The sequence below is a fragment of the Choloepus didactylus genome, chromosome 8 (genome assembly GCF_015220235.1).
Source record: "Choloepus didactylus isolate mChoDid1 chromosome 8, mChoDid1.pri, whole genome shotgun sequence".
NCBI lineage: Eukaryota > Metazoa > Chordata > Mammalia > Pilosa > Megalonychidae > Choloepus > Choloepus didactylus.
In genome coordinates this window covers 90,336,400-90,480,578 of record NC_051314.1, presented here as the reverse complement: position 1 = coordinate 90,480,578, position 144,179 = coordinate 90,336,400, and the positions used below count along the sequence as shown (strand labels likewise).

The 144,179-nt window shown below is 38.9% G+C and overlaps 1 protein-coding gene and 2 pseudogenes across 2 annotated transcripts; 2 read left to right on the top strand and 1 right to left on the bottom strand.

Annotated features, from left to right (window-relative positions):
* The first annotated feature begins 28,062 nt into the window (after positions 1-28,062).
* On the top strand, positions 28,063-55,640 carry LOC119542839 (annotated as a pseudogene).
* A 10,422-nt stretch (positions 55,641-66,062) lies between these two features.
* Positions 66,063-136,670, bottom strand: SLC38A1 (solute carrier family 38 member 1). Of its 2 annotated transcripts, XM_037845034.1 has the most exons (16): positions 136,360-136,670; positions 118,379-118,595; positions 110,197-110,272; positions 109,795-109,910; positions 84,877-84,950; positions 83,338-83,430; positions 82,946-83,027; positions 81,837-81,919; positions 80,300-80,358; positions 80,064-80,177; positions 78,789-78,868; positions 76,570-76,670; positions 74,601-74,719; positions 73,914-74,055; positions 73,714-73,811; positions 66,063-72,009 (listed from the first exon to the last, which is right to left on the bottom strand). In XM_037845034.1, the coding sequence occupies exons 2-16, from the start codon at positions 118,498-118,500 to the stop codon at positions 71,845-71,847; spliced, it is 1,524 nt and encodes a 507-aa protein (XP_037700962.1). In that variant the 5' UTR covers positions 118,501-118,595; positions 136,360-136,670; the 3' UTR covers positions 66,063-71,844. The 2 variants fall into 2 exon arrangements, with proteins under 2 accessions (XP_037700962.1, XP_037700963.1); XM_037845035.1 differs by lacking the exons at positions 109,795-109,910; positions 110,197-110,272; positions 118,379-118,595; positions 136,360-136,670 and adding an exon at positions 99,285-99,669.
* On the top strand, positions 118,681-119,308 carry LOC119541272 (annotated as a pseudogene).
* Positions 136,671-144,179: the final 7,509 nt, after the last annotated feature.

Genomic DNA, 144,179 nt, shown 5'->3' with positions numbered 1-144,179 from the left:
GGTATAGATTTTAGATAAGCAGGTATCAATTTAAGCAACATATTACTAACTGTCCTGATTCCCTCCAGTGTGCTGCACAAACAGGGAAAAACAATATTTATACTCTTTGTCTTACAAACCCACCAAGTAGTGAAAAGAATGCTGCCATTCTACTGTGCTAAATAAAGTAAAACAAACAAGGATGCACAAAATTTTATTAGAGAAAGAAGAAATATGAAAGTTTTGAATATTATGAATATTCTGAAGAAATATTGAATATTTTGAATTTCAAATTTTGAAATACTGAGTATTCTGAAGAAATACATCAAGTTTCTGCCCCCTCTGCCATTAAATTTAAGAATTATATTTTCATCTTTACATCTTGGCATTTTAAGAATATACTAATACTCTAGCCATTAAATTTAAGAATTATATTTTCATCTTTACATCTTGGCATTTTAAGAATATACTAATACTCTATTTTGACATTCTATGAACTTATAGACATTCAAAAAACTTCTGTGAGAAAAATTAACATGGCCAATACAAGTTTTATCCCCTCTCTAACTCAAACAAAATACATGAGGCAAAAGTTTGGGATAAAGATAATGTATCCATTTTCTATTGCGGCTGTAACAAATTACCAAAAATTCAATGGCTTAAAACAACACAAATGTATTATCTTGAAGTTCTGTATGCTACAAGTCCAAAACAGGTCTTGCCTGGCTAAAGTCAAAGTGTTGGCAGAGCTGTGTTCGTTTCTGGAGGCTCTAAGGAAGAATTCATTTCCTTGTGTTTTCCACTTTCCAGAGGCCACCCACATTCCTTGGCTCATGGCCCCTGTATTAGTTTCTCAGGGCTGCTGTAACAAATCACCACAAACTAGGGAGCTTAAAACAACAGAGATTTATTCTCTCACAGTTTGGAGACTTGATGCCTGAAACCAACATGTTGGCTGGGCCATGCGCCCTCTGAAAACTCTAGGAAAGAATCACTCTTCACCTCTTCCTAGCTTCACGTCAGCAATTGTTGGCATTCCTTGGCTTGTGGAAACATCACTCCAGTCTCTGCCTCTACTAGACATGGCATTCTCCCTGTGGGTTTTTCTGGGTCTTCCTATAGCCTCATAAGGACACTAGTTATTGTAAGTAGAAACAATATGACTTACAGTGGTCCAGGGACCCACTGAAGGTGAAATTAAGCAGATTCAAAAAGCACTTAGAATTTGTTGTATAAGATGGAGGAAGGGGAGGATGGACCAATGGATCAACTGACTCTCAAATTTGGTCTCTGGGATCTCCTCCTCCCAAGGCTAGGGAGCAGAGAAAATCTGTTCTGGGCTCACTAGCGCTCATCTCTACAGACAGAATAACTCCATTGTATGTTCATGTGAGTGTGGTGTACACAAGGGTGTGGGGACGGCTAACTTTATTGGGGTGAGGGCTAACTACATAATTATGGGGCTGGCAAGCTGGGATTCGATGTGACTAGGATGACAACATTTATAAAAGCTAAAATGAAAAAGGAGAGAATGGGTGAAGGACTTAAAAGAATAATCTTTTGCAGTGAGATAGAAGCATCTGAATTTGTGTGGGGAGTAGAGGCGGTGGGATCAGAGGAGCTCTACAGACAGGGGGTTTCAAGTTAATCAGGAGGCATTGGAATAGCAGCCTGGAGAATTTTGCCAAGGCTTGGAAGGTTTGGGAGAGAGAAGAGCAAGTGCTGACTGGTGAAAGAGAAGGCAGACTGTGGGCATAGCAGCGTGTGGAAACAATTCCAGAGCATCAGGGATCTTCAGCAAGAGAAATATCATCCGGCTTCTGCAAATGATCCTGTTGAACCACCACAAAGTGCCCTGGCCCTCATTTGATGCTCAGAATAGCTCCACGAGGAAGGTGTTAGCCTTGATTTTACTTTGTAGATGAGGAAGCTGATTCCTAAAGTGTATAGAAGATGGAGGAACCAAGACTTGACTCTCATTTTAAAAAATATACATGCCCCTTTGTCTTTCTACTGGTGGATGCAAACTCATAATATTGATAGGTAGAAAGAACAAAGAATTTGTGGTCAGATGGCTTGACCTTGGCAACCTTATCATTCTCTATGGTTTTATCACCAGCCAAGGCTTCATTGCACCCATAAATTGAAGTCACTTTTCTAGGTCTGACTTCTCTTCTGAGGTCCATATTTAGGGTTGCAACTGTCTGTTGGAATCTCCATCTGGGAGACTTTTCCCTGACCACTTCCTTCTCATATCTCTGTTTTTCCTCACAAATGCTCTTCTAGAACTCCTGTTCAAAGTCTTAGAGTTTCTTTGACTTCTACCTTTCCCTTACCCTTCACATTCAGTCCTATCGATTATTTCTCACAAAGTTTCTCAAAATTGTCCCTTCTGTTTTCCTCCTCCTCCTCTTCTACCACCTCACCCATAATTTTGATTCTCATTACTTCCCCCCTTCCCTGGATAGTTGTAAAAAAAACCATATCTGGTATCATTAATTGAAGCTTCTTTGATTTCTTTATTTCATCTTTAGCCTCACTGTCAAATTAACCACTCTAAAGCTTTAGCTTCAGACATGTAACTCTTCTATACAGGAAAAGTCAATAGCTCCCCATTGTTTAGTAAATCAAGTACAAACTCTCCAAATATTATAGCTAATGTTTATTGAGCATTTACTTTGTTCTAGGCACTGATCAAAGCACATGAATGATTTCATTTAATTCACAAAACAAACTGTAAGAGGTAGACCCTTTTTCATTGCCTTCATTTTATAGAAAAGGCAACTGGGAGCAGGGATGTTAAATAACTTTTCACACAGCAAACAAATGATAGGGCCACTACTCCGCCCATTTCAGATCCACTATATTATCTTGCCACTCCAATTTACTGCTCAGAATCTTCGCCATCTACCTTTAGGTGCTAAAGATTATGCTCAGAGTAGCCAATTTGAACACATCCTGTACACAAACATTTTCGGTGTCTTCTAAATATCATTTGTGATTTTTTTCCTCCCTTCCCAAGTCTCAAAGTACAAATCCTGCTTATCCTTAAAGCCCATAGGAATTCCTCATCCTTCATTACATTGTTCACTATCCCTCCAACCAGATGTGATCTTGCCTTCCTCTGAATCTTAGGAAACTTGAAATAAAATCATCTGTTCACTTTCTTTTACCACCCATCAGGACTCATCTTTTAAGGAATTTGCTGTTTTCTTACTCAAATATTGTAAAGTACATTAAATTGCGTGGTTTGATACAAAGTTCTGAGGAAAACTGCTACAGCTCCAGATGTAAGACATTATGCCCCACAAGTATGCATATGGACTTAATGCACAGCTTAGAGCTGAGGACCCCTAAATGAAAGAGACATGATACAAATTATCCAGGCTATAATCTGTTTGGGCTTCTGGCCAGCATAAACAGGTGATTCTTAGGGAATGAATTTAATGTAAAATTGCTTTGCCTTCTCCCTGACTTTGGCTATGTGAATCTAGTCTTAGTGGACAAAAAAAAGAGGGAAAGTGCCTCCCCAAACCAAATAAATTTCTTATTATCTGGAAGTCTAAGCTAATTATTTTCAAAGACCTTTCTAATTCTTCCAGTTAGGTACAAGCTCTTCTCCAACTGTTTCCTCGCTTTTGCTACTCCAAACTTCTGACTTGATTATGCTAACACACTGAAAGTTAACTTTCAGCACTGAGCCAAGTGCTTTTACACTTCAATTTACAATACACTAAAAATTTAATCGATAACTAATGTTGACTAAAGTGGAAAATTGAGGAGCTATCTTAGTGATTCAAGTCTAAGCTAATATTTCACCAGAAATATCCAAAAAAACAAAGCAAAATATGAACAGGGCCATGCATACTAAATTTTGAGATGCAAGGATACTGCAGCAGTCCTTGGAGCTCAAACACAGAAAATTGAAGAGAAATACAAAAGAAACTCTACTTATTGATTCATTCAACAAATATTCATGAATGTTTATCTCCCATGTGCTGGGGACAGCACTCAGTGCTAGAAAAACATCGGTGACTCTAAAAGGTTAGGTTCCTACCCTCCTCGGTTTCAATTATTCATTATTTTGATTATGAAACTTCTCCGCTCATCCAAGAAGTGGGCCAGCTAGAAACATGCTTCCAGAAGGGGCTGATCCCCTCAATAGATATGTGAAAGTCCATTGAGGGAAAATAGGGCTGTTTGGGAACAGAATTTCTAGTCGTTTGAGGAACAGCAAGTGGAGGCTGGCAATGCCCATCCCCTAGCCCCAACTCTCATGCCAAAATTCTTCCACAATACAACATTAGACTGATTGAGCTCCAAACTTATTTTAGTAGAGAAATGCTTCTGTTCACTTGCTCCTTTTTCTTTTTAATGGAATGATTCAGCTGTTACTTTAGTCCTCCACTGAAGCCTGTAGCTAAGCTTTCTAATCTGTAAATGTGTATGTTCATTCACACACATCCATTGACTGTTTTTCAATCACAGCAGTTTGCATAATTACATCCCTCCACCCCTAAATTAAGACTAATGGAGGTGTCAATTCACCTACCCTGGAGCTTTTAATAGTTTTTTTAAAATATGAGTATAAAATTACATTGATAGAGGGCTGCTATGGAAGATGTCATATCCAAAGGAAAGCATTACTAATGGTGGTTGGTGGTTTGGGTACCAAGAAAAATCTTTGGCAGAAACAAAGTTCCTAGCTCCCCTCAGGTTTTGTCAGAGGCAGGTGCTTCTCACCCTCCTTTTTTTTTTTTTTTTGTATCTTCCCTTTTCCTTTCCTTTTTTTTTTTTTTTATTAGAAAAGTTGTAACTTTAAAGAAAATCCAGAGTTCCCATATACACATACACCCTTCACAATACCGTTTTCCCTTCTATTAACATTTTGCCTTAGTGTGGTGCCTTTGTTCCAGTTGATGAAACATTATTATAGTTATACTATTAAGTATAGTTCATAGTTTATATTAGGGTTCACTGTTTGTGCTGTAAAGTCCTATGGGTTTTTTTTTTATTTAAATTTATAATGTGGAAATGTATATATAATAAAAGTTATCTCATTTTTAGCAGTTTACAAATATAAGGTATTAATTCCCTTCACAATGTTGTGCTACCATCGCCACCATCCTTTACCAAAACTTTTCCATCACCCCAAACAGAAACTCTGTGCCTATTAAGCAGTAACCCCCCCATTCCCCACTCCTCCCAGACCCTAGTAATCTCTAATCAACTTTCTGTCTCTATAACTTGCCAATTCTAGATATTTCATATAAGTAGAATCATACAATATTTGACCTTTTGTGTCTGGCTTATTTCACTCAGCATAATGTTTTCAAGTTTCGGCCAAATCCTAGCATATATCAGAACTTCATTCCTTTTGTTCAGCTGAATGATATTCCACTATATACACATTTTGTTTATCCATTCATCTGTTGAAGGACACTTGGGTTATTTCTACCTTTTGACTATTGTGAATAATGCTGCTACAAATATTGGTGTACAGGTGTCTGTCAGAGTCCCTGTTTTCAATTCTTTGGGCTATATATCTAGAAAAAGAATTGCTGGGTCATACGGTAATTCTATGTTTAACTTTTGAGGAACTGCCAAATTTATTTTGCACAACAGCTTCACCTTTTAATAGTCCTACCAACAATAAACAAGGGTTCTGACTTCTCTGCCTCCTGACCATTGAATATTGCAGTTGAAGGCTGATAAACTAATTTTCACTAAAGAACAAAGTAACTTTTAAATTATAATGGTTAAAATTTAAAACTTTTAGAATGTATGTAAGCAAAAAGAAGAAAACAGAATTAATAATCTTACTACCCAGAGATAACCATTGTTAAAATCTGGTTTTTATAATGAAATGATTAATATCACTGCTTATTGTAGGAAAGTATATTAACAGAAAATGAAATTACCTGTTCAGACTAACCTTGAGAGATTCTTTTTGTAAATTAAGTTTCATTGGCACACAGCCACACCTATTTGTTATATACTGTCCCTGCTGCTCTCACTGTTGTTGTTTTCTTAATATTTTTAACTAGAGAAGTTGTAGGTTTACAGAAAAATCATGTAAAAAATACAGTGTTTCCATTTTACCCCTCCCTATTATTATCATTTTGCATTAGTGTGGTACCTTTGTTATAATTGATGAAAGAATATTATAATTGTTCTATTAACTATAGTCCATAGTTTACATTAGGGTGTTTTTATTCGCCCATATACCAAACTATTATTATTAACACTTTACATTGGTGTGGTACATTTGTTATAATTCATGAAAAGAACATTTTTATAATTGTTCTATTAACTATAGTCCATCATTTACAAGAGTTTACTGTGTTGTGCAGTCCTATGTTTTATCCTTTAATTTTTATTCTAGTAACATATATACAGCCTGAAATTTTCCCTTTTAACCACAAATATACAATTCAGTGATGTTAATTACATTCACAATGTTGTGCTACCTTCACCACTATCCATTAACAGAACTTTTCCATCACCCCAAACAGAAACTCTGAATCAATTAAACATTAACTCCGCATTCCCTCCTCCCACCCAGGCTCCTGTAACCTGTATTCCAGTTTCTGTTTTTTAAAAAATAGATTAAATAATTTTAACGTGCTCTGAGCTACACTTTCATTAAGCCGTCAGCAGGTGGCAGCACATTCTCTTTGCTCTCTGTTGAGGGAGAGAGGGAAAAGAGACTTTTGAACAACCCTATTTTGGAAAGACAGCCTGACTAGAACAAAGACATATAGTTTCCATAGCTAACTCTCATTATCTCATAAGGTGTTTCTTTAATTCTAAATATTATCTGGTATTTGTCATGCCTTCCTTCTAAATTCTATTCACATTATCTCATCAATATGTTATCGATGTTTGATGTTTATCAAATAACCTTTATTTAGGTTTTGAGCAATGTGGCTTAAATGTACCTTTTTTGTAGCTCAAGAGCCCAATTAAGAGATGAAAACCCTGAGTAATGTGAACTCATTTTAGAAAGCTGTCTCTGAGATGACCATTAGAGAGTGGGGGACTAGGGAGAAATTATCTTCCCTATGTCAATTTTCAGGATTGTTGTGTCTCTCCAGAGTGAAACAGGTGAAAATAAAAATCACTGTTTATTATTTAGCTATTTGGACCTTATACCTTCCAAAGATTTTGATCCGTGCTAGTGTGTTTACAGAAATGGGGAATACTTGCTCTTTAGAAAAACTCAAAATAATGCTGAGGCATGTGAGCCACTTGACTTTTTAAGGTAAAAGACATCCAAGCTTCAAAAAAATTATAAAAACAAGGTAATCAGTATAATTCAGCAGATACTTATTGAGTGCTCTTTAAATATCCAATAAACATTTTTTGAGCTTTGTTCTTTAAAAGGTATCATGCTAAGTGCTGTAGAAACACCAAATGAGTATGACATACTTCCTGCCCTCAACATAATAGATAATTGCTCTAAGGCAGAGGGGATAAGACATGTACACAAACAAATATAAGGCACATGGTATGTGTTCAATAAACGTTTGTTGAATGAATGAATTGCCATAAAATGTTGTAAAAAGGTGCTATGGGGTTTCAAAAAGAGAAATCAGGAGAACAGATTAGGAACGTCTATATGGAAGACATGGTGTCTGATGAGGCTTTGGAGGCAAAGATGTGACTCGGTGGCCGGGGGGCAGAGGGCATTCCATGCAATTGCAACACAATGAACAAAGGCACATTGGGAAACGACAGGTAGTCTAGCTTGGTAGGAGGGCAGCTCAGGCGTCAGCCTCCTACTTAAAGGATCAGCGAGGCACACTGTGGGCCAAAATAATCTCCTGGCAGTGTATTTCCTCAAGACTGAGTTGTGGTGTAGAATTGTACCACCAGAGCTTTTGCAGACCCCTTGTGGGGAGCAGGAAAGAACCTTGTTCTTCCTTGCCAACCAACAGGTAACTATATTTTTTCTTTTCCTTTTTCTTTTTTTTAGAAAAATTACTTTGTAAAAAATTACGTTGTAAAAAACTTTTTAGCATTTCAAAATAAAAATAAAAATTTTTATTTAAAAATTCAAGCAATTCTGAAAAAAAATATGAATAACAAAACAATACCCAAAATTTCATCACCTAGGAAATAACCAGAGTTAACATTGGGTATCACTTCAAAACTCTTTCTTTGCATATATACAGATGGAGGGCTGGTTGGCTAAGAATAATTCTGTAAGAAGGGACCATATTCTGCATGCTAATTTTTATATTGAAGTAATAAACTTGATTACATTTGAATTTAAAACAAAAAGAAACTGTGATAAAAAATGGAATGATGATACCTAGATAAATGTTTCTTTAACATGCTTTTTAAATGTTTTGCCTTTAATAGATAATATATTCTATTTTACAATAATGGAAATCTGAAGTTGTGGAACTGCGATCCGTGACATTCTTTGAAATTTGCTCTGTAACAACTTGTGAAATAGTACTTTGAAAGTTATCACTGTTGTGTATATATGTTAAAGTTCTCAATAAAAAAATAGATAATATATTCATATGCTACAAATTCCAATAGGTCCAATAGGTTCATATTGATGAAAATCCAGTGAAAATTTTCCCTCCCTCTCTGTCTCCCTTCTATCCACTTTCCTTCCCCAGAGGTACCAGTGTTGCCAGATTCTTGTTCACCTTCCAGAAAATTCAGTCTTTTAAAATTTCTTTACCACTGAGACATTAGTTCCTAAGGTTCAGGAAAATAAAGATTACAAAAAAACATTTAAACCTGGACCTATCATGTTTTTATAATTACGTTTTAATGTTTTGTTATAATAATATCTAATGCTGGACACTATGCTAAAGGCCTTTACATGGATTATTTTATTAGATGCCCACAACAATCCTAGGAAATACTATCATCCTAATCTTACAGATACAACAAATGAAACAGGTTAAGTGATTTGTCTGAGGCCAAAAATGAGAATTGGCAGAGCCCAGATTCAAACTCAGGTGGTCTTACTCCTGAACTATCCACTACATAAACTGCATCCTTTTAACACTGAATATTAAATACTTTTTTCCTAGTATGCCATTCATTTCTTATTTAGCTTGGTTTCATCTGTGGTAGTTTTTCCTGAGCAGGGCTATGTCTGCTAAGGCCTTTCATGTTTGAAAATGTCCTTCCCTTGCCTTTATTCTCAGACAACAAGCCTGTATGGGCATTCTTGAGGCACACTAACTTTCCTTCAGAATTCTGTAGACACAGCTTCATTTTCTTTGCTTTTTTAAAAATTTTATTGTGGTTACATATATGGAACATAACATTTGCCATTTAACCAAGTTTTAACTTTTTATTTTGAAATAATTTCAAACTTACAGGACAGTTGCAAAAATAAGGCAAAACTCATACAGAGAACATCAAGATACTCTCAACCCAGATACCTGGATTCACCAACTTTTCTTTTATAATTTCTTTTTTAATTGTGTTAAAATATACCTAAGATATATTGGACAGAGGACCAATAAGGAAACTGAGAACCTAAACAATTTGATAAACAAATTAGATTTGACAGATATATATGGATCATTACATCCCAAATTACCAGGATATAAATTCTTCTCCAGTGCTCATGGAACTTTCTCCAGGATAGGTCATATGCTGGGGCATAAAACCTCAATAAATTTAAAAAGATTGAAATTGTTCAAAGCACATTCACTGACCACAATGGAATGCAACTAGAATTCAATAACCATCTAAGATCTAGAAAATTCATAAATATCTGGAGGTTAAATAACACATTCCTAAACAATCAGTGGGTCAACAAAGAAATTGCAAGAGAAATTGGTAAATATTTAGACACAAGTGAAAACGAGAACACAACATGTTAAAACTTATGGGATGCAGCAAAGGCTGTATTGAGGGGGCAATTTATAGCTGTAAATGCATACCTTGAAAAGGAAGAAAGAGGTAAAATAAAAAAACTAATGGAACAACTGAAGAAGCTAGAAAATGATCAGCAAACTAATCCTAAAGCAAGTAGAAGAAAAGGAATAACAAGGATTAAAACAGAAATAAATGATATGGAGAACAAAAAAACAATACAGAGAATAAATAAAACCAAAAGTCAGTTCTTTGAGAAGATCAACTAGATTGACAGATCCTTAGCTAGACTGACAAAGTCAAAAAGAGAGAAAAACCAAATTAAAAAAAATCATAAGTGAGAGGGGGGACATTACTTTTGATCCTGAAGAAATTTAAAAAAAATCATAAGAGGATACTCTGAACAACTGTATGCCAACAAACTAGACAATTTAGAGGAAATGGATAACTTCTCGGAAACACATGAAAAACCTAGACTGACCAGAGAAGAAACAGAAGACCTCAACAAATCAATCACAAGTAAAGAGATCCAATCAGTCATCAAAAAGCTTCCTACAAATAAAAGCCCAAGGCCAGATGGCTTCACAGGGAAATTTTACCAAATTTTCCAAAAGAACTGATATGATTCCTACTCAAACTCTTTCAAAAAATTGAAGAAAATGGAAGACTACTTAACTCATTTTATAAAGCCCCATCCCTCTAATACCAAAACCAGATAAAGATGCTACAAGAGACGAAAACTACAGGCCAGTCTTCCTAATGAATATAGATGCAAAAATTCTCAACAAAATACTCGCAAATCGAATCCAAAGACCCATTTAAAAAATCATACACCATGTCCAAGTGGGGTTCATCCCAGGCATGCAAGGGTGGTTCAACATAAGAAAATCAATGTAATACAACACATTAACAAATCAAAAGGGAAAAATCAATGACCATCTCAATAGATGATAAAAAAGCATCCAACAAATTTCAGCATACTTTTCTTTTTTTTTTTTTTTTTTTGGATAAAAACATTTCAAAAGATAGGAATTGAAGGAAACTTCCTCAATATGATAAAGGGCATATATGGAAAACCCACAGCCAGCATAGTACTTAATGGTGAGAGACTGAAAGCCTTCCCTGTGAGATCAGGAATGAGAAAAGGATGCCTGCTATCACCACTGTTATTCAACATTGTGCTAGAAGTTCTAGCCAGAGCAATCTGGCAAGACAAAGAAATAAAAGGCATCCAAATTGGAAAGGAAGAAGTAAAACTTATTATTTCCAGATGATTTGATCTTGTATTTGGAAAACCCTGAGAAATCAATGACACAGCTACTTGAGCTAATAAACCAATTCAGCAAAGTGGTGGGATACAAGGTTAATGCACATAAGTCAGTAATGTTCCTATATATTAGAAATGACCTACCTGAAGAGACACTCAAGAAAAAGATTCCATTCACAATAGCAACCAAAAAAATCAAGTACCTTGGAATAAACTTAGCCAAGGATGTAAAAGACCTCTACATAGAAAATTACATAATTTTACTAAAAGAAATAAAAGAGATGGAAAGATATTCCATGTTCATGGATAGGAAGGCTGAATGTTATTAAGATGTCAATTCTACCCAAACTGATTTACAGATTCAATGCAATACCAATCAAAATTCCAACAACCTACTTCACAAACTTGGAAAAGCTAGTTATCAAATTTATTTGGAAGGGAAAGAGGTCTCAAAAAAAAAAAAAACATTCTAAAAAAGAAAAACAAAGTGGGAGGACTTACACTTCCTGACTTTGAATCTTACTTTAAAGCCACAGTAGTCAAAAAAAGCATGTGTACTGGCACAAAGATAGACATATTGATCAAAGGAATCAAATTGAGAATTCAGAGATAGACCTCCAGATCTATGCTTGACTGATTTTTTATAAGGTCCCCAAATCCACTGAACTGGACAGAACAGTCTCTTCAACAAATGGGGCTGGGAGAACCAGATATCCATATCCAAAAGAATGAAAAAGGACCCCTATCTTACATTCTATACAAAAATTAACTCAAAGTGGATCAAAGACCTCAATATAAGAGACAGTACCTTAAAAGTCTTAGAAGATAATGTAGGGAAACATCTTCAAGACCTAGTATTCAGAGGTCGCTTCTTAGACCTTACTCCCAAAGCACAAGCAACGGAAGAAAAAATAAATAAATGGGAACTCCTCAAAATCAAAAGCTTCTGTGCCTCAAAGGAATTTGTCAAAATGGTGAAGTGGCAGCCAACACAATGGGAGAAAATATTTGGAAACCATGTATCTGATAAGAGACTGCTATCTTGCATATATAAAGAAATCCTACAACTCAACAACAATAATACTAACAGCCCAATTATAAAATGGGCAAAAGATACAAAAAGATGTTTCTCTGAGGAGAAAATGCAAATTGCTAAAAAACACATGAAAAAATGTTCATCTTCACTAGCTATTAGGGAGATGCAAAACAAGAACACAATGAGACATCCTCTCCCCCAATGAGATTGGCTTCCATTAAACAAACAGGAAACTACAAATGCTGAAGAGGATGTGGAGAAATTGGAGCTCTTATTTATTGCTGATGGGACTGTATAATGGTACAGCCACTGTGGAAGACAGTTTGATAGTTCCTCAGAAAACTAGATTTTGAGTTACCCTACAATCACAATTTCACTTCTTGGTATATACCCAGAAAATCTGAAAGCAGAGACTCGAACAGATATTTGCACACCTATCTTCATAGTGTCATTGTTCACAATTGCGAAGAGATGGAAACAATCCAAATGTCTTTCAACAGATGAGTGGATAAACAAAATGTGGTATATACATATGATGGAATACTATGCAGCAGCAAGAAGGAATGAGGTTGTGAAACATATGATAACATGGATGAATCTTTAAGACATAATGCTGAGTGAAATAAGCCAGACACAAAAGGAGAGATATTGTATGTTACCACTACTATGAACTCCATGAAAAATGTAAAATAAGTGTCATATAATATAGAATATAGGATATCTAGAGAGACAGAATTTGGTGAAGGGGGAATGATAATCTAATATTTATGTACAGATATGATAATGAGAGTGAACTAAATGGTATGAGAATGGTCAGATGTGACTGTTCGCTAATGAAATTATAAGTAACAATGGCACATTGAAGGTGAAAAAATCATTTTACCATTTTTAAGTGAACAATTCTCTGACACTAAATACACTGACAATATTGTGTAACTTTTCACCACTGTCTATTTCCAGGACATTTTCATCATCCCACACAAAAACTCATACTCATTAAGCAATAATGACTCACCCCTCATAACTAGCATTCTGCTTTCTCTTCTATGAATTTACTTATTCTAAGTTTTTCACATAAAATAAATCATACAAAATCCATCCTTTTGTGTCTGGCTTACTTCACTCGGCACAATATCGCCAAGATTTATTCATGTTGTAGCATGTATCAGCACTTCATTTCTTTTTCAGATCTAAATAATATGCCATTGTATGGATATGCACAACATTTTATTTATTCATTCTTCCTTTGATGAACACTTGGGTTACTTCCACCGTTTGCCTATTGTGCATAATGCTGGGATGAATATTAGTGTACAAATATCTGTTTGAACCCCTGCTTTCAATTCTTTGGGGTAGGCACCTAAAAGTGGAATTGCTGGGTCATACGGTAATTCTTTGTTTAACTTTCTGAGGAACCTCCAAAATGTTGTCCACAGCTTCTGCACCATTTTACATTTCCACCAACAATTTACTAAGGTTCCTATTTCTCTACATCTTTGTCAACACTTGCTATATTCTGTTTTGTTTTTTTAAAATAACAGCCATCTTAATGGATGTAAAGTGGTATCACATCATAGTTTTGATTTGTATTTCTCTTTGATGGCTTTATTTATTTTACTTTAGCCCATACTTACTAAATTTAGCCTCTTTTCAAGCACCAATGAGTTAGCAAGTATGAGAAATGGAAGGCCAATCAGATTGTCAGACCATCTTTTTGGTGCCTATTGACCTCTGTATATCTTATTGATCTTTTGTTTATCTTCTTTGGAGAAATGTCTATTCATATCCTTGGCCCATTTTTCAATTGGGTTTTTGTCTTTTTGATGTTGAGTTGTAGGAGTTCTTTATATATTTTGGATATTAAACCCTTATGAGATATATTGTTTCCAAATATTTTCTTACATTCTGTGTGTTGACTTTTCACTTATTTGATAATGTCTTTAGATGCACAAAAGTTTTCAATTTTGATGAAGTTCAATTTACCTATACATATATTTTTTTTATTGTTTGTGCTTTGGGTATAAAAATCTAAGAATCCATTGCCTACTACAAGGTCCTGAAGTTATTTACCTATGTTTTCTTGTAAGGGTTTTATGGTATTAGCTCTCATATTTAGATTGTTTAACCATTTTGAATTAATTTGTACACATAGTGGTAGGTTGAGGTCCATATTCATTCTTTCGCATGTGTATTCCCAGCACCAATTGTTGAAGTGACTATTCTGTCCCCGTTGAATGGCCTTGGTGCCCTTGTCAAAAATCAACTAGTCAAAGATGTGAGGCTTGATTTCTGAGCTCTTGATTCTATTCCATTGGTTTATATGCCTGTCCTTGTGCCAGTACCATGCTGTTTTGGTTATGTGGCCTTGTAATAAGTTTTAAGATCAGATCAGGATCATACCTCTAACTTTATTCTTCTTTTTCATGAAGGCTTTAGTTATTTGGGGCCCCTTCCATATAAATTTAGTGGTTGATTTTTCCATTTCTGCAAAAAAGGTTATTGAAATTTTGGTTGGGCTTGCATTGACATCTTAATGATATTTAATCTTCTAATCCATGAATATGGAAAGTCTTTCCATTTATTTAGGCCTTCTTTAATTTCTTTTAGAAATGTTTTGTAGTTTTCCATGTACAAGTGCTTTACATCCTTGATTAGATTTATTTCTAGATATTTGATTCTTTTAGTTGCTACTGTGAGTGGAATTTTTAAAATTTCTTCTTCCAATTGTTCATTGCTTGTGTATAGAAATACTACTGATTTGGGGCTGTTGATCTTGTATCCTGCCACTTTGCTGAATTCATTTATTAGCTCTAGTAGCTTTGCTGTGGATTCTTCAAGATTTTCTGTATATATGGATCATATCATCTGCAAATAGGGACAATTTTACTTCTTCCTTTCCAATTTGGATGCCTTATATTTCTTTTTCTTGCCTAATTGCTCTGGCAAGAACTTCCAGTACAATGCTGAGTAACAGTGGAGACAGTGGGCATCCTTATGTTGTTCCTGATCATAGAGGGAAAGCTTTTCATCTTTCACCATTATGTAGGATGGTAGCTGTGGGCATTTCATATGTGCTGTTTATCATGTTGAGGAAGTTTCCTTCTATTCCTAGTGTTCTAAGTGTGTTTATCAAGAAGTGGTGCTGGATTTTTTCAAATGCATTTTCTGCATCAATTGAGATGATCATGTGGTTTATTTCCTTCAACCTGTAAATGTGGTGTATCACATTAATTGATTTTCTTATGTTAAACCAACCTTGCATACCAGGGATAAATTCCACTTGATCATGGTGTATAATTCTTTTAATGTGCTGTTGGATTCAGTTTTTTAGAGTTTTGTTGAGGATTTCTGCATCTATATTCATAAGAGATATTGATCTGTAGTGTTCTTTTCTTGTGTTATCTTTATCTGGCTTTGTTGTGAGAGTGATAGTGGCCTTGTAGAATGAGTTAGGAAGTGCTCCCTCCTACTCAATTTTTTGGAAGAATTTGAGCAGAATTGGAGTTCAGCCTTCTTGGAATGTTTGGTATAATTCCCCTGTGAAGCCATCTGGTCCTGGGCTTTCCTTTGTAAGGAGGTTTTTTATTATTGGTTTCTCTTTACTAGTAATTGGTTTATTGAGATCTTCTGTTTCTTCTTGAGTCAATGTAGGTAGTTTGTGTGTTTCTAAGAATTTGTTCATTTCATCTAGGTTATCTAATTTATTGGCATACAGTTGTTCATGGTATCCTCATAGTCCTTTTATTTCAGCAATATCAGTAGTAATGTCCCCCTGTTCATTTCTGATTTATTTGTATCCTCTGCCTTTTTTTCCTTGTCAGTCTACCTAAAGGTTTGTCAATTTTATTGCTCTTTTCAAAGAATCAAATTTTGGCTTTGTTGATTCTCTTCTACTGTTTTTGTTTGTTTGTTTGTTTTCTATTTAACTTCACTCTAATCTTTGCTATTTCCTTCCTTCTGCTCACTTTGGGTTTAGTTTGCTCTTCTTTTTGTAGTTCTTCAAGTTTTGAGGTTAGGTCTCTGATTCGAAGTTTTTCTTCTTCTTTACTGTAAGCAGTTAGAGCTATAAATTTCTCTTTCAGCACTGCCTTTGCTGCATCTCATAACTTTTGGAATGTTGTATTTTCAAGATATTTCCTAATTTCATTTCTGAGTTTCTCTTTAACCCATTTGTAGTTTAAGAGTATGTTGTTTAATTTGCGCATATTTGTGAATTTTCCATTTCTCCCTCTGTTATTGATTTCTAGCTTCATTCCATTGGGTTCAAAGAATATATATCCTGTGATTTCTGTATTTTTAAATTTATTTAGACTTTGTTTTGTGACTTAACATATAGTCTATCCTGGAGAATGATCCATGTGCTCTCAAAAAGAATGCATATTCTGTTTTTTGGGGTGCAGCATTCTACTATGTCTGTTAGGTCTATTTGGTTTAGTGTATCATTTAAGTCCTATACTTTCTTATTGATCTAGCTGCTGTATCCATTATTGAGAGTAGTTTATTAAAGTCTCCTACTGTTAATGTAGAGCCGTCAATGTGTACCTTCAAATCTGTCAGTATTTGCTTCATATATTTTGGGGATCTGCTGTTAGGTGTATATAAATTTATAATTGTTATATCTTCCTGTTGAATTCTCCCCTTTATCAGTATATAATGACCACCTTTGTCCCCTGTAACTGTTTTTGACTTAGAGTCTGTTTTATACAATATTAGTATGAGTCTGTTTTATACAACATTAGTATAACCACCCCAGCTCTCATTTGGTTACTACATGCATGGCATATTTTTTCTATCCCTTTACCATCAATCTACTTTTATCTTTGATTTTAAAGTGAGTCTCTTGCAGACAGCATATAGTTGGGTCATGCTTTTTATCCATTCTGCCAATCTCAGCCTTTTGCCTGAAGAGTTTAATCCATTTACATGTAAAGTCATTACTGATAATACAGCACTTTCGTTTGCCAGTTTACTATTTAGCTTTCAGAAGACTTATATCTTTTTTGTCCCTCACTTCCATTAATGCCTACTTTTATATTTATTTGCTTTTTTGTATTATAACTTTTTGAGTGGCTTCTCATTTCTGTCTGGATATATTTTTCATCCGTCTTCCTTGTGGTTAAAATTTATCATCTTAAATATATAATATATTATATTATAAATATATAATAATTATATTTTGTTTGATACCAACTTAACTTCAATAACATGTACATATACTTTTCCCACACCCTGCCATCTTCCCACCAATTTTTTTTGTATTTCTTACCACTTATATCTTAGCACATTGTACATCCAAAAACATAGATTTACCATTACTTTTAATGCATTTGATTTTTAGCATCTATAAGAAGTAAGAAGTGGAGTTACATACCAAACAATGCAATACAATAATACTGGCATTTATAATTACTCAAAATGGTTAATTAATTAATTAATTAATTAAATTACTCAAATGGTTACTTTTACTGCTAGTCTTTATTTATTTATGCTGCTTTGAACCACTTTGAAAGTACATCACTAGAGTATTTTCCTCTCAGTCTAAAGAACTCCCTTTAGCATTGCTTGTAGGGCAGATCTAGTGGTGATGATCTCCCTCAGCTTTTGTTTATCTGAGAATGTCTGAGTCTCTCCCTCATTTATGAAAAAGAGTTGTGCTGGACATAAAATTCTTGGCAGGAAGTTGTTTTCTTTCAGAACTTTAAGTGTTTCAACCCACTGCCTTCTTGCCTCCATGGTTTCTGATGAAAAATTGGCACTCAGTCTAGTTGGGACTCCCTTGTACATAACACATTGCTCTTCTTTTCCAGCTTTCAAAACTCTCTACTTGTCCTTTGCATTTGATAGTGTAATCAGTATATGATGGGTGTATTTTTCTTCATGTTTACCCTGTTGTGTGTTCTCTGGGCTTCTTGGATGTGCATGTTCTTTCACCTTTTGCTAAGTTTGGGAAATTCTCTGTCATTATTTCTTTGACTATTCCATCTCCCCTTTCTCTCTCTTCTCATTCTGAGACTCCCATGGTGAATATATTGGTGCAGATGATGGTGTCCCATAGCTGTCTTAGGCTATTTTTGCTTTTAATATTTCATTTTTTTTCCTGCTCCTCAGCCTGACTCATTTCAAGCCTGTCTTGTCTTCAGTTTCACTGATTCTTTCCCCTGCCAGCTCCAATATGCTCTTGAAACCCTCCTAGGGCATTTTTAATTTCAGTACTGTGGTCAACAATCCAGTAGTTCTGTTTGGTTCCTTTTTAAAATTTCTATCTCTTTATTTAGACTCTCATATTGCTCAATCATTGTTTCCTTGATATCCTTTAATTCTTTCTCCGTACTTTCCTTCATCTCCTTGAGCATTTTTAAGATAATTTTTTTAAAGGCTTTGTTCAGTATGTCCACATTCTCATCTTCTTCATTGATATTTTCTGGATTTTTATCCTCTTCCCTTGGATGGGACATCATTTCCTGTTTGTTTGTCTTATACTGTTTTGTTGAACACTGTATATTTTAATATTTAAAATGTTAACTCTGGGATTTATTCCCTGAGATGTCTGTTTCTTGTTTTTTAACCAGCTGGTGATAAGACAGATTTTGTTGAGCTTCATATCCTCTTATCAGGAAGGTCTGCCCAAAGTGAATGTAGTGTGCAGGGTTTTTCCTGACTTTCTGGGCCTCCGTCTTGTCCTGGGCTTTTGCTTGTTAGTTGTTGGGAGTTCCCCTGATATAGGAGTTTGGTTGTCCCCTCTGTTTCCCAGGAGACAGACCTCCCTCTCCCAGGTGTTTGAAGCTGGAAGAACTTTGTCTCAGACTGTTCACCTCTAAAGTTTTATATGCTCCTTTCATTCTCTTGAGCAGCTTTTGCCTGGAGGGAAAATTCTGGGAGGAGAGTCACCCAGAAAGAACTTCCCCAAGTTGGTCTTTCCCAGCCAAAACAGGATCAGGGATCCACAAAGGGGGCACAGACTAGCTTCAAAGTGCCCTGGGAAGGGGATCAGAAAGGGTGCCAAAAGCTTCTCCAACAGCTCTCCAGAGCTGAACTTTTCTGGCCTGCCCAGCAAAAGCAGTCCTTCAGCTAACTGTCCCCTGCAACCCTGAGGAAGTGCTGCACCTTTAAATCTCCATCACCTCCACCCCTGTCCAAGGAATGTTGAAAAGATGGCTTCTGCCTCTTTGTCTGGACCCCCAGCCATGCAAATTTGCTAATCAAAAGCCCACCCCTGTTCTTGGGGAAGAGGGACTTTTTGTCACGAGAGTGAGGGATGGGCAGCAGTTGCCACCTCACTGAGAGAGCAATTTACTTCCTTTATCATAGTTTATCAGCCAGTCGAACTCTGTTGTCCCATGTATATGACTTGTTTTTTCTGCCTCAATGCCTCTAACTCTTCCTTTTAATCCCAAAAGGTTATTAGCCTAACCAAGCCATGTACCTGTTTTAATTATTCTGCATCCGATTTCCTGGAACACAAACTGCCTTTCTCATATGCAAATTAATTCTTCATTCATTTTTGGGAAAAGTTCTTTTTAAATTATTTTTCTGGCTCTTTATTTCAGAGACAGAGGTGTATAAGATCATCTCTATCTCTCTTTCACATCTATTAACTCTCCAATTGTCAGTCCTTTCTCCTTTTTTTCTGAATGTGTGATGACAATGCTAAGTCTTTTCTCTCTCTCAGTATTAAAATTCCCTTTTTAACCTATTTGGTCCTAGTTCTCTCTAATGTATTAGTTCATTCATGTTGTTGTTTTGTTCCTTGATGAATAGTCTAGCTCAGTTGCTTTCCTTTTTATCTCACTGTTTTAGTTTCCTTGGCTGGTCAAAGCAAATATCATGAAATGGGTTGGCTTAAACAATGGGGATTTATTCACTCATGGTTTTGAGGCCAGGAAAATGTCCAAATCAAGGCACCCTCAAGGCGAAAGCATCTTCTTAATGACTGGCAGTCAGATCCTTGGCTTTTCTGCCACAGGGCAAGGCACATGGCGGCATCTGCTGGTCTCTCCCTTCTCTTCCAGGTTTGCTGCTTTCAGCTTCTTTCTTCCATGGCTTTCTCTCTTCTCTGTATTCATTCCATTTATAAAGGACTCCTGTAAGAGAATTGAGGCCCATCCTGAATGAGGTGGGACACACCCTAACTGAAGTAGCGTCATCAAAATATCCTACTTACAATGGATTCACACCCACAGGAATGGATTAGATTTAAGAACATGTTTTTCTGGGGTATATATAGCTTCAAACCACCACACTCACTCTGTTGTTTTATCATTTTGTCTTTGAGATCTTAAGTTTTTTCTATAGTGTAAAACAATGGTGGGAATTTTTTTCTAACCTTCAAGTTATGTTTCCTTCCAGACTAAATCCTTCACCTGTCTTTTATGTTCTTGCTTTTATTTGCCCTTTCTTTTCATTTTTTGCATGATCTATCATATTATTTATTTTCCTCTTGCTCATACTTAACAAAAGAAGCATTTGCCAAGATCTTCTATTTACTTTGAAATAATACAGGTAACTTCTTGATTCCCTTCTCATACTATTTAGGAGTCATTATTATCCCCTCCAACAGATAACAGATATCAACTGGGTGCTTTATTTATTCGTTCTCCCATAGCCTGAGAGGTATGTTATGGTGGGAGATGGGGCATATTAGAATAGACATCCACTGGGACTGTGTGTAGCCTTTGAGGGAAGATTAATGCATACCTATTGAACACACCAACATAGGTGCACATACACATATTCACACATTACAAGGATATACATTAATTCTCAGAGATGATAAAATATGCATTTGAATTTTAAAAGAAAAACACTGTCCTAATTACAATATCATCTGCACAGCTGCTTCTGCTAACACAAGGATTTCTTTCATTATCATACAAGAAGCAGTATAATGTGGTGACTGAGAGCCTAGCCTCCTATGAGCAGACTGCCTGGGTTTAAATACTAGCTCTTTCTCTTGCTAGCTGTGTAACCACCAGGAAAGTCCTTCTATTTCTAAACCTCAGCCTCCTAATCTATAAAATGGGGATGATAATAGGACTTACCCAAAGGAAGCCTTGAACACAGGCTCAGGCTCAATAAGGACTAATAATACTGTTATTGCTATTTGAGGAATATCTGTTTCCTTTTGTTCATATTCTTGCTTTCAGGTTTTAATCAAGAACCTTCACGAGTGAAGTCCATTAAAGAGCCATCTACTCTTTGATGAGTCCCCTTGGCTAAACAAGGACTAAAAGGAGATCTAAAAGTAAATCTATGGATCACTCATACATTGCAGGTGGGAATGTAACATGGATACAGTCACTCTCAGAAGCAATACAACAGTTCCTTAAAAAGCTAAACATGCACTTACCATTTGGCTCAGCAATTACACTCTTGGGCATTTACCCCAGAGAAATGAAAATTTATGCTCCTGCAAAAATCTGCAAACAAATATCATAGCAGATTTGTTTGTAAAAACCAGACACTGGGAAAGGCTCAGATGTACTTCTACAGGTGACTGGTTAAATGAACTACATACATATCATGGAATATTACTCAGCAATAAAAAGGAATGGTCTATCAATAAATGCAACAACCTTGATGACTCTCCAGGGAATTATGCTGAGCAAAAAGAGCCAGTCCCAAAAGGTTACATTCTTCATAGTTCCATTTATATAATGTTTTTGAAAAGGCATGGTTTTAGAAATGGAGGACAGATTAGTAGTTGTCAGGAGTTAGGGGGGATGATGAAGGAGGAGGGGGCTGGAAGGGGGAGGGAGAGAGAGGGGATTTTAAAAGGACAACTTGAGGGATCCTTGTGGTGTTGGAAATTATTCAGTGTCTAGACTGTGGTGTTGGATAATTGAACCTACACAGGTAATACAATAATATAGAACTTAATACAAACATACACACAGGAGTACAAGTAAAATTGGAGAAATCTGAATAAGACAGGTGGATTGTATCAATGTCAATATCCTGGTTGGAGTATTACACTAGTTTTGCAAAATTTTACCACTGGGGAAACTGAGCAAAGTGTACAAGGGACCTCTCTGTCTTACAATGTTATGTGCTTCTACAGTGGCCTCAATAAAAATTCCAATTAAGAAATAAAGGGGAGAAAGATTGCCCCAACCGTCTTCCCCAACTTTAAAAAAAAAAAAAAAAAAGTAAATACTTTTGTCTGCTTTTGGGGCCTCAGCAATTTCTTGGGCAGGAAATTCTGTACAGGAATGGAGGAATTGTAAGAATATGTTATGTTCTCTGGTCCCAACAATGCCCACCCAGTGGTGTGGAAAAGAGCACTAGTAAGGGGTGTTCTGCTAGCTGAAGGAAGGTAGGATGGGAGCAGGGAAAGAGCCTCTAAATGTTTTTGAGCCTAGGGATGATGTGATGTGTTTAGAGGTGTGTCACAAAAAGAATAACCCTCACAGAACTGTGTTAAATAAATAGGTAGAGGAGATTGAGTCAGGGAATATGAAAAAAACTGGGAGTTTGGGATACCACTCCATGGTGTAATTTTTGGGGTGCAGACATTTCCCTCAGTTGAATAACCATCCTTGCTGGCCTCTGTGTTTGAAATTTGTCCTTTAGTCAATCCTTACGTTAAGGGTTGGAGTTCCCCATTTATAATGCATTATAATGCACTTACGTTTTCTGGGATGCTGATACTCCTCATTTTGACATCAGTTTAGCCCAAATTTGTCCAGCTAGATTAAGACTGAGGAGTAAAGGGATAAGAGACTATAAATTTTAGTGGTAAAAGAAGGAACTCGGAAATGACTGAAATATGTTGAGCTTGCCCTGAGGAAGATATGACCAGGTGCTCTAGAGGGTTCTGGGCCATCTAGGAAGCCACTTGAGGGCACTGGAGGATTAGGGGAGAACATGGGAAACAGAGTATACAGTTTAACACACTCTGCATATATTATTTCACTAAGTCTTTAGAACAGACTTCTGTGAGATAAGTGTTGTTATGACCATTTTAAAGATAAAAATGATGAGGCTCAGAGAAGTTAAGAAAATTTTCCAAGATGGTATGCAAGGGGACAGAGCCAGCATGTGACTGGAGAGTTCTGAAGCCCAATCCAGGGCTTTCCCACCGCACCATACCACCTTCTCTGGGGCAGTTTAACTTTGCCAGAATTGTATATTTAATGAAAATCAGTCCTTGTGGATGAATCGGTACAAGTCCATCGCCACCTCTAGGAAAAACTAAGTTCATTTGTAATTTCATTTCATTATTGTTACAGGAAAGCATATTCATTCCATAACAGAGTGTATCTTTATAAAAATATAAACCCATGTTTATACCATGGTTTTTATATATAAGAAACATGTTTTACAAATAGCCAAAGGTGAAAAACCAAATCCACCTCTAGTTACTCTCCAAATCTCTAATCTCTTTCTCAGCCAGTTTTCTTGAAAGAATGAACTTCATGTCTGGTCACCACTTCTTCACTTTACGCTCCCTCTTCAACCCACTCCCACTGGGCTTTCTCATTAGCTGCTGACACTGTTTGTGCTCAGAAACTGCTGAGGAGAGGAGATACTTTCTTGTTTTCATTTTGCTTGACTTTTCAACAGTTTTCAACAAGGTAGACCAACACTGGCTTCATGGTGGCATCACCCAGGGAGCATTTTTAAAATATTGATTCCTGGCCCCTACCCCCAGAGACTGTGCTTTAAATGGCCTGGGATGGGACGCCATCACACACACAACGGGCAGTACCAAAGGGCTTTAAGTAGGATAGTAACATAATTTGATTATAGTGATTTGCACTAAGATTGGAGCATTGCAAGTGGAGAGAAGTGAATGCATTTGAGAAGGATTCAGTGATTGGTTGAAGACAGGAGGAGGGGAAAGGAGAGAGAGAGGCAGGTGTCAAGGATGAGTCCAGGTTTCTGTTGTTCAAGCCTTGGTGGCCATTTGTTGAAATGCAGGACTCTGGAGTGGGCATAGGTAGGAGAGAGTGGCAGATGGGAAAGAGCTCAGCGTGCCCTGTTAAGTCTGGCATGTCGGTGACTCTACCCAAGTGAAGATTGAAGCACATGGTCGGCTGTTTAGATCTGGAGCTCAGAATGGGGTCAGGAATTATCATCATATGAATTGAATATAAAGCCAGGGGTTGATGAAATGTCTATGGAGAGAATAGAGAGACAGAGAGAAGAGAAAGGGGAACAAGGACAAATCCTGAGGATTCTACCACATAATGGTCAACAGAGAAGGCAGAACCATCCAAGGAAACAGGAAAGAAGTGGCCAGTGAAGCAGAAGGGAAGCCAGGAGAGTGTGGCAGCATGGAGACCAAAAGAAGAGGGAGTCAGGCCGGTGGAAATCATGCATGCAGTGGTTCTCAACCTGGCTGAACTCCAGAATTACCTGGGGAGATTTTTTTAAAATAATGATGCTGTTCTTTCTGTTAGAAGGCTTTTCCTCCTGCCTCCACTCTTTCAGTCCTTAGAGTCTTAACTTAAATTCCACTCTCTCGGAGCCCTCAATATAAAATAGTCTTCTTGATTACTCTCTCATACAATCTGTACTTTCTCTTCTCAGCACAAAACAGAATTTGTAATAATAAATTTAATTGTGCGATATTTGTTTAAAGACAGTTTCTCAGACTGTAATCTCTATATGTAAAGGCAGGCAGCAAATTGTCTTTCTCACCTCTATATTCTCAGGGCCTTGCATGTACCTGGCATATAGTAGGTGCTTAATAAATAAATACTTATCAAGCAAGTATTTAGGAAAATAAATTTACCTGACTTTTACCAAAACATCTATGTCATTAGAATATTTTATTTATGCTAGAAACAGTTTTCATTCAGAAATCTTCTACTTTAATTTTAAAAACAATTTTAAGCTGCTTCATGTTACTGTTATTTTAAGCTTACTTGATGTTGTTCTTCAGAGAGAAAAAAGTATGTTCACAGTTGGGATTTCATTGAGTTTGTATAATTTGGGGGGTAGGAAGTGTGGAAGAGAGTTGATAAATTTCACCTAAATAACTTATACACCTTATCCTATCTATCACTCTCCCTTTTTCTCTCATTTTCTCTTTTAGTGGATACTTCATTAATACACTAAGCAAATCCTGGAGACAGCATCTTTACCCAAGAACATCATTTTGCTAGTGGAGGTTCAGAGGTAGATGTAAGTGACACTCATTGCATTTTGCTGTAACACAAGCTTCTCATGTCTTACCTGATCCATTCGCAGCAGTCAGGAGAAATAAACATTAGCATCCCCATTTTATGGATGACAAAACTTATGTCAAAGGGTTAGATAACTTGCTAAAGGTGTGAGATAACAAAGGATTAGAGTATCAAATCAGACTCACTTAGATGAGAGATCTTACACAGTAGCAAACTTACTACAAATTTCAGGGTTTCAAAAAATGGTGAGGCACAGAAGAAGCAGGGAGAAGTCTGGGATCACCAACCCAGCTGCATTAGGACTAGTTCTGACCCTAATTATCAGATGAGGTATATAAGCAATATGTGCAGTCCCATCACTTACACAGAAGGGAGTTGTATTTCATGAAACACCATTCTGTATTCTGATAGTTACATGGATTACATGATATTGTTCAACGAGCCATATTCTGTAAATCCATAAATTCCAGATTTGATTACTATCAGCAAAAAGTCCTAAACAGATCAGGTTCATCCTGCCAAAAGCATTTCATAGATAAGGACTCTACCACTACTCCAATGTGTTTGCCTGGAGGTCTGTCATCACAAGCATGTAAGGAATTTGACCACGTTATCTTCCTTCTTTCTTTCCCATTTCCCCAGAAAAGGGAGGGAATGTATTGCAAGCCTGCTGCTAACCTCCTCCTTCCCAGAGGGGCACAGCAGATAAACATCAGAGCTGGGATTCAAATCCAGCTCTGTCTCGCTTGAAAGTCCTGTTCTTCCAATACATTATACTCTCTCCAAGCTTCTGGAAGACATAGCTGGAAGACTTCACAAGTATTAATGCCTCTTAATGCGTGTCGGCTTTCACTTTTAGTGAACATAATTATCAGCATCTTAAACTCCTTGGAATGTCCTTCACTGGGTAGTTTCTGCTGCTGTTACTGACAGCCAAAGTGGTCTGATATGTAGAAGAAAGGAGGGAAAAAGCAAGAAAGGATAGGGGAAAGATAAGAGATGATTCTTTTTCCTGATTTGTACTGAATGTTGAATTGGGTGATTCTTCTCCTTTAACAGATAGCTGGATAATACGTATTGAACCCTGCTTCAGTAGATGAAAAAATGATAGTTTGTTTATAAAAGTGGTACAATAATTCTTGACATTTAATTTTCAGGAAATAATATAAATTCAGCATATTTTATAGGTTGTGTGTGCATGAGGGCCGATGGTGAGCCTCTCTTCCAGCTCGGCATTCAGTACTTCATATTAGTAGCTTGAAATCAGCTTTGGGTGGAGTATCAGACCACAGAAATAATCAAATACTACAAATCAGGGCTTTTTCTCTCCCAGAAACTTGCAGTTGCACACCTACTAGCACATTAAGGTTTGTAGATAGAGATATACACAAGCCTTTCCTGTTACTCTACTCAGGATTAAATTAGAAGGTCAAATGAAGAATCAAAATATTAAATATAAAAGACAATTAGAGCTTGAATGTAGTGGGTTTGGGAGGAGGGCTAACAAGAAATGCCCCTTTCTTCCCCTCCTGAATTTGGGACCCACTGAAAGACGAATGATCAATACTTAATTACTAATAAACTTGATTGAAGGGACAGCATGTATCTGTGGCCGGATGGCTGCCTAATTCCTTGTCCCTGAAGGGCATCACCCATCCAGCCACTAGAGGGCTGGGCCTCACAGGCTGTGAGTCTCCTCACAGGGGCAGGACACTACTGCTTGTTGGGTGGAGAACGTGTTTGTCCTGGGGTCGGGTCATTCTGAGTAACAGGGGGACCGAGGAAAGAGACAGAGAGTCCAGGGCTGCTCGCACGTTCCGTTCCTCTGTGTTCCAGTCTCAACAACTGGGTTGGTCACTTCTCTTCCCTCGGCAAGAGGTGATGACAGGGATGGGAGGGATGGGGAAAGCTCTTCTCCCAACACCCAGAAAAGGCAAAAGCTCCTATTTATGGGCTAAGGTAGGAACTTGAGGGGGAGAAGAGAATGGTTTGCCCCAAATATACTTTATTTCAGTGCCTTTTCTTACTACTTAACTAAAAATCAGATGCTGATCCTATAGCATCAGACATTTTGCTCCATATTGCTGTGGAATTGAACAGCTGAAGTGAAATGACAGAAAAATTTTCAAATCTTTTTATGGGAGGTGGTGGTGTATTTTACCTAAAGAGACACCTAAATATATGCTAGGCAGTTTTCACTTCTCTTTTTTTTCTTTTTTAATTGTTAACAAGGACTCTGACTTATATCTACCAGTGTTAAAATTTCAGAGACTTTTGAGCATTTTTATCAAGCAACCGGTTAATTCATTGAAAAAAGAGATAATCAGACCAAGCATTTGATTTAAATGACTTATTGTTTAGCTGAATTGGCTAGCTGCTTAAAAAATTGACATCAGTTCTGTCCAGGTTGTTAATCAGCAGCCCTGCCGGGAGAGACAGCCTCTCTTTCTTTGTCAAGCCACAGCATAATAAAGTTTTGTTTACATTTCCAGTTTCATGTGGAAATGCTTAAAAGAATGCACAAGGCAAAGATTCAAAAGATTGCCAGCATGATGCATTACCCTTTGGACTGAGCATTGTGAGTATTTTCTTTTGGGGAGCTTTTGTGTATCTCCTGGCTTTCCTTTAAGGTCCGATCAGCTCAAATGCCAAATGGAAGATATTAGATTCATCTAATCAACCAGCCATATAGAGAAAGTCTGTTATCTAAGCAGCATACACTCCTTGAAGAGCTGATTTGAGGGAGGTACTGAGATTGTGTCAGAATCCAGTTCAGGTTGGTGGTGACTTGACTGATGACATCTGCAGACTGTTGTTTCTTCCATGGAGATGAAGGGTCCCTCCGCAGTGCCCGAGGGCCTCACGGCTGGTACCAAGTGGCACCATTGTTGGCAGGCCCAGCAGGAGGCCAGGGACAGGGCAGTCATCGCTACCATCTTGGTGCCCGGTGCATCACTGTGAGGAGGCCTGTTGTCCTGCACAAGTGGCCACCAAATGAACAGTACCAGGACACCTCAGCCTCTGTGCGAACCGTCTGCCCTGCTCACAAATTCAAGCCCACATGTCAACTAGGAAAATCAATGCATTTTGTCATCTTTTGTTTGACAGACTCCATTTTATGGACTGTCTCATTCTTCAAATCCCACTGGAAATATATGTCACTGATTACAATTTTGGCAGAGATTATTATTGTTGTTGTTGTTGTTTTTTCAGTGCAGCAGTCCTGTTATAGAAAAGCACCTGGGCGAGGAATAGTAGACTCTGGTTTGCATGTAACTTGCATTAAATTTGCTTGCTGTTTCATTTATAATCACAATTCATACATGCCTCTTCACACCAGAATTCTGCTTCCCCTCAGAGACCTTGAACACCTCTTCTTTTAAACATAATCATCCTTAGGCTTTCTGTCTTCTTCACTTCAAAAAAAAAAATCATCTATAGGAAGGCTCTGGTTGTATGTAAAAAACATTAACGCTTCATGGCTGGTTCAAAGATCAATAGGCTAATGAAACTGTACGTTTTGAAGAGGTCATGCTTGGAGTTCCAGCTGATAGTGCTGTCATTTTTTATTACACGCTTATTAAAAGAGATAAATTGCCATTTGATGAAGAAATTCTTAAACAGTTATTATTGAAGACAGACCGTTGCCAGTTATTTAAATGATTGAAACTCCTTTGTTATTTTGTAGAGCTGCGGCATCATTTTGCATACCTATTTGTCAGTTACTCAACAAATATTTTATGGACATCTACCATGGGCCCAGAACCATGCTGGTTACTGGGAATACAACGGTTACCAAAATACTTGACTTAGTCTCCTCCCTTGGAGCAGCTCACAGTCTAACTGTGGCGATAGAGGAGTAAAGTAGAAGCTGTAATACTGAGTAGTATTGTAATAATAGGGGGAATAATAGGGGCAGAGTAGTTGTCCTACATGGGTTGAAATGGAGTTTGGGCTAATTTAAAGAATGAAGCAAAGCAACATTTTTACCCTCAAGAATCTGTTTCTCCATTGAGTTACAAAAGAGTGGAGAATAATTTGAACTCATTTAAAATTGGATACAGCCACATTCAAACATAAATGGGATATGTGTATGTGGTGGGGGTTACATATCATGTGTGCCAGGGGACATGATAGAAGCCAAATTGCAGGAAGGTGGAATCTGGTATGATAAGCTGAACTTAGCAAAAGGACTGAGGGATGGTGGGCAGTTGTTTCATATATGCTGTGGCAGATGGGCCCTGAACTCATTCAGTCTTTTCCAGCATCCTTGGATCTCTGTGTGGGAACTGAAAGGATTGTAGAAGTTCCAGCAGCCCTGTGGTGGGACCCTCTAAGTCAATCAACAGAGATGCACAGAATATGTCCCCTTCTTTACAAGAGATTGCAGAGATGTCAGAGCATGATACAGGAGTCTAGCATCAATAGTTAAGGCAATGATTAGTAATCAGCATCTCATGCAGGGCTTAGAGTGACAGAAGCCAGTGGTGCTGGCAAGGCTTGGACTGCCAGAAGCTAGCAGAGGCAACAATATACCATAACATAGCTTCTCCATGGATCTCCATCTAAGGTCCCTCAAAAATATTGAAAGAAATAGTGTCATAGGAGCTAGTGCAAATGATGGCCTGAGCTAATTCTCAATGTATGCAAGATCCTCACTGGGAACTCCCAAGGGCTCACAAAGGACTTAACAAGGCATTTTGTGTTCCTTTGTGACCTGCTGGGAGCTTTACACAATCAAGATTTGGTAAGACTATTAGTGAAACCTTAATTCTCAAACCAGACCCTTGGTTTTGTTATCCTCATTTCCTATTCCCATTCCAGAATGCCCAGTGGTCCTTCCTACTGAATCCACTAGTTGCATAGAGTCTCAATTCTTTCAAACTGGAATTCTTCTTAGATAAAGCTGAGGATGCATTGTTCTGGTATGCACATATTGCCTGTAGAAATCGGTGGTGGTTTAGGGGAGCATCAGTGGCATTCTTAAATGAGGCTAACTCAGCCCTGCCCTGGATTTGAAGATAGAATTCCTCTTTGGTATGTTCTTCTGTATGTTGCTTCACTTATATGACATCTGACATATTCAATCATGAAAGCAATTCCCCAGTCCAGAAACAGCACTTTAGAATTTACTCCAGTGATAAATGCAAGAATTAAATCATTTCATAGACCAATTGTAACAAAATAGAAAAGAGGAAAGAACTAAGATTCCAAAGATATTCTCCACAATCATATGGCGTGTACCTTCATTTTCAAAGTTAAAAGGGTACCAGAGGAAAAGAAAGCACAAATACACACACACACACACACACACACACACACACCCCTACACCCACAACCCAGCCTGTGTTTTACCAAATACAAAGAAAGCATGAATAGTGAAATATTAATTCTGTCATTTTAATACCTAATCACCTCTTATTTGAAAATTAGGTAGTGTTATTTTCAAATTGTCGAGGATACTTGAAGGCATATGTTACTCTATATTTAGATGTAGTACATACTTTAAAAAAAAAAAAAAACTTTAAAAAACATCTATCTGAATCCAGGTATTCTTTTAAGACATATTACCAACAATTGGTTGGTAATATGTTCAGAAATCCTCTGCCGGATTGATGTAGCTGCCTTTTTTCCTACAAACATCTTTAGAGGCCCCTTTATTTAGGAGCTACAATACACAGAATGAGCAAGTTCCTGTGCTCTGGCATAGATGCCTGTACTCTCCAATGGAATGCATTCCTTTAGTAATTTTAAAACTTGACCTTTGACTTGCATTCCATTGGAGAGCTGGACCCTCTTACATACATCCCATTGAATCTGGGGAGTTTTGTGACTCCTCAGCCAATAGAGTAGAATGTAAGTGGTGTGAGTGACTTCCAAGGCTAAGTCATAAAAGGCCATGTGGCTTCTACCCTGTTCCCTGGAACACTCACTCCTGGAGGCCTGAGTGGCCATGGGAGTTGTCCGACCACCCTGCGGCTGCCATGCTGGGGTGGCCACCTGCAGGTGCTCCGGTGGACAGTCCCAGCAGAGCCCAGCCTTCAGACATGCGAGAGAGTCTTCTTGGGTCCTCCAAACCCTCCATCTGACCACCGAGTGAGCGCCATCAACACCACCAGAAACAGACACATCATCCAAAGTCCCTCGAAACTATTGCTTTTCCTTCCCATCTTACTTGTTATGGTTTATATCATTTTAAAAGCTCATTTTCAATTAGAAGTTCTCAAGCAGGTCCTCTATAAATGAAGAGAGTTTCTCCTTCAAATCTGGCCAAATCTCTGACCCACAAAATTGTTAAGATATAACAAAATAGCTGTTGTTTTGAGTCACCATGTTTTAGGGTTGTTTTTTTACCTAGCAATAGATTTCTTTAGGGGCCACTTTTGGGGAAACCTCTTGTACTCTGAAATTAAGTGTGCTTGTTTTTGAAATTCAGACTTGCATTTTGTATAATATTAAATACGTGGGGTTAAACGATGTCAAAGAAGTCTTACAGTCTATTATATGATGGCTTACATTGGCTTTTATTGGCTGGTCTGGGACCTCATCACCGATAGGGAATCCTGTGTGGGTTTTAAGTACCCAGCACTGAACAAAAGAATGAATTTCTGGAGTTCAACTGTTTGTTGATTGGGAACTGTCTATACTGAAAGCAACTGCAGCTCTGGGAATAAACTCAGATCGGCACATCAGTGTTGTCTGCAAATTTAGTGGGCATAGTTGCAGGAAGGGCGGCGAGGTGAGCTCCCTCAGACTTCCGACTGCAGAGCCCTGGCCTCCCACGCTGATGTGCGTGGGTTGGGATCCTCGCCCGCCAGCCCTCGGACGCTCAGTAACATTTTGCTTGTGTCTTTTTTGAAGTGCTTGCCACTCTCTGCCTTGAATTTTATTTCTCTTTACTTACTTATTTTCCTCTTTTCTACTAAACTATAACCTCCTTGAGAGTTAGGTTATGTTTCATTAATTTCCTATCATTTAGAGAGTTCATGCTGCCTTATGAGATAGATAAATATTTGCTGACTAGGTGGATATTTCTTTCCTAAAACGACAGCAAAGGATGGTGTTCCAGCCCTAAGTAGCCAGCCTGTGGAAACTTCTGCTTTTCTTTCGTGATTTAGAATTGCTGAATCTCAGAGCTGGCTGGGAACTGAGAATAGGGGCTGTCTAAAAAGTGTGCAAGCCAGGACTGGAGACCCGGTCTCCCGACTCCCAGGACCAGAGCTGTTCCCCCCAATAAGCAGCCTCTTCGCATCACTGACTCAGCTGTTACCTCCAGGCTGGCAGCAGAGACAATATATCACCAAGCAGCCTCTCCACAGACCTCTCTCAAGCCAGTTCTGCATCTTTAATCATTGTCTAAAGTCCTTCACTACTGTTCTTTCATCCAATCTCAATTATTGTAACATAACATTTTAATAACTCATTTTCTTTTTTTTTTTTTTTTTTGTGGATTTTCCAGGTGGTCTCAATATAATCTTTTTTTTTAAATTTTATTTTGAAATAAATTCAAATTTACAGGAACAGTTGCAAAAACAATACAAAACCCATACACAGAACTCCAGCATACCCCAACTCCCTCCCCCGATACCCGTATCCACCAACTTTAACATGCTGTCACACCACCATTTCTCTTTCCCTCCCTCCCTCCCTCCCTGTCTATCATCCATCATCTATTGCTCTGTCTTCTGAACATATGAGAGCAGGCTGCACACATCCTTGAACAAAGAATATAATTCACATCTACAATTCCCATGAACAAGAACATTCTTTTATGCAATCACGTTAAGCACAGCTAAGAAGTTCAAGAAATTCAACATTGATACAAAGCTTACATTCTATATTTCCTTTTTTTTTTCCTTATGTCCCAACTGTGTCCCTTTGGGCCTCCTCTCCTCCATCCTCAGATTCCATCCAGGATCATCCTTGGCATATAATTGTCATTATCTATTTAGACTATCTTTTTCTTTTTTTTTTTTTTCAATTGTGGAAACGTATATATATCCTAAATCTTCCCATTCCAACCCCTCCCTAGCATCCTGTTAGTGGGATTAATCACATTTAGAATGTTGCAATGCCATTACCTTTCCACCATTCATGACTAGAAATTTCCCTTCACCCCAAATAGAAACCCTACACTCATTTCTTAACTCCCCATTGCCCCTTCCCCCACTTCTTGTAATCCATACTCTACTTTTCATCTCTATGGTCATATTCTCTGATACTTTCTTTGTGTTTACCGTGGGGCTTAAATTTAACAACTTAAATCTATAACAATCTTGTTTTTCTTTGATACCTACTTAACTTCAATAGGACACCTAAACTATGTTTCTATACTCCTCCATTCCCCCACCTTTATGTAGTTCTTGTCAAAAATTACGTACTTTACATTGAGTCCAAAACCACTGATTTGTCATTACAGTTTATGTATTTTAGATCCTGTAGGAAGTAAATAGTGGAGTTACAAAAAAATACAGTAATATTGGTATTTATATTTACCATGTGATCTTTACTGGAAATCTTTATTTCTTCATGTGGTTTCAATCAATTGCTTAGTGTCTCTTCCTTTCAGCCTGCTCAATTCCCTTTAGCATTTCTCATAGGACTGCTCTACTGGTGATGAAGTCCCTCAGCTTTTGATTATCTGGGAATGTTTTCATCTCCCCCTCATTTTTACCCTCCAGGTGTTTTTGAATTTTCTAAGTCTCTGATGGTTATTGACTTCTATTTGTGTTCCATTGTGGTCAGAGAATGTGCTTTGAATAAATTTAATTTTTTTTAAATTTATTTAGGCTTGTTTTATGTCCCAACCTATGGTCGATTGTGGAAAAAGATCCATGATCACTAGAGAAGAATGTGTGTCCTGGTGATTTGGGATGTAATGTTCTGTATATTTCTGTTAAATTTCTCTATATCTCTCTCTCCTTTCTTTGTTTCTCTGTCGGTAGGGCTCCCTTTAGTATCTGAAGTAGCGAAGGTCTTTTGTTAGCAAAATCTCTCAGCTTTTGTTTGCCTGTGAAAAATTTAAGCTCTCCCTCAAATTTGAAGGACAGTTTTGCTAGATGAAGTATTCTTGGTTGGAAATTTTTCTCTCTCAGAATTTTAAATACGTCATGCCACTGCCTTCTCACCGCCATGGTGGCTGCTGAGTAGCCACTACTTGGTCTTACATTGTTTCCTTTGTATGTGGTGAATTGCTTTTCTCTTGCTGCTTTCAGAACTTCTTGCTTCTCTTCAGTATCTGACAGTCTGATCAGAATATGTCTTGGAGTGGGTTTTTTTGGATTTATTCTATTTGGAGTTTGCTGGGCATTTATGCTTTGTGTATTTATATTGTGTAGGTTTGGGAAGTTTTCCCCAACAATTTCTTTGAATACTCTTTCTAGAACTTACCTTTCTCTTCCCTTTCTGGGACACCAATGAGTCTTAAATTTGGATGTTTAATTTTATTTATCGTATCCCTGAGATCCATTTCAATTTTTTCGATTTTTTTCCCCATTCTTTCTTTTGTTTTTTCATTTTCTGTTCTGTGGTCCTCGAGGATGCTGAGTCATTGTTCAACTTCCTCTAATCTTGAATTATGAGTATCCAGAGTCTTTTTAATTTGGCCAACAGTTTCTTTTATATCCATAAGATCTTCTATTTTTTTTATTTAGTCTTGCAATTTCTTCTTTATGCTTCTAAGGTCTTCTTTATGTCCTTTATATCCTGTGCCATGTTCTTCTTCATGTCCTTTATATCCTGTGCCATGCTCTTGTTCTTTGATCGTAGTCCTTTGATTAATTGTGCCAAGTACTGTGTCTCTTCTGATCTTTTGATTTGGGTGTTTGGGTTTGGATTCTCCATATCATCTGGTTTTATCATATGCTTTAAGATTTTCTGTTGTTTTTGGCCTCTCGGCATTTGCTTTACTTGATATGGTTCTTTCAGAATATAAAAAATACCGATCTCTAATTTGTCAGATCTACAACTTGGTGGCATACACTTTCTCTAACTAACCAGCAGATGGCATCCGCAAGTCACCTATTCCCCTCAAGTCAGTTCTCCCTGAATTTGTCTTTGTGGTGTGTGGGGATCTGATTCTTGTGGGGTTCAATTGGTGCACTAAGTTTGGGTGTGTTGTTGGTGATGTCCACCCTGAATGTGGGGTGTGTGTCTGGGTGGTTAGGGAGGGAGGGCAGCTTTAATAATCAAATCTCCCAGGTGTTCCTGGAGATTTAAGGCTGTTGCAAGAGTCTAAGCTTTCATTTCAGTCTTGCCACAGATTGTCTCTGCTGCTGACCCACAAGTCCTTGGTATTGGCGTAGGGTCCCTGGGATTTCCGAGTGGGTCCCCTTCTCAGCCGTGCTCTTCCAGGACCTTCATTTCAGAATGCAGACTCCTAGTTTCACCAAATTCATGGTCCTTGTAGATTTAGCAGACCTTGTCCGGCTGGTGCACAGCTGGAACTGGTGTTCTGGGTCACTTTTTGGCTTTTATCTAGCATTTTTCATGGAGGTGTTTTTTTGCCCTGTCTCACCTAGCTGCCGTCTTAAGTTCCCTTTAATAACTCATTTTCAAGTATTAGTTTCCAAGCAAGAATTCTATAGGTAGAGTTAGTACCTCCTTCAAAATAGTAGTTTTATTGATGCTCTCAGGCCCTTATTTTATGCATTTGTCGATTCTGTAGGTATTACTGCATATTTATGATTAGGACAGCAAAAGAAGTTTTTCTGTATCATGTTATCATTAATTTCTTTGTAATACACACAGCATTATCATTTGCTTTAATTTCTTACTGAAAACATTTACTATTGTTTTGGATGTGCTTTTCATTCATTCATTCATTTATTCATTTATTCATTCATTCATCAAGTACTTGTTGGGGGCAGTACATGCACTGCCTTAGGAACTGGGAATAGAGGCATGGTCCTTGTCTTCACAGAAATTTCAGTTTAGCTCTGTCTTAAAGGCTTGACCTAGGGAGTAACAGTTTACCTGTATCTCCCTTTTCCTCTGTTCCATCTTTTCCCCAACCTGAAATTCCCTGGGGGAGAGGAGGAAGCTCATTTTCCATCCCATCCCATCCTGCCTCACATGCCAGACTTGGCCCTGGCTCCTGCCCGTGGTCAAGGCTCGCCCTGCTCCTCCCCGTCCCCAGACACAGCACCGGCTCTGTGCTTACAGGCAGGGCTTGTTCCTGTCTCCTGTCTTCTCATTCTCAAACTCTGGAATGTCCTCACCACTCAGCACTATCAGAAAAACACCCATTCATTCTTCAACGTCTACCAGATGTTCCCTCCTCGTGAAGCTTTTTGCTCCTCAGCCACACTAGCCACACTTCAAATGCTTCCTAGCACCCAGATTCTTATTAAAGACACAGAATCCATCTAGAATATATGTGAAGCTAATGCAATTCAAATCAGAATATTAAGGAATCATAAAAAACAAAACTTGGAAGATGTTTCTATTTTTTTTAAGCAATATATGTACATGTTAAAAAAATTCAGCTGTGTGAAGTAAGCCTCCCCCTCTCATTCCAACACATTTCCCTCCAGAGAGGAAACCACAGTTACGAGTCTGTTGTAATCTCTTGCAGATACATAGTCTATGAGTACATGAAGAAGAATTCCAAGAATTTTGTGGGGGAACTGGGCAGAATTATTTTAAGTTCATTTGGGAAAAATAAAAACCAGAGAAGAAGCAAGAAAATCATGCATAAGAAGTGTGGTAAATGGCAATGAGCCTTACCAGTTGTTTTCAGGATCACTGCTAACATTTAGTGGCCACCTACTGTGTGCCAGGCTCTGTTCTGAACATGCCATGTGCATTATACTTCTAATCCTCGCCACAGGCCCGTCAGGCAACTGCTATTATTCCCCATTTCTATAAGATGAGGACATTTCAGTAACTGGCCCAAGATCACAAAGTTAGTAGATCAAAATCCAGACCTTCAGTTTCAAAAGCCCATATCCTTCGCCACAGTGCCTTCCTGTTTAAGATTTTGAAATAGTCCTAAAAGCCACAGCAATAAAAGTATGGTAGTGACATAAGAATAGATAAATAGATCACTGGAACAGAACCGAGGGTCCAGAGATTCATGATTAAGGTGACATTCTAATTCAGTGTGAAAAAGGTAGGATGTTTAATAAATGATGCCTTTGGAATAAAATCAAAATTAGATCTTTTCCTCACATCATATACAAATTCTAGACAGATTGAAAGGCTACAATCTTAAATAAACTAATAAATAAATACTCAAGTGAAACTCAGATGTCATAAAGAAAAAGAAGATATTTGACTATATGAAAATGAAACAAATTTTAAAAAATCAAAACTAGGTAAAAATATTTGTATTACATATGAGAGACAAAGGGCTTCTACAAAATGTTAAGAGAGAAAATTTAAAATCTAATAGGAAAAATAGCAGAGGATATGAACAGAAAATTCGCAGAAGAGGAATTCTAAATGGCCAATATACATTAGAAAAGTTATTCAATTTTCCAAGTAACCAGGTACCATTTTTCACCCACCAGATTGGCAAAACCTTTAAAAAGTGATGGCATTTAATGCCAGAGGAGCTCTTAAGGAGTTCACTGTCTAAAGAGAGAGGTAGATATTAACAAATAAATCTGACTGAAACGTGGGCCCTCAGGCATTGTTGGTGAGTGTATGAATTACTAGAAAGTTTTGAAAAAGAGCTGGATATACTTATTGAAATTAAAGTCTTTGACTCTGCAAACACATAGAAAAATTCGATCCAATACCCCAAAAAGCACAAGTTAGGGTATATACAAAAGGGTTGTCATTAAGACATTGTTTATATTGGGGGATGGGAAAAGGAGGAAAGAAATGAAAATAAGCTCAATATCCAACAACCAGGGCGTGATTGAATGTATTCCAGGGGATAAAATATTATGCAGTTATTTTAAAAGATGTATCATATCTATATTCATTGACCAAAAGAGATATCCTTGTGTAGATTGTTAAATAATTTTTAACACTATGATTCCATATTTGCCAAAGTAAAGCAAACAAACAGGAAGCAAACAAAAAAGTGTGTTCATATGTTTGATGGAGGGAATGTGGAAGTACACATACCAGGCTGCTAACTCATTTATCTAAAGGAAGTGGGAATGGAGATGGGGGAGATAGTGAAGGCTTTGCATTGCTTAATTTGTCACAATGAAGACATACCGCTTTTGAAGTTAAAAACAACTCTTCTTTGAGCACTCCCACGTTGTATAGTTTCGTCTGACTTTCTTTTTTCATGCCTTGGGATGCTACTTACATTTGCCATTAAAATACAAATATACTGCATACAAATATTTTTCTCTCTCCAGGCCCAGCTCAAGGGTTACCCTATTAAGAAGCTTTTTCTTACCTGCTTCCCAGTTGGACTTATTGTACCCTTATGATTCGTTACCTTTAACTTAGCACCTATCAGAGTTTCTTGTTATTGGTTTACTGGTCTGTCCGCCCTTTGCTAGAAAATAAACCCTTTAAGGGTTGAGATCATTTTTCCTATACTAAGAACCCTCTATCTGGCATAGAGTCAAGGCTTAATAAGTGTTTGTTGAGTGCAGAGGCTAAGTCTTTGAAGGAGAGACTTACCTTGTATGGTGTAGTTCATGAGCCTATTTAGGGTACTGTTCAAAAATATCATTGTTACAGTCAGCAACCTTTAAAAAAACCTGATGATTAAGGAAATTATAAATGCTCTTCTGCTGAATGCTAGTGGAAATAAAAAGTCCTGAGGAGAGTTATTTTTAAATTAGCCCTCATTGTAAATATTTAAATTCATAATAAAAATGGATATTTCCCTAGTGCTGCATTCCCCCTTCTGCCACCAAATACCTACACACATCACTGACAGACCCACATGGCAGGGTGAGGGGGGGGGGGGTATGTCATCCTCACCTCTCAAGGTGAGAGAAGACAGACTTCTTTTTTTATTCTCCCAAAGGAAGTAGCATTTTGTGTGTTTTCAAAATTGCTATAAAAGTACTATTCAATCATTGTAAAAAAATGCATACAATGCAGAAAGGTACAAAGAAGAAAGTGAAAATCACCTGGAGTCTTATTATCTGATTATTAATAGAGTTAGCATTCTACCAATATATATTCTTTCAGGCTTTTTTCTGTGCCCACACCCACAAATATTTTTACCAAACAGAAATCATGTTAATTATACTATTTTGCAACCTGATTTTTTTTTTTCATTTGACATAAGTCTGGGCATCTTGCCATGCTAATAAATACACATCTGCATTGTCATAATTAATTGTATTCCTTGTCTGGATGTATCGTAAGTTATAAGACCAATTTCCTATTGATGGTCTTAAATGTTGCTTCTAATTTTTCACTAGTATAAAGACTTATCTTGGATTCTGCACTTGTCTGATTATTTCCCTAAGATAAATTCCTAATAGTGGAATGACTAGGCCAAAAGATGCATATCTTTTAAGGTTTTAGAAAAATAACACCAAATTTCTCTCCAGAAAATGTTTTCCAATTTCTGCTCCCCTCAACATTGTAGACATGTGCCTGTCTTGCCACTTGCTGCAACATAGAGTATTGCCATTATTCTTCATTTGCATTTCTCTGATCACTAGTGAGGACAAATATTTCCTCATTGTTTCCTTTGAACTTTGATTATGATGGTTTTCTTGTCTTAAAGAAGTTCTCAATTTTATGTGCTCAATCTATCACCTTTTTAGGGTTTTGGCTTTGGGGGCCATATTCAGAAAAGGGTCTTCACCCTTTGGATTAAAATTAATTCACCTGCATTTTCTTTTATAGCTTTATCATTTTATTGTTTAATATTTAAATCTTTGATTGGCTTGACAATCATTTTTGGATACTGGATGAAATAGGGTTCTAACTTAATTTTTCTCCCAATTTTAGTTGGTTACCATAATCCATTTTAAAAATAACTTACCTGTTCCCTGTTCAGTTGAATTGTATCAGCAAACATTTATACAGTGAATTGTGATCCAGGCACTGCTCCAAGTACTTTAAGTGTATGAACTCATTTAAACTTTACCACTGCATTATGAAGTGGACCCTACTCTTATCACCAATTTATTAATGAGGAAACTAAGTAACTTGCCTGAGTGATGGAGCTAATCATTGCTAGAGCCAGACTGGAATGAAGGCAGTCCAGCTCCAGAATTCATGTCCTAGACCTGATGCTCTACTGCCTCTTGATGAGACACCCCAAGGTCCAGTTTCAATGCTGCTTTCTCCCTATACCTTCTCTACTTATCCTGGAGAGATATGCTTTCCCTCCTTTGACTTAAACTTGGCAGGAAGGTCGTGTGTACACATGACATATGTTCTCTATCAGATGCCAATTTCCTTGGTGGCAGTAACAGGGAATTAAGTTTATTTGTTGCAAACGCAGTGCTCTGCTCATAGAAGCATAAACTCTTATTTTCTCTATTGTTAGGTTCTATTTTAATTGAAAAAATAATACATGAATACAGTAAGCATTCATATTAGATAAAAGAATATGCAATGAAATATGTTTGTCTCCTAATCCAGACTCCTAGGACTCCCTCCAAAGGCATTTTGTACAGATTTGTGTGTGTGTGTACTTTTTGTTTCACACAAATAGGAATATTCTTAGTATCTCTTGTGCACCTTGCTTTTTTCAATTCATATATTTTGAACCTGGTTCCATAGCAACACATATAGATCTAACTTATTCTATTTAATGACTGTATAGTATTCCATTCTAAGGATGTGCCATATTGATTTAACCAGTCTCCTATGGGTGGGCATTTAGTTTGTTTCTAGCCTATTCTTTTATAAACAGTGATGAAATAAACATCCTTGTATATTTGTCTTTAAGGACATATGGAAGAATATATGCAAAATAAAATTGTAGCTGTGGAATTGCTTCAAAGTGTATGCGCATGATAAATTTTGATACATAATGCCTAATGGAGCTATAGATGTCTAAAGTTAGATAGTATTTAGAAATTACATAGTGGACCTTCAATAAATACTTACTGAATAATGAATGACTTTTGAATGGAGAGAAATTAAACATGTTTAGATAAATACTTATAAATACAGGAATATAGGCTTATAAATTGATTTAACATTTATTCCAAAGATTTGAGGAAAAAAAAGATAAACTTAGCTTAAAACAATAATAAAATGTAAAATGATAGCCAAAGGCCACTGGTAGCCCTGCCATCGTATGCTAGCTGAGAAGCAGCTTTAGAGAGGGTAAAATTAGGGCATGAGAACCAGACTTCCTTTGTTGGAATCCATGACATACCTCTTACTAGCTGTGTGACCCAGGGAAAAGTTACTTTACTTCTCTGGGCCTTGGCTTCCTCATCTATAAAACTGGGGGACAGAATAGTGCCTACTTCATAGGATTGTAACAAGAATGGATTGTAACAAGTCTGGCACACTGTAAGTGCTCAATAAGTGTTAGCCACCAGATTAGGTATCATTAGAAAACACTGGTCAAGGAGAAAAGGTTATCAAATGAGCTGGTAACGTATTCCAGACAGGAGAAGTGAAATGCAAGTGTGACATCAGAAATAGATATAAAAAGACTGAAGCGGGTTTACCCTGAGTGCTCATTTGAAAGCTGGAGAATCTTTGCCTTTGTTTTCTAGGAAACACTATTTTTCTTGGCTCCACTTTAGAGGATGCACATGGGCAGTGCAGGATGAAACTGATTCTGGCAACTGAATGGAACCCTGGAGTGTTCAGTTTTAAGGCTGATTTATGAGAAACAATGGCAATAAAGCCATTCATTAAAACACACTAATACAACAATACAAGAAAGTGATTGTTTAGTGTGTTGGATGTGATTTTTGACTCTTTAATAAATTGCTTTGTTCCATTCATGAGACTAGCAGGGATTTAAACAAACATTATACAGTGTTCTCATTTTTGAGGAACTTAAAGTTTGCATAACTTTGTATACTGTTGAGCAAAACTATTATATGGAGCTGTATTTGATCCACATGTGTATATACCTATATATGTCATGCTATTTAAGGGTTCTGTGGATTTACATAATAATGACAATAATTCTGCACATTTGTATAGTACTTAAAATTCTTTTACAAATCTCTCAATTTTTGGAGGACTGGTACTAATTTTTTTTATTGTGTATCCTGATTAATTTCTACTCTTTAAAATTGGAAATGGGAACATCAAACTTATTTAACATCAGAGTAAGAAAAAAATATTTTTTCTATTGAAGGCAAAATGCACAGTCAGGAAGGGCTTATAAATTAATCCCTGTAGAAATGTTTTATTTTATAATAACATGACCTATAAAAGAAATCATGTGGGATTCTGATACCATTAAAATCAGTTGATTTCTTAGGACACAAACTACATGACTCTCTTGTGGGGTAGGAGAAGTATTGCCATTTTTAACTTGATAAAAAAATGCTATTTCTGCATTATGTTTACCCTGTAAAACCTCTCAGGAAGAGACAAATTCCTTTTCAACAAACTAAAACAAAACAAATGAAAGCCTCTTAATTGAATTATTTCATTGCACAAACTGTAGGACTCCAGATGGTGGTGCTGTTTTCATGGAGGAAAATCTTCTATAAATCATTTTTTTGAAGAGGTAAATTATTAAAATTGCCCTTTTATTTGCAAAATAATTCATTAGTACAACAATGCAATATGGATACAACTTCTATTCATTTAAAAAGCTATTGTCTTTCAATTTGGGATTATTTTAATCTATAGTGATTAATCAGCAATGTATTTGGCAAAAAGATAGTGGTATATTTATTTACAGTGAGCAGCAATGTAAAAGTTATTTACAGTTTATTTCTGTATATGAAAAGCAAAATGTCCAGAGAATGCCCTGATCTTTGCAAAACATAGTACTGCTTTTATGAAGCAGTGGAAAAGGTACAAATTTCAAGACAAGACCATCACTAAGGTGGTTAAAATGGCAATGCTATTCAAATTTAAACAAAGACAGCACACTGTTACAGCCGTACAATATATAATCACAATAGCTCTGCTTTTATTTTAGATAACATTTTGTTGCTGTTGTTGTTTTTTTCTTTTTTGGTTTGGCCTCCTTGATGTGAAAGTCTTAAAGAAAAAAAGATAAATGCTTACATATTTTTATTCCCCAAGGTCATTCCTAAGAGAAGAAAATGTATTGTTTTCTACAAAATTTCCCATATGAAATAATGCCTGGATATTGGTATGTGCCCCTCTGAATATCTGTGGATGCATACAGGAAAAATACCATTATATATTTACTTAAATAGACAAGAGGCAGATAGTTCTTGTGAAAGGTCTAGAGCAGTTCTGTGCATCTGGGCAGGGGCTGTCTCTGGTGGGGTAAACGCCATGTTAAAACGAGCGAATGAATCTCTCACTGCATGAAAATGTCGCTATCAGGAAACTGGACGCACCTGCCACTACCCCTGCCCCATTTCCTCAGTGAAAATGTCCTGAAATTTTTAAAACTATTTTCTTTTTTTTAGAAATTAGCACAGTGGCTTCAGAAAGGAATCCAGAAATTTGATTTCTAAAATACTGTCAACTACTAACTTTTGACCCTGGGCATGGCACATCACTAGTCTAAGCTCTTCCTTATAAGGGGGAAAAAAAAAGGATTGGACAGAATTTAGATGACCTCTGAAGCCACTTTCAAATCTAGAACCATGATTCTAAATCAAAGATATTAATACATATATATATTTAAACAATAAGGAAAATTTATTCTCTCACGTTCAGACACGACCACAACAAACAGAAGAAGAAGAGCCATTTCACTCTGGGGGTCTCTTGTTACTAGTGAGGCAAATATTTCCCCAACGTCCCCACTCCCTGTTCCCAGCAGATCTGCTTTCATGGATAAGGGATCACTAGGCTGAATTATATCACATGACCATTTCTAAACCATGATTGGCTTAGACCAATACAAATTCACCTCCTGGAGGCGGGAAGGAGTCCATCTCAATAAAATTGGGGTTTTGTTAGCAAGAAAGAATGACAGGAGGAAATGGCAGTTGGGCTGGCATCCAACAGGGTTGTCACCATGCCCATTGGCTATGTCAGAAATGTACTTCATGGGTACTAACATCCTGTACCCATAACAGATGTCATTAATCAATTACGGTGTTCTTTAACCAGTCATCTACTCAAACATTACATGTTTAATAGGTTTTATTTTGTTTTTGGCAAGAATAATACAAATAACTTTTTCCCTCTGAACCACTGGGCTTAAGCTGTCAACATGATGCCCCATTACCTGCAAGTACTTTATAGAGAATAATTTCTACAAATACGGGTATTCTCTTATATAACCACAATGCAACCAACAAAATCAGAAAATGAATATGGTTACATTGCTACCACCTAATGCTTAGAATCTATTCACACCTAGCCAAGAAAATCACTGTGAAGGTTCCCACTTAACCAGAGAGAATAATTGGTTATGGGGAGTAAAGAGTAGCTAGTGACACAGGGTATATAGGGCTCTAAAGTCATATTAACTTTTTCCTAGAACTTGATCCAAGTGACAGTTTTATTGTATCTTGTCCACACTGTGGACAACTTGGAGTTGTCTGAAATCTGAATCTGAAAATATCTTCTATAAAGAGAGGACTCTGTAGTTTGTTTTTCTCCCCTCAGTAATGAAAAACTAGCTACAACAGTAAACACTTCAAAGGATCTGAAATCCACAGGGGCTGGAGTCCCAGCCAAAATCTCCGCCAGGTTCCCCTGCTCAGAGAATTCTCATGTTCTTCCTTTCTTTAGAGAACATTACCCAGAAGTACTGTAGTTACATGTACTCACTTGGGGGCTTAAAAAGCTAAGAGGGCAAATGTGTAGCGATAATCACAAAATGCAAGGTACATATATAGATTTCCTTCTGAGGCACTTTTACCTAGGTTATAACAAGTAGGCTTAGCTAAGAAGGGAATTCTGTGCTTTTACTTCTTGGTTAAGATAATTCTTTGCCAAAATATTTTCTTCACTAGTGTGAAACAGCCCAACTGAATTGAAATGGTGCTACCCGCCCATGGATTTCTTGTGTATGTGATCATTGTTGTTTTTAAAAAAGGTAGGAATATTTGTTGTACTCCATTTTCATTCTTCAGGGGTCATTCTCCCATCCAGGGCTCAGCATGGTTTATCCAGCACTCACTCACTCTTCCTGGGTTGAAATAAAGGGTGAATTTGACCCAAGATTTCCCATATTTTAAAATGGAGGCTCCTAGTGATGGTCAAGACTTGGGGAGAAATCAAACGGATTGAGACCAGGAGAAGGGCAAGAGACTGGACAGCATCTGGGGCTATTTTCAGCTCAATCAGCCAGATTACTATTGAAAGCTGACAGCTTTTCTGTGGCCTGCACAACACTAATACAGTGAGCAGAGCCAGTTCTCAGCTGACGGGCTCTCATATTTCTAGGCATACCGGCAGTGGTTCCCAAAACTTAGATTTCATGAACCAGTACAATTAAACAAAAAGAAGTATGGTCATAGACAGGAAATTCTAGAATCTGAGAATAAAGGTCATCCCTTTAAATGGAATAATTTTAAATACATGAAAAAACTCATTACAGTGTCCTGAATTTTCTAATTTTTCCCCCCAACAAATGAAAAGTAGACACTGTATCAGTACTGGACCCACACAGCTGTTTGGGAGCCACTGTTCCTGAAGTCTGCATATTCTGTAACTTTTCAATCAGCTAATGCAATTCAAACATTTAGAGCCTGCCTAACTATGTGGGAATACAACGATGAACAAAAGCTCTCCATTTTAAATATGTTTGTGTAACCAATTATTTGGAATGCCTTACCAATAATATCTTGCTTCAGTTCACTATTCACTCAAATAAAAGACATTTGTGCAATTAAAACCACAAAAATAGTTACTTGTGACTATCGTTTCAATCACAGATCTGAATAACTTTGAGGTGAGATGCCGTAATGTTTAAGCATCCACACTGTTTTTGTATTTGAGCTGATTATTTTAAATCTCTGCTTGCTGAAGAAGCAAGAAAGATGAAGTATGAAGTATGAAGAGGAGTACATATAGCCAGGTGAGCCTGTTCCTTCGGTCATGTGCGTGTAACTAGGAAGCCAGAATCAGATAAATGAACCACAATCTTCTATGACATGTTCCTGAGTGCCAAAATCACATTTCTCTTTTGTCAGGACTGGAAATATGCAAACTAACTGCCCTGTTAAGAAAAGGTTAACTGAAGGTAAGTTAAGTTGCAACATTTCTGCTCCTACTGCTCAACAACTTGTTTAACAGGCTAAATGGAGCAGGACGGGAGTGAGTGGCAGGCAAGGAACAGCTTCTCTCCAAGGTTTACTGGGCCACAATCAAAGACAGTTAAAAAAAATAATAAATAAAACCAAATAAAGCTGCTCAAGCATCTAATGCCATGAAGAACAAGATTGACGTGTCAAGGCTTGCAGTTTTGGTGGCAGCAAACTAATTACAATATACATAATTTCTAGTTACGGATAGTGGCCATTTGCACAGCATCTAGCACTTTTCATATCATCTCACCCCAGAATCTGCAAATTAATAGAGGTAATATATTACTATGGAAGATGACTGAATCTGGCAATGACCTCAGTCACTGAAGAAATCAGCTGTCCCACAGCATATGTGATTTTTTATCCTTCCTGAAGCCTGGCGTTCTTAAACTTCCACTGGCATTAGTTTGCACTGATGATTTTTCACCCTGTTGGTCCTCCTTCTGTAGCTCTGTGGCCACACAAATCTGATGTCACAGCATTAAGTTCTCCACCCTCTGCCAAGTGGCTCTGCTGTGGGCACGCTTTCCCGACGAGACTACCCGGCTTTCACTCTTGACTGCATCAGTCTCTGGTAATTACCCTTGTGAAAACAACTCCTTTTAAAAGCATGCAGTGTGTTGGGCTTTTATACAAGAGTCTATTCACAAACTCTCTGTGACAACTCTACCTTGAGGCGCCCCTGTGGGAATTCAGAAGAGCTAGGATTGCATTTGAAGTCTCTAAGTACAAAATTCTTTTAGCTTTCATACCGGCGCCAACTCTGGTCTAAACAGTGATTTTGTACTTGGTGAGTAGAGTTTTCTCACCAGTTTCTGCCATGAGCTCAAAGGAAACTTTGCACACGGACCTGCAGACACAATCACCATAGTGAGATTGGGTGATCTTCATGAAGACTTACCTTGTGACAGACACCACACTAAAGCAATTTACAATAAGCTATCTCATTTATCCCTCACACTCACTCAGTGGGATGGCTAGTATTATTCCTATTTTATAGTTGAGAAAACGGAGACTGAAAAAGATTAAGGAAACCAGCCCAAAGTTACTTAGCTTGCAAGTAGCAGAAGGAGGATTCCGGACGTGGTCAGTTTGAGTTCCAAGCCACATTCCCATCTCTTTATACTTTCTTCTAGGCATGCCATTTTCCCCTGGGTTGTATAGAGAATCCTGGTGGAGAAGAACAGTCATTACAAACACATTCACACACACTCTCTCTCTCACACACACACACACACACACACACACACACACATAACCGTCTAGTTCACTACAGATCAAACCCAGAATTCTGTGCTTGTAGAGCTGAATGCAGGGACCTCTGCTAGGCCTAGGACTCCAACTTGCTTCAAAAAGGACAGCCCCTTCCCAAACACTCACCTGGTGGTGGCAGCCTGACAGGCCACTTCTCTACCCCAAGAATGGAGCTGTGCTGCTACCCCAGTCACTTTCAGTCACTCTCTGAAAGGGAGGCCCAAGCCAGTTCACTGAAAGGCAGGGCATGTTGGATTCCATCTTGGGCAGATGTAAGTTGTGTTTCTCACCTAATGCCCAGCTCCTTCTAAGGCTTTGCTAGGAGGCAGGGCTGTAGCACCAGCATTTGGTGAAACTGCTTCGTGGGATGCCCTCATTTGTCAATTAATGCTTCCCTTCACCCACTTGGCCGTATAAAATGGACCCTCCTTACCAAATTCCTCTCTGTAGCAAATAGTGTTATGAAGTCCTAAATTTAATAGTTTACAAAGTATTTTCTTCCCAAAGTTGGGGAAATTAGAACAGTAGTCATTTTCACCGTATCATTTTGAGAACTCAAAACTAAAATTTAACAATACAAGATAAATAGGAGTTTCAAAATGACAAACATTTCAGCATACCCTCCTAAAGTGACGATAAAGAGATTTCTTCTTTCTAAAATCAATTAGGTTCTGAAGAGACAGGGCATGTTGCAAGTTTCCTGTTCTCTTAAAGGGTTTTAGGATTCTACTTGCTTGTCAAGGGTAGTTGGGGTGTCATCTGGAAAGTGAGGTAACCCACCATCAAAGAAGGGCTCCTTTGGAATTATCCCAGTATCTGCTGAATGAATTATCTTCAGCTGAAATGGTAAGAGGTGAACTGGGCAAAGAGAGATGGCCTTGAAGGCCCTTTTGATGAAAACAGATTCATTTTATTTTAGAGGGAAGTTGGAAGGATAAGAATTTTATTAGCTAAATATCCTCTATTAAATTTCCCTCTAAGAAATATTTTGGAAGGTCTTAAGATCCTCCTATTATTTGCTAAAATCAATCTAATTTGAATTATAACCTTTTGGGAAACCTTCTCAGACACGTATGACCTTGTACCTGCTGCCCAGCCCCAGACTGGCCTGCGATGGAATCCTAGCCAAGGAGGACCACAGGGACGAATGCATTGTTCTAAACAATGGATGATGTTACAAATGAGAGCTGCCTAGGGAAAATTGGTCTTAGACTAACTGATATTTGAAGGGGCTATTTTAGCCTCAAATTCTGCTACATTCCTATTTTAGGTATGAAACTGTTTGCTTTCTCCAGGAGACAGTCCTTAAATTCGAAGGAATTATTGGTCTGGAGTTGGGGACAAGGGAGTTTAAAAGCTCAAGAAGGCCTAACTGGGAGAAAGGGGCAATTCATATACCTGGTCAGGACATGGATTGGTGCTCTCTACCCCCCACCTAAAAGTAGGTAACGCAGAATAAACGGGTCACAGGAATTGTTAAATCATGTACATTTCATCTATAACTTCCCAATTAATCTCAAACATGGATTATTTTCAGAAAAAAAGTCTTTTAATACTTTTAAAATGTGAAATAAAAAGGATGAGACACAAAGGATGAAATAGCATAAACAAGCTAGGGCAAAGCAAGTCTGCTCATCTGTAACCCTGGTTCTCAAACTTTAGAATGTACCAGACTGGTCCAGGGAACTTGTACAGTATGCATATTCCTGGGCTCCACCGCATGATTTAACAGGTTTAGGGAGAACCCAGGAATCTACATTTTTAAGAGACACCCAAGTATTCTGATTCAGGTAATCCACAGACCATACTTTGAAAAACATTGAGCTATATTAGAACAGATTAATGTCTGTAGATGTTAGTGTAGTAGTTTGATTTCTTCAGGGAGAGAAACCTCATGAAAAATTGGGCAGACAAACCTGAATAGAGAATCTTTGGAACCCATCTTTGGTCTGCATCTTTTGAAACCCATCTTTGGTCTGTGTATTGTCTCACTCTCTTTGGATTATATAAACTGAAGTCAGTTGGCACAAGGTGGAGAGCAAGAAACAACACTCTACACATATGCACACAGACACCGCTATAATTTCTGGACTCACAAATGTATTCCACAATTATATGCTGAGATGTTTATTTCTTCATTAGCAAAGGCTTTCTTTAATTATGTACATGAATGAAACCTTGGCCCTTTTTATTTTCTTCACATCTGGACGATGTAGAACACTCCAAACTAAAACTAGCATTGACAAGTATTCTGTTAGCTGAGACTTACACTGCTCCAGGGTTGGTGGAAGCTGCTAGGTTTTCTCCCTGTCCTTGCACCTGCCTCTACCTTTCCTATACCCTCTTATTCTGGGTCTGTCAATGTAGGCCCCACCTACAAGCTCTGTCCCGGCCCAGTTTCTGATCTCATTTTGTCTGAGACAAGAATGATGCAAACAGGCTTAGATTCCACTGCCAAACTAGTAGGGTTTAATATTAAGCCAGTTACCATTCATTCAACTACAGATATTTGAGTGCTTACTTAGTGCCATGCACTGTGCTAAGTACTAGGACTATATCAGTGAATGTGGTGGTTTGGAGCTATGCACCCTGGAAAAACATGTCCTTATACTTAATCCATTCTTGTGGGTGGGAACCCATTGTAAGTAGGTCCTTTTGATGAGGTTACTTGAGTTAAGACTCAATCGGGATGGGTCTTAATCCTATTACTGGAGTCCTTTGTAAGCAGAATGAAATTCAGACAGATTCAGAGAAACACAGAGGGAGTAGCCAGAAGGTGAAAATCAACAGAACCTGGAAGAGAAGGGGGAGGGTGCTATGTTTATTGTCATGTGACAGAAAAGCCAAGACTAAGGATCGCCAGCAGCCAGCCCCAGAATGCCAGTCTTCAGGAAGAAAGCATTGCCTTGATGACACCTTGATTTGGACCTCTCCTAGACTCAAAACCCTAAGCCAATAAATTTCCATCATTTAAGCCAACCCATTGCATGGTATCTACTTTAGCAATTAAGAAACTAAAACAGTGAACAAAACAGAAAGATCCCTTTCTTTGTAGAGCTTACTTTCTAGCAGGGGAGTCAGACAATAAAAATAAATATAATTAAGGTGGCAAGTGCTATGGGAAAATGGAAAAGTAAAGCAGGGAATGTGTGCATGTAAGTTATGGCATTACATAGGATGGTCAGGGTAAGCCCTTTTGAGAAAGTGAGAACTGAACAAAGGCTTAAAGGAAGGGAGGGAGTTAGCCAAGAGGATGTTTGGGGGAAGAGCATTTGAGCCAAAAGGACGAACTAGAGCAAAGATCTTAATGCAGGGGTGTACCTTGTATATTCAAGGAACAGCCAGGAGGTCAATGTAGCTGGAGCAGATTGAACAAGGAATAGACTAGGAGATGAAATCAGAGGTAGTGGTGGGGAAAATCAAGAATAATTACAACTTTTTTTTATTCTGAGTGACTCAAAGAGTTGGAATTGACATCAACTGAGATAGGGAAGGCTGTGGACAGAGAAAGTTTTGGGGAACATGGGGAATCAAGAGGTTTGCTTTCCAAATGTTGTCAGATACCCAGGTTGAGTAGGCGGTTGAGTGTATGAGCCTGGAGTTCAAGAGACATATAAATGTAGGAGTCATCAGCATATAGATTTTATTTAATGGCACAGGGCTGCTTGAGGTTATAAGATGCAGATAAAGAAGACAGTCAAAGTCTGAGCCCCTGGGCACTCCAGCATTCAGAGGATGAGTTAAGAGAGCAAAAAGCAAAAGAAACTGAGAAGAAGCAACCAATGAAGGAGGATGAAAACCAGGAGAATGTGGTGTGCGGCAGGAGCATTAAAGAAGAGGGAGCGATCAAGTGCATCATAAGCTGCTGACAGGTCAAGGACTGAGGACTGACCATTATAACTAGCAACATGGGTGCCATTGGTAACCCTGACAAACCAGTTTTAGTGGAGTGGTGGGAGTAAAACCTAATTAGAGTGGGTTTAAATGGAACAGAAGGAAAACAACTGAAGACAGTTAATAGATAGACATTTCTTTCTAGGCGTCTTACCACAAATGCAAAGGAAATGTAGCTGATAAGGAGTTAAGAGAGATGTTGTTATTGTTGTTTTAAAATGGGAGAAATATAAACATGCCTGTATACTGATGAAAATGGTCCAATAGAGAGAGAAGGATTGATGTTAGGGCAGAGACAAAGAAAAATTGCTTGATCAATATCCTCGATTAGATGAGAGGGGTTGGGGTCTAGTCCACAAATACAAAGAATGGCCTTATCTCCAGCACAGGTAGTTTATCTATGTTAATAGGCAGGGAAGCCGAATGTGTGCAAAATGATGCTAGATGGTAGGTACCTGTGATGGCGGGAGTTTGGAGAGGTTCTCTTCCGATTGCTTCCATTTTCTCAGAGTAGAAGGAAGTGAAGTCATAAGTTGATAGTGAAGATGAGGGTGAGGTTTTAAGGTTTGAGGAGAAGGTGTGAAATATTCGAATGGGAGAATGAAAGAACTTGGTATACATGTATGATTGCCTGTAGGCTGTAAGGGCCTTGTTGAGTTTCCTGGTTACATATTCAAAGTGCAACTTGTCAGCAAGGTTGTGGTTTTCCTGCAGTCACATTTAGCTACACAGATGCAGGCACAAAGTAGGCTCAGAATTGGATTTAACCCAGGGAGGAAAGATAAGGTACCCTCAAGAGGACTTAATTGAGGAAATTTTAATGACGGAACCATTTGCAAAGGTGTGGAGCATGTTAAGGGAACAAATAAGAGATGGGAAGCACCGCAGGGCTAGCAGCAGCAGGGAGCCATTACTACTCCAAGGCTGAAAGGGTGAGAGGTAAGTGTGGTTATCAGAATCCTGCGAGAGATGCAGCTGTAGGAGAAGGGCTTGGTAACTGGAGCTGTGGCCTTAGAATAACTCAGCCACTGTTTAACTGCAGCCTACCTCTATTTCACCCATCTGCTCTCCTGCCAGTACCTCTCATGGGCTGAGCACAGCTGGTCTTTAAAGGGTTTGGGAACCCTGTTGATGCAGCTGTAAGAGTCAGCTTCCTAGGACACAGAGCAGAGTGAAGAAGGTTGGAGAATGAATCTGGAATAGCAAACAGAAACTATCCAGCTGGACCAGAGTTGTGCTTTTACCAAATGAGCACAGTGAAGTCAGAGGGAAAAGAGGGAATCAAGTAAATATGGTAGCGATGATCATAATGATTGCCTGTGGAACTGAAGCTGGGAAAGGAGGGAAGAGTGGACATCAAGGGTCTGAGAGAGGGCAAAAATGCAAAAATTGAAGGAGGAGAGGTAAAGGAACTAAGAGGTCAGACTCAGATCTAGCAACAGAATGGTGACTGCAGAGCTTAAGGGTTACTCCCAGACCACCACTTAGTGTCATCAGATATGACAGATAAGCACTTGTGTTGTCTCTATTGGTGGCACTGGCTTTTTGCATCAGCACTGGTTCTTAAGTTAGTGCTCTGGTCCTTCTTAGGACTGGAGACCTACCTGAAGTCCAGCTCAGTTGATTGCCCCCACTGTCTTTGGAGAAGTTTCCTGGCCAATCCCTAAGGTCATCCTGACCTGAGAATCACTTCTGATTTCCTGCTGCAGTTTCCCTTAGACTCTCCAGCTTCGACAGTTGACTAAATCATGACTGAGGCAGTGCGAAACTCTCTCTGGGCCTCCTCCACCTCCCCACACCTTCAGAGTCAGCCTTGCAGCTGGTGGCTTCCTCATGCCGGATCTCCCTACCTCCCCACCTGTTCATGCTGCAACCAGGTCATGGTGCTTTAATCGGAGGGTGCTCTAAGTCAAGGTGGCAGGTGCTGGTCACATTACTGATCTTTTCAACCACACGGTGTGAATGTAAAGTAATCCTGCATCCCACTTCAAATACCACATACATGGAGTTTCTTCTCATAACTATTTGTAAAGAAGCTTTTGAGTTCACAGCTGAAAACTAAGCACCATATTAACCTTTCTGGCAACAGAAAATCTGATGAGTTATAATGGATATAAAACAGAAGTAGCTTTTCAAACTTACTGCAAAATTTCAAAACAAGAATAATGGCAAATCTAAAAAGAAAAAAAGAATGTTGGTGATAACTTGACAATGCTGGAAATGAAGTCTTTCTTCTACCTGGCATGAGGAAATAAAGAATCTGGAGTCTGCCAATAATCAGAGAAGGGATGGAAAAAAAGTATTCAATTTAAAATCGTGACAAAACTACAAAATTCTTAGGAATACATTTTTAAAGGAAGGTATAGGACCTATAAGAAATATCGTAAAATCTCTCTGAAGGAAACAAATTAAGATCTACACAAATTGAGATACACCAGTATATTCCGGGTGGGAGGAAGACTCAATATCAGAAAAATGTCCACTTTCCCCAAATAAAGAAGATCAATGTAGTGCTATTCTGACTTGAATTCCAACAAACTTTTAAAACCTGGGCAAAATTATTTTAGCATTAAGATGGAAGATTAAGTGTTAAGAAGGGCTTACCTTACCAGTTATTTAAAACATAATGTAAATGACTTAATATAGACTGTTTTAGGCACAGGACTAGACAAATTGATAGGAAGAATAGAAAGCTCAGAGCTTGATTTAAACATATTTGAGAACTTAGTAAATATAGTAAATGTGATATTCAGTGGGGAAAGGATGGTTTATTTAATAAATGGTGCTGACTGAATTATCCATCCATCTACAAGAAGTTATAATTCTGCTCATATACATACACAAATTATTTTATGTGGATTGAAGATCTTAAATATTATAAATAAAATAATAAACATGAAATTTTAGGAGGATATTTCTATTATATGATACTAAGGAAAGATTTCTTTATAAAGACTAGAAAACCATAAAGAAAATACAGACATGCTTGACTGTATTAAAATGCAAAATAAATAGATGTAAAAAATATCACAAAGTCCCAAAACAAACATGAGAGACTGGGGAAAATATTTTGCAACACATACAATCAACAGTGTTCTTTTGTCTCTATTATACTAATTGATAAGAAAAAGACTAACAATCCTATTGACCAATAGTCAAAGAAGATGAATAGGCATTTTGTAGGAAAGGAAAGGAAAATGGCCAATATACATATGAAGAAATGGTGTCATTACTAGTTGGAAATCCAAATTAGAATAAAAAGGAGATTTCCCCCACCCTATCCCCCCCCCCACCCCCCTTTTTTGGTCATCACTTGGCAAAACTTTAAAACTGTCACAGTATCCATTTCTGGTAAGGATGCAGAAAAAGGAACAAATATATATTATTTGTGGAAGTTTGGATTACTCTAATAGTTTCAAAAGTACTTTGGTAATTTCATTAAAATTAAATAAATACAGATCTTTTGTCCTACCAATCTCACTTTGGGGATTTTATCCTCAACAATATACCACTACAAGGCCCGTCACCCCTGGCTCATGTTACCCGGAACCTCCATTTTCAGTCTGAAGACTGTGACCGGGAACACCTTGCACTCCTCAAACACATGCGCGCTGTAGGGGAAAAGGCGATTGCAGATTTTGCTGACTCCAGCAGACTCCGCTTCCAATTGGACGACCTCGCCAACCCCAGCATGAGCCATGCCCTCTTCACGTGAGCAGCCAGGATTTCGATTCTCCTTGCCTTAAAAACAAAAAACATTGGAATTCGTTCAACACAGAACATGTCCTAGAATCACAAGCTGTGATTGAGATGGTGAAGGAATCCAGCGGAGTAGCTCTCCGAGATGGAACACCTGAGCTCCGGAAGCTGCCTCTTTATTGTCACTTGTGCAGGCAGCTGCTGCCGTCCATTTGCAGCTGACAGAGCATCGCAGGAATCACTGGCCAAATTGATTCTGCGGAGCCCAAACTTCTGCAACAATTGTGGCTAATTGTTTGGAGTGAACTCCTGGCACCTGTTTGGATTGCTTGTGAACTATTAGATTTTTCTTAAATTAACATATCGAACTTAAAAAAAAATACACAATTGTACAAGGACCTATGGTGGCAAAAACTGTAACCACTCTGTATGCCAAGCAATAGGGAAAGATTGAATTAAATTATGGCATATCCCTATAAGAGGATACTATGCAAGTATTCATAGAGTGAGTAAATATATAGGATTGTTTAGGAGGGCTATCCAAGATGTATTAAGTAGGGAAAAAATAGATAATTTACTTGCATGCATATAACATGCTGTATATTACTCTAAGTTGTTTTAATTAAGTCATTTAATCCTCACAGCAATTCTATGGAAAAGGCTCTATTGTTATTTCCATTTTACACAGGAAAAGCCAGGCATCAAGATATTAAGAAATTAAGTAATTTGGGTCAGAGAACTTGTAAAGTTGAATCCAGACAGTCTGACTGTAGAATCTGTGTGGGTAACTGCCATGTGTGGCTGCAAGTCATGATGCACTGTATTTAATACTGGCATAACTATTCTAAAAACAAACAAATAAACAAAAAAAGACAGCCCTACATGTATGTATATCTGTATAAGCATAGGGAAAACAGGTGCTAACATTGGTTACTTCAGGGGGTGGTTTTTATTTTTTATTTTATATTTTCTGTATTAGAGAAGTGTGGGTTTACAGAATAATCATTCATAAAATACAGGAAGTCCCATACACCACCCCACCACCAACACCTTGCATCGATGTGGAACATTTGTTAAATTGATGATAGCACATTTTTATAATTAAGTCCGTGGTTTAACTCAGGGTCAATTGTTCAGTGTAGTTCTATGGATTTTTTTAAAATTTCTATTCTGTTACCGTATCTACAATCTAACATTTCCCCTTTTAATCGTATTCAGAAATACATTTCAGTGCTGTTAATTGTGTTCACACTGTTGGGCTACCATAAACACCATCCACCTCCAAAAGATTTCCAACACTCCAAACAGGAACCCCACACATTGTAAGCCTTAACTTCTCTTTTTCTATCCACACCCCATTCCCTGGCAGACTATATTCTAGTTTCTGACTCCATGAATTCACTTGGTACCAAATTAACTACAATAGGACACACAAACTAATATCCTGTAACGCCTCACATCTTTATGTAGTTCTTGTTACAAATTACATGTTTATACGTTATAAATCTAAAACCACTGATTTGTCATTATATTTATGCATTTGCCTTTGAGATCCTATAGGAAGTAAAAGGTAGAGTTACAAGCCAAAAATACAATAGTACTGATATTTATATTTACTTATGCCGTTACCCTCACTGGAGACCTTTATTTCTTCCAGTGGCTTCCATCTGTTGTCTGCTGTCCTTTCCTTTCAAGCTGTTCACTTTTCTTCATTCTCTCTTCCGTCTGCTTCTCGGACAGTGTGATTTCAATTGTCTTATCTGCAAGTTCACTGAATCTTCTTCCAGCTCCAATTTGCTGTTGAACCCTTTTAGGGAATTTTTAATTTGTTACTATGGTCTACAGCTCTGTTTGTTTCCTTTTATAATTTCCACCTCTCTAATGATATTCTCTTTGTGTTCATCTATTATCATCCTGTTTCCTTTAGTTCTTTGTCCATGTTTTCCTTTAGCTTTTTGAGTCCATTTAGGACCATTTTTAAAAGTCTTTGGAATGTCCCAGGTTGGGTCCTCCTCCCTGATGATTCCTAATGCTTTAATCTTGTCCTTTGCTTGGGCTGTCACTTCCTGTTTCTTCGTGGTTTCATAGTATTGTTGTTGAAACCTGTAACATTTTGATATTTTAGTATGTTATCACTGGAGTTTAACTCTGAGGCATCTGTTCCTTTAGCCCGTATTCACCTAGTGTTGTGAAAGCTTTTCCTTGAATTCCAGGACCTTCTTTTTGCTGTGTTTTCTTTTCCCCTTCAATTCAGTGTTTGTGTTGTCCTCCAGAGTTCCAAGCAAGTAGGATTCTTCCTTTTATTGGTTGTTTCTGAGGGGACACTTTCTGGGGGATGTCTAATGTAGCCATCTTGATGACAGCACTCCAGGAGCCTATCATCTTTAAAAGCCTATAAAGAAAAATATTTTTAAAATGAAATTTTAAAGGGGAAGGAAAAACAAATCTCAGAACACGTTGTTGAATACTGAGTGCAATTTCCACTTTAAAAGGAGGAAACATGACAAGTGTTAAGATCTTTCATTTATTCATTCATTCATTCAACAATATTTATTGAACACCGACCCTGTTCAGGTGCTGGGGATATAGCAATGAACAAATCAAAGTCCCTGTCCCCATGGAGTTTTACATTCTAGATGGGGATAGGCAGAGCTTAAGCAATAAAACATTTCAATGGAGACAAGGGTTGAGAAAATAAAGCAAGATAAGGGATATAGGGAGTGGGGTACAGGTGGGGTGGGTAGGTGAGTTGCTATTTTTCATAGAATAGTCAAAGAAAAAGTCTCATCAGCAGTTAGATGACATTTGAGAAGGTACCGGAAGGCAGCGAGGGAGGAAGCGTGTGGGTGACTGTGGGAAGAGGGTGGAGCAGAAGAAACAGCCCGCGCAAAAGCCTGAACAAGACAACTGGTCTCAGGGAGCAATGGGGGAGAAGACCACGTAGAGAAGGACTTTGGCTTTTCCTCTGAGTCATATGGGAAGCCATTGCAGGATTTCGAATAATGACATGATATGACTTATCAACCTTTGACTTGAAGAATAGGTTATTTAGTCGGCCATTTGAAGTACAAAGGTAGTACAGTATTTGCCATTCACGCTACACAGCACACACAAACACTGCGGTGAGTGTCCCCGAAAGCAGTGTTTGAAAAGAGGATGTGGCCTGGGAGAGTTTCCAGAGAAGTCTGGGAGGGAACTGTGTGGGATTCCTGAGAGCACAGTTTGGAAATCCTGCCCTAGGCCCGGACTGAACTGACCCTGTCAGTCAGAATGTGCCATTCCACACGGGTTTGTTATGTGGTTCTCCCGTTCAGAGAAAGAAGCTTTGAAGACTGATAAGGATATTTTATTCCAAAAAGTGGTATTGTTTGGTTGGTTTTGAACAAGGGAAAGAAGGTCCTTAGGGCTTAGTAAAGGCCCACACCCCTCCCCCACCCCTCCCCCCAAAACCACCAGGATTTTGATTTGGCAAAGAAGCTTAGAAAAATAGCAAGGGAACCAGTAAATGTCAAAGATAACCTATAGATATTATGGGATGAAGCAAACATAGTATCTTAGGTTGGGGCTCCCCAGAATCAAATCTCAAGGCAACAATTTGTACCAAAGTGATTTATTAGGAAGTGTTCTTAGGAAGAACCCACAGAGAGCTGGGAAGTGCGTTAGAAAGGGAAGGAGCCAAGCCGGGAACAGTGCAGTGTTCAGCTTTGTCCAGAGGAAACTGGCTCCACCCCACAGGGGAGCTCCGGAGCCAGGCAGGGCACACCACCGGGGACCAGGTTGCTGTGGTAGTGATAGGTCACACCTGTCAGTCATTGTTTACATGCACTGGGAAGGGAGGAAAAGCTAAATCCCTAGGCACGCAGGCAGATCCCAGAGCAGGCGTCATCGATTATCTCGAGTAGAAAAGATCCAGGAACAAGGACAGTGTTTGACTGTCAAAAGGGTCTTTATAAATTATGAGTGGAAAGTTACTCTCTTTCCTTCTTACTGCTCCAAGCCATCAGAATTCTACAGGAAAATAAAATTTTTACCTCAAATATAAACTTTGATGCTTGAAAGTTAAAAGCAAGCTGAGGAAAAGTCTGCTTCTAACCTACTCAGTAGCGCCATCCTTTCAAAAGATAAGGACAGTACATTATACTTTCTCCGATGCCCAGTTATCAAGTGCGAAGCCTTGCATACAGATCTAGTTTCCTTGTAATGTGTCTGACTGAGGAAAAGTTCTCCAGCTATTGGGCCTGGGCCTATTCTGCCCCCCTGACATGTTTTATTTGGCCTGAATAATGTTTTTAAAGATTGGAATTGCAGTATTTTTCTGCACATATGATATATTTTATCTACCAAGAATGCATCACAGAATTACTCGTGTCCAGGGTGAATAAAGGTTTTAGAGTCAAAGACAGAAAATAATAGCCTATGCTAGGGAGACGGCAAATATGGCAGCATAAAATATCACAACAAAACAGCTACCATGCCCTGCAGACTACTTTTGGTGTAAAAGAGGTGATGGACTGGGGTGGAAGCAGGTCATGAAGTTCTGTCTAAAAAGTCCCTTGGAGATGAGTTTGTACACACCATTAAGCAATGAGCCTGTCCACAAATGGGGTTAGGAAACCTAGGTTCAATCCTCTTGATCCCCCCAAGCCTATTCCCTTGGCTATGGTTTCGCTGGACAGTAGGTAGGGGACAGCGAAAGTTATCACTGTTATGTATATATGTTAACGTTCACAATAAAAAAAAATGCATAAAAAAAAGAAAGTTGGTTCAAAGAACATTTTGAGGAACTGGGTATTTATAAAAGAATGAAAGAATAAGATGGCTAAATTAGACACAAAACCTTTTGGATTATCTTTCTACTAGATGAAAATCATTTGTATATATATCAAACAAAAATCTATAAGTTAACATGTAATATGTAATATCATAATAGCTGAGCTTTTAATCAATAGTAAGCATATCAAACAGAAGTACATCCCTCTAAATAATTAAATTATCCTTGTGTAGGATTGTTAAATAATGTTCCAGTTCAATATTATGTCTTCTCTTGGCCTTATATCTAAGTTTTGGATAATTTTTTAAACATCTGTGGCTATGCCACTGGAGATTATTATTTAACTGGTCTGAGGTGGGGCCCTGGCATAATTGTGTTTTAAAGCTTTCCTAAATTCTTAAGATACCCACCCACGCCTGTTTTGGAACTTTTAAGAACCACGCTGTGGTTGAACAGGGATTTACAAATTATATCTTTTTGATGCATATGATTAAGTAATGTGTCCAGTTTCTATCTGTTATGTGGCGATAGACCAAGGAGGAGCTTGAATATGGAGACGACAGTCTGGGGGCTAGATTTAAGTGGGAGGCATTAACATAAAGACTGTTCAAGAGCCTATTAAGAAAAGAGAAGAGATGAAGAAACAGGTAGAGGGACATCAGAAACAGTAAGACAAGAGAGACCAGAATAGGAATTGAGATAAAGAGACAAGAAGAGAATCTGACATATTTTGTATATTTTGTGAAGTGGAAAAATTCACAGACATGGAATTGATGGTACAAACGTAAGAGCATTTACAATTTAATAGCCAAATTGCTCTCCAAAAAGTTTGCGCCAGTTTCTACTCTCACCAACGGCATATGAAAATGTCTATTTCTTGCACCCTTCCTAGAACTATAGTAGCAAATGTTTCAATCTTTGCCAACATGAGGAGCAAAACAGAAAAAAAAAAGCGGGGGTATCTCATAAATGCCAGTAAATGTGCAATTATTTACTTATGGTTATTTACTTAGATTGCTAGATTGAACATCTTTTCAAATGTTTATGGTGTTTCTTTTTCTGGTAGCTTCTTTTTATATTTATTGTAGCCCTATTGGCTTATTAAATTTTTTTCTTAGTGATTTTTAAACTAAACTTTACTGTGTTAACATATATATGTATATAACAAAATTTGCCATTTTAACCGTAGTTACATTTACAATCTTATGTTACCTTCACCTCTACCCATTACCAAAACTTTTTCATTATCCCAAATAGAAACTCTCTGCCTGCTAAGCGATGTCTCCCCATTGCTTCCTCTCTCCAGCTCCAGGTAAGCTCTAATTTAGTTTTTATCTCTGTGAATTTGATTATCTAGATATTTCATATAAATGGAGTAGAACCATACAACATTTGTCATTTTGGGTCTGGCTTATTTCCCATAGCAAAAGATTTTCACAGTTCGTTCATGTTGCAGCATGTATCAGAACTTCATTCCTTTTTATGGCTGCATAATATTCCACTGTGTGGAATACTGTTTACCCATTCATCTGTTGGCGGACATTTGTGTTGTTTCTCCCTTTTGGCTATTATGAATAATTCTGCTATGAACATTAGTGTACACAAAGCTGAATCCCTGCTTTCAATTCTTTGGGGTGTATACATAGGAGTGGGATGCTGAGTCCTATTGTAATTGCATGTTTAACTTTCTGAGGAACCGTGATTTTTAAAAGCTCTTGATTTATTAAGGAGATTAGCTCTATGTTATGTAGCCAAGGGCTTGGGAAAAACTTTAAGAAGCTTCTGGATACCTCTTTGTGAAGACAGTTACTTTTAAGCCAAAAAAAGAAAAAGCCAATTGAATGTCCCCTCTTAAGTTCCAAATAGGAGTCAAGCAAGGAGGCATCACTTCCAAGGAAGTGGGTAACAGGAAGATTTTTGTGGTTTAATAATGACTGCCCCAACCAAACATCCCTTGGTGTGATGAAACAAGGACTGATGAAATGATTAGACAAATTTCCAGAGGCACCTGGTAGCCTCCTGGGAAGATAGTATTAAATCCCTGACCCAGGCAGTTCCCTTTTGAGTTTTACTATTTTTAGAACCTCTCTTGTGGTTTAAGATGAACTGGAAGGATCAGGAAACAGCCCCAAGGGCCCCAAAGGGTAATTCACCATGAGAGACATTGTGTAGCAGACGCCTGGGATCACTATCATGTTTAAGCGGTCACAGATCAGATGAAAGAGGGGTGGGTTGGCTCAGCCCAGTGTGCAACTATAAATGAGATGCCCCTCCCCAGCCAGACAGCCTGGAGGGCATGAATTGGGAACAAGTTGATGGCAAATGGAGGAGCTGTCTCTTTGCTTGGGCTCCCAAGATGAGTCACTACAGCATCGCATGCACTGGGGTCATCCTTCAGCCCTCACAGAGAGTGGACTTGTAAGGGCACCACTGCAGCACTGACACAGATGTAAAAATTGTGCAGGGCCAGTGTTCAACAGTGACAGTATGTGGCAGCAATAGTAGCAACTGCAGTAGGAAAGAAGCCGGCTGTGAATTGATTGCATTCACCAGCTACCTCTGCCTGGCATTTGGAAGCAGGCACCTTTGATGTCAAATGTCTCCAGAGTTCTTGGACAAGTTGGAGGTCCAGAGTATCAGAAACGAGATGCTGGTCACCTGTTAATTTGGCCAGAGGGATACTTCGAATAATTTGAACTCAAACTGGAGAGATCAACCACAACAGTTGCAACATATGAGTGGCAAATGTTAGTTTTGCTCCGTTTGGCTCTTTAGCTTTTCAGCACTTGAGCACCTTTGTATGTTACATCAAATTTTAAAATATTTATTGATCAATCATTTCCTTTATGGCTCCTGTGTTTTGTACCAAGAGAGGCCTTTTCTACTCTCAAAAATATATACATATATGTACACATGTGTGTGTATATATATATATGTATAATATAGATATAGACATACAGATAGTGATATGGGAAAATTTGTGAGACTTTGAAATGGGCCAAAAAGAGTACTGGGTGACCTTGTAATGGAATACTACACAGCCCTTCCAGGTTGTCTAGAATGATCATATAATGGATATATATGATATAATGGATAATTCTTGACAACTTTAGAAAATTAACCACAGCCTTTAAATCCCTTATTAAATAGGTATCTGCTTCCTGAAACTTGCCTGAGGGTCTGTTATATGCTACAGGCTGAAGTCTAATCCTTCAACAAAGGAGAGTCAAAGACCTTGTGAATCAAGGATGGTGCCAAGAGCTTTAAACTGTGGACACTTCAAAGAGTAGATCTTTGGGTACAAGTGTCTGAGCCAATTATCAGTTAATCAACTTTCAGGCTGACCCTGTGAAATGAGTGTGGGTTCAGAGGACTCATTTTAATCCAGAAGCAGACCCCTTTACAAAAGCAGATAGTTAACCCAAGATCCAGCGGAACAAAAAGACATAGGACAGAATGAACAGATGAGGGAAATTTTACAGTGGATGTTCGGAATATTGTTGATGTTGTTTTATGTTCTATTTCTGATTGTATAAGAAAACCATTTCTGTTTCTTCTTAAGCTATCTGTAATCTACAGTTCAGTAGACTCTGCTATTGTAAACTGAAATGAAACATTTTTTTCTCTTACTCATTGACCCCCAGACTACTGACTCCCCTTATTTTATGTGGCATTAGTTATTTGCATAGGTTCAATAAGAATCTGTCTTCCTTTTCACCAGTATATAATTGGACAAATAGATTGTTAACCATGACCTTACTTGAAATGTCATATTTGAGGATGAATCTCATTTACATACGACAAATGTTAATGAACAAAGGTTGGGTTTACCAATGGAGGCAATGTTTACAAAGCCCTTGCAGAAAAAATGGCCTGATGTCCTGCTTACGGGGTCCCAGACTCACAGCTGGTAAGGAGGGTCATTTCCTGACAGGCCAGGAAATGCAGCAAATTGGAAAGACCTTGAAAGTGATGGAGAAGATTTAAGATTACTGGGTGTACTTTCAATGGAATACAAGGTGTTCTTTCTAGGTTATCTGATTTTATAGGAATTTTGCCTTTTTTTTTTGTCTTGGAGCTAGTTCATAATCCTGTAAATTACATAAAATTGAAAGAAATAGAAGTGTTTCTTGTCCAGAAATGCAAATGAATTTTGTCTTGTGGAGATGCAACTGGTTTCCCCCATAGACAAGGCCAGTTTTATGTCTATTAGCAGATATATTTCAGCATATCTGATTGCATGTGTATGTGTCTGTTCTTTGAATTCTTTGAACCCTCATTTAACATCTTACTTATTCCTTCATTAACAATGATCTAAATAAAATTTTGACATGTTTATTTTATATTTGTGAGTCATGGTTTTATGTTTGCAGAAAATTAGATATATTTACCCATGTATTGTTTCAAGTTTTTAATATATTTGAGTTCTCTTTAGATATGAGGGCTAAGGTAGGGATCTAGCTTCACTTTCTTCAAAAAGACATTTTTTTTCACTATTGAGTAACCCTTATTTTCCCCATTGATGAGAAAAGCCACCTATCTCATATTCTAAGTTACATATATGTGAAAAGCCACCTTTCTCATATACTAAGTTACATATTATTTGGGCCCATTTATGTATTTCCTATCATGATCTGTTGAGTAATTTCCATCTGTTTTAAGTGGTGTAGTTTTATAATACATTCTGATAATTTCATAGGTTATCTTGGTGTTGCATAGACCCTGAGGAAAAGCAAATTGTCTATTGAAATTAATGAAAAATTTAAACTAACAGAAGGTAAAAAGTTGGTGTCCTATGACCCAGCTATTTGGGCCTCATCAATAGTTTATAGACTAACCTAACCAGGCAGAACACAATTATGAATCTAGAAGGAAAGCAAACAGGGCCTCCAAGTTGCAAAGTTATCACCAAGCCCTGTTTATTCCATGGGGGAAGAGAGAGAAGGCCCCTTACCCAGGTGTAAAATAGGGCAGAACCAAATAGGATTAGCAAACACTCATGGGATGATAGTGGAAAAAGAAGTCAGAATTATAAAAGCCCTACAGGACTGGACGTTTTGATTTAGAGCAAAACTGCTCACATTCTCAATAACCTTTTGGATGGACTCACTTTATTACAGCTGTTTGGGTTTGAAGGTGATAACCACTTGCTCCATTTGCCCCTGACTTTTCTGATCAGTTAAGAAGTACATACTGCAAGCACATAGGGATAAAACGGTCAGCTTTATTGCTGAGGAGGATTGGACTACATGGCTCGGACTCCTGTGCTGCAAGTTTCAACCTTGAGATCCACTTGGGCGTTAATGTGGGCTGGCAGATGGGTCTGGGGAGATGTGAGGCAGGCCACAGACCCACTCACACCTGGAAAGGCCCGGGCTGCTCATGTGCTCACCTTGCCCACAAGAATTTGGATATCAGTCTCTCACCATCTTGCCAATCTGATAGAAGTTCCTTCTGACCATGGAGAGGAGCCAATGATGGATAAAGAAAAGGCAAGGCTGCAGTAGCTTTCCCCCAACTCTTCCTGGATAAATGGAAGCGTTGATAGAATTTCCTGTTTTATGGGTGGCTGCAATGTAGAGAGGTAGTGTAGAATCCCTACTATGACATAGCAAAGAAATTGTTATTCATAAAGATGATCCTGGGTTTAAAAAGACAATATCATGTTCAACCTCCTCTAATTACAAACACTGGAAAAATATGTAGACTATTTCAGACCAGATAGATTTCTATCAGAAATATTTTTTAAAGTTTGGGTGCTCAAATAGACAAGCTTCCATGATCTCTAACACTTGAAAATGCGTATAAATCTTTGTCCAACAATCCTGAATAATGTATAAAGTACTTAAATCCCAGCCACCATTTTAGCATTTCTCCCCAAAAGAATAAACATAAAATCCATAAATACTTTTAGCTCACATTTTTAATGTTTAAAAACTGTCAACAGAGCAGTTATAGAACAGAACTTCTTACATTTCTTTATTTACACCACACCCTGAAAAACAAACTATTTGATTAACTATGAATAGCAAAGTTTTGTGTCTTGTGACTCATTTAAATCACCCATCTGGAATTCATGTACAAGGTTTTTACAGTAATAAAATAGTGGTGTGCTACATGTATTGGACCCAGATGAAGTCTAAAATACATTGGACTCTAGAGAGTATATTATGTACCAACAATCAAGATTCAAGTGTTTTGGAAAAAAATTACTTAAGACAGTCTATATTGGTGTTGCATTGAAAATAAAAGGCAAACATGCAAAATTTTCAAAAGTTTGGTAAAATAATGGTTCTTTGCTTTTTTCCTTCAAATTTGTGCTCATAGTTAATATTCAGGGATTTTTTCTCCCTTTCAAAGACCCCAAGTGTGGGAAATGCAGCAATTCCATTTTGAAAAAACATTCTCTTCCCCAACATCTATTTTCATAAACATGTGAAGTGGTATCTGGGTTAACAGCAAAAGAGCGTTATGAAGAAACAATTTGTTATTTGGGGTATATCTGTTTATACATGACAATCTTTTAGATAATTGATCTTAATATGAGCATAAAAATTCAATGCAAGTATGTCTCAAACATTTCTTTTTCTAAACAATTAAGTGTGAATTTAGGTTCCAAGTTTACACTGAAAGAACTATGTTACCCAGGACAGAATGTAAATTTTTTAATTCTCAAATAAAACCATTTATTTCTATGAAAACATTTATTCTTTATATGCAGATACTAGAGACTTCTAACTCAGTGTGGATCAACAACTGCAAAAATATACAGCCTATTTATTTACAAAATATTTACATATAAATGGAGTATTTCCCACAGTAAACCTCAGCTGCATAGATTCTTCCTTTAAAAACACAAATTGAAGCCTGTATATAGGATGGGCCCAGTTTCATAGTCCTTCCTCGGAGGACATCCTAAAGGAGGAGGTCTTCTGGGTGTTTGTGAATTTTACATGTTTTTCAAAAATTTACCCTTCTAGATTTAGTGTTATTTTTCAGTAGTTTCTCTACCCCAATTTGTACCCGAAAGCCTTCTATCATTAGAAACAATTCACTGAGGTATTTTAGAAGTATATTCCATTGTTAAAGGATTCTCCGATCTGCCACCTAAGGAAAACCTATTTTTAGTATTGCTAAATGATATAGTCTGTTTCCTCTTTGTTTTTAAAGTGGCTAGAAGTTGACTGTGAACTTGAATGGGGAAATTATCTTCTTAAAGCTAATGCCCTCTCTCAGCCTCAAACTATTTAAAGTGATAAACTGGGGGAGACTTATACGTCTTGCTCTAGGCATAAAATCAAATATCTCATTACATCATTAGCCTCAGACCACCCCAACTAAATGTGCAGCCACATTTTGATCTACTGAAATGAACTGAGCTCTGCATTCTTTTCAGGGAAGTTCGTAGCTCCTTAAGCGGTGCAGAACATTCTCTTTATAAGGACAGGATTGAGTACCACATGATGAAAACAAACTTACCCCTGACAGGAATACAGTACTTCCTCTAATGCTGCACTTACAACAAGGTATTTTCATTCCCTCAAAAAAGAAAAAAAAGTCTCACTTCCATTACTTCCATTTCTCCACAGCTTTTTACAATGTAACATTATTGTGTCAGCTCAAAGTAAAACCCGAGTTCAGGCTTCATTTATATCTGTGCACCTGCACCCGCACGGCAGCGGGAGAGGGCAGTGCAGGTTCCCAGGCCTTCTTGCATTTGTAGAGACCCCTGCTGCCCATGCCTTTCCTCCCCTCCCTAGGCCCTAGTTCCCAATTTTCCTCACAAAGCCCAGGAACCATCTTCTGAGGTAGGACTAATGGGAAAAAAGGAAACAATAATTGGCTTGCTAAGAGTGGTTCTCAAACTTGACCGTGCATCAGAACCACCTGGAGGACTTGTTAAAACAGATTGCAGGGTCCTCACCCTGACGGCTCTGATGCACTAGGTCTTGGTGAGGCCTGAGAATGGGCGTTCCAATAAGTTCCCCGATGACACCGATGCTGCTGATCCGGCGACCACACTTTGAGAACACACTAGCCTAAAGACTCAACTCCAGAAACAAGCCAGTTCTGGGATAACTGTCGGAAGTGTTCTCTGAAATACTGTGCAATTTTACTACAGTTTTTTGTCCACCCCAAACTCCACCACCATCACCTATGTGTGCCTTTTTTTTTTTTTTTCTCAACAGGGTTTGTAAACGTAAAGAAGCAAAATGGGAAGAGAGCTTTTTTACCGCCTCTGGTGAGTGAGCAGTTAAACCATGACTATTAAAAGTGCTGGGTGCTTGCTTCAGAGACTGGCATACAAGAGAAGCTGTACTGCAACGTCCTCTTCTACAGTGGGTGGGGAAGGAGACAGCTATGGAACCAAAAGAAACAATGGTACAAACACAAGCACACAGGCCAAGCCTGAGACCTTCGGAGACAGGAAAAGTTACCAACTGAGGAATGTACTTCGCAGTTTACAACCACAAGAGGCCCCCCACGTTCTCCTTTAACCTGCTCCTACCCCTGGGCTCCCAGGTGGCCCTGGACTCCTCCCCACCTTTGTGGGGCACACAGGTGGCCTCTAACTGGAGGAGGCCTGACCGCCACTGAACAGCAGGTGGTGTGTGGCTGGGGTGGGGTGGGCAGATGTCCACAGTTCCACCAACAATAGATATTGATGCGTTTATGGCAATGTTGAACAAACTACCTCATAGAAATGGTATTATACTTAGTGGTTAGGTTCTTTAGCAATCTTATTATATTATTCTATTTCAGCTAAACTATGGATTTATTAACCTTTTGTTAGCTGATCTGCAGACAGAACCACATATAACCTGGTTTCTAAAGGAAAACACATTCCAGGCTGCAATCCACCAATTAAAAAATTTTTGGAATATGACTTGCTTATAAATTGGGGTCTGCCCATGCCTAAAAAGACTAGGTTTCCTTCCTTTACACTCTTCACTACCCCTACTTCCAATAAGTAACATTAAGTAAGTTAAGGATTTACAATATCCTGTGTTACAATAACTAGGGAACAGTTCTAAATCCAAGTATGAAACTGGCACTATTTACTAGTATAGACATCCTATCAACCAAAGGAAAATGTGCTGCCTCTAAGGCTAATTATTCCTTAGTCTACTAATTTAGCAGAGAAACTTCTATAGCACTTGACTATGTTGTTTAAATTCTACCTGTATCTGTGATATATGTATTTCTGGTACCAGTTCACTATTCTGAATAAGAAGAAATAGAACAGTACACTTTATAGCTAATCCTGCACAAATGATGTAATTCATCAGAGAAATTTAATAAATTACAGTAGGGTCTATTATATTCTGTAAACAACAAATAGATAAATTATACAGAGAAGGTTTTAAAAACATGGTATCACAGACATCAATAGCAATGTGCCTCCTCTAAATAAATATATTTTAAATAATACAAAAATTCCTTGTACTGACACATAAAATCCAAAGATCCAAAAATATCACTACACATCCCAGAGTTAATGATAATTTTCTAATTTGACTTTGTGAGTGTAACATGACTCATTATAAATTAATGAGGAGAACAGTAGCATAATATAGCTTGCAAATTAATTCTGTATTTTTATAACGGAGGGTCATCCCATTACCTGGCTATTTCATTACTTGGTGCTATAGACAAGCCTCTAAGGGCTGGCAATTATTTTGCTATGCTTCCCTCATTGCTCATATAATATGGAAAACACTTCTGAAAAGAACAGAGATGACTCTGGATTTTACTGACCTTATATTGAAATACCTGAACTCTGACCTAATGTAGATGTAATTCTATAGCATTATATTAGAAGTTATTAGGTCTTATCAGGCAAAGCAGGAAATAACCTTTCCTTCTCCTCCAAGAGGATAACAAGATGCTTTGATGCCTACCTTATCTAGGGGACATTAGTCTGTAAAGGGGAGGGGACAGTTTCCTATTATTCCTGGTGAGCCTGGAGGTCTGGGAATAGACCTGCCTTTGAAGATTTGAGTAGGGGAGGAACAGAGCTCAGAGCTAAGTGCCTGGAAACTCTGCCAACAGTCTGTGGTTAGTGTCTGCTTATCTCAGGATAAGAAATCTGCACTCAGCGAACTTATGGGTTTGAAAAATTAAACAAGAATACAGCTCAAACACAAGTCCCGTTTTAGGAGACCAGCTCAGGGAGCACATATATTTCTCACCCTGTGAAGGTGAGCCTCTGATCACAGGTGAATGGCACAGTTTATGGGCAGAAGCTGTTTTGCCGTCATCCATTCCTTTCCAAGCTGTCTTACCCCAAAGTGTCTTCTTTATCCATCTCTGGGCAGTTTCCTTCCTGTTTCCTTTAGGAGAGGGGGTGGGGACAGAGTATCGGGGGACTCTGTCCTCCTGTGTGGGCCATGTCCGGTGGGCAGTAATGGCCCCCCTGGGTTAGGGAAGAGAAGGGGAGACCAGACAACAGGCCCTCTTGTCTTTCCCATCTGGAGAAGGAAGGTGTGGTTATTTCATCACATTCTTCACAAGGACTATCTCTGAGAGTTATTGTTTCTAGTTGTTTTTTGTTGTAATACTCTGGATGGAGAGTTAATGGAGAAGAAATAGAAATGAGGCTTATTTAAGGTACAAAAATCTTATATTTGTAATAACCTAAATTTATATAAAACATGTCTTTTAACTATCCCCCCAAATTACCCAATATAAAACAGGAATTTCTTATCCTAAATCATCCTTAGTTAGATACACATCAAATTATTCTCCATGCAAAAAGCTGGCGGACATGAGTAAAAGCTGCTGGATTCTAATTTAATAAATCCTTTTTCCCCCTTCAGCAATACAGGTGTAGGGTTGAAGGTGATCTGTATCAGAGGGATATTTTCTTAGACATTTTGGACACTCTTTTCAGAACAATTTTCATAGCACTCTTGCTTCTTAATTTATCACAGAGGTGCCAATAGAAGTTGACTCAGACTAGAGTAACTTTGACACAGGTTGCCAAGAGGGAAACAAAACTTTATTTTCTAGATTACTCAGAAATGTAGTTTAATATATTACCAAACTAAGAATCACCCCAGCCCCTTGCCAGCTGAGAACACTGACCATGGAAGGCCTCTGCATGGGAGGGTGATCTAGTACCAGCTCGGCACTGGGCTGCCTGAGCTTGGCTGCCAGGTCATCAGAGCCACCTCAAACATTGGGCATCCTCTGATCCTGCAGTGGCACATGCCCTACGACTCTCATATGATTATCCCTGTGTGCTATGGTAACCAAAATAGGCAAATTATTTACGAAACCTCTTTTTTTCTGTAAAGCAAAATAAATATATACAATTCAAGATTCTTTTCTTTTCTAAAAAGGTACAGATAGTGTGAGCTGAACATCAGTAGGAAATTATTTCAGAACCTCAATGTATAATAAACAAACATGAATGATGATCATGTTTTCAAAGTTCTAAGAGACCATGAATCCTCAAAACAAGAGTTAGGAGAATGAAAAATAATTGACTGTGAAAAGTACTAGGAAACATGATTGCATGAAATTTGAAGAAGAGGTCAACAATCCGTAAATTGATCCCAAACCTGGGAGGGAAGTGAACCATTATAGAAACAGCTCTCTGTTTTGTTCCCGAAGTGTTATTCATTTTTAAGTAACTTGTAAATTTCTATCTGCTTCTGTAAACTTGCAAAAAAAAAAAAGGACTAATGAGGGGTTGCTGATGTGTGGTTTCCAGTAGACAGGTATGTTTTCTGTTCTCGGCTGGTTTCAGTGGCTGCCTCACTATTCGATGAGAAGACCCAGTCATAGAAGACCAAGGGAATGCTGACCAGGGAAAACAATATCCCCAGACCCAAGAAAAGGGCAGCCTGGAATGACAGAAAGACATGAGTTACTTTCAGCAAAGCAAACATTTTTCTACCCACACCTGGGAACAACAACAACAAAAAAATGCTTTCCCTATGTCTTGGGGACCCCCTGTATTTGGAGTTTGTTACAACCATTGTTGAACTTTGAGAATCTTTCTAAAATTATGTGACTCTGGTTCTGCAAGGATGGGAAAATAAGAATAACCAACTATGCAGAGCTGTCCTCTACATTCTTTTCTTTGACTTCATAGCCACCTCAGAACATGATTGGGTATCCTTACAGCTTCTTTCATACTAATGTCACTACTTAAAAATTAACGACATTGGAAAATATACAGGTAATTTCATTACACTTTCCCTCCAACCTAGGTTATCACTGGTGGGCAAATATTTCTGTGTGAAAAAGCAGCAAAAAAATACATGCATTTAAAAGGATTTGATCAAGTTGAAATAGACTCAAAAACTAAGTTACTTGTAGGGCTGATGAAGGCCACAGGTGGATCGATTACTAAATCTGGAATCTGGAGAATGTGAGATTATATGTTTCTCAGCCTTGAGAACACCCAGTGAGAGCTTTGCAGAGAAAGGGATGAAGCATCATGAGAGCCAAGGGGACTGGACTGGAAACTGGATGGGGAGATAGAATGAAGGGAAGGAGAGGAGACCAATGGTGGGGCAGAGAGGGTGACACATTAACTCACCATCTGGGTCCAGTCTAACTCCCAAAGGTCCCCACATGGACAGAGCCCTGGCCTAATGCCCTTGGTAGACCTTACTCCCAGTTTTTTTCTGGAGAGATCCAGAATTCAGGGGCAACAGGCCTCCATCATTTTCAGATTTAATCTGAGTTCACTTTAGTGTTGTGCTGGAATGTTTGCTCCTTCCTTTCTGTCCTTGTGAAGCTCCTGCTGGTAAGGCTTAGAAGGACTAGAGATTTATGGATTTAGGGGCAATCTTGCTTGGAGAACTAGATGCTCCAGCAGCATCAGTGCTGCTCTCATAAATGCACAGGGATGACTGCCCCTGCATATGTCTCTTAGATGAATCTCTTGTCTCAGGCAACATATGCGATCACAGTGCTTACACCACATGGGAGGACAGCTGAGAAGCCTTCTGCAAGGCCAACAAAATTGTGCCCCAGAAGGTAATCACAGAGCAGCCACTTTAATCCTGCTTCCCTTTCTGCCTCCCAGTGCACCACCTTCAAGATGCCCTTGAGCTTCACCACACCTGGGAGCAAAAATCCTCATATAGAAAGGTAGTTTCTGAATCGAGGTCTGTTGCTCTAAAGCATTTCTGTCAAATCATAAGGGGACTCTTTAAGGTAACTCGGCATTTTAATGAGGGCTTTGCATGTTCTCTGGATGGCAGGAAGGAGTTACATGATGAGGAATCATGCAAAAATAGCAGACTGTATGAAATCTTTGAGTCCCTCTCCACTTCAAATCTTTCTGAAAACAAAGTATTACCCTATATTGAGCTGACCATGCCTCAAGGGAAAATAAACGTAAAACCTGAAACGATATTTTGAGGGAACGGAGAAGATACTGATATGGTATTTTAACCCTCCTGGATGGGAAAACTCCAGGGCTGCTGCCTCCCCTTTGAAAACAGTACTATATGGTAGAGAGATGGACAATTTATTTGGTAAATTTTAATGAAAAACTAATCAGAAAAATTAAGAGTGGCTGGCATGAGACATACCCAAATTCTTTGAATTCTTTTATCTCCATCCTGGCTGGTAATTTTTAAATAAAGGGATGAAGGGAGGATGAAAATAAGCATATTAGCAGATGTTGCTCCTGTAAAATAAAATAAAGAAAAAAGAATGTTATTGTGAATTTAACTTTCTGAACAGCTGCTTGCTTGGGAATAGTAAGTATAAAGTTAACAACATGCCATACCTACGATGCCAAAAATATCCTTCAGGGAGGGTATGAAGATCACCAACAGGTTGATAAAAACCAAGAGTATGATGGTAACCAAGGTATGACGACATAAATTAAACTTTGTTTTCTTAGCCAGTTCAAATAAAGATGAACGAACCTGCAGGAGAAGAAAACAAAGTTTCTGTAAGGGCCCATAGTATGTCAATCTTCACATTTCTCAGCAGAGTAACTCACATACTGGGGCACAGGAATCTGTGATATACTTTGTAATGCTATCTACAGATAACCTTCCAGTATGGGAGCATGACTTAAGACAGGAAGTATTTTTTTGTTTAATGAATAGGTGGGAGTTTCTTTGGGGGGAGTAATTTTTTTGTTTTATCTTGAGTATTGAATGTTCTTTTATGGTTCTTCTATGTTTTCTTGTCACTTATGACCTAGATTCAAACACTCTATTTACAGTTCTCCATAAAGAAGAGGGACACATTAATCAGAATTAAGATTCATTCCATCATTGGCTACCCTAACTTGCGGATTCCACTTTCTTTCCAAAGAGCCTTCTCCGAGTTTTGGGATCCTACTCCTGGAATCCTTCAATGGCATGGTAAAGTGACTCCCGGAGGCTTTCTCTGCAACGGGCTCCTGAAGACAGAAGGAAAGGGGAGACCTCAGCTGTTCTCAAATTGCAAGGAGGCCTCTTACCGTGAAAAATAACACAGGCACGGTGAGAATGACAGCAACAATGACAGCCAGCCGCACAGTCAGGATGAGAATGTCATTTTTACTCTGGTATCTATGAAGGAGGTCTGAACGCATGTCTCCTAAAACCAGGGAAAAATAAAAAGAGGGTTTTCAAAGGACACAATGCACATTACTGAAGGACGGTTTTTGTCTAACAACCAAGAATTTGTTTGTAAACTAAAGAGCAAGGAAAGCCATGTTCTGGGTTTTGAAATGTCTACTAAAACAATTACAAACATATGTGCCACTTTAGTTAAAAGGAATTTGAAGTAATCACTAGAGGAAGCCACATGGAGTGGGAATGCTTAATTTGTAAAATAAACCTCAGGGAAAACTGGGATTAAAAATAAAACATAATCGCCTAGAATAACCTAGAATTTCCCCCACTCTTTAAGCTACACCAGATAGTGGCTGGGTGGCCGCACTGCATTTCGTTCAAACTCCCCTCTTGCAATTCTGCTGCCAGAGCCCAGGCAGCAGAGGCACCACACAAATTTCACCACCATTGGGAAATAATTCTTCTCTTCCATGTAGTTCTTTCTTGTAAAACAGGATTTAGTTTCTGTGCCACTTGGAACCTGCTCTCAGCTCAGAACTTCAGAAAGTGTTATTTCAGAGACTACAAAACTGGGAACAACTGGTGGGAGCATGAAAAAGTGCACTCTGATAAGAGAGAGACCTTCCCACCCCCCACCCCCACCCCGTCCCCTTTCAAGGGCTTCTAACTGCACCAGTCTCAAAAAGGAAGATTCTGGTGTGGAATTCAAATTCTAACCTGTACCATATAGTTTCATCTCAGTTTTTAAACAAGGACCATAAATTATAATAAAATCTCACTAGGTGTCATTTCTATGATTCAAAATTCATAACCATTTAAAAATAGCTGAGACTTTTTCTTTATCCTAAGAGTATAATGTGTTTGACATTCTATAGCATTGGGGGGGGGGGTGTGTTAAGAAACATGGGAGTTTGAACAATATAACAGTGAGAGTGTACAACTAACATTATGTTCTCCTCTCTCCCTCCCTTCACTCCCCCTCCAGCCTTGCTACTCTGCAAGAACCTTAGAAACACCATTTTTATGCAAAAATTGTGGTATTTACATCTTCATTGGAGAATCCTATTCTCCATTACTTGTGAAGATGATAATAATACAACCATATAATCAGGCTATCCTTTCTCTCCAGGCTGAATTAATAACCTTTGAATGTATTTAAATTTTGAGATATTTGTGTTCATGAAAAAATGCCCTGAAGAAGTATTATTTAATAGAGAAGACTGTGAAATACATGTATTAAAATTTAAATTAGGTCCCAAATTATAAGGATAAAGAAAGATGTTAAATAAATCTGCAGGATAATTTGAATAGGAGAGGGTGAATAAGTAGTAAAAGAAGGTAAACTCTGTTCATACAGGTCCGTAAAAGTTACAAATGAAACCACATTGTTCTCTTTTTCAGATTTCATTTCTTTTAACTTACTGTGTCATTTCTTTGAGTCTTTGCAAAGCTCCAACTTCCTATGAACAGTGAGTTTTATTTTTAATTAACACAGTATCATGAGTATAGCACTCTGCTCTTTCTCACTTTCCACGTCTGTCTGTCTTTTTTCTATTAATGGAATCTGACCCAATTTGCCATGTGAATTAGGAAAGCCTTCTCTGATAAAGTTTTAAACTTTCCTTGTAAAGGTGGCATGCTTCTAAAATGTGATTTCTTTTAAGGACATTACTGGGAGAAAAAAATTACAGTATATTGTTTCAGTAATTACTCTATTCTGCAGTCTGCATGAACATGTAAAGGAACCATCCCCATTTCCTTTCAGCAGAAGCAAAGAATATAAAAAATGAATAGCTTTGTTGCTTTCTTTGACATTGATTTTTTAATAATTGTATAAATCTCTGTATTTGTATGCCATCAGAAGTTACTTACCATAGAATGTAAAATAGCCAAAAATGGCAGTCAAGAAGTACATAACAAACATGGCGAAAAAGGAGATATTTGAAACCATCTGCATTTTTTTCTGTGACCGACTAAAAACAAGGATAAAAGAATTTGAAAAGTTAAAAATCATATTACTGAATTTAAGCAACAGTACTAACAGTGAAGAATGCTAGCTAACTTAACTTTCCTTCTATCTGATTAGGTCAGATCTGACCAATTAAAATTATCCCAGGCAATTATGCCGATTTAGAATAACTTCTTTTATACCAAATGGATATTACGATGGAAAGATACTTGGAACTAGCAATCTCTTGAATGTTCTTTCCCGTTCTTTTAAAAGAATATCAAGCTCTCATCTGAAGGGCAGAGAGTATTTTTTAATATTTGTGTCTCATGTTGTCTTCACACCCGCCACTACAGGAAAAATGGCAGAATAAATTCAAATGCTATTCTCTCAGCCCCAGAGAGCAATGGCAGAGCCAGAAACTGACCCCACGTGTTCCATCTCTAAAGCTGCTATTTGGGTTCTGGTTTTCTGAAGTCTGTATGTTTCCAGAACAGTAACTGCTCAAGAGATCACTGCTCTCAGGGGCTCTCTCTCTTAGGTCAAAGTTTACTCTGGTGTTTGGATGAACCTGTAAGTTGCTTGAACTGCCCAGATAATTAACGAACAAGAACAATAAAAGACAATGGACTGTCATAACATTTGGTTGTGTCATAGCAGGAAACCTGGGATCTAATGGGAGTATGGAAAATAAGAAACACTGATCAACAAATACACCCTGGAGAAAATTACAAACTAAAAGCAGGACTATTGCATTTAAAAGATGCCAAAGACATATCTGAATGACTCTAAATAAAGGTCATGGCATTGCAAAGTAGGAATGAGGTATATAGGTAGGTAGATTGATAGATATAAATATCTCAAAATTTAACCATGTATCAATTAAATATAAAAGAGGAAGAATCATGAGTGAATTCAATGCTAGATGACATCAACTTTCTCTTTGTTTCAAAATGGAAATAAATAGCCACATTATATATTTTTTCTGAGTTTAAGACAATGCCATGATGGCTGTTTTTATATAGCAAGTCTGATAATATAACAGGATAAAAAGAGAACACATGAGGAGATTTTAAAAAGGCCTTTAGTTTTCTCCAGAACAGCAATCATGAATAAATCCACAGAGTCATCTGAATTGTATAAACAAACAATATTCTTTTTACTAGTTCATGGCTTTAACCTTAACATCAATTTCTTCCAGCCTGATTTGCCAGGCTTTTCTACTCAATCAACAGGCAAATTAGACACAATGTATTTAGCAGTTTATAGATAATTCTGAAGAATATTGTTATCCACTTGCAAAATAAACTTAAGTATAAGCTAGACCCAAAAGAACAAATATTGTAGGCTCTCGCTGATATGAAATAATTAGAATAAGCAAATTCATAGAGTCAGAAACCAGAATATTTATTACCAAGGGCCAGGGTGGGGTAGGGAATTGGGAGTTAATGCTTAAATTGTACAGTTTCTATTTGGAGTGATGGAAAAGTTTTGGTAATGGATGGTGGTGATGGTAGCACAACACTGTGAATATAATCAACACCACTGAATGGTATATTTGAATGTGCTTAAAAGAGGAAATTTTAGGCTGAATATATGGTACTAGAATAAAATTTTTAAAAAAATAAAGCCATAGGCTTGTACAACACAAACAGCGAACCCTAATGTAAACCATGAACTATAGTTAATAGCACAATTATAAATATGTTCTTTCTTGGGTTGTAACAAATGTACCATACTAATGCAAGGTCTTAATCAGGTGGTATACAGGAATTCTGCATTGTTTTTTCTGTAAACCTACAACTTCTCTAATAATAATTAAAAAAAAAGCATAAGTAAAGTTAAGCAATACAAATACTTGAATTCTCCTAAGTTATATGGTATTTGAAAAGCTAAATTTACAAAAAGATCCCACATAGCCACTTTATATACTTAAGCCTCAAAAATACATCTGGTTCCTGGTTTTTCTCATTTTCTTTTTTCTTAAAATATAGAATTGGCTCAAGAATGGCAAAATGTCAGTAAATGTTGAAACTGGGTGGTAAGTCCATGAATTATCTTAGTCTGTTTATTTTAATACAGTACTTCCTTATTAGTGAGGGGATATAAAATGACTTAGATATAAAAATTAAACAAATCTTACTCTTTAAGTTCACTGTAAATTGGCAGGACTGACGGGTGGCAGACAAATGCAAATGCAATGGTTGGTAAAGCATACACGGTCTATTTGAAAGAAAAAATAAACATTAAGAAAAGACATTCTTACCATAAAGAGTATACAGCTCCTGAATTCCTGAGCTGTCCTTTTATCTGACGGGTCTTCAAAATCCCTAAATTATTTGGCTTTTAGGAGGGTTTCGATCTCTAAAATAGGAGCACTTTTGCCAAGAAAGCTTATCTGGCACGATACAGGCACTTTTCACATCAGACTATTAGAAGCGGCTCACTTACAGTGTATTCTACATGTTCCAGGCATAGCGACACCCGGTATTTACACGGTACAATCTTTATCTCACTGGCTTCCTCCAACCCTGAGTGGGAAACAGACCATTGCTGATCTCCTGACTTCCTTCTGACTCTCCCAGAACTTCCAACTCTATTAATGTGCTTTGCTCTGCACCAGGTCATCAAGTTGGACTTAAAAGATGCCATCTAAAAAGAAAATTACCTTCACTACTTTGGCTGTATCATTAAAGTTTTTTTAAAAAAAGAGATCTATTTTGTTTTCTTAGAGAAGACTTTTTAAAACCCTCAATCTCAATATAATTTCTTATGTAAAAAGAAGCTGCTGGAGAAGGAAGGAAAAGTAAAATTTCTTATGCTCGAACTATGCCCAGGCACTTGTACCAGGCACATTCTGACAAAACTCCGCAAGAAACAAAAAAGAATCCTCACTCTTACACATGAGGCCAGATACCCTGCCTAAGGATTAAGAGCCAAGCCTGACCCACTCCGTTGTCCATTGATCCCCAAACTAAATACAATATTTCAATCGTATGAAAGTTTAAGTGCCAATTTGTGGTGATATCTATATTTCAACTGTGCAAGCTAAGGAAGTTTTCAGTATTCTTTTCTGTCACTACCATATAAGAAGCAGTAGGCTAAATTTATCAATTTTTTTTTTTGAAAGCATCACCCAGCATGCATTATACAGGGAAAGAAGGGCTGACCCAATTTGGCAGACAGATTCAGACAGAGAATGCTTAAGGTTGCCCTACACGTAAACCAGCTAAGAGGGAATGTGAAATAAAATACTTATGTATTTCTCATCTCTACATAGATTGTGAAATAAGGAAGCAATGACACTGTGTTCTCCTGAGAACGAATACATTCAAAACATAATTATAACAAATATGAGAAATATAATGCTTTTAATAAAAATGTTCTTTTTTTGTCTTTAAAGGGTAAGGAAACTTACCTTTGAATTGAAGGTAACATATTTTGGTGTACACATGTCAGCATTTGTTGAATTAGCATTTGTGGAATTTAGCTGTGAAGCAATGCAGGAAATTTGAAATTTCTTGTAGATAACCTGGTATTTAAAAATATAAGAGAAACATTAGGGATTTAATCAGATGCAGCCAAATAATGAAAACTTATTACATGGCATAATACTATGGCATAGCCAAACCAACTGCTTCTATCAGCACTTACCACTATTAGGAAAAAAACCATACAGCTTAAGGAAAATCCACTAGTATAGCCAAGATAACCTTTAAAAAAAAAAGTTTAAAAAATTATTATTTCATCCATCAATTTGTTTCTTTTAATGCATTCTTTCAAGCACAGTTTAGGATTCCAATAATATACATGCAAATGGAGTAAATACAAGATTTATTTCACAGTGCTACTTTATTTGACAAAAATCAGGGCTTTGAACAAAAACATTTATTAGGAGTACATGTCGATTCCAGTTCTTCCTGGCACACTAGAGAACACAGATTCCCAGAAACCAAGGGGGAAAAGCCTCCCAATTTTAGCCCTGAGTCTGTGTTGCTGTATTTTAACGCATTACTATAGGCAAATCTATTTACTTCTGGATCCACTTGATGGCTCTCTATTATCTACTTATTGTGTGCATAACAAATGACAGCTACAACCCTTCTTTCCCAGATCAGAGGCATGCACAGAGGAGTCAAAGTGAATTTCTAGGAATAAATTATCCAGGGATCTTTACTTTTTTCTCTTTTAGAATGCCTGGGAGATCTCCCATCACCACCGTGTAACCTCCAGAAAGGTGGAGTTAAGTGGCCTCTGGGGGGCTGTGCTATTGTTATCCCCCAGGGAGACAAACCTTTCTCTACTTAAACTGAAAAGAGCTATCTCTAGAGACATAGAAAAAGAGCCTAAACACAGACCCAGAAGCCAGAAGATTAAGTGGTTAAGTATATAGAGAGATAGATATATATATTATATATATATATTATAGATCTTATAGAGCAACTACAGAAGCCTGACATTTTCATCAAAAACAAAACAAAACAAAACAAAAAACTGTGGTGCACAAGAACGTTAATCTGAACTTCTGCCTTAAATTAGCCCAGAATTAAAGGAAGTGCATTTTAGAGGCTTTGGACTGGGTGGCAGAGTGGCCTCATTATTCAACATATGTAATTCCCATAACATCTCCAAATATAAGCACAAAAAGAAATGTCAAAACCAAATGAATATGACTTAGAAGTTATTCACCATTTTTTATTTTTCACTTCTCTTCCCCCTCTTAGGAAGGCAAATAATTGAGATTGGTTATACTCTATTCATTCAAGAGTGATTCATAACACTTTTGGGTATAAATGTAAGCAACTTTCTGTCTTGATACTAGATTTGAAAATCTACTTATCTATATAATGAGGGTATTTAAGACCTTGTATAAGGAGACTTCCATTTTCTGGACTTGTCTCAAAGTAGCCCGAAAGTTGTGCCATTAGAAATAGCACTGTCTGTTGCTGACGCCAGGACATTTCCTTATGCCCCATCACAACACCTTAGAAGAGGGACTGCTTAGGAAGTCACATACTGACCACTGTTTCTATCCCATACTAAAATCAGGCCTGATAAATACTGATACTTCATTGTTCACTTAATCTTTACCCAACAAGTGCAAGCAGAAGACAAAGTTGTTCATTTTTATTAGGTTTCTGATTCACCCAAGCACCGTAGAGACTATGATAAAAGCAAGATCTTTCCTTACCTAAGTTCTTCAAGAGACACAGAGGGAGAATTATGCCAAAGGTAACTATTATGACCAGAAGGCGGCCATCCACGTACCAGGCTCTGAAAGGCATTTAAATGGTTATGTCATATTTTCTTAAAAAGTGACAATTTTTTTCTCAAACGTAAAGATTTCACAATATACTTTAATTAACTTTTAGTATTCTTAATTTTTACCATTAATATTTTTTTTTTACCCTTATTCAGGTTTTATCTAAACACATTAACCTAACCATTACTCGTTCACTGGTGTCTCACTCCCATATGATGGAAGAAAGGATATTGTCTTTGTTCCCCCATTGGCTACACATGCAACTCCTTTGAATTATTTAAATGGTTTCAAAGCCGAATGCACACATTGCATTCTGTCAGATTACAACTTGTCCTTTCAATTATTTAAAGAGAAAGTTCCTTTTTGTTTTGCTTGACTAACATCAATGAGAAACAAGTCACCATAGGAAGGCATTTCTCTTCTTGAAGCCCTGTATTTGACCTTGAATCCTGAAAATAAACACTAGGACCTCTGGCTTCTATGATTCTCCCTTGAGAGAGAACAAAGAAACTAGATTGATAAGAAATATTAAACAAGAAGGAGTGAAAGCATAATCGATATGTGAAATGTAGCTGCAAGGTTTGTTTTCCACATCTTTACTGAGGTTGATTCATGTAAATTTTGCTCCCAAAATGCTATGCCCCTTCTTCAAGAAAGAGGCTAGGGACTTAAAATTTTTTTTTTTTTTTTTTTTTTGGTCTATTCCACTTCTGTGTTAAAAATGCTCTGTGCCTGTTCTATTTCACAGAAACTAGATATAGATTTCATGCTCTTGGGAAAATGCATTATCTACCGTTTTGCAGCATGACAGATGAGTCTATCTTTTAAATGTTCATATTCAAATGGCTCTCCCTGCTTCTTTCATTCATATAGTCCCAAAGAAATTTATTGTTGAAACAACAAAGAAAAAAATCCAACCTAGGGAAAATTTTGTTTCTGGAATTTTCATAAAACAACAACAGCAAAAAAACTTTGGTTAGTCCATATTTAAATTAAAAACATTTTATTTATATTATAAAAAATGGTCTGTAACTTACGAAAATCCGTCATCCTTTCCCATTAGAAACTTTATGGCAGAGGGTAGTTCATTTTTTACTATGAAGAGGTAGCTGAGTATTGCTAGGGGAAAATGAGAACGTTTTTAGAAAGAAGATACTAAAGCTCATGTTGCAAGCTATACCAAAGGTTACCAGTCTTCTTCTTAGACTAACCTTTAATAAGATACAAAGACAGCTTTAAATACTGTCACTGCACATTTGGTATTAAATAAGTGGCTAATGTCTATACTTTAATTTCCATGTGCCATTTTAGCAATGAAGATGATGAATTACGTTAAAATTCATGTGGCCACCCAACCACCAGAATTAGAAAAGATAAATACTGTTCACATACTTTAAAGTTATGTATAGAAAAGCATGTTCTTTTTTACCTCCAGTGTTCTGTAGAGAGGTGGCTCCAAAGATTACCAGCTTCCCTGTGGTGCCAAAGACTTGTTCTCCCAGCTTTTCATAAACCATGCAGCCTATTTAAAAGCAAATTTGAGAACACAAGAAATGACAGTATTCTAAAAATTAAAATAGCCAGGATTTCATTGTTCTATTGACCATTCTCTAGGTTATTTTGTGCCTTTTCTCAAAATCACACAAAACGCTTTCCTGGCTGTGCAAGGGTTAAGGCACTCTTATTTATTTTTTAAAAAAAAAACCTCTGGACATTTTTAAGTGTCAGATATGACCACCATTTCTCCTTTTTCAGGTTGGCTACAAAAGCATTGTAATGCAACTATTAACATCATAAGGCTTATTTTCCCCATTTTACTGGGGGAAATTCCCAATCTGATTTTAATCTCAGGTCTGGTACATACCATTAAATTGAAGATTTAATTAAAAAAAAAAAATCCTGATGGTCAGAACTGAAAAGTTCTTTTTGAATTAAGTACCTTAATTGATTAGACTATCAAAGGATTATCTTAGTAACATTCCATAATTGCCTCATGTGTTGTAAGTATAATAACAAGCTTAGAAACATGTAGTAGTCATGACAGCAGAATTCTGATCACTTGTAAAATCTAGTTCAAGGATATGCAATGCACAAAAGAAAGAGCAGCAGACAAATCTGTCAAAAGAATGATTTGGCTGTACAAACATTCTAAAGTATTCAACTAGCTCATCTCAATAAATACAAAAAGTCCAACCTATTCAATTTGAAAAAAAGTGTTTCCATTTCTTTATGGCATTTTTTTTTTTTTTTAACTAACTAGCTCACATTTTCAAAAGTTCACAGAAAGCAATATGGGTCAGGCTATAATTAAAACTTTGTTTAATCTCTTTAAAGACAGGTGTTTAAAGTAAACAATGATTAGATCCTCAATTCATTACGAAATGTTCCAGTTAAATGCACTCATCTATGTACAATAATAGTTGGCCAATGTGGTTTTAGCTAATGTAAAAGTCAAAGAATTACAAACATAATCCAGTGTCCCAGGAACGGAAAATAAACACTTCAGGTCTGACACTGCCCAGGGTACTTGAAGTCTCTTCACAGTGTGCTCACCCCCACATTGCCTCGGAATAACATTTTCTCCTTGGAATACACACAAAGGAGAATGAAAGGTCTGTTTACTTTTAAAACCCTGGAGGCTGTAATTAAAAAACATGGGATCCTTGTTCTGTATTTGAAGAGACTGAAGGAAAAAGTGAAGCCTTTAAAATGAAGTCAACTTCAACCACAAAAAAAGGTATAATTGAGAGTTCACTTTAAATAGTAATGCAGTTTGTTCCTTGTTCATGACAATTTAGTTTTTATTTTGCTGTGTCTGTTTCTTTAGGTCAAAACCACTGTAGGATTTTCCGTTACTGTAGGTCAAAGGACTCCTTCTCTTTTATAACCAAGGTGCTGAACAGGGAGAACATCACTATGAAAACCATTCACTCTGGCCTTAATAAAATTAAATATAGTCTCAGCTTACCGGTTTCCTTTGAACAGATCAATAGAAGGTTTATTGAATATACAGACAGCAGCGTCACCGAAATCAAAAGTATCCTAAAGCAGAGAAAATAAGTCTTATTATAATCACTAAAAAGACCATACTCTGACCTTGCATTTTAGAAGGTCGAAGGCTTAACACAATTTGTTAATAGTACTCAAATCTTGGAACCTCTTAGTCACCCCTCTTTAAAATCCTCAATAAAAATGTCCTACCAAATAAAGAAGTGCTCATTGGAATCTGAGTAACTCTAACAATTTAAACCCTTTATGTAATTCAAAGCCCAAATAGCTTTCCTCTGCTTTCTGGAATCATTTCAGATGAGATGACATCAATACAACAGTATGAAGGACAGCGTTTGTACTTCTTGGTGTACTCTCTGTTATACCCGTGATAGAAAGGGTGATTAAGGGGTGTGGGGACAGGATTGGAGGTTGGGGATAGAGGCAGAGGCTTGTAGTAATCCTTAGGACAGTGACCATGTGACTTTGGACAACTTGTTTAATTTCTCCCATCCCTGGCTTCCTCCCTCACCTATAATATAAAGACACAAGTCAAATGATGACCAACATTCTTTTCATCTAACACTCTATGGTTATTTTTTAATCTATACATGACCACTGAGATAATTCACTTTTCTTTTGCACCTGGTTACTCTTAAAGCAATAAGCACTTTTATAACTAGAAGGGGAATTTTGACAATTGAACATAATGAAAAGACTTTTGAATGAGTAACTCATGTTTTTGTTTGAGTACATCTGGCTCATTATCAAACCCTCCTCAAGAAAAACCACAGTTAAAATGATGTGGGAGGGTATCTAGATTATTTCTTAATCAGTTGGTTAAAACAGACATGATAACTGAAAATAAAGCCTATTTATTAAAAAGAAAAAAAGATTTCAGTCCCAAAATGAAACCACTCACTTCCTGATGTAGGGAAATATAGCCCCAGAACAATACATTGCTGCAACTGATTCTATGTTTGAGTAATTAAAGGCAATTATTTTTCAAGCAAGTGCTGTTGAGAGGAACTTGGCATGTCACGCGATTGTGTGTGGCTGCCTCCTGCCCACCCTCCCCCCACTCCGCACACCTGTTGCACTACTGCTCTTGGGCCCAGCTCAGAGGGCACTCCCCGGCCTTCCTTTGCCCCAGGCAGAGTGACTGCTCCTTAGCTTTTTCGTGTCCCACAGCATTGTTTCTCCTTGTGCAGTGCAGTCATGAGGAGATAAGTGGGGCATATGGAATGGTCAATGGCAGAGCAGAGAGACTGCCAGAGATTAGCCAGAAAACATAAAAGAGGCCAGAGCTCAGCAGAGGAAAAACAAACACTGGGAGAATGAATAGAAAGCCCAGTGCTCTGGGTGAAAGCCAAACTCGCTCACCAATAAAGGGGAATTTAGGTTCAGATGGAACTGAAAGGAAGTGCTTTCAGAAATACATTTCCTTAGCAATGAGACTTGAGTGAGGGGGGTGATTAAGAGGGTTAAGTTCCTTATCTATTTTAGTTGAGGAACCTAAGAAACTGAGAGTAAGCATGTAAGCATTTATTAACCAATCCAATAGTTTTAAGATATGTCATGGAACATGATTTGATATGCTCTATCAGAGAAAAAGATGTGGGACATAATTGTGGTGTAATTTTTTTCACCTTACAAGATAAATGATCTTATGATGAGGAGGTTAGCATTGAGTTTCACTCAGAGTTCAGATGTGTTTAGAGACTTTTAGTTTGCTAGAGCTGCTGTAACAAACACCACAGACTGATTGGCTTAAGCAACAGCAGTTTATCATCCCAGAATTCTGGAGACTAGAAGTCCAAAATCAAGGATCATGCTTTCTCTGAAATCTGTAGCATTCGAGTGGCTTGCCAGCAACCCATAAACCATTCTCTGCCTCCATTACATGGCCATCTGTCTCCTTCTGTCTCCTACTCCTGTGTCCAAATTTCCTCTGCTTATAAGGACTCCAGTCATACTGAACTGAGGCCCACCCTGATTCAGTGTGGTCTCACCTTAACTAACAATATCTTCAAAGATCCTGTTTACAAATGGGTTTACAGCCACAGGACCAGGGGTTAGGATTGACTGTGTCTTTGTGAGGAACATGATACAGCCATAACAGTGACACTGAACTCTAAGTGACAACTTCCAAATGTGCATGTGACAGGCCTAGAGGATTTCTGGGTGACATGGGTTGGCAGGGGCCATCGGGGGAGGATGGATACCATCTTAGGACAAACCGTGCACTGTTCTGAGTGGCCATGTGCCCTGTAGGGTCAACATTCTGAGAAAAACCTGTGAGAAGAGGCGAGAATAACACTGGGCCCAAGGCTAATAAATGTCATGGCCTTGCAGAAACTATGTGCCTAGCAAGCAGGGATCATGATTAACATCTACAGTGATTTGCCAAAGGCTCCACACCTGGGACAACTGAGTCACTGTTATCAAAAGAAAGAGTCTAAGAAAACACCCATTGCACACACCTCAGCCAGCAGTCCCTGGAACCACGTGGTTCTTGTACCTGGCCACCCTTTTACACCTTCTATCTGGTTGAATCTTTGTAGATGATGCTCCTTGGTGAGGAGGTGAGGGATTTCTTCATAAACTCCTATCACCCCCTTTTCTTTTGAAGTGGCAGAAAAGTGTTAATCAGGAGACATTTTAGCAGGATGTTCACCTATCAACTTCCCCACACCTAAAAACAGCAAAATGAGTTGCTTCCGCTGTGAAGAAAACAATCCCCTTGCTCCCGTGAGACATGGCACTTTGTCCCGAAGGAAGGACTCATAGCGGGAGTCCAATAACATTTGCTTTGGGTCATCCACTCTCCAAAGACTCTTCTCCATCCCTCCCAAAATACAGAGCTTCCCTTCAGATACTGAAAACTAACAGAAAAATTCTTTTTTCTACCCATCAGGTTACTAGGAGGCAAACTGCAGCATGTAAAATTCTAAGAATGTTTTAGACTATAACAGAGTCTGGCTCTAATGGGGCTGAAATTTAGAAAAGGACACCTCCTTATTAGAATCTTAAAAAGAAGCAATAAGTCATATAATTGGCTATAATAGATCCTTGAATACGTGAAGAGGATCAGATCAGAGATGCCTTGAGACACAGAAAACATGACATCTAAAAACAGGAGCAAGGAGGAATGACTCGAGTGAATGCAATGGTTTATTTGAACATTTCTTCTATTTTGAGCAAGACAGCGCCCCTATATGTCCAAATAGATATTTGTACATATCATTATGGTCTCCTATGGTTTCCTGGAAGAGAAACACAAATGGGTTTTCCTGTGCCAACAAACAGGAATATAGGTGGTTCACTTTTTCATTTCATCTGGATATCATTTAAGCTCCCACACTGCTAACAATTGACCACAAGTTTTAGTATGGCTGGGGCAAGAACTGCTTGCTGAAAAAGGCATGTTTAGTTGGGAACTAAACCTCAACTCACCTGGGCCCCAAACAACAGGTAATTGGGTTGTCAAGATGTTGATATTTCAGCCATAATTATGTTCAGCCTCAAAGAAAAAGGTCTAGAACATGTAACTATAAATGGGCTGTGGGAAAGCAGTGGCAAGAGAGTTAGTCTTGAAAATAATGTGGTCAGGAATTTGTTGAGAACCCATGGGTCAGCCACACTTTGAAAGATGAGGTGTAGGGACATTCTAGAAGATTTTGTGTCACACCTGACATGGAAATGAAAGACTTTGTTAGGGAACTTACACTTATAGACTTCCAGATTAGGAAGAGACCCTAAGGGAGTTTTTCACCCAGCACAACAAACATCTATGTTTCATGCCAACACACAGTCACCCAGGTTCTGCAAAGCATCTTCCAAAAGGGAGCATGTTATGCAGCCCATTCTGCTTCTGGCAAGTTCTGCTCTGGAACTGAGGCTGAGCTGAAATCACTGCTGCTGCTTCTATCCTTTAATCCTCATTTACCCTCTGGACCTACTTGAATTTATTTGAAATCTAACCCTTTTTCCATCTAACAGTCCTTCTGAAGGTGCTCATTTTAAGATTGTGGTCTACGACAAATATCTCCAGTTCTTTCAGCTATTCATCCTTTGATGAAGTTTTCAGGCTGCTTACATGGTCCAGTCATGGTGCAGTTTCTCAACTACTCTTTCTAAAGGCTGTGTGCCGATGTTAACAATTCTGAAACAACAGATTGATCCAAAACAGTGCAAAGCACAGTAGGATTATTAATTTTTTTGAGTCAAACATCATGCTTCTTATAAGGTAACCTATTTGGGTATTTATTTTTATGGCAGCCATGTCACACTTCCCATTCTTTCTGAGTTTCACATGCGAATTGCTATTAAGCCAAGTTTTCCTGGTTCTATCCCTGTATATCTTTCTTTTTGGAAGCTAAGTGCAGGTCTACATTTATTTCTGTAACATTTATCTTTCCAGTCTTGCGATATCTTTTTAAATCGTTGATTTTTTTTTTTTTTTTTAATGTATTAACTACCTCATCTGGCCACCATCATCTTTATTTTCTGGGTAACTACAATAGTCTTTTACCTGTCTCCCTCTTCTTGCCTCCCTGATCCATCTTCCACCCAGCATTCAGGAAAATCTTTTTTATTTTATTTATTTTATTTATATATGTCTCCATCACTAGATTGTAACACAGACCATGACCGCTTCATTCGCCTACCTACCTATTTGCATATAAAACCAAACACAGCACATAGCAGACTCAACAAATACGCTGAATAAGAGACTTACAAATATTAGAATCTCATGCACTTGTCATGTGAGACTATGCCAGATATCTTGTTGAATTCCAGATACATTATGCCAAGGGTAGCCCTATGACTGCTGGTTCACCCTTATCTCGACAAAGTTAGCTTGGCCACAACTCTTCAGGAAAACTCACTTGGCTGCAATAGAGCAACATTTTCTTCAGTAATTGCACATACACAAGCTGTTTAATAATTTGTTCTAGAATGTTCCTTGGGATCTACCTTTTACCACTTTTGAAAGCTGAGGTGAAATCTGCCCATCTCCAATCCTTCTGTTCTTCATGATTTGTTAAATATTTCTTATAGTAGTCTTAGACACATGTATTCTACTTGCTGCAAGAAAATTTTGAATCACATTTTAAACAATGAACATCTAAATATCTATTTTAAAAACAATTTATTTGCTATTGTCTTGAATCATATTAACAGGGCTGTAAATGTTCTTCCATGTTTTACCCAAAGATTATATGGATAATGTTATAACAAATTTCATTTCTTTTTCAGTACTATATGCCAATAAAGTAGAAAGCTATCACAATTAATGGAATCAAAACATTTAAGGTGATTAAAATGTTACCCCAGTAAAGTTAATTAAAAAAAAAACAAAAACCCATTAAGGGAGGTGAGACTGTATTTTAAAAACCTAGCTTTATAACAAGAAATCATATGACAAACTCCCAACCCAGCCTCAGAGCTTCAAAGGGGTGGAGGTGAAGCAGCACTCAGGGCTGCTGATCCAGAAATAGCTCGGATGGGAGGTGAGGGGCACCACACAGGTGAGTGCTTTCAACTCTGCCAGCATCCATTCCTCTCAAAAGAATAGAGAACCCTTATCAACCCTCTCTGGCAGGGCTCTGTCCTCTCCATTGCCAAATTCCTTAAGATCTTGTTAAAGTGAAGATTCTGATTCAGAAGGTCTGGGGTGGGACCTGAGATTCTGCATTTCTAACAAGCTCCCAGGTGATGCTGATGCTACCGGTCCACGGACCACGTTTTGAGTAGAAGGATTCAAAATGCTTGGCTGCACACTGCGGCCCCGGGGCCCGCGCATCTCTGGCGTTTCTGTTTCTCACAACAGCTGAGGCAGTGCCGCATCACCTGCTGCACTGTCTGCAGGGAGGTGCCATGCCAGCGTTAGTGTGGGCACCTGTAACACGGGCCCCAGGGCTGCCCAGGTGAGACTGCAATGAAAGGAAGCATTTTCAGCTAAATCATGATCATTCCCCTGGGGCACTGACTGGCTCAGGGAGAAAAGGGAGCTCTTTTTTACTTTCTTTGGTCGACCTCCTCAGGGGATTAGGGTGTTACCTAAGTCACCATGGTATATTTAGATATTATTTCCAATCCCCTCTCCTTACCCCTCCTTCAGTGTCTCTTCCTCCAAAAGGGATCTGTGTCTTACCACACTATCTAATTCCTCCTCTTGTAAGTCCACTTAGTAAAGTAAAAAACTTTTACCATCCTCAATTATATGAGTAGAAAAAATCTGTATAAAAAACTCCCTATACTGGAATAAAAGTGGTCTTTATTATCAGTTTGCTTTTGTCTGTCACCATCTCCCCTTCACTCTTAAAGTCATAGACATACATTTCTTCAAGGCAGAATAGCTACAGGAAAATTTAATATTTACAAGAATATTTACAAGAAAATTAAATTCTTCAAGGCAGAATTGGAGAAACTGTAGGAAACAAATTGTTTTCTGTCCACCCCTCTTTCTCCAGCACTTCTGCTCTGTTGTCAGCTTCTCCCTCACTCTCTTCTACTTCCTACCTTCCTTCCACTTCCCAAACTGTCTGTACCCACCTGCACTTAGAGAATGCCTTTTCATTCATTCACCCTTTATCTCTGCGAACTCCCCCTGCCCTTCCCTTCCACCCTCAATTCTCCCTAAGGGAAACATCTGCACGAAGTGAGTAGAGATATGAAAACACTGCTGAGGAGAGAAACTAAGATGGCAGCTAGGTGAGACAGGGCAAAAAAACACCTCTGTGAAAAACACTAGATAAAAACCAGAAAGTGACCCAGAATACTGGTTACAGCGATGTGCCAGCTGGACGAAGTCTGCTAGTTCCACAGGGGCCGTATACGTGGTGAAACTAGGAGTCTGCATTCTGAAATGAGTGAGTAAGCTGGCTGGAAGACCCGCAGCTGCGTGGCGGTGAGGGGAAGCCATGGGTTGGCATTTGGAGACTGACTGGTTCTTTTGAAAAAAAAAAAAAAAAAAGGGAAAAACCCAGGAGCAGCTGCAGGTGTGACAGTGGGAACCACGCAGTAAAACACAGCAAGAGGGGGCTGGGCCGGCCTCTCGGTGTCTGGCCTGGAGGATAGCTCGCTGCAGATACCTTCGGGACCGGGAGAGTGGAGAGGAGAGCCGGAAGCAGAAAGAAACCCCGTGGCTAGCAGCTGGCTCCCCGGAGGGCTGGATAAACTCCTGCCCGGGGCGTGCCCACAGCCCAGACCCTGCCAGTTGTCCCGGAGCTGGGAAGGAGGAACTGTGCGAGGAGGGGGGGGGGTTGAGATGCCCCGTTCGGCCATGTTTGCATCAGGCTGGGAGTGCCCCTGCACGGCCCAGCAGCCCGGGGCTTCCCTTGAGGGACGGCGTACATTGGTGATGTAGCACGGCATTCCCTCGGCAGAGGTCCTGGAGGATCGCGGCTGGGAAGGGGGTCCTGCTCGGAGAACCCAGGGACACTACGCCAAGTCCGGTGGTTTGTGGCACAGCGAGAGAGAGGGTCTGGGGCTGAACTGAAATGAAGGCTTAGACTCTTGTGGCGGCCTTGAATCTCCGGGAACCTGGGGGATTTGAATATTAAAGCTGCCCTTCCTCCCTGGCCACCTGGACACATGCCCCACATTCAGGGCGGACAGCTCCAGCAACACACCCAAACTGAGTTCTCCAACTGAACCCCACAAGAATCATTGCCCCACAAACCACAGGGACAAGGTTGACAACTGACTTGAGGGATATAGGTGACTCACAGATGCCATCTGCTGGTTAGTTAGAGAAAATGTACGCCACCAAACTGTGTTTCTGAAAAATTAGATTGGTATCTTTTTTTTTTATAACTTGAAAGAGCCCTATCAAGCAAAGCAAATGCCAAGAGGCCAAAAACAACAGAAAATCTTAATGCATACGATAAAACCAGACGATATGGAGAATCCAATTCCAAACTCCCAAATCAAAATATCAGAAGAGACACAGCACTTGGCTCAATTAATCAAAGAACTACAGTCGAGGAACGAAAACATGGCAAAGGATTTAAAGGACATCAAGAAGACCATGGCCCAGGATATAAGTGCCATAAAGAAGACCCTAGAAGAGCATAAAGAAGACATTGCAAGGCTAAAAAAAAAAATAGAAGATCTTATGGAAATAAAAGAAACTGTTGGCCAAATTGAAAAGACTCTGGATATTCACAATACAAGACTAGAGGATGCTGAATAACGTCTCAGTGTCCTAGAAGCCCACAGAATAGAAAATGAAAGAACAAAAGAAAGAATGGAGAAAAAAATTGAAAAAATCGAAATGGATCTCAGGGATACGATAGATAAAATAAAACTTCCAAACTTAAGACTCATTGGTGTCCCAGAAGGGGAAGAGAAGGGTAAAGGTCTAGAAAAAGTATTCAAAGAAATTGTTGGGGAAAACTTCCCCAACCTTCTAAACAATATAAATGCACAAAGCATAAATGCCCAGCAAACCCCAAATAGAATAAATCCAAATAAACCCACTCCAAGACATATTCTGATCAGACTGTCAAATACTGAAGAGAAGGAGCAAGTTGTGAAAGCAGCAAGAGAAAAGCAATTCACCACATACAAAGGAAACAACATAAGACTAAGTTGTGACTACTCAGCGGCCACCATGGAGGCAAGAAGGCAGTGGCATGACATATTTAAAATTCTGAGAGAGAAAAATTTCCAACCAAGAATACTTTACCCAGCAAAACTCTCTTTCAAATTTGAGGGAAAGCTTAAAGTTTTCACAGACAAACAAATGCTGATTTTGCTAATAAAAGACCTGCCCTATTTCAGATACTAAAGGGAGCCCTACCGACAGAGAAACAAAGAAAGGAGAAAGAGATATAGAGAATTTTAACATACATATATAGAACCTTACATCCCAAATCACCAGGACACTCATTTTTCTCTAGTGATCATGGATCTTCCTCCAGAAGGGACCATAAGCTGTGACATAAAACAAGCTTCAACAAATTAAAAAAAAAAAAAAAATTTGAATATACTCAAAGCACAGTCTCCAACCACAATGGAATACAAATAGCAGTCAATAATCTTTGAATTGTAACTCCACTATTTACTTCCTACATGATATAAAATATACAAACTCTAATGACAAATCAGCTGTTTTGAACTCAACATAAAATATGTAATTTTAGACAACTGTATAAAGCTGGGGGAATGGAGGAGTATTGGAACATAGTTTATATATCCTATTGAAGTAATGGTGGTATCAAAGAAAAACAAGATTGTTATGCATTTAAGAGGTTAATTTTAAGCCCCACAGTAAACACAAAGAAATTATCAGAGAATATGACCACAGAGATGAAAAGTAGAGTATGGGTTCAGAGAAATGGGGGAAGGGGCAATGGGGAGTTAAGAAATGAGTGTAGGGTTGCTGTTTGAGGTGAAGGGAAATTTTTAGTAATGGATGGTGGGAAAGAGCATTACAACATTCTAAAGGTGATTAATCCCACTAACGGAAGGCTAGGGAGGGGGTGGAATGGGAAGATTTAGGCTGTATATATGTTTCCACAATTAAAAAAAAAATACAGTCTAAATAGATGACAATTGAATGCCAAGGATGAACCTGGATGGGATTGGAGGATGGAGGAAACGAGGCTCAAAGGGACACAGTTGAGACATAAGGAAAAGGAAATATAGAATGTAAGCTTTGTATCATTGTTGAATCTCTTGTACTTCTTAGCTGTGCTTAATGGGACTGTATAAAAGAATGTTCTTGCTCATGGGAAGTGTATATGTGAATTATAGTGTTTGTTCAAGGATGTGTGCAGCTAGCTCTCATATGTTCAGAAGACAGAGCAATAGATGATGGATGATAGATAGGGAGGGAGGGAGGGAGCGAAAGAAATACTGGTATGACAGCATGTTAAAGTTGGTGGATTGGGCTATTGGGGGAGGGGGGTCAGGGTATGATGGAGTTCTGTGTATGGAGTTAGTATTGTTTTTGCAAGTGTCCCTATAACTTTGAAATTATTTCAAAATAAATAAAAAATAGACAAATAAATAAAAGTTTAAAAAAAAAAAAACTGCTGAGAGAGCAAAGTATCCAGAAATAAAATTTCTGGGTGGTATGGAGGACCCAATTGAGGATGGAGACCATGAATTTCAAGTGTCCATCTGCATGGTTGGAGGTCAGATTCCAGATTACGTGTGGCCAATGTGACAGAGAGCCAGCAGAGAAAGGAAACGTAGGGGACGGTAAGAGAGTGGTTTGATGTGAGGGACTGTGGCGTCCGAGCCAGACAGGGAAGGAAGCACAGACCAGAGGTACACTGAGTAACTGAGGAGGAGCCTGGAAGTAGAGCAGGTTGTGGTCACACCGGGATGGCAAGAGGTGTGACTGCAGAGGCGGCCTGGTTCCCAGCCTGGGAGAGCCATGCCAGTGGGATGCTGAAGTGGAGAGGAAAGGGGATGCAGAGGAATAACCACTTATTTCCTGAGAGCTCATATGGAAGGAGACATGCCTTTCAGTGAAGAGAAGAGGGCAGGGGGTTCTGAGTTCCTAATCTATGTGCAGATATTAAATATTACGAAACAACCAAAATTATTTTTATATATAAATGAGTTTCCTAGAGCATTAATTTATTTTCATGGGGATTTAAATTTAAAACTTTTTTGATCATTAGTAATAATAAGTTTTGGGATACTCACTATAAGTCAGGCCATGCCAAGTACTTTTTTTTTTTAATGTTTCATTTACAGGTAATGCTATTACTCTCCCTATTTTGCAGATAAGAAAATTGACTCTTGGAGGGGTGAAGTATTTTGCCTAAGGTCGTACAGCGAGGGTTACAGCAGTTAAATCTGGGTAGTCTGACTCTAAAGTCCTTTCCCACCATGCTATTCTGTCTGCCAGAGTCAAATGTCCATGGAGAAACGATAGTTGAAATAAAAGACCTAACTAAAAGACAAAAATAACCAAGGGTGAAATACTTCAAAATGTTAACAGAACTTGTGCTTTAACCATGAGACTTTGGGTGATTTCTTTCTACTTTTATTTAGTTTATTTCTTATTTTTATGCATTTTCTGAGTGATCTTTAATAATTATCTTACTTCTATAATAAAGAGCCTGAAATGAAAAAATGTAAAGAATCATTCAAATGATTTCATTATTATTCCAATACTTCTTATTACTGCAGGGTCACATTTGAGTCCCACACTGATTAAAATAGTCCCTATTTCATAAAGGAGCTCACAAAATCCTCATGGAAAGGAAGAAACATAACTAATCAACCCCAAAGTGAACTTCCTAGTCACTAAATTCTGATTAAAATTTCAAAATTCTGAGGGTCACAGGACCAGCACAAAAGACTGGGGAAGGGAGCAGGTGGGGATGAATTATTTGTTCCTTTTCTTTCCTTGTAGGAAAATATAAATTCTTTGGTGCAAAGTTTCTCTTAAACTGGCCTCACTATTTGTTATTTTTATTTTGTCTAGCAAAAGAAATACGTATTGCTGGTGGCCAAATCAAATAACAACTAATATAATCCTAAAAAGAAAGATATTAAAAAGAGGTATGCAGATAGAAATAGAATGCACCAGCGTAGTTAGTGCTTTGTGAGGCTGAAAATGTTCGGAGGACGTCTGAGTTTAAATGAGGAAGTTGTACTAGTAAGAAAGCCATGTGCTGCACCACTTCCTGTTTTTGCCTATAGTCACTGGTAAAGTGGGTTTTGTGAACACTCCATTTATAACTCTTGACACGTCCTCTTCCTCTTCTTCCATTCCACAAGGACAACTGTTTCCCCTTCTCCTCAAACCTAGACCTTTACCTTTCAAAAGGATACCACCTTTATCCTGTACTAAAGGTGAGAGCCACAGACGTTAACTCCTGAGTAATTGAGGAAAGTTCTATATAACCACTGCAATAAAGGAACGTGCTGTTTTGGGTGGCTATTTTGGACTTTCATTCCAACAAGAATGACAGATTTGGGGCTTCATTCTCATTTTCCCACTGTTTCCGCGGTATCAACGCACATTTAAGGAGAGATGGGAGGGTAAAGAAGAATACACGATGAACCTGTTTCTTCCTTCCACCAATTAGTGTCATCCTGGGCAAGTTACTAAAACTCTGTGAGTCTTAGTTTACCTATAAAATGGAGGTGATAAACAGAGTTTGTATAAAGATCCAATTAAACAATGTATAATTTATAAGTATCTTTGTTTTTTTAATAACCCTTTCAAAATGTAAAAAAACATTCTTAGCTAGCAGGCTATACAAAAACAGGTTGTGGCGGCTTTGGTCTGCAGGTGGTAGCGTGCCAAACCTGATGTAGATTTAGATTGTTGATAGTATGTGCCCGTTGTAAGGTGAAGTGTGTGTGGCCCTGGAACAACGCAAACTAACAGGCCCACACAGAGGCAGTTTTCCAATCTATTGAACCAACTACCCTTCCAGGAGTAAGAAAAGTTCAAGCTTACCTTGGAAATTCAAATTTCTAGAATGTACGTAACCTGACCTACCATGCTGATACACCCCTGGCCTATTCTAAGCCAGGCAAGCAAACAGAAAAGGCATTCTATGCATCAAGGAGGTGAACCAGGCTGTTAAACAATAGACAGTAAAGCCATGGTTCAGGATGGTGAGGTTGCCTCTTGCAGGCTAGGAACAACACAGGGCTCCAAAAAAGAGGTCACCCTATTATTCTTGGGTAGCACCAAGCATCTGACACAGCTTAGCATAAATAGGGCTGCATGAACTCAGTGTACACATCTTGCATACACACATACACACACACACTCCTATGTTTCTGGGGCCAAGAGAATTGACTTCTTGGAACCCTTAGACACATCGTAGATGATTTACAAAGTAAGCACAAATGCTCAATGTTTTAAAACAATGGGTGGGACTCAGCTCCTACGCATGCCAACTCTTTCTGTTTACAAACCAGGCACTCATTTTTAGCACAATGCTAACCACTTTCCCATTTCCCCATTTCTGAAAAGCTTCTTAATCCAATGAATTTCAGTGAAGTTAAATGGCACTGCCACTGTTCTTTTTACATGTATTTCAAATGTTGGCAAGCCTGAAGGTGCCATTTCTCCTCTTCTAGCATTATTATTTGCAAACAAGAGATTCTGATGCCAATGATTCTTGCTGCCAGCTGAAGGACAACAATTTTCGCTTCAGATCATTTCTAAGGAACCATGACTATAACTCAAAGAATTTTACAAACAAGAAACTGATTGACAAAACGGAAGATGAATATGACTAAACACATGGACCTCCCAGGATCACCCAGAAAAGCAGAGTTTCTTTTCTGACTTTCCCTAAACTGCTCTGTTTTCATATCACAAGATCCCACTTGGTCTCTTTCCTTAGGAGGCAAAGAAAACAGCCTGCTTATGAGGGTGTAGAGAAAACTATGTAACATTTAGAAGAACTAATTCAATAAACGTCACACTGACCATTAATTTACTTTTTTATTTACTTTAGCTAAGAGTGAAATTATCTTGTGGGTGTCATTCAAACTTTTTGGAATATAAATATAATAAATATATATAATAAAGCAAATATATATTGGAGCTGTATTGAAGGAAAAAAAAAATAAAGCAATGACAGCTCAAGAACATGCAGGGTATTTGCAAAGTTACACTGCAATCTCTCTCTATCTTAATAGAATTTGCTGAGAAATATTTAGAAAATCAGAGCGATGCTGAAGGCAGTTAAGAATAAAACCTCCTAACAGAATAAGAAGCCCACTTTGTGATGGCATAGTAACAATCAAATTCCTGTAGTGCATGTCCAGAAGTGACATTGATTTGGACAGGCCACCCTGCACAACGCCCAGTGTTTACCAGTTTAGTCTATAAGCCCTGTCTCCACTGATGGTCGGCCTGCCCACTGCTCTGCCCATGTGAAATGGCAAAGCTCAGCTCACAGCTTCTAATGACAACTAACAATCAGACCAGGTTTACTCTACCTCCCCTCACCCTTGGGGTCACCCTGTTCCTTGCAGACAAGTGGGTCTTAAAGGAACTCCATCTTTGAAAGCTGTCCACTGCATGTCTTCTCTGGTCATCCCCTCTGTGTCTTGCAACTCACTGTCCAGCCCTCATCTGTATTATAAGCAGCACAATGGCATGAAACTGTCACAGCCAAGGAGATGCCTGCAGCTCTGTGAGCAGTGGAAGTGCGCAGATGCCTGCAGGCAGCAGAGGACACTACCAGTATAACCACACAGGCTGAGGAGGAAAACACATTCAGACACGAGGGACAATTTGCCTGTCAGTCTTAACAGATAAGAGCTCCTGTTGCGCCAGCCCAGCCCACCCTCCTATTTTACAGGTGGACGCCGAGCAGCCTGGACCCTCTGCAGGGAGCTGAGAATAGCATCCAGTATGCCATCCCGCCAGTCTCAGGTTACCTGCTGATGATCACTTTGCATGTCTCTTTGTGTGGTGGTGGCCACGTCCATGCTAAAGAACGGCTCCTTGTGCTCATCTGTGAAGCCTTACTAAACACGGAGGTCATTTTCTGCCTTCCCAGGATGATCCATTCAGTGCCAAAGCACTCTGAACCAAGAACTGTGAGGACGTGAATTGCTTTTGTGTTGTTGCAATTGTTAATCTGTTCCTTTGCGGTTTAGCTATTTTTGTTTTATGTTTGTCAACGCATCAGAGGAGATCAAACCCTTTGTGGTTTTCTTTCCTCAACGGATAGGCTTGGGAGGTCATGATGTTTTACTGCCCTCATGTTTTGTGTCAAATTTCAGAACTGCTTTTTCTATGTAAATATTGAAAACATGATTTGGGCAATAAGTCAGATATTTATTATTTAATTTCATATTTTCACCTAAGTTATATTTAAGGGAGGAGAATTCTTTTTAAACAACCTTTGGTCCTTTCCCAAGTTGCATTTTCTAAGTTGGGTTCATCATGTTGGCTGGTTGTTGGTTCAGCATCATTAGGAACATCAAAATGGGCATTTAGGGGTTTTCTTTTTCATGTATTTTCTTTTGGTCAAACATGCGGCTTCTCAGCTCAAGGTGAAGGAGCAGAGTTGGCCTTATGGTGTTACAAAGGGACTTGGCTCCACAGCATGTTAACAAACTGCCTGGATGCCTCTGCTGTCTTGCTCTGACCACGGATTTCAATGTTTTTGGGCTCTGGTTCTTTAAAACCAGACAACAAATCCAGCATCTAAAGTCCCAGAAGTATAACTTTCTAAGGAGAGAAAAGGTTATCACATTATAAAATCTTAAAACAAACAAAGTGAATTTTGAAATGTTTCAGTCATTTTTAATAACATAACCTGTAATGGTGAATATCATTCCAGAAAATGGTGCCCTGTTTTAGGAATGTGGAGAAAGGAATTATGTTGATTCCATTCAGGAATCTCTGTAGCAGTATATGTTCATTTTTGCTAAGAGCAAACTTATGAAAAGTGCTTCAGCAGCTCCGTGCTGCGGGGACAGCTCTGAGTGCATTGCAGGAGAGCACAACCCTGGAGCAGCTGGCACCTGACTTCAGGTGCACGCAGGTGTACTATGCAAGTGTATTCTCCCATGACAACCACTGTCTTTGTGACCTTTTTTTTTGAACAGGAATATATCCATCCTGCCTAGTCCTGAGTTTTGGAGCACCACAGTTGTCTGGGAGTTGGCTGCATCTCGTGGTCATCCGACTTCCTGTTTTAAGGTGAGGCTTTGGGGCCTTGCTGAGTGCTACAGGAAGGTCAGTATTTGAAGTCCACTAGTGGAGGATATTGACAAAAAGCTTACTCCCGTGACATCTAATTGATGTGCAGATGTGGGACTGCTAGGGTTGATGTCCGAACGTGATGAACACCCATTGAGGGAAAGCTTTAACGTGTCAGTCATCTGCCCTCTCAGAGCAGGACTGGCCCATGTGACCCCTCGACAGCTGTCAGCCCCGACTGCTGGTTTCCAGGAAGTATTCCACAGTAGGGTAGCACATATTTTGTCTGCAGTTCTTGATGCTTGAAAGTTATCAAAAATATTTTAAAATATTTAAATTGTGAACCTGTCAATAAAGAAATATTCATAAAAACTCACACCTAGGCTTACACTAATCTCCACGCATTAACAATATTGACTGTAAACGTACACTAAGGAAACGTACACTAAGGAAACCTCCGGGGTGCCTGTTTTAAAGCTCAAGTGGTAACACAGGGACTGTGCTCCGTTTCCGACATGGTGAACCAAATGAATCGGCCTGGCCACCACTGCAGTTCCATGCTACAGGCTTAACAAAAGAGATCATGTTTCAATTTTTTGGATGTGGACAACAATGTGGTATGGAAGCTAAAATTAACATTTTTATGTAGAGGTTTTCTATTCTTTGATTTTTATTAAACTTTGGAAAAAATAAATCCCTACAGTGTATGAACAGGGCCTTAGGGCAATCTATTGATGGGTCCATAATTCTAATATTTCTGTCTATCCTCCATTTAAGCTCAATTGTAAGACATTGAATTTAAGGAGAGAAAGGGACTGGTGGTCTGACCTTACTTATTTTACAGATTTACCCTTACTGACATGGCTATTTACTGGTTTGTAAACACTGTAATTTTAGACAATAAGCTGTTGCATCTTTTGGGGGGTAAGATAATTATAAATGGTCCACAAAAGCAAAACAAACAACACGACCAACAAAAAAAAAATGAAACAGAATAATTCACCTACAATTGAAGCAAAGTGAAGCGAAGTGAAGGTAGTTGTTGTGAACTGACAATGACAATTACTGTCCTTTTGCAAATAGCTTAACAACAAATATCCTTTTAGTAATGCAATACTAACCTCATACATTATTTCTTAACAGTCCCTGAACTATTTTGAATTTTCAAATGGAGGAGGCATTTCCAGGAAAGTAAAGAATGGATGGTGAGTCCCTCACTAACCCTTTGATTATTATTACATCTCCACAGCCTGCTAAAAAGTTGAAAGTGAACTAAACTTTCAGTTGATTTTTCCCCTCTGATAAGTTTGCAGGAATTACAAGAGCCATCAATTCACCCTAACGTCTAGTTCTTGGTTTTGCGGAATCTAATTATTACATATTCATTCATTCATTCATTTCAGTGCAATATATCTTGAGAAGCTGCTATATGCAAGCCCTGTTCTATTTCTTAGTGGGGGTTGGGGGGAGTTGGATTTGAACAGGAAGAATTAGGCATTAATCCTGCCCTTGTAAGACTCAGAATTCAAAAGGGAAGTAAGAGATATGGCTAAATAACAGAAGTGATATAGATTAAACTGAAAAGAAAAGACAGGGAGATCCTCTCTTCTACCTGGGAGGATCAGAGAAACATTGCTGGAAGAGATGGCATCTGACTGTACCTTACAGGAAGGGCAGGGCTGAGACAGGGTCAGAGTGGGTGGTGGACAGGCTGAGGGGCAGGCACGGAGGCAGAAGGCCTCTACAGAAAGGAGGTCAGTTAATGTGGCTGAAGCAGAGACAGTCTGATGGGAAACGAGGTTGAAAAGTTCATTTAGAAGAGGGGGCCCCAGCACTGATTACTCATTCTGGCTCTCAAAGTCTAAATATCTATACTGAAAATATTTTCTTTCCTCAAGTTTTCCATAGATAAGAGGAAAAGGAAAAAGTATAATTGTACGGGTTTTAAGTTCTCCAAAAAAATAGTTTTTCAACTAATTTCTCCCCTAAAAGCACATGATTAAAAAAAATTGTTAAGTATAAATCCTCCATCCCACTCTACTCTCAGACCCGGTGTTTCTCTCCAGAAATAACCACTGTCAACAGTTTTCTTGTGTACCCTCCCCAAATATTCTGTGCAATAAATGCTTGTATATACAGTCTCCCTCCATGCTCAACTGGCACCCAATATTCAACTTGTTTTCATGTAACAATATTCCTAGGAAACTTTTCCATATCGGTACATTTACGTCTATTTTACTCTTTTAAATAGTTGTCTAATAGTCTATTTTATGGAAATACTATGATGAACCAATTTCCTATTAACGGATTTTATATTATTTCACTTAGCTATTACTTAGTGTTTAGAATTCTTAGTAACAAAAATTTTAATTAAATCCTTGAAAGGAAGTACATTCAAGGGCTTCTGAAGGCAGTGGGAAATCTTAAATGAGGGAAAGTCACGTAAGGGAAAGTCAGGCAATCAACATGACACATACGAAGTAGTTCCGAGGTTTATTTTTAAAAACTGCTATGATCAGGAACGTGACCACCCTCTCACCTACAATTTGATACACTTGATATTGTAAAGCTATTTTTATTACAATAGAAGGGATGGTTCTTGGTGGAACAGTAGCAAGACAATTCAGGAATACTGACTTATCCTAAAAGGTTATTTTAAAGCTAAGTTTATTTAAAATTGGACAGTAAAAAAATAAACATCAACTTTCAAGTATCCATTGTTAAGAATAAAATTTCTCTCATGATGTACATCAATAATACAACTTTGTTTTCTGAAGAAGGTGTCACTAAAAGGCAGTATAGTGCTTGTCCTAGAATCAAGCAAATCTGGATGCAACCCTGGCTACCCTTGTCTCTAGCTAGTAACCACTGGTAAGTCTCAATTACTTCACCTGTAAAATAGGGCTACCACCTACCTCACAGTGTTGTTGTTGGGAATTAAATGAGTTAATGTAGTTTCTGTTCAATAAATGTTAATCATTATTTAGCTGACTACCTAATAATAGCAGTACTACTTTAGCAAACATTTAGTGCTTTAATATACACCAGGCACTGCTTTATTGTTCTCTCTCTCTCTCTCTCTCTCTCTCTCTCTCTCTCACACACACACACACACACACACACACATAGCAGCAGCCCTATGAGGTTGGTAGTAATTAATAAAAGTTTTCCTGCATGCCACTTTTCAAAATGTTATTTTAGATATATTATCTTTCTTATTCCTATAATCACAACCCAAGTGGTATAGAAAATGAAAAACAAGACCCAAAAAGGTCTGGAATTATAATCAACCAAATAAAATTTAAACAATTGTTTTATACAAATTGTAACATTATTTCACAATTAAGATTTCAAAGAATTGTTTACAAACTCCATGTTCACGATAAAATGACATCTCTTTGGGCTCTCAAAAGAACATTTTCATTACTTTCAAAAAGTGTCATGAATTATGCTCTCCATTTTTATGGTTTTAAACTTAAGGGCAACATTATTAATATAATAGTACATGTTTAAAAGATGTGGAAAAATATAAAGCATTTAATACTTCAGTCAGATTCTTCATAGCATAATAAGCATCTAATTTACCTACTATCATGAGGAAATGAAATGTTCCAAGGAGGTTAATTTTCTATAAAATGTATGCCTTTAATAGAAAACTTTAGAAAATGTGACTTTTCTGTTTGGGGCCAGGATGAGGGAGATGGTAATGTGAAATAAAAAACAAAACTCACCACTCTTCCATGTCAATATTTACTTTTATTCCCTACTTGTGCTACGATGGAAGTGAGGGAAAGCTTTATAAAAAACTAGAGATAGAAAAGGAATTTACGGTGGGAGGCTATGTCCTCAGTAGCCATTGCCTTTTCTTTGGAGTCCGAGCCTAGGGAAGCCCAGTTCGCTCTGTAGGCTTCGCTCTAAGCTGCCTGCACCTCAATCACCACCTCCAAATTGCTGCCTCAGGATACAGCCCTCATTTTGTTTCCAACACAGAATACAGACCTTCACAACAGTTGTAAACTGAGATTCCCTACTAATATACTTCCTGTTCCTCAGAAGGAATTATAAGGTCTCAGAACTCATGAATACACAAAACCTAACAGTGATTCTTACAAAAGGGTAGAATCACGGAACCTGATTTAATTAGGTGTGTGTGAAATGGGGATGACAGCCATTACGATCAGGTCAAAAAAAAAAAAAAAATGAACTCCAAAGTCCTCCAGGAAAAAGAAATCACCCCACGTTTCCAGAGGACTCCAGTGAGGCGCTCGGCACCCAGCTCAGGGAGACACCGAGGAGCCTTCCCAGCTGCTTTTCTAAAGGAGCCTGGATGGTCTTGGACTTGTTCCTGTGCTGGCCAGTATGAGTCTGGAACAGGGCCCTGTACCAGATGAAATATCTTACTCCTGCCAACTGCTTCTTGGCTTCTAGCAGCTGTAGGAGCAGCTGGTTTTGAAGCAGTCACAGAGTGTGTCCTTGTTCTAAGGGAGGAGAATTCTCCATCCTGTGAAAATCTCATAACTTTAACCTGAAGACTCGGTGCGTTATGCTTGCTATTAATGCATCTTACAAATAAGCAAATGATCTAGAATAGTTTCATCCATGGGGAAATCTTCTTTCAACTATAAAAGTCAAGTTTATCCAATTCTTTGCTTCAATCAGAAACTACAGTCATGAGATAGAAGACCAATTATACTTGAGCCTATATAATTAAGTCAATCAAATTCCACGAAGTTAGATTGAATACAAGTTTACTCTTGCTTCCTCCTGATATGCCGGTAAAATAACAGTAAAGGGATTTTTTTTTTTTTTTTTAAAGGCATAAAGCTGCCAGGATAGGAGGAAGAACGTGAGAGGAGATAAAGTAAAACAATTGCTGAAGCTGGAAAGTATATTCAGTCTTAAGTTGGTAGTAAAGAAAGCCAAGAACAACCCAATTTACACCACAGAATCCCCAAAAGGCACTGACGGCATTACTGGAAAAGGGGATAATGGAAAGGATTAGCTAAAATAAAGAGGATCTGTTGAACTTCTTTTAAGAAATAGTGAGATTCTCCAGACCAGGTTCACATTCCACACAACTTCCCTCATCCTGTCGAAAGTCTGAAGACATATTATCTGGATACACAGACTAAGCCCAGTCTTGGAGGACTGGGTAAACACATGCATGCTGAGATAATCTCTCCACCCTGACTCCCAGCCCTCGCCCCTCCCTTGATTCCAATAGAGATGGCTCCCAGGCTCACACCTTCCAGGCAGGGGCTTGGAAGGTCTTCTCTGGGTGATCTCAACGGCCAAAGAAGAGAGTCCTAGAGAAACTGATGCAGATATTGTTTCTTTATCCTCTAAAGGGCCATTGAGAGTACCCCAAGTAAAGCTACTGTCAACAAGCCCCATTCATGAGAATCAGGCCTCAAATCAGCCTTGTTTTTTCCCACTCTTAAAATATAGGCAGACAAGGAAAGAATGCCTGACATCTGCAGAAAGATATTGCTATGGAAGATAAGAGTCCAAAATAAACAAACAAAAAAACCAACTTGCATCCACATCACAAAGATACAATCAACAAAATCCAGACTGTGGGAAACTCTATAAGACAAATGGCCCAATTTCTTAAAAAAAAATAAATAAAATAAAATTTGCATGGAAAAGAGTTTGAGAGAAATGAGGAAAACTATAAAATTAAAGAAACTTAAAAGATGTATCAATCAATTGTACTGTATGGACCATATTTGGGTATTGATCTGAACAATCCAATTGTTTAAAAATTATGAGACAATCAGAGCAATTTAAATGGTGGTTGAATATTTGATATTAATTGTTAATTTCTTAGGTATAACAATATTATGATTATGTTTTAAGTATCCTTATATTTTAGCGATGCAGTCAAACCTCATTATTCAGATTTTGTAATTGCAAATCTGCCTACTCACTAAAATATATTTGTAACTCAAAAATCAATACTCATGGTGCTTTCACAGTCATTCATAGATCTGTGCAGAGCAGTGAAAAGTTTGCATCAACCAACAGGCACCTTCCTAGCTGAGGTTGAACAAGGCGACGCTCTGCCTTCTTGTTTCAAGTCTCAAAATGTAAGCAAGTATCCTTATCACAGTATTTAATGCCAGATTTTCTTGTATTTTTGCACTTTTTGTTGGTGATTTCACTGTTTAAAATGGCCCCCAAGTACAGTGCTGAAGTGCTCTCTAGTGCTCTTAAGCATGAGAAAGCTATGGTGTGCCTTACTGAAAAACTACATATGTTAGATAAGCTTCGTTCAGGCATGAGTTACAGTGCCATTGGCTATGAGTTAAATGTTAATGAATGAACAATATATTTCAAATACCATGTCTTTAAACAGAAAAATACATAAAACAAGGCAATGAATGCATTGATCAGATTATGAAAATGCAGCCTAACCTTACATTTTCCCTAAGAGCAATGGTTTAATATTCACTAATTCAATGTTTCTAGCAACTTCATAGAATATAACTACCGTGAATATTGAGAATTCACAGTAAATACTGAAATATTTATGAATGATATAATATAGCTAGAATTTGCTTCAAGACAATGTGGATGGAGGATTGATTAAATGAGTTAAGCCATGGGATGAAGGGAACACAAGAATTTTCATACTACTCTCTCTACTTTTATATGTTTGAAATTTTCCATATTAAAAGAAAACTGTCATCATAATCCTCAGAGAAGACACTGAAATCATAAAGCAGAAACAAATCATATAAAAAAGAAGCATGCAGAGAATTTTAAAAGGCTCCTGGAAATAAAAAATAATAATCAAAATAAAATGTTTAATGAAGAGTTGGGAGTAAAATAAAGACTCATCACAGAAAGTACAGTGAAAAGTTATAGAAATGAAAATAAAGACTTAAAAATTAGAGAGTTATTCTAAAAGGTCCAAAATCTGGGGTAACTGTTTCAGAAAGAGAGAAAAGAGAAACAGAAAGAAGGAATCTATCAACACAATAATGTAACAAAATTCCCCAGAACTGAAGGCCATAAATTTCTAAAAGAAAAGGACCTACCAATCGCCTAACACAATGGGTGAAAATAGGCCCACATCAAGTCACATCATTTTGAAATTTCAGGATATTGAGAACAAACAGATTTGACAAGATTCCAGAAGCAAAAACAAAAACAAAAAACAAAAACCACCAAACTGGCTATTTGTAAAAGAGCAGGAATTGAAGGTATATGGGACTTCACCACACAAAAAGTTAGAAGCCAATAGAACATCACCTTCAAAATTCAGAAGTAAAATTATTTCCAACATAGAGTCCTATATCTAGCCAAACTATCAAAGGTGAGGGTAGAATAAAAACATTGTCAGATATGATGGTCTCAAAAAAGTTCTTTCCATTCACCATTTCTCAGCCACAAAAGCAAGGAAACATATCCAGAAAGACATGGAATACAGAAAACAAGGGGTCTAGAACAGAAGAGAAGTGCAGGGAGCTCCCAGATGGTAAAAAAGGGAGATTCCAAAATAAAAGTCTACTCTCAATGCCTCGGTTCTCTTATCTGTAAAACAGTGAACTAACAACATGGCACCTCCCTTGCAGAGCTGTTGTAAGGACTCAGTATAGAACACTTAGAGTAGGACTGGCACAAAGTAAGAGCTACAAGAGTTGCTGTTGTTGTCATCATCATCAAAGAATTGACTCTTTACATTGTTAACATATAACTTGGTATATTACAATAACTAAAAAAAGAAAGAAAGAAGGAATCAATGTAATACATGTTTCTGAACTGAAAATATTTCCAGCTTTGGGATGACTGAAAATAGTCACAGAATCAGGGTTTTGGATTTTTCTAGTGAAATTTCCTTGTTTTAATGATGAAGAAATTAAAGCTCAGAGTGGTTAAGTAATTGGCTTAAGATTTCATAGCCATTTAGAAGAGGAGTTGGAACAAGCACTCAGAGGTCTTACTTCAATGCACTGATAATCAGAAATGAACCTACCCAGCTACCTCTGGGGTGTCCTCCGAGGGTCAGAGTTTCACAACACAAAAAAAACACCACAGAAATGTCCTGTCCAACTCCATCCTGTTCCTGTAAAATCTGGCACTTGGTTCATGATATATATAAGCAGAAGGATTCACCCAAGGTCAAAAGGAGAAGAAGCTACAGTTGGATTTACTAAGTTAGGTTGGCAATCAGGAATAAAAGGTATGGAGTTCAATGCCCTTCAGAGGGTGTTTCAATTTTAGGAATTGGACACCTAGGAAGGCCACCTTTAGTGGGTTTACAGACAGATGTAAGAATATCAATCCCCAGGGCTACGGACCAGTATGGAGCAGCAGGAATGAGGCCTGGAGGGGAGCTTCTGATCCTTGAGTAATGGATGCTCTTGCACCACAGTTTTCTATGTTTTTCTAAAGCAGTATACACTCTCTGTCAATTAGCAGCCATTTTGGTCACTGCTTCCAAGGAAGTGATGCTCCCATCAAAACCACGCGGCAAGGAAGAGTGTTGAGCCATGTCAGTGAAGAACAAAGAGCCAGGGGAGAAAGGACAAGTTCCTGGGAGAGGAGGATTTCCTCTCCCCTCACTCAGGCACCACTGAGCAACACTCGTACCCTCTGAGCTTAGAGGGAAAAATCAGGCTTGGTGAGAATTTCTTGGTATAAATTCTATGATCTGTCTTGGTCTTATTCCAACTAAAAACAAGTCCTCTGTACATGTGCAGAAAGTCCCATTCAACAGTTTGAAATGAACTTATTTTAAAAGAAATTTTCCCATCTTCTTTTTACTGTATCTCAGAGGAAAAGTACATGCTAATTTCTCATCTTCAAAATACTGAAAATTTCTTGAATATTTATTACAAACAAATGTATATTACCTCTAGATATAGTACATGCTCCACAGCAATCCAAATACCCGAGTGGTGACTGGCTGGATTAAATACCTCTTAATATTTTGATGACTTAGCAGAGACTTAAAGTGACAGGTAAAGAGCCACAAATATAAAAAATGCTATTTTCAAAATGTTTAATCCTTTTTAGACATGCTAATTTCAGTATTTTTGATTAATAAAAAGATTTTTTTTTTCCTTCCTCTTTCTTGTAAGCATCAGATGCATTCTGGAAAATCATTCAAACAATATAAAAGTACATATTGGAAATAAAAACTATTTTGCAATATTTACAATTTCTCCCAACCAAAATACACAGAAAGTACAGTTTTAAAAGTGAAAGTACTTTAGTGTCAACACTCACAGAAAAAGTAGGATTCCGGTGTTTGCCATCGCATAGGCGAGTCCCAAAATCCCACTGCCCATAATGGCGTTGCTTAGGTTAAAAACAGACATGCCTAAGGAGGTTGTTCCTGGAATCTGAACAAAGAAACAAACATTTACACTAAGCAAAACAGTCCCCAAAAAAGTTCAAGCCAAATCCTTTAAAGCACTATTAGGCAGCAACATGGAAATAAAATTCAAGAAATCCTTCCTTAGTGGTCTAGTTATTTTCTTAATGGGTTTCAGGAGAAAATACATATGATATGAAAAGTATCCTGGTTAATATACATAGCTATTCTTTGGTCCTATGCTACATGAATTAAAAACATCTGTCCCAACTGATGTGATTTTAAAAAGCATATTTTATTATAATGACACTTACATATTCATCACATTTCTTTTTTTCCAAATGGCTGTTTGTGAGACTTCTTCTACTTTCACGATCAGAAATAAACTTGCTGTAAAGACATGTATAATACATTTAACCTCATGATAATGATTTGAAGCTTAACATTATGACTAAGTGATTTATTACTTACCAAAACACAGTATACATGAAAAGTTACCAATCAGTTCCCTAAGGTTGAGAGTACTATTCAAAATCCCCTCCCATTTTATTTTGTATGCCAATATTAATTAGTTATCTACATACTTATTTTTCCAAATAAAATATAATGCTCCAAGGAGAGGTACTTTGCCTCATTCATGTTTATGTCCCTCACTCTATCTAGTACAAAACATTGTGAAGAGCAGATGCTCACTTCAGATGACATGAAAGAGAACCAAAAGTCCGAAAGAGCTATGTATTTCAAATCATTTTAATAATAAATTAAAACACTATGTACCATGTAAGTTAACTTTTATAAAGTTTTTTCTCTAATTGGAAAATTAGATTATGTCAAGATTACTATAAAGCCAGTATTTAAAAGAATACTTAAAAAACAAAACAAAACAAAACCAGAATACTGAAGATAAGGCTCCTTCTAAGCTCACATTCTTGGAGTCAAGAAAATTATTAAATAGGAATTACCTCTCCCATGTAAAAAAGGAAACAACTGTTTCTCCATCAAACATTCATTCAGCACCTGCTATTTGCAAGTCACTGGGACAGGTGATGGGGAAGATATGGGTATATACTCCAGGCACTAGGCATAGGAGTTCAGATTAGGAAATTATGGGGGAAGGGGTGGTAGGGATGGGATAGGGGCATGGTCAGAGACAGAATTTTATGAAAGCATGGGATTCAGAACTTGAATTCAAATTGTCACTAGTTCTAAGAGCCTGGGCATGTGACCTCCGTTTCCTCATCTGTGAAATGGGAGTGATCCTACTACATTATCTCATAGTATTACTCAGAGAATTAAACTAAAGAGTGTGTAAAACATCAGTACAGTGCCTGGGAGGGAGTAAGAGCAACAGATTTTTGCTATCCCAGGGGACATGGGACTTGAGTTGGGATAGGAAAAATTCAGACAGGCTGAGTGGACTAAACTATGTGCAAATATATGGAAGTAGGAATTAATAATGCTCTAAGAGACCCCAAATATATCCAGTAGGGTTAATACCAGAATCGTATGGCCTATATTTCTAATTTTCAAAAATTCCCCGTCAAAGAAACCAGTGCTTTTATCAAAGAGAAGTGCACTCATAGGCAAAGTGATGCACATATTAGTAAGACATGTTAGGGAAGCTCTTTAGTTCTTCTAGGTCTGGAAATTTAATTATCTAGTCATGGTAAAAACTGACCACAATGAATTTTTCATTGATAAATGTAAAATGACTTGAACTGGAAAATTTTACAGAAGCATATATCTTTAAACTGTACATTATCTTTATATACACTTTTTTGAATGATATACTACTTTGCAATAAAAATTTTTTTAAGAAACACATATCAATGATGTTAGTCTATTTGCTTATTTATTTCATCTTCTATGCAAGAGATTTGGATTCTCCTGGCATTGCTTCTCAAAGTTGGTGTTACTTCCCAGGCTAAATCGAAGGGAGACAACATACATATTACAAAATTACCATGAGACCAACACTTGGTATGAGCAGCACAAACTGCTGTTCATTCAATTCAACAACTGCCTTTGCTTAGGATCTGCCCATGACTGTGAGGGAGCAAAAGGATGTGGAAGAAAAACTCTGCCTCCTGACACGCAGGAGAGACTGCAACAGCTAACACCAGTATATGAACATTGGGCCTTGCACAATTAAGATGAGATAAGGAATCCAGAGAACTACTACTGGGGGCAGAGGAGGGGGTTAGTCAGAGGAAACGCACACGCAGAGACTTGTGAAAGGCAGCAAATGACACAATGAAAGCAGTATCTCTGGAGACTTGTGTCACCCAAAAAGATATGTTGCCGTCCTAGTCCCACAACCTCAGAATATGACCTTATTTGGAAAAAGGGTGTCACAGATGGAATTCGTTAAGGAGAGGTTCTGCTGGCGTAGGGTGGGCCCTTACTCCAGTAGGACTGGGGCCCTTATAAGAAGAAAAGAGACACAGAGAGAGATGCACAGGGAGGAGACAGCCCGAGAAGGAGGAGGCAGAGGCTGGAGCTTGGCTGCCACAAGACAAGAGAAGCCCAAGGTCCCCTAAGCTGGAAGAAGCCTGGCCCTGCCACACCTGGATTTCAAACTTTGGGCTCTGAAAGACTCTGAAAGAATAAACTTCTGTTGTTTTAAGCCACCGAGTTTCTGGTAATTTGTGCAGTGGCCCTAGGAAACTAAGACAGAGACCAATTCTGACAGTTTAATATCACTTCTGCTAAAGATGGGTTTGACCTTTCTTTTGGCTCTTTTATATCTTGCCACAGAAGTGAGGTTTTCAGTTCTGGCTATGGAGTGGCAGGGGAAAACACACAGGCAGCCAGAGTAAATGTGAGTGCTGGATTTTCCAAAATAAGATGGACTCATATTTAAGCATTGCCATTTAATAAAAGACTGTATTGAATCAGGCTGATTTTAACCAATTCAGGTCTACCAAACCTTAATACAACAGGTCCTCCATTTGCCTTTCTTGTGGAAGGCCTTGTTTTCTAAAGAGATTGTAAATTGTTTTTAAATCAAGGGAAAAGCCTGAACATTTTCAAACAAACCGAAAGAAACACCAATAAACCACCTCTTATGGACAGATCTAGGTTCCCAGGAGAATGACACTCCTCGGAATTGGGGGCAGAGGACCAGTGGGCAGTACCCATGACAGGCTCTCAACAGGGTCAAAAGTTGTGCAACCGGAGAATTCGGTCCCTGAATGACTGCCAGTTATTTATTGCAGAAAGAGTATAATGATATTGACTTGCAGAGCTGTTTTAATAAATAACCATTAAAAAGCACCTAGAACGTTCTGCTTGTCGAGTGCCTCCCTGATTCCTCCACTTCTGTTTCACTTTCTGCAGGAAGACTTAATAGGTTTTCCCCAAAATCTTCACTGGATCCCCCACTGAGCAAGTTTCAAGCACAATTTCCTCAGTTTGCAATTCCAGATTCTGCTAAATTTGATTTTGCCTCAGTGGTTCAATATTAGCTCCCCCTGCTCCTCAGGATGATCCTCTAAGAGGCGGTGAGGGCTGAGACAAGGACAGTGCCTTCTGGGAGCTCAGACTGAAAACTGAGGCGGCAGTGGGAATCCACTTACTTCAGAAGACCCTCGGTTGTCCTCTCAGCCAATGCCTTCCTGTCAGTTCAAAGCCTTCTTCCGTGGGTCTCCTGCAATCCGGTCTGAACTGAGTTGTTCTGACTCTGACCTACTTTTACCTTTTCTGTAGCACACACTGTGCCAACTAAACACATCTTGCAACCAGAATGCATCTGTCTCTCCGATGCAGGCCCTGTCCTGAACGGTTCCTGAGCATTACACCTCAGCGGAACCCTCAATGAACTGAGCACGCAGGGACCTGCTGGTTAGGAGTTAGGGAGTAGCTTAGACTGCAGGGAAAGCTAGCTCAGTAAGAATGAAGTCCTTAAAAAAAGCCTCTTGATTCTCTTTAGGATGTTTCTTCTTTTTCTTCATTTTGGTCTTTAAATATTTGCTTTGTATTTCTGTAAACTTAAAAAAAAAATAAAACCAACCTATTCGTAATGGAAAATTCAGTTCAAAATAACTAGGTCAAGCAGTTTATCACAAGTTTTGCTACCTGACCATTTTCAAAATACAACTGCTTGTTAAAAAGCACTGACCTCTGGCCAAGAAATTGTTTTAAAATTACTCTTTATTGACTTAAAACTGTGCTATGGGAAGAGAAAGTGACTTTGACACATGGTCTCCAGATGACAAAAGTATTATTAAGAGAAAGTTTTCACTGGGTCAGTCTGTACCAAGTATTAGGTAACCAATTGCTCTGTGAACAAAAAAAATATAAAAACCTACAATGGCTGAGTTGGCGGCCCTGAATGGACAAAGCCTTAAACAGTGTGTAGGCATTACATTTAAACACAGTGTGAAGGTAGGTGAGCAATACAGAGCTGTTATGTAAAACCAAAACTAAACCATTCTCAGCAACAACACTGCAATTAATGATAGGTCTGACATATAAAATAATCTTCTTATTTTAATCTCTAGCAGTCAGTTCTAACTAGATTATAGTGATTCATTCAAGGATTCATAACACAAAAGATATGAGTAACTGAACTGAAATGATGTTCCCTAGTTCCTTCTCTGAAATTCATCTTTCTATTAAAAAAGGAAGAGAATGGGAAGAGAGAAACAAGTAACAAAGACATTGGAAAACATGAAAAAGAACTAAAGAAATGGCAGCCATTTAAAAAGTAGGGAAGACTGAGAGGCAAGCAAAGCCTTATTTGATGAATAAGGCTACTGAAAATAGGAGGAGTCTTTAACAGAAGCAATTAAAGCAAGGGAAGAATTTTTTGACTTAGAAATTGAATGTAGGAGGAAGTTATGGAACCTTCTTCCTTAAGGTAAAGAAACAATATTAGGAGAAAAGAAGGGATAACTTTTAAAGGGTCTTTCCATTCCAAAATGACAAAAAAAAATTTAGTACACGTACTCTGAAAGATATACAAGGACATACACAGACAAAAAAAAAAGGCTGATGCAGGATGTAATGTTAAGAGTTACCCTCAATTCTTTCAAGAACAAAAACTGATGGAAAACTCTCAAATTTTTTTAAATGCTTCCTGGATCATAACAACAACTATACATAGAGATGAAAACAATAGCTGACAAATGTTTAAATGTGTGAATATTAGCCAGGATATGCCCAGGATAATCTACTAATATTTCACCAAATTAATAATAATCAGCAATCATCCAAAACCTAAAGCGGAATTATTGTTCCTTGGAGTGGAGAGGAAAAGAGTCCTTGCCAAAGAAAGAGAGATGTACTTTTATCAATATAGACTATTCTCATAAGAAAAGGGTTACTATTGCCAGAGGCTGTGCCAAATACTTCACTTGGATTTTCTCATCTATCACCACAATATATGTGGTCGGTGCTATTTATTATTAACTCCATTTTAGAGAATTTAAGTAACTTGCATAAAGTTACATTATTAGTAGCCAAACTGTTCAGCCAGGATTTGAACCCAAGTGGGCTTATTACAGAATCTGAGTTCTTAAACCCACAAAACAATACTGCATTTAATACATCCCAACAATCCCGTGAGGTAAGGTATTCTTATCCTGTCTTACAGGGATAGAACTGAGGCTTAGGGCACAAGATCACACAACTAGCTTTCGATAGAGCCGGGATTCAATACAGGTCTAACTCCAAAGCCAAACACATAACTAGCAACTATCTCTGTCTCTCTCATTCATTAATTCAACAAGTATTTTGTAACGTCCACCCTGAACCAGGCATTATGACAGGTAAGATAGGAGAAGAGATATATAGACAATTAGGACAGTCCCTTCGCTGAAGAGGCTCATGCCTAGAGGAAGTCTAGATCTTGCTACTCAAAGTGTGGTCCATGGACCAGAGGAATGGGCATCACCTGATAGTTGCTAAAAATCACTCTCAAGCCCCATCCCAGACCTACTAAATCAGAATCTACATTTAAACGAAGTTTTCAGATGTTTCATATGCACATTAAAATGTAAGCAGCACTGGTCTAATGGACATTCTGAAAAGTTCTTCTGTTCCTCAGAACTTTTGTTGAGTTGTGACTACAACTCAAAAATCAGGGCATGAAATAAATTGAACTGGAATAAGTCCAGAAGTGTCTTAAGGCCCAAATGGTTCTACTCTAATTTTTTAACTAGACTTAAAATAATGACTCTTACATTACCCTGGTGGGGAGTTACCAGCTAGATGCCAGGTAACCAGATATCAGTGGTCCATCTGTCTTGTTTTCAACATTTTCTCTAGCACTGTTATCTAGAAGTTCACCATTTTAGAGGGTGGTTTCCTTAGATACATATAATTGGGCCTAGTTTTCTTCCATGAATATCAGAATGATACAAGAAGAGTGGGGAGATTCGAGTGTGACTTTTGTAGGAATCAGTGACTATTAAGATATGCCAATACAATAAGCCAGTTCAACCAATCCGGACCTTGAATAAAACATGTCTGGGGTCTTTTAAAGTTTTTATTTACTCTTATTGGCTTCATGCATTAATATGCTGTTTTTAATTTTAATTGTCCAAGAGCCAGAAATGAAGCAAGATTAATGGACTATGTCAGTGGAGAAGGGGAGATAAAATAAAGAAATAAACACACCGCATAGCATTTGCAATAATGGAACCAAATTCTGCAAAACAAGTGGTCAACACCTAACAGCTCTCTCCTTCTCCTAACGCATTGCCTTACTCATGACGTATGGGGACGTTGAGCATATCTGGGCAAGGTGCCCAAGTCAGGGGTGAGAATGGGTGATCCTTCCACCTGCTGCAAGTGTCAATCACTTCAATTATTTAATTTTTAATAAGTAAACTTTTAAAAAATCAAGCTGATTCCAAACTGATTATAAATGACTCTCATTTTAAGGATCTCAAGGTTTGCAATGCTTTGAGATGAAGCTTTGTTATAAAACCAGAATTTCCTACTTGTGAAATGGTTAGAACACCTTCTGCTGTAACTGGAAGTCAGTAGTGACTACAGAACTCTCCAGGAGTAAAGAGCATAAGATGGCACTGGAAGAGTTTAACACAACTATTCAAAACTGGCTCTTCCACCAAACCCAAAGACAGGTGCCCTTGGACGAGTCACTTTATTTCTGTAAGCCTCAGTTTCCTCCTTTGTAAACTGAATTTTTTAATTTTCTTTATTTGCAAAAGAATATTTGCTTTGCATGATAGTTATAAGGTTAAGTGGTAATGTATGTGAAACACCTGGCACTCAAGAAATGGTGGTGATTAGCATTACCCAAAAAAGGTGAAAGAAGTAAACATGAGTCCAATAATAAGAAACATCACCTTACACAGTAAATAATACTTGAGTGGTAATGAGGAAAAGTCACCTCTAAGAACATATAAGGGAGGAAAAAAAGAAGAGGCAGGGGCCACAACTTCTCGGGTATGTAAGGATGGCAGCTAAGCCCTATGCTGCGCTTTCAATTACAGACTATATCAGAATGTACAGCAGATTGTCACAAATGATTTTTAGGAAGCTATCTGATGAGCTGACATAATGTTTTTATACTTCCCCATCCTAATTTTCTCTTGACACCCCCTACCCTGCCCCACCAAAGTCTACCATCGGTGATGTGTTCTAATAAGTTGTCCTATATACCCTGCTCTCTTCTCCTAGCCTTTTAGGAGGTCTCATGCTTCCAACAAGCCACACCACTAACCCTGAGGCAGTTGGGCTTCCTGCTAAGACTCCTAAGGCTCCACACAAGCTGGCTATGCAAGCAGCAGGTCAGAGAATCCTCCAACTGATAGATTCTTTTTGAGCTATAAGGAACCGTAAAAGTATTTAGTTCTATTCTAATAACTTAGGAAACACAGGACTCAAGAGCTGGAAGGATGTGTTTGATCGAGGTCACGGTCAGTGGCTGAGCTTCCAGGCCAGTACTCTTTCCACCCTGCTCCCCAACCTCCTCCCTTCTGCCTCTCCTCTCACTCATGGTATCTTTTATGTTCTTTCTCCTTCACATACATTTTTCTACTATAGTTTCTCATAGAGCCATTTGGGCTCAACTATTATCATTTTTAAAATCCACATGAAGAATGATGTAGAATGTAGTTTTAACACAGAAACATTGGCAATTACGACTTTGACCATTTCTTGATTAAAATGTGGGCGAGGTCAGATGTCTGTAGTACACATTCAGATGCGGGGTGTAGTGAAATTCCAATTCCAACAGTCTAATTCATAAGCACTGAGCTTTGGAAAGTTAGGCCTGATTGGGGTCCAGTGTATTTATACATTTTTATTAGAGTCAATTGAATGACTTGAAAGGATGAACAAATTACTTTCCCATTTGCTTTTGCAGCCTATGCCCAACAGATGTCACATAAGAAATTCAAATTATATCTTCAAATAGAGCACAACTTTAGTAATGAATAATTCAAGAGAATAACTGAAAATCAGAATACCTTTTTAGAGCCATTTCTTGCATTGGATAAAAACTGTTAGTGGAAAAATACTCACTTATTTATTTGACCATTTTCAACTTCAGTGAAATCATTGGAATCATTGCTAATGTTGTCATCCTCGGGCACAGTCATGTTTTGCAACTCGGTTAATTCGAGTCCACTTTTGAAATGCATCATGTTTAGGAAGTATCTTTACTCAAAAAATTGGTCCAAATTCTCCTGTTCCAAGTGTATTACAAGTAGAGAGCTGCAACAGTATAAGCTTGACACTCCTAAAATACAACAAAATGAAAAACAATTAAACATATGAGTAATGCCACTGATTAAAAATGAACTAGTACAGTCTTCATGGCGAAGATGGCTTCGGGCAGCGGGACAAAAAATTTGGACTTTCGCTGAAAGTGGGACAAAGATGAATAGGAGAAGCTCGCCAAGAAGAAGCTCATGGAAGAGAACCAGTCAAGTGGGAACTTCTGTGGCACAGGGACTACAAAGTGGACCTGGAATCTAAGCTTGGGAAGACAACTGTCATTCCCAAGACCACCCCGCAATCTGAGATGGGTGGATGCTACTGCAGTGTTTGTGACTGTGTGGTGAAGAACTCCATCAACTTCCTGGATCATATTAATGGAAAGAAACATCAGCAAAACCTGGGTATGTCTATGCATGTGGAACGTTCTACCCTGGATCAGGTGAAGAAATGCTCTGAAGTCAACAAAAAGAAGATGGAAGAGAAGCAGAAAGATTATGATTTTGAGGAAAGGATGAAGGAGCTCAGAGGAGGAAAAGGCCAAAGCCTACAAGAAAGAGAAGCAGAAGGAGAAGAAAAGGAGGGCTGAGGAGGACTTGACATTTGAGGAGGAGGATGGACTTCTCCAGCTTTGGCTCCACCAAGAAGTTATTGAGGCTTTCTATGCTTGGCTTTTCACGGGGCCTAACTGTGTGTGTGTAATTTCTTTTTGGGCACCTGGGAAAAGTCCTTAAGAGTGGCAATGGGAGGGCTTGAGGGTGGGTGTTTGTGATTTCCCTCTCCCTTGGGAGGGCACAGGATGCAGAGTTAATGCTGTGGCACATTCTTTCAGCTGTAGTACATCACGGGAGTCACAGGACCTCTGCCCATCTGAGTTCCCAATAAAGATAAAACTTCCCCTTGTGAGGCTGCTTTCCCAAAACTCCCCCTGCATCTTTCCCTCTTTATCCATTCAATCCCTTGTCTGATCATCCTATGTTCTGCCTTTGTTTTAATTTTGACTCTTGTTGAGCCTGCAGCAAAAAGGTTCTCTGGGTCCCCAGTTTCCAGTTGATGGCCTATCCTTGGCCAGCCCCTTTCCAACCCCATCCCACGCTATGGATCTGTAGCCACCTGTGCATGCATGAGTACTTCTGCCTGGGCCAGTGGTGTGTATGGGTATGTGTGCATGAACCTCACAAAGAGGGGGCCTGAGCTAGAACCCCAGAGCATTGCTTCCCTGGGGTCTGATGTTCTTGGCTTCCCCAGAGCATGTAATAAGAAATTAAATGGGATGAGTGTTTGGTGTGGTTTGTGTCCAGTGAGTTTTTTAACCTTTGTTCTTCATATGGAGACTGTTATAGATTATGCTGTTTGTTTCATTTTATTGAGGATTTCTCTGTTATTGTCTTTCTTGTGAGCAGGCTCTTGGAAGGACCTTTTTGATGCAAAAAAGAAGAAAAAAATAGCCTCACTATGGGATCCTTGGGTCTCAGAGATTGTTCAACATGTATAATGAATGGCATTGACTGGGCCTGTTTCACATTTGGTGGGAACATTCCATATTCTTCCCTGTTTATATTTGTCTTTTTTTCCCACACTGAGGACTTCCATATAAAGCTTATTCTTAATTCTTCCTTCAGTTGAGCCCTGACACTTTTTTTTTTGGCTTAGGTTCCTTCAGCATCAGTTGTGTGTTCTTCTGCTGTGGGATCCTTATGGCACTTAGAGGAGTCCAGACAAAGCTTTTCCTATAATTTCAGCCTCCTTTGATCCATTTTTTAACAGATCATTTTCATTACTATCTACAGTTGGGCTAGGCACAAAGTTACTCAATCTTGGCACTACTGGCATTTTGGTCCAGATAATTTTTTGTTGTGGGGGGTTGCCCTGTGCATTTTAGGGTATTACAGCAACATCCCTATCCTCTACCCACTAGATGCTAGTAGCAACCTCTTTCCCCCCAAGCTGTGACAACCAGAGATGTCTGTGCTCCCTGGTTGGGTGGTGGATAGCAAGCAAAAGTCCTCTCCCTCCCCCAGTGGAGAACCACTGAGAAGCTGCCTTCCTGAGAATTAGATGGCACAGACTGGTTTATTAAAAAAAAAAAAATCTTTGATAACCCCTAGTCAGCTACTGTGCCAGGTCCGGGGAGGCAGGGGGTGGGGTGGGGAAAGGCCAGGAGTTATACAAACTTCAAGCAGAGGAATTCTTTAACAACTTGTTGGTTCTATACCATCAAAGAGGGATCTCTTTGGGTTAACAAGGCTGCCACCATATGGCCTGTTTATTTCTGCCTCATCTCTTCACACACCCTCTGTATCATCTGAACTACTTATGGGTTCCCCAAAGCACCCTCTCTTCCCTTATGTATGAAACTCCTTTGCTGTCAGAAGTGCCTTTTGCCTAATTAATTTATGATCCTCAATCTTGGCACTGGGAACACTACTTGAATGTCTTCACCTTCAGTCTGATACCTGGCTCAAAGTTTCTGTGGATTGATTGGGGGCAGATTAGTGGCTATTTGCTTTGGCAGGGTTATGTGCACTCTATCCTAGTTTACTGAGTCATTTTGTTACTCTTTCCAAGGCAGGCTGGAGAAGGTTTCAGTGGGGTGTATGCCTCCTGTGGTTCAGTCCTTACTCACTAGAGAATCATCTAATTCAGTTTAGCTTCAAATTCTTTATTTCTCTCCCTCTTTGGTTCAGTGGAATCTTTACCTCTGGTCATATCTACCAAAAAGCAATTCTTAATTCCAGGTTCTCTGATCTCTTGGGATGGGCAAGTGGTTTGAATTTGCCTGGATCATGGGTGTTTGGAGGGGCTCAAGGAAGTAGCTTGGAAAAGGGGAGAAAGGAGATGGGATGGGAATTCATGAGGCCTGAGCCATCCCAGAGAACTAAGAAATCTTTGTAGAGAGATTTCTTTGCTGTTTGAGGTCTTTCTAAAATCTGTGGAAGTTTTGCATCCTGTTTTAGGACTATGCCTGTGTCTAGCCTACATGTGTTCATTTATTCAGCTAAAACTAATGAGTGCTTGACTGAGCAGGTTCTAGGCCCTTGCAGAATCTTCTGGGGCAAGGCATCAAGGTCCCAGGCCTCATGGAATTTGCATTCTGGTGAAATTGCCATTGAAAGTATGGAGCAAAATATGACCCATATGGCTTCAGATGATCCTGTGGCTTTAGGCACCCTCAGGACCTGTTGCATCTCCCATAACTCTCTCCAAAAGCTTAAAGTACAGACTCTGATCCAGCAATCTAACCAAGAATCTGTCCTAAAAATATATGTGCATAAGTACAAGGATATCTACTGAAGCTTTGTATATAATAACCAAACATAAAATAAAGCTGGTATATTTATACTTAAAGATAAAAAAAAAAATCAACTAGTACAAGTAATCAAATGTTTAATTTTACTTATAAACCATTTACATGTTGCTACTTGATACTGCAAAGCAATTTTTGTACACATTATAGTAGCTTATCTCTAAATTTTATGGCTTTCAACAAATCTCCCTCCCTTTTTAACTATAAACTGAGTAATATCCCATAATCTTTATGTTCACATTTATAGGAATACCATGTTGGCTACAGGCAATATTGACATCCATTTATCAAAATAGTATGTTTAAAATGAAAGCAATTCAGTTCTTTCAATGTGTCAGATCACAGGGCACACATATAGCTGGGTAAAGACTGCACAGATACAAAAGCACCTCTGACTGAGAAATCTCAGCTTAATAAATGTCATCATGAGGGATCAACTACCCAACCTGGTGGTCAACCAGCAAAGGACAAATTTGTGTTTTGAAATTTAGCAGTTTATCCATCTACTGGAAAAGATTAAATCAATCTCTTCAGTGAATCACTCCATGGCAGGGAATTAGGGAATTAAAAAAAAAAAAAAAATCATACTCAAGGGATTTGGGTTAATCCACATGATACTACATACATTTCCTCATCAGAAACAAAAGACATCCAGTGTTCACATTTTTCCCCATGTGGATAACTGATTAAATTTCTTAGGGGCCATTAATAGCATGTAAGTGGGGAAAAGTTTCAGAGACACAGCATCACAAAACAAAAAGCAGGTGGCCACAGAGGCAAATGGAATTTCAAAAGCAAGACCCGTTATGCATGGGAACCTCACCAGGATACTCTCAGTGAGGTGACAGGGACTATGGAAAGAGGCAGACTATTTCAGTAAGATTCTTCTTATACTTCCTTTGCTCCCCCCCCCCCCACCAGGAGCTGGGGAGAAATGCGGAAGTGTTGGACTTCCCCACCTGGGCTATTTGTGATTTTCCCCACAAATGTTGAGGACTGCCAATTTAGTGGGCCGAGCCCTCGATCTGGGGCTTTCCACTGTGAGGCTAGTTGCTGCAAGAGAGAGGCTAAGCCCACTTATAATTGTGCCTAGGAGTCCCCCCCAGAGAGCCTCTTTGTTGCTCAGAGGTGGCCCCCCCCCCTCTCTAAGCCCACTGGGCAAGTGAACTCACTACCCTCCCCGCTACATGGGACATGACTCTAGGGCTGTGAGTCCTCCTGGCAATGCAGGAAATGACTCCTGGAGATGAGCCTGCACCCCACACTGTGGGATTGAGAGGATCTTGACCAAAAGGGGGAAGAGAGATGAAGCAAAGTAGGGTTCCAGTGGCTGAGAGATTTCAAATGGAGTCGAGAGGTCACTCTGGGGGGTGTTCCTATGCGCAATATAGATATCACCTTTTAGTCTTTAGTGTGTTGGAATGGCTAGAAGGAAATGCCTGAGGCTGTCAAATTACAACCCAGTGACCTTGATTCTTGAAGATGATTGTATAACTATGTAGATTGCATAGTGTGTCTGTGTGACTGTGAAAACTTGTGGCTCACACTTCCTTTATCCAGTATATGGACAGATGAGTGGAAAAATGGGGACAAAACTTATATGAAGAATACAGTGGGATGGAGAGGATGGAAAGATTTAGGTGTTCTTTTTTGCTTTGCTTTTATTTTTATTTTGGAGTAAGGAAAAGGTAAAAAATTGATTCTGGTGATGAACGCACAACTGTAAGATGGTGCTGTGAATAACTGATTGTACACTGTGGATGACTGTAGGGTGTGTGTATATATCTCAAACTGTATTAAAAAAGGTAAATGAACAATGAGGGGAAGAGGGGAATGGGATGTTTTGGATGTTCTTTTTTATTTTAATTTTTATTTTATGTTTTGGAGTAATGAAAGTGTTCAGAGTTTGATTGTGGTGATGAAAGCACAACTATATGATGATACTGTGAACAACTGATTGTACACTTTGAATGATTGTATGTTATGTGATTATATCTCAATATAATTGCATTAAAAAAAAAGATTCTTCTTATACTTCCAGTGGTAAACTCCCTTGGATATTTTTGATATTCTGTCTGATTTTGAATTCCATAAACTTTAGAACCATTTTGTTCATTGCATAGAAAGTATTAGTGAGAAAATATGCACCCATTTATTTGACATTTTCTACTTTGGTGAAATCAATGAACTCATTGAAACAGAAGATAACTGTTACATAGTTAAGAGTCAAAACTCCAGTGTGTCGATCTAAGCATCCTGGTGTGTCTCTGTTCTGGTTTGCTAATACTGTCATTATCCAAAATACCAGAGATGGATTGGCTTTTTTAAAGGGCGTTTATTTGGTTACAAATTTGCAGTCAAAGGACATGAAAATGTCCTAATTAAGGCATCAACACGCAAGCATATCTTCACCAAAGGAAGGCCAATGGCATCTGGAAAACCTCTGTTAGCTGGGAAGGCATGTGGCTGGCATCTGCTAATCCCAGGTTGTGTTCCAGCTCCTCTCTCAGCTCCTGTGTGTTCTTCAAAATGTTGCTCTTGGGGCGTTTTGTCCTCTCTTAGCTTCTCTGGAGCAGTGTCAGCAAAAGTCTGCTTTCAATGGCCATCTCCAAAATGTCTCTCTTGGCTGCAGCTGTGAGCTCTTATATAGGACTCCAGTGATTAAATCAAAGACCCACACTGAATGGGCAGGGGCAACATTTCCTTGGAAACATTCAATCAAGAGGTCACACCTTAATTGAGGGTGTCACTCACAGTTGGGTGGGTCACATCTCCACGGAAACACTCAATCAAAAGGTTCCAACCTAATCAATACTGATACATCTGCCCCAAGATTGCATTTAAAGAACATGATGGTTGTTTAGGGGGGACATAATACAGCCAAACTGGCACAGTCCCAAAGAAGCATTACACTAATTGATAATATTTTAAGGGCCAATAGAAAGTGACCTAGAATGATACTTTTTCAGGAATTCTCTTCTTTCTCCACAGCCAGGTGATAGATTATTCCTTTTTATTCACACAGTCTCCTACCCAGAATTAAACCCCCCTGGTTCCAGGATTATCAAAACTTCCAGAACATTAGGTACTTTCTAACACTTAAGGTCCCAGGAGCCTCTTCCTTCCTGCAAAGCAGGGCCTCTCTTGGAAGGCGGGAAGCCAGGCTGAGGGAGGTCTCCTGGTCCAAGCCAATCTGGCAGCTTGGCCACTGACCCTCCCTTGCTGGCTGCTTGTTAATGCCTTCACAAAGCAGCAATGTTTTACAATCTGTGTTTACTTTGAGAAGCTGAAATGCATTGCAGTGGATGACACCCCTCCCGCCCGCAACTTCACCATCCTTTGATGAATCCTGTCCAAACAGGCAGCAGTGGGGAATTTCTGGGAGTCTTATCACACTGACTTGGTCCTCCATAATTCTCTTAAAGGCTACTGAAGTAAAGTTAAGAGTCCATAGATGGTGTTTCCAGTTGGGTTAGGGATTCCTTTTTTCTCCATAAACTGGTAGGAAATATGGCACCAGACAAAAATTTTCTGAGGAGAGGAAGGGTTGACTAGTAATAGATCTGGAGTCCACTGCCTGAATTTAAACTTTCATATCAAATATGTGTGTGTGTGTATAAATGTGTATACAAATAACAACATATATAAAACTAGTAATTTAAAGAAATGGACCAAAGAGCAAAGGAAAAAAATAAAAAGAATAGAGGAAGACTTGGCCACCAAAATTAGGTCAGTGTTAGGCAAATACCAGTGCAAACTAATCACGTAATATAAATTTTTATTGTTTTGAAATATCCTATCTGAAACCCAACTTACTGGAGTAAATAAACACTGGAAAAATGAGGGACAAAAACTAACAAGTTTAGTGGCAGCTGTCATGAAGTTTGAGGCAACACCTGGAAAATCTACCAATTCAATTCGGTGTATGTTTATTGAGTGTTAGGTGATGAAGGAATTTAAAAAGAGCACAACATCAAATTCAAGGATCTGAGGCCACCTCATAGAAAAGTCACATTTGGACTAGACCTTGGGGAAAAAAAAAAAACGTATATATATACATACATTTTTTCTGATTCTAAAACTAATACATGCTCACTGTAGAATCTTTAGAATAGACAGTGTAAAAAAAAAAAAATCCCACCACCCAAAATGGGCTACTGTTAGATTTTGACTTTTTCCTCTGTCCTTCCCATCTATCCTTTTTTTCCCTTTTCCTTTTTTTTTATTTGCTTTTACTTGCAGTATTTAATTTTCTCTCCCCCTTCCCTCACAATTGGGATTTTACTGTTTTTACCATACTTTTTTACCTTTTCCATGTAGCATTACATTGTAAGTATTTTGAAGAATTGAAGTGTTTTTAAAAAACATATTAGTTCTTTACTAACAATAATATAGGGATTTTTAGAAAAATTTAAAAATACAATTTTGCATATGGAGAGGAAATCAAGTAAGGAAAAAAAGCCACCTGAGCAGGCATAGAGACTACCATAAATATATTGGGGTATCTATGCACATAGATACCCTGGCACACAGTAGACACTCAGTAAATATACGTTAAATGAATGATGAGTATCAATAAAAAAATACATATACATTTACAAAAATGGGAATCATGCCAAATATAGAATTTTTTAAACACACTATTTTCACTTAAGATGTTGTCCCCTATCCTGAGTTATGTTGGCAAACACAGGTCTACACCATGAAAGCTGATGTTTGCTCAATTGCTTGACTGTGCCATAAATTGACATCCAACCTATTACTGCTGCACCTTCACACTGTCTAGTGGACAAGAGATTGACAGGTGGAGATGGGCCTGAGCTAAGACTTCTCAGCAGGAGGAGAACATGATCAAAGGCAGAGGGGCAGGAAGTACAGGTGGAATTCAAGAAACAAAGAATTATCACTTCACTGGAAGACAGAAGTATCAGAGTATAAAATTAATTAAAAAGAAGACTGGGGTCACAGTGTCAAGGTCTTGGTGTCAACCCAAGCATAATTATTATCTCCCAACATTTATAATAGGTTACAAATTACAGTTTACACAACACAGAACGTTTTTGATCCTTGCCAAAATTGTATGAGGTCCTTAACACAACCAAAATAGTAACAAAGTAAAATATATAAACTTACTCTGCAGGGCATTATGTAGCAAAGGTCCTTAACACAACCAAAATAGTAACAAAGTAAAATATATAAACTTACTCTGCAGGGCATTATGTAGCAAAGGTCCTTAACACAATCAAAATAGCAACAAAGTAAAATATATAAACTTAATCTGCAGGGCATTATGTAGCAAAGGCAAGGATATACCAAGCAACTTGTCTTGCCTCAAGTTATTTGGAGTCTATTTAAGCAAGCAAAACTATCCCATATAAAATGAGTGTGCCATAAAATATTTGCATGGTAGAGACTAAACTATATGGTGGAACAAATAATAAGTCCACAAAGATTTCAGAAACCAAAACTTAAAAAAGGAAGGAAGGAAGGAAAGAAGGGAGGGAGGGAGGGAGGGAGGGAAGGAGAGAGGGAGAGAGGGAAAATAAATGGAGCCTGAAGAAATCAGGTAAGGTTTTAAAAAGGGGTAAGACTTGAACTATGTCTTTAAACATAGGTAGAATTTCGGCGATGGAAAGGGATTGCATTTCTTGCCCTGGGAACAGTTATGGAGACCACATGAGCAAAGAACAGTCTCACATGATGATTCAGATGAACCTGGCTACAGTAAAGGCAGCAAGGTACACATCTGGAGTAATAGGAAATAAAATTTTATAGGCCTGGCAGAAACTGATTAAAATATTTTAGAGGGAAACCCAAACCAAAAATATATTTTGTAACTTAAACAATAGCCAAAATTACCTTTGGAGTAAGCAAAAACACATTTTCAATTGCTAATATACTTTGTGGTTGATCCATAGATTGGCCCTCTCCATTTCTTTCAATTCTTTCTAATCTAGTTCTGTAGAGGTTAAAAAGTTGAAAATTAAATTTTCCAGACTCCCTTGCAGCTATGGTTCTGGATATGATTTTAGAATCCACCAATCTGGTGCATTCTTGAAAGCCCTGAATCCAGAAATGAATCAGTTTGGGGATTGGGGGGGGTGGCACAAGGTGTCCTTTTTGCTGGTACCATTCTACCAGATGCAGCAAGTGACACTGGAGGCAATAGTTGTGGCTCCAAATTTGGCTCAAGTGATGTGTTCCTGAGGCATGCAGTTGAGACAATGGCTTCCGAATTCCCATCTTCCTGATGGAGGCACAAGTAGCAGCTCCCTTGCCAGGCCAGTTGAATGGTGTTCTGCTAATCATTCCTAGAGGCCCAGGTGGCAGCCTGCTCTGCCAGCTCCTCCAACAATTTTATAGGCACATAATTCCCTGTATTAAAGCTCTTTTTCTTAACATAGAAAGATCTCTGTGACATGCAACTGAACTCTGATAAATATTCTTAAATCTATCTTTTCCTCCCTTTCAAAACTTTTTAGGGGAAATTTTAAACACATATAAAAGTAGACAAAAGTATTATGAACACCCATGTATCAGCTCCAACAACAATCAATTCAGGCCAATCTTGCTGCATTTTTACCCCCACCATCACCTAAAATTATTTTGAAGTAGATCCCAGATATTGTATTATCTGCAAACATTTCAGCATATATCCCTAAACACTGTCTTTAAAAAAACATACTACATCACTATTGAGCCTAGAAAATAATAATTCCCTTATCACTAACTATCCAGTCACATGCATTTAATTTTAAAATACATTTTGGATTGTCATTGGGGTTTTTATTCTGAAGAACTAATCATAGCGTGCCTCTCCTGGCTCGGTGGCTATGTATTAATATGATAGCTAGGTCTTGGTTTTGAGAAAGTGTTAAGCCTAAAACCAATGGTGATCCCATTCTTTCTGGCCATCTTCTCCCATAATTGACTAGACTTGGTTACCCACTTGGGGTCCTTGGATTGTGGAGCCCTAAGTTGGTAATAATATAGAACTATGAGTTGTTTTTCTATATTTCAAAAGGTATCAAACAGGTTAAACAGGGTAACTAAAATGTCAGGGATCCTTGTTTTTGGCTCTAGTGTATTCACTTGATGTGATAGTCCTAGAGTCCGACTGGCAATTTTATGAATTTTTGAGTCATAAAAATGGAAAATGAGTTAATAAATAGAAGTTGACAGTCAAAACTTATTAAGCTGAATTCTTAAGATCTAGACTTTGAACAGTAGATAAATTACACATCAATTAAAATAAAAGGTTAGAGTTGATACTCAAAATCTTTGAAAACATGGGGTCCTTAGGGGGTGGGAAAAAATTACAATGGCCCTCAGCAGTGAAAAGACTGGAAGCCAGAAGGCAATGTCAGAAGAAAAGGTGATTTTCTCTCCTGGTGCCCAAGATTTACCTCTCAACCAATGCTTTTGGTCTCTTCCCCTCTAGGACCTTGTATCACCATTTCCTCTCTGCCAGCTTCCCTGAATTTGTCAATCACTCAGAGCTCTTTTTCTCGAATGTCACCTTGTGGAGAACCTTCAACTACCATCTTCCAATGGTACTGTTTACTTCCAACAGTATGAACTACTTGCTCTTGTGCTCATCATTTCCCTGAAGCCCCACTCAACAAGCAAATTCTGGTTCCATCACTGGGTTGCTGTGTGGCCTCGGTTTCCTGATCTGTCAAATGGAGATCAAGTCATACTCACCTCGTATAGTCATTAAAAAGATTCAATAATTTGGTCCACACGCAGCACTTGGAACAGTGCCTGGCCTGGTTCTTGTAAGCTACTGTTACTCTCATTGCTACTATATGTGTTACTGCCACTTCCGAATGCAGGCAAGCAGCCTTCCTCGGTCCTCATTCTCTTTGACTCCTTCTCCAGTATGGCACTCTGATTACCAACCTGCACAAACTTGCTCCTCACTGCATCCTCCTAAGTGCTGCTTCTCGGCCTCCTGTCAGCTCACCATCCTCCTCCCACTCTTAGTGTAGAGGTAGCTCTTTGGTCCTTTACTCTGCTTACCCGCACAGTCCAAATCCAATCCCTTTTAGGGCTTCAAGCCTGTGGTGTCAGGCTTGGTCCCGCAAGAGCATCTTGTCGATCTTTTTCCTGATGTTTTTCATTTTATCAAACTAGTATTCATTTGCATTATGAAATAGGACCACCCTCATAAGTATTACTTGATAATGATCACATCACTTAATGTGGCACGTTTCTTCATCTGTAAAATGAGAAAGCTGGAGAGAGAAATGATCTCTCAGGTTCCTTCCTGCTCAGGAAAATTTCCATAAATTCTTTTCAGACTCCAGCTGCCTGCTGGACACCTCCATCTGGAATTCCACCATTACCTCAAACTCCACATGCCTAAAACTGAGCCCATCACGTGACCCCGCACACCAGCTTTTCTATTTCTGTTAAAAATAACACTCATTCTCCTAGTCACTCAGCTTTGAAATCCCGGTGTCACTTTAACTCGACTTCATCTAATCAGTCACCAAACGTGGCAACATTTTTTCATAATGTGTCTTCCCATCCTCTTCTTCCTCTCAGTTCCTGCTGCCCCAACCCTGGCTGTGCTGCGGTAGGTCTGCTCCTTGCCTCCCTCAGTTCCCTACCTTCGCCCATCTACAGAAGCAGATTCTTCCAGGAAATAAATGTCTTGCCCAGTCTTCTTTTTCCTCGTCAATCATCAACTGTTCCTAATGTCTACAGGAACAAGTCTAATCTCTGGAACTTCACATTCAAAGCCCAGATTGCTCCTACCTATCTCCTTAACTTTCTCTCCCACTGTATTCCTTGTGTATCTTCTGTTCCTGAAAATTGGGCTGCTCTCATGCATTTCTCTGCTTTGTTGACCCCATTCTTCTGTCCCTGAACACACTCTTCCCCACTTTCCCATCAAGCCCATGCCCACTTAAGTGCCAGGCTATGATATCTGGAAATTGTTCTCTCCATATTCAGATGCTATGAAACTGATTCCTCTAAGGCAGAAAACACTAATAATATCAGATGTTAATGAAGTCAGCCTACAACTCTGGATACAGGAGGACAGACTGTATATTATACAAAAACACAAATACATTTGAAGTTAACTTAGAACAGTGAGTACTTTTGAGTAGGGTGAATACCAACAAAATTAAAAATGTTTCTCATGAACTAAAAAGTAATAAATTTAAATAATTACTAAACACCTATGGTGTTGAAAACAGCCTGGAATATTTCAGCTTTTGAGAAAATTCTTTTTCTTTGCATGTTTATGTTTTTGCTCTAACAATATTTCTGATCAAGGATTGCTATTGAACTAAAAAGAAAGGATGGGAGTTGTTAATAAGCCCTAGCTAAACTATGACAGTTAACTCCCTATAAAATATCTAAGAAAACAGAAATAATGACAATTTTAAAGCATTATGAAACGGTACATGTAAAGAAGATCATTTATAAAAGAATCATTTTAAAATATGCCTTTATTTGAAAACAGAAAAATAAAAGATACTTTTATAATTCAATACCAAATGATGATTTTAGTCCTTGAACAATTCCTTTCTTCTCTCTGAGCCTCAGCTTCCTCACCTTAATATAGAAAGTCTGGATTAACTGATGCTCTCTCAAAGATCTCTCCCCAATCCAAAATCCTCTGAATTTCTTTCTCAATGGATCACTTTTCAAAGATAAGAAGATGGACTTGTGTGCAAATCTTTTGATCAGTTGATTCAGACCAGTAGTACTCAGTTTTGACTGGACATAAGAATTACCTATGGTTAGTGATAAGGGGCACCCCTCCAGTTTGTGATTTAATTGATCTAGAATAGGACACAAGCATTAGACTCTTAAATGCTCTCCAGGGGATTATAATGTGCAGCCAGCATTAAGATCTACAGATTAGACTAAGAGTTGGAAACTTAAATGCAACCAGGGTCCAGATAGGTCAGATAAATGAGCAAAGCAGACTGGGTGCTAAGAACTGGTAAACACATGCCCCATCTATTGCCCTCCCTCCAGCTGACAGTAGGAATGAGCCAGATTTTTAATGTTATTTTCAGAAATGCCAGAACTCAAGATTTTAAGTGAAACAATGAAATTCTGATTTTCAAATGTTGGCAACTAATGCCAAACCAGTTTAAAAAAAAGTGAAGATCACATAAAATATGCCCCTAGGTTTAATTTTGCCCAATGGCCACCAGTTTGCAACCTCAGACCTAAATAAAAACAGTGCAATAAATCAAGCACAACTCTTTCTCTGTGTTCTGCTCAAGAACCCCCTTCTCCCATCCCTTGGGACATAGTCTATCCTCTTCCTTTTCCTTTCCATTGTCTCTTTCTTTTGCAATCTTCACTGTCACTCCTAAGACATGGAAACTTAGATCCACACATTAAATCTTTATATGGCCCTGGCTGTAGCACTGGAATGCCTGGGAAAATTCAGGCTATAAATTGTAACCTGAGGCTGTGGCTCCATGATGTCAACAACTGGTTTGTTTACTCAAATCAGGGAAAAAATCAGTCAAGCGCCGTAACTTCACAGTACTGTGACTTTTTCGAGCAACATATGGAGAACCTCATTTAATTTCTGATTTTTCATTTTCATTTGGTTTGTTTTAAAATCTAAACCACTGCATATTCTAAGGTGCAGAGAGAAGAAAGGAATTGTTCAAGGACTAACATCATCATTTGGTCTTGAATTATATAGTATCCCACATCTGGGCTCCCCAAAGGCCAGCTAAAGTTAATTCTCTGGAGATGGACTCTGGGCATCAGTAACTTTTTGAAAACTCCAGGTGAATCTAACCTGAAGCCAGCATTGAGAATCACTAATCTAAACTCATCTCCTAAACCTACAGATAAGCAGTGTTTTAATGATAGCTGTCTGTGATCTTGAATAGTTCTTTCAACTTGTTCAAGGATTTTCTCAGCTATTCTCATCTTTTCTTCACAACTCTGTGAGGAAGGCAGCTCAGAAACTATTAATTAGCAATTAGGACAGATGAGAAAATGAGGCATAAAAAAATTAAATGAGTTGTCCAAAGGCACCCAGCTACTTATTGGCAAAGACACATTGTAACCTTACTGGAAACAGTTTATTGGTTGCAAGCCCAGTATTTCCTTTTCCAAACCATGCTGCCTTCCCAATCATTTAAAATCTCTATTGTTAGTAACTAACTCTGACATACGGGTTGTCACTACAAAGAAATGAATATAATGTGCTCAGATTTCAGAAATAAATATTATAATGTTCTTAAAAGGCTCAATTTAGGGTCAATGTTCCATAAACTTTTTCTGAAGTTTATGATGCAATTTTTAATGTGCTTACTTCCATGTACATACTTGCCCCATCCCCACATTACCTTTCATAGATGCATATTCTTCTCTCGGAGACTTGAAAAGATTCAAGTCATTTCTATTAAGACATTATTTTCAGAAAAGTATTTTTAAAAGATTACATATTCATTGAATTTCAGAGGTAAGAGCAACTTTACTGATCAACTATCCTCACCTCCTCTGATAGACAAGAAATCTGAAGTCCCTTATAATTCGAAAGACAGAGACAGAGAGAGAGAGAGAGAAAGAAAGAGAGAGAGAGAAAGCACTAACCCCATGCCAAGCATTTCACATCCATTCTCTAATTAAATCTACAGGAAAGCTCAGTAATATTGGTACTAACATCATCATTATCATCGTCTCCATTTAACAAATGAGACAAACAAACAAAAAAACTGGGGTTTTGAGGGTTAGAGATGCTAAGAAATTTGCGCAAGATCCCTCAGCTGGCAAACTGAGACTTGGGATTTGTATCTGATTCCAAACCTAAGCCCTTTTCCCCACCTTTCACCACTGGAGCAACAATAGCGCAGAAAATGAAAGATAAATAAATCCTGATGAAAATGTTACTGAGGTGATCAGTGAATGCCTATTTGAAATGGTGGTAAAGTGGCACCACTACTTCACAAACATAGGATTTCAGTAGGCATTCCAATCTGGAATGAATAGAGATAGTAAGGCAGAAAAGTGGCAGGTAGAGCATGGGGTGAACTGGGAGAAAGGGAATGCCAGGAGAAAGAGACAGAAAGAGGGTATGAGTCAGATTGTGGAAGGTCCTGAGTGTTATGAAGGAATCTGGATTTATTTATTGGCAGTCAGAACACACTTGAGGTTTTAGGAAGCGAGGTCATTTAAAAAATGTGAACTGAGTTTTAGAAATGTAAATACCGTTAATTTATGGAGTAATGTACAAAATATTAGCAACAAAGTGCTTTTTAAAGAATTGAAAATGCCTTTAACATCTACTAATCACATCTGCTGAGTTATATTACCGTCCGAGCAGTGTAATCAGCAAGGGTCTTGGTACCTTTGTACCTGAGTGCTTCCCCTAATCATTCAAACAGCTAGCTGACACCTCGTCATTCAGGTCACCTCTTCACACAGGTTCTTCCAGGGGGCCACTGTATCTCAAGCGCGCTCCCCCATCACATGATCCTGTTTTATTTCTGCATAGCATTAACCAATTCCTGAAATTTGTTTGATGTATATACGCATTTATTATCTGTTTTTCCCCAAGAATAGAAGCTTCGCGGAAGCAGCAACAAGGCAACAACTTTATCTTGTTGGTTGCTGCCTGCCACATAGTGAGCCCTCAGTAGGAAACATTTATTGAATATATGAAGAAAACAAAAAGCGAGTAAACCTCATCAAGGTGAAGACCTCAAGCCAAACTAGCCCCTTTTCCTGAAGCGTAGGACGACATACCAAGAACTGAAATGACTCTGAAGTGCCATTTTGAGGCTGTGGTGGAACCGGAATCCAGGGGGTCCACACCGGATCAGTACCCTGATCTGGCCGTTTTGCATAGATTCAGGGATTACCCAGCCGGCATGAGATGTCTGACCGCGAGGCCACCCTGCCACCCAGCTCAGGTTTTATTTCCGTTGTCCTCTGACGTCAGAAAAAAGCACGAGTTGCTCCACAGTTTCTTCCATCAAGGTGACAAATTACAGCCTCGCTGGGCCCTGTACTTGGCACACCATAGGTTTATTTCTTTCCTTATATTAAAAAGCAAAAAGACCAACTACAGAGATGTCAAATACCTTCCAAATGCAAATTCATAGCATTTCCTAGCATTTGGGGTCTTTTTCGCTCTTACTACATAGGTCACCATGCATTGGTCTGAGAAAGTACGTGATCCTGGCGGTAGTCAATTTCCACAAAAGAAAGTGTTATTTAAAAAAAAAAAAAAAACTCTGGGTCTGCGCCGCAGAGTGAGACACAAAGGACTCTCACTGTAGCACCACCTTCCCAAGGCGAAGGCAGCCTGTGAAAGGCACCCGGAACGCCGTGACGCGGTTACCGCGAAATTTCTTTTGTCGCCATAAACACTCGTACCTTCTCTGACTACAGTTCAGCCCAAGCCGAGAGGCTGGGGATCAGGCAGGGAAGCGGCTCCCGGGCAGCCCCGTAACCTGCGGGGTCCCGGTGGGTATTTTGAAGCCCCACGTGCGGGGAGGCAGACTGGGGTAGGGATGGGGGGTCGCCCTGGGACGCGCACGAGGGTGAAGGCGCGCTTTCCTCCCGGCACTTTTCCGGCGAGTTTAAAGGCTTTTTGTGGCGAGGTTTAGGAAGGCGAGCGAGGTCCTGGTGGTAAAAGGGACACGCGAGGCGAGCGCGGTCGGGGGGAGTGCGGTGAGGAAATGGAACCCTAGGCGAGCGCTGTTCGCGCCTGGACACCGCGCGAGCGGTAGCCTTTGTTCGCCAGCGTCCGGTGGATCCCGGCTCTCTGATAAGCACACTTCCCCCATTTCCCCCTCTTCATTTGGAGAGAATCTCTTCAGGGCAAAAGAGGACAGTGAGTCAGTGCCAGCATCCTTTAGTAAAATCCCCCGCATTCTCCTACTCCTCTTCGTTATAGAGGAAAGAGGCAGACGTAAGGGAAGGGCGGCAAACGTGCCCCTGTTTACTCATGCTCAGCGGTTACGCTCCCCAGTCTGGGCTTCTGAGCGCGGGGCCCGGGCAGGCCGCCGGCCAGTCTCCGAAACCCAGCCCGCCGCACGCAGCATCCCCTGGCACAATACACGATCTCCTCTGGGCCCCGGAGACACCGGAAATTCGCCCTAAGTGTTCAAAATTCAAATTCGCCTCGTGATACAGTCGCGCCCTACCGTCGGCTGCGCTCTCCCTCCGGATCGGCGTGGTAGAATTTAATCAGATTTGGTACCACACGACCACCATGAAAATAGACCAAAAAAGTAAGTCACAGCCCACGCCAAGGTGAAATCGTAGTTCCCTGCGTTTCCTTACGCTGCCGTTTCTGTTCGGGGGAGAGCAGAGGACCTGGACTTTTCCTTTCCTAAACGCAAAACCCGAACGCATCGGCCACAACCGCGCTCTCCTTCCTTTCACTCCCGCATGGATGATTTCTACATCCTTCCCTCCCTGCCGTGTTTCCTTCAACTCTTCCTGGGAACGGGAAGAAAAAAAAAAAAAAACTTACCTCGGGAAATAAAGGAAAGGGCAAAAAGAGATGCCCAGGTGTTCGCCCTTCCGGGTTTTTCCCTCCGGCCGTTTTACGTCCTTTGTGTCAAGGTTTGGCTGCCTCAGCCGACGGCTGGCAGGAGGCTGAGGATTCTGCCGCGGGAAAAGGTGGCCCGCGTCAGCGAAAGTTGGGCGGGGAGGGTTGGCGTGGCGGATTTCCGAGGAAGGTGAAGGGCAGTGGTTCCCGGCGACCTTGAGGCGGAGCGGCTTGACTGCCTCGGCCCGCGCTCGCCTCGCTCTCCTCCTCCTTCGGGTCTGATTGCATCAGAATCTCCCACCCCGCCCACCCCCACCCACAGTCTGCTCGCCAGCCTCGCACTTACATCGATAGTATTGGGCGCTGAGGATCTTGAATCTTACTCATACTCCTACTGGGAGGCGCGTCGCCCTTGCGCATCCATGGCTGGTGATGATTTAACGGGAAATTCAGGCCATTCCTCCGCGTCCCGCGCACCGTCTCCCCGCCTCCGGTGCGGCCGCTCTTTAACCAAAGATTCGTGTCACTGAGCGGTGCCCGTCACATGGTGTCAGTGCTGGTGGCTGCGCCTTGCTGCCTCCCTCTAGCCGCTAGCGGACGATGCAGCCACCGCGGCTGGCGGAGACTGTGCGTCTGGGAAGGGGTAGAGAGGTTTTGCGGAGCACGCGTGTGCAAGGCGCCGCTGACTGTGGAACCGGGAGCAGAGCCTGCGCACAGCCGGGGCAACCTGCCCGGCACCCTCCTGGGGCCTGGCAGAGTGCTCGGAACCCAGCTGCGGCGGTGGCTGGAGCCCAGGAGACTTTGGGGGGTGGGCGTGGCGGTGGGTGGGGGCGCGCCGGCGGAGGAACGGAGGGTGGTACACCGCGGGTGCATTTTGGGGTACCCCGGGCTCCGCTGAGGCCGAGTAAGGGGAGTTGCATTGTGGGAAGGGCGCAGCTTGAGAACGGCCGCGAGAGCTACCGGTCGTAGCTAAGCTCGGCTGGCCGCTGGTAGCGCCGGGATCTGCGGGTCAGGAGGAGACAGTGGATGGACTCCCGGGACGGCCCTGCGACTGCCGGGTTTGTAGGGAAGGGAGCCGAAGTGGCCGGGAGAGCGGGACCCTTAGGCACCTTCGGAAACCCTTTGTTTCTGTGACCCGCAGCGGAAGGCGCTTCCCCTTTTCTGGATCCAGCACCCCGCGGACCTCGCCAGTCCTCCCCGGGATATGCGCTGTTGAGCTCTGTTTTGGAGACTGGGTGATGCAACCCGAAGGATTTGCTGAGCCTCGAGCACGCACCTGCCTGGGAACGAAGAGGCCTGTGCCCGCTCCTGCCCGGTCTGGAGACCCCACGTGATGCCCCCAGGCCAGCCTGGCACGTCGGGGTTAACCCAGCAGCGGCGCTCCCAGTCCCGGGGTCGGTCGGGAAGGGGCATGATGAAGGGGGAAGGGGCAGAGGGCCCCATTTCCTTTCTTCTGCTTCATCTTTGTTTCAGACACAGCCCCTTTTAACTGACTGGGCACTTCCTTGCAGGGGAGCTGTGTTTCCTTAAAATGGCGACGGGAAATACCACCTGCGCGTCTGCCTATTAAACTGTCAGTATGGCGCGAATTTGCGGCGTGGAAATTCCAGCATTTTATTGGCAGGGATGGTTCAGTTTCCGTCCCATCAAAACAGGAAAGAGAGGGTAAATCATAATTCAAAAATTAATCTACCTGAAGCGTTTTGCGTTGCTACTGTAATGGAGTTGACCGCTTTTTAATCACCACTGGAAAAGCGAAGAGAACAGATAAATTTCGAATTCCTCATGACTGATCAAAATTCTTATTCCTGCTGAATGGGAGTAAATGGTCTTTAATAGTTAACCATTGGCTTCCTGAGAACCCTATTTAGATAGCGTGCTACAATCTTCTGGAATAAACCTGAGAAAGTGAAAGGTCTGTAAACAGAATGGGGCAAAGATGGGCAACCTAGCTCCCACGGGCCTGCGTTCAAATGCTGCCTCTGAACTTGCTGCTTCCCTCATCTGCTCTAATCCTCAGTTTTCCCAATTTATATATAAAAGGGGGGGGGGGGAGTACACATCCCATTGTAGTGTTCTGCCAGTCATGGAAAAGTTGGTTCTTTCTCCTTCCTTCCTAGAGGAAAGTAATTTGGTATGAAATTACTAATTGTAGGTAGTGCACATCTTGCCTGGCACAAATAATGCTTATGAATAAGGTTTAAGCAGCTAAAAAATTTGAATAGGTAAAGTAGGTAAATTCCGGGCCATACTTACTGAGTAAGCCTATTGAAAAGTCTGTCTTATTAAAGGCAAAATGCATATTCACCAGTGAAGGGAGTCTGATATCAAGCTTATCTTTTGGTTCCAGTTATAACTTACTTGCCAGTTTCTATACACCAAAAAGACTGCAGTTACCTGCCACTTTTTGACCTGGATTCAATAGCTATTATAAATTGTGCACCTACTATAAAAACAGCTACTGTGCTAAGCACTGTACACATAAACATTCTCGTTTAATCCTTTTCTCAGTGAGGTATAATCCTCTTTGTAGAAATAAGAGATCAGGTTCAAAGAGGTTAAATTGGCCACGTTCACATAGGACAGTAAATGGTGAAGTGGGATAGAGGGAAGTGATTCCCGTTCAGGTCTGAATTCAAAGTCCATGCACATTCTTAACCATTTGCAATCAGAAACACTTGGGCCAAAAGTTTGGAAGGATCTTCTCCCCTCTTCTGGAATTTAGTCCACGACTTGGAACTGGAGTGTAAACCTCAACATGGAGGCTGAATTCAAGGACTATTCTTATGTGGAAAAGTGGGGGGTGGGGGGGAGTGGTGTTCAGGAGGATACCAGGAAGAGTGCCTGGGAACCCCAGAGTGAATTTATCTCCAGAACTACTTGTAGGTGAAACTTCCTTTCAGATGTCCTTTCAGTAGTTCAGTACCCAAATTCAATTGCTGTATTTCTCAAATGTGGGCAAGGGTGTCTTGATGACAATTTCCCCTATCCAGTGAGTGCTTGCTGAGAGGCAAGCAAGTGGTTAAACACTGTAAAGATGGTTTCTCCTTTAATCTTCACAACATTCCTAAGAAGTGTAATCATCCTAATCACCATTTTAGAAGGTAAGGAATTTATCCCAAATTACAGGGCTCTAATTGGCATACCTAGTTCTTGAATCTAGCTGACTCCAAAGTCAGTTCTCTATGCATAGGTATAAATGTTCGCTGATGCTGGAACAACAAACATTCTTTGGAGGGTTAGAAGGGAAGGATCCCAGACCATTCTGCCTTCAGATGGGATCTGCTGCCCTGTTTCCCCAGAGTCCAGAGACTCAATTTGCTCTGTAATGGGATTTTACTGCTCTCTTCCATGCAATGGAGAAAATTAAAACTCTATCTGCTCAAAAAATGAGACTGGGGAAGGAGTCCATACTGCAAAAGGAGAATTAGATAACTTCAGGTCACCTGGGAGTTTTCCAAGGGCCCCGTCAGTCTTCCTTGTATGATTCCAGGAAAGAGGAGCAGCTTTGTGAAGAAAGATCACTCAAACCCCAGAGAGGATTCAGCCTGAACTTAAACCACATGTGCTCTCATCCCGGCTTCACCTTGCATTCACCCGGGTTGCACTAGCTCCCCATCTGGGTTCCTCAATAGGACAGCTGTGGAAGGGGCCACCACCAGCTGTGTTCTTACAAAGAATACTGTTTTTCTCCACTGGTTTTCAAAGCTTTCTAAATACATCTGGCCTGATACTAGCAGACTTCTTATGTAAGGATTTTGAGTAATAAGATCAAGATTATCTTTTGAATTTATTTTTTCTTTTTAATCTGTAAAGGACTGTCATGGATGTGTCTGAATTTTAACAATTGTGAAAAATAGGAAAGGAAACTGGTGAAATTATTTCAGAATATTAAATGTTCTGCACATTTCCTATTTGTAATAGAAGCAGTACAACCAACTAATGGATGCATTCAACCTCATTAGAAAAAAAGTTGCTTATTCTGAAATGAGTCTTTTGTTTCTTAAATTGATGCTAAAATGATACATGGTCTTTAAAAGTAGTTTTTTCTTTTGATTGATGTAATCACATTTCTTTTTCTGGATGACTGTTTTTATCCTTGATGTTCTTTGGATCTCATCCATAGATGATAATATTTTGACACTAGGAATTAGTTAAGAAACCACAGGAAAAAGTAAATTTGCAACTAGAGAAGCCCCCAATTGTCTTAGCCACCCTTCTGTAGACATATAGTGCTGTGTGGCCTAAACCCCCCCTGGTAACACTGTGACAAGGGCCACTGGCTTCTCTTCTAGTATTATGGTCAGCATTCTACCCCATCAGATTTGTAATTGGCTCTGGCAGGAAGTCAATAACCCCCACTGACTCTAAACTGAATTTAAATTGAAATCTCAGAGGAGGCCTCCCAGAAAATATCTATTACCTCTGATTTAGGACCAAGGTCAACTTTTTAGGGTTACTTGGTTGTTTTTTGCCTTTTTGGGGAGCTGGGAATGTGATCCTTTAGGCATTATGATGGTATGGCAATGCAGTTTCATTCATTCAAAGTAAACCAAAGAACCAGGGCCTTATGATCAGTCCTAGAAGTTTAATGTCTAATTTGACTGACCTTTATGCATCATTATGCAGGGCAACTAGGAGTGGCTTGGGCTTTTAGAGTTTGAAACCTACCTTTGTAACTCCTTAATTTGTTGCATTATGGGGTAATGATACCCATCTAATGATCAATGACTCAATGTCTACAGAGCACTTTCCACAATGCTTGGTAAGTAATAATTGCTCAATAAATGGTACCTGTTATTATTTTTCACATTTTGCAGAAATAAGCATAGGGCAATGAATTTTCAAAGCCCAAACTGATAGGCTCAAAGTATTCTAGTATGTTCATCCATACTCAAAAAACTATCAAGCACACGCTCCCAACTCCCATTCATCCCATTGTGGGAAGGAGAGAGAAGGTATTAGAGAATAGTTAGGCCTCCACTTCAGCTCCCAACTTTAGCTTTAAGGTGAAAAGGGCAAGTTTAGGATCTATATAAGAATGTATTAATTAAAAAGTAGAAGTATATAGCACCCACACCTGCTAATGGTGCCAGGTAAATTATTATAACTTTTTGTAAAGTAGCAAATTTAATGATTGAAAGTGGGGGCTTGCTGTGGAAGACAGTTTGGCAGTTCCTCAGAAAGCTAAGTATAGAACTACCATATGTCCCAGAAATCCCACGACTAGGTATACCCAAAAGAATTGGAAACAGGGACACAAACAGATTTGTGCACACTGATGTTCATAGCGGCATTATTCCCAATTGCCAGAAGATGGAAGCAACCCAAGTGTCCATCAACCAATGAATGGATAAATAAAATGAGGTATATACATACAATGGAATATCATTCAGCCATGAAAAGGAATGAAGTTCATACATGTGACAACATGGATGAACTATGAAGACATCATGTTGAATGAGATAAGCCAGACAGAAAAGGACAAAATATTGTATGATCTCACTGATTTGAAACAATTAGAATAAGAGAACTCAAAGAGTCAGAATCTAGAATATGGGTTACCAGAGAATGGGTGGGAATAGGGATTGGGAAGTTAAGGATTAAATACACAGGGTTCCTATTTGGAATGATGGAAATATTTAGGTATTGGATAGTGGTGATGGTAGCACAATATTGTGGATGCAATTAACAGCACGGAAATATTTATCTGAATAGGATTAAAAGGGGAAATGTTAGATTGTATATATGATAACAGAATACATTTTTTTTTTAAGTCCATGGAACTACACTACACTAACAGGGAATTCTAAGTTAAACCGTGGACTTTAATTAATAGTGGAATTGTAAAAATATGCTATCATTTGTAACAAAAGTTGCACACCAATGTAAGATGTTGGTGTGGCGGTGGTATATGGGAATCCTGTATTTTTTGCACGATTGTTCTATAAACCCACAACTTCCCTAATAAAAAAATCAATAAAAGTTAAAATTTTTTTTTAAAAAGAGTGTGGGCCAAACTTCCTGGGTTCTAATCCTGGTACCACAACCTACTAGCTCTGTGACCTTGGGCTTGTTACTTAAGTTCTCTATGCTTCAGTTTCTTGTGTAAATAAAAATAATATCTATCTCTAAGGTTATGTGAAATATATAGGTTAATATATGTAAAGCACTTAGAGCAGTTCCTACCTATCTTAAATATACAATAAATAATAATTGTTATTGGAGAACAGTTTGACAACAAGTAGGAGGAACATAGACCTGATTGATGTCTGGGAATCTGCACCAGAGAAATAATTCACAAAGATGTTCACTAACAGCACAGAAGCTAAGAGCACAAGCTTTGGAGTCAGGCAAGGGAAGGTAAAGCATGTTTAAAAACATTCCTTCAAAGCCAGGATGACAAAAATTATGAATATGAGATCCAAATGAAATACTCAGATGGCTGAGACTGGGGAGATGTATACACCTTCCATAAGCTCTTAAAGACACATAAGGAACAGGCTACAGGACTGACTCTTCTTAGTTCTGATCCAATGTGATCATCCTTACTTTCTTATCAGTTTAGGATCCAAAGGCAATATAGCGCAATAAATGATCTTCATCCAAGTACTAGAGAAATGAAAGCAATAGCAAGGAAGTGGTGAAATGCATCAAGGCAAGAGAGGATGTGGAAAAGAAAACGAGCAAATGAATGACAATTTCAGGGGCCAGAAATCTCTGAAACAAGTCACAAGGGCATAGCATGAGCTATCTCAGGTCAGGACTAGGGTTGGGTCACTGTGCTAGTTTGGAGCTGTTATATACCCCAGAAAAGGCCATGTTCTCTTAATCCATCCTAGTGGGTGCAGACCTATTATGGGTGGCACATTTTGGTTTGGATATTTCAATTGAGATGTGACCCAACCCATTCAAGGTGGGTCTTAATCCTATGATAGGAGTCCTTTAAAAAGAGATGAAATTGATAGAGCTCAGAGAAACACCTGGAAAGAATTGAGAGAGAAAAGCCCCAGAGATGCTAAGAGAGAACCCAAAGAAGCTCAGAGAGGAAGCCACTGGAACCCAGTGCTGAAAGCAATGGAACCGGGGAGCAAAGGACCAGCAGATGCCGGCCATGTGCCATGCTATCTGACAAAGGAACCCTGGATGCCAGTGGCTTTTCTTCAGAGAAGGTATCATTCTGTTGATGTCTTAATTGGGACATTTTCATGGCCTTGGAGCTGTAAATTTGTAAACTTAATAGATCCCCATTGTAAAAGCCAACCCATTACTGGTATATTGCATTCTGGCAGTTTTAGCAAACCAAAACAGACACCATGGGATGTTGGAGGCCCGCTTTCATGGGACTAATTGATACTGAGGGTTTGCTGGGCAGAAATACAGTTTTTGTCTTCTCTGCTGGAAGGGTAGTTTTTTTGTTTCAGTTTGCTTATTTTACTGCTAACAGTATTTAAGGGAACGAATCTTAGTCGTTACTTGAGTAGAGTTACACACTTTGCTAAAATGTTTCCATTCTAAATGATTTTTCTTAAAATAATAAATACTGTATAATTTTCAGCTTGCTTGAGTTTGAAGGGCTCTTTATTTGTTATATTTTAGGTATACGATGCTATTTCATAATCACAAAGGGGGTAGTTCTAACAAGATTTAAAATTGATAGTCTTTGGTTGATACACATTTATAGTTATTTATATATACATACATATACTTATGTACTTCTAAAGTAAAATGTTCAAAGTTTTCTATTTAAATTTAACATGTCCAAAATTGAACTCATCATTTCTTTTCCCAACTCAAACTTT

Coding starts and splice junctions, on each gene's coding strand:
- SLC38A1 (XM_037845034.1), bottom strand. CDS start 118,500: ATGATGCATTTCAAAAGTGGACTCGAATTAACCGAGTTGCAAAACATG. Junction 78,869..80,063: donor ATGTTACCTTCAATTCAAAG/GTAAGTTTCCTT, acceptor TCTTTCAAATAG/ACCGTGTATGCTTTACCAAC. Junction 74,056..74,600: donor TGCCTGTGTTATTTTTCACG/GTAAGAGGCCTC, acceptor CTTCTCCTGCAG/GTTCGTTCATCTTTATTTGA.